Source organism: Podarcis vaucheri (assembly GCF_965113315.1).
Source record: "Podarcis vaucheri genome assembly, chromosome: W".
In the NCBI taxonomy this organism is placed as follows: domain Eukaryota; kingdom Metazoa; phylum Chordata; class Lepidosauria; order Squamata; family Lacertidae; genus Podarcis; species Podarcis vaucheri.
This window is the reverse complement of record NC_138757.1, coordinates 22681467-22825645: the sequence shown is the minus strand read 5'-3', so window position 1 is coordinate 22825645 and position 144179 is coordinate 22681467.

The window sequence follows — 144179 nt, the reverse complement described above, 5'->3', positions numbered from 1 at the left end:
AAAGAAGTCTATACATTTTTGCGATTATTTTGGTTTTACTATTCAGTAGTTCTCTTTCAAATCTTGAAGGCTCCTTTTCAAAACCTATCTGCTTATCCTGTCTGAACACTTCATTCACCTGGAAGTAATCTAGCCAGGGACAGTCAATTCTAGAGGGACAGTCAATTCATAGTGCAGAGGGCACCGGAATTAGCTCAGAGTGTAATATGAGCTGGACAGGAAGTGTTTGTTCTCTCTCGACTGCAGGAGTATGAAGAGAGCAGTCATGTTTTCTGTAATGCTGCAAAGACAGAAATAAAGGCATGTAAATACGTTTCTGTCTATCTCTTTCCCCTGTCCGGGGGGGGGGCAGGAAAGGGGGGGTGTTCTTCTCACGCTGAGAAGGATCACCTATTGCGACCTCTGCCTGGATCTTGCCGGGAAAGCAGACAGGGAGGTCAACAGGAGACCAAGCCGGGTGCCTGGGAGAGTTGCCAGTTTCTCCTGATAAAGGCTTGATTTCCGACATCCGGTAGCATGTAGCCGATGGTTTTGATCCATGAAAGCAACAAGAGAGGTTGATGGATCGTACTTCACCCTCTGCAAGGAGATAAGGAAGATATGGTAGCGTGCAGATGGAAGCTACAAGGACGGCTGAGCACCGGAGGAGGTGTTTTTGCTGAGCAACGGATTCCCTCAAGGTATGGTGATTTTATGGCTGCGAGAGTGAACGCGAATTGAAGCATTCTTCGGTTCACTGAGTGTCTGCTTTTGGATGAAAACAGCACTGAGAGAGAGCCACATTCTTCGCATTCCTGAGTCTTGATAAGCCAGTTGCTAAGCAACGAAACGTCAGTAAAGTGGAAAGTTACTAGCCAACGGAAAAGGGGCTGGGACTGTGAAAGGCTGGAAAAACACTGGCAAAAATTCCAGCGTTTGTTTTGTCTGCTATCTCACTGCTCTTGGAGGGACTTTCAAAACAGCCTGCGTTTAGCTGCAAAGTGCAACGCAGTGAACAGCCAATAGACTCTTGGAATTTTACAGGCTTGAGAGTGAGAGCTGAGGCTTGGATTCAAAATGGATACCAAGAAGGGGGGAGGCTTACCTTACCCACCTCCACTGACTAATGACAATTATGTTGGGATACTGCCAGGGAGATATAGTCCATCATGGCCCCAAGCCGGCTGCCGGACGATCCATCGATCCCTGCAGTCACGCAGCTTCTAGCGACACGAGTTTCCTGGAAATACCTTGCCACATTCCTGGGCTCGTGCACACTCTTTATTAGCAGATAATGCACACAGCAGAAGATGCACAGCAGGAGAGCATATCTACAGACTTTATTTAGCGTTGATCAGAACAAAGAAAAACATGACCGTTCTGAGTCAGTGTCTCCGACCGACTGAGAAATCGAAAGCAACAGCAAACATAAGCATCCTGTGAACAGGACATGCGCAGACTCTGTGACTCACAAAGCCTGCTCCCTTTTAAGGTGGAACGGAAATATCCTAACATCCTCCCCCTTTCTGTGTAACCTGTAGTACATGTGGTTCAACCCAATTGCAACCTTTGTATGTAAACCTTAAGTTGTTCTCTGTTAACAACCTTAGACAACAGATCAGCAGGAATTTCATTTCCTGGCATGTAGGACACCTGAATGAGTCCTTTCTGAATACACACTCTTGCACGATGTAGCTTAATCTGCAAGTACTTGGTCCTTTGCTTGCAACTCTCTGAGTTCAGCAAAGCCAAACACGATCTATTGTCTTGATACACTTGTACAGGACATTTTACAGACACTCTGATGTCCTTAAACAGTTGCACCAACCATTCACAATCCATGAGTGAAAAAGACAGAGCATTGAGTTCTGCTTCACAGGAACTTAGGCTCACTGATGTCTGCTTCTTGCACAACCAGTCAAACAGGCAGTGGTTGTACATGTAGCATACTCCAGAAGTGCTAGTACCATCTGTGGTGTCACTTCCAAAACTTGCATCAGCAAAGATTTCAAGACCCCACCAGTCTTTTGACTGGTGAACCTCAGCCTGTAGTGCATAGTCCCTTTCAAATAGCGGGCTATACGCTTCAGAGCTTTCCAATCCTGAACCGTAGGATTGTTGGCATGTCTGCTAAGCAGGTTACAGCTTACAGCTATGTCAGGTCTTGAGCATCTAGCAATGAAATTCAACTTGCCTAGAATGCATCTGTACAGCGTAGTGTCAGAAAACACTTCAGCAGTACTGTCCACCTGGTAACCTGTCACCATCGGTGTGTCTGTTGGGTTTGCATCAACCAAATTCAACCTGGTTAACACATCAGCAATTTTCTGTGTTTGGTATACCAGAAAATTACCTGCTTGGTCCCCCTCCACCTGCAGAGAAAGATAGTTGGATACCTCACCAAGATCCTTCATGTCAAAGTACTCCTTCAGCTGAGCTAGGGTGCTTTGGTACTGTAATGAGTTTTGGGGTTGCTTGTGCGTAAACTGCAAACTGCTCCAAGCTATTCGTATAGCTAAAACTTTCCCTGGTTTGACAGCCCTTGAAACGCGACTGTCTTAGTCACTGGCAGAATCCGTCAGTGGGCGGGACCTAAATTTCTTCCAACATAAAAGTTGCTTGACTCCAAGTCTCCTCCTAGATTCTCTGCGTGGAAGCCTTCTGCGCAGCGTGGGCGTGCCAAGCGGAGGTCCTGTGCTCTCTCCGCTGATTTGACTGGAAGAGTCTCTGAGCCTCCCCTCCGCCGTACTCTCAACTTCCCCTTTCTCCCTGGTGTCCCCTGGATTTCCTTCCCCCGTGGACTCTCTCTCTCTCTCCTTGCTAGTTCCCTCCCCTGCGTAACTGGAGCGTCTTACTTCTCCTCTTCCCGCTGATGGCAGTTCCCTGACATCCACCTCCCTCCCAGGGCCCTCCCCCTCTCCCGTCCGTTCCTTGGACGGCGATGCGGGAAACCCCGGGAAGGAGCTATCCCCTTCCTCAGAGGATTCAAACACTGCTCTCCATCTGTTGCTATCTCTTTCCGCTGCCCAATCTCCCCAGTCGGATTCCTCTCCTTCGGCTTCCCCTCCTTCCTCCTCTTCTGAGGCTGGCCACCCCTCAAACTCTTCTTAATCCTCCGTGGTGCCAAATTGCTCTCCCCAGAATCTTCCAAGGGGTTTGGGCTTCCTTGGGAACCTGCTATGAAACTCCTCCTGCAGATACTCATCCCTGATCTCTTCCGCAGGAACCCAAGCGTTTTCCGACTCTGGTTCCCCTTCCCAGGCCACCAAATATTCCACCCTTCTCCCTCTCCACCTTGAATCGAGGATTTCCGCTGCCTGACCACTGAATTCCCTTTCCTCCACCCGTGGATGCCTGGGGATTTCTCTTTCTCCTCCCTGCAATTCCCACCCTTCCTGGTACGGTGAGAGCAAGGACCTGTGGAACACCGGGTGTAGCTTCATGTTGGTGGGCAATTTTAGTCTAAAGGTCACCGGATTTACCTGCTGCGTTACTTCAAAGGGTCCCAGTCGTCTCGGCTGTAATTTCTTACACCCCCCTTTGAACGGTAACCCTTTGGTTGACAACCACACCTGATCCCCAACCCTTATAGTCTCCCCTTCTCTTCGGTGCTTGTCTGCCTGCCTCTTGTATACTTCCTTAGCCCTCTCCAGGTTAGCCTTAAGTTGTTGGTGTAAAGCTTCCATTTCTTCCACAAATTGTTCGGCCGCCGACACACTCCACCTCCCCTCCCCCTCCCCTGGGAAGGCCCTGGGGTGACACCCATAATTCGCCATGAAGGGACTCATCCCCGTGGACACATGTTCAGCGTTATTGTATGCAAATTCGGCCAGCGCTAGCTTTTCCACCCAATCGTTCCCCCTTTCGTTGACGTAGCAGCAAAGGTACTTCTGAAGTACGCTATTAGCTCTTTCTGCTTGTCCGTTGGTCTCCGGGTGTCTGGCCGTCGAGAAGCTCACTTCGATCTCCAGCAGGCCCATGAGCTTCTTCCAGAATCTGGAAGTAAATTGTCTGCCTCTGTTGGACAAAATCCTCAAGGGGGCGCCATGCAACCTGAAAACGCGATCTATAAACAGCCTAGCTGTCTCCTCTGCTGTCATTTCATGCGAGCAAGCAATAAAATAGCACATTTTGGTCATCAAGTCCACTACCACCATGACTGCTGTTTTCCCCCTGGACTTGGGTAAATCGGTCATAAAATCTATGGATACCACCTCCCATGGCCTTTCCGGGGTGGGTAAGGGCTCCAGTAACCCCGCGGGTGGTGCCCTCTCCCCTTTAGCCCTCTGGCAGCGCTCGCACCCCCTTACGTATTCTCTGACATCTTCCCTCACTCTTGGCCACCAGAACTGCCTGGTGACTAGCAACATGGTTTTGTGTTGACCAAAATGTCCCGCCGTGGGGTTATCATGTAGTTGTTTGAGTACTTTTCTCCTCAAGTCCCCTTCTGGTATGTGCAATGCTCCCTTATAGTACAGCGCCCCCTCCTTTTCCTCAAAACCCCCCTGATTTTCTTCTGCGTCTCGTATCTCCCTGATTTTAGTTTGTGCGTACTCGTCATTCCTCGTCAACCCGGTTAGTTCTTGTCTCCCTATCAACACTCCCCCAAACACCCATCGGTCCTTGGGTATCACATGTCGTGCTTCTGGCTCTCCCTCTCCTTCCACGTACTCTGGTTTACGGGAGAGGGCGTCTGCCCTGACGTTTTCTTTTCCGGGCACATACTGAATTTCAAAGAAGAACTTGGAAAACTCCTGTGCCCATCGCACCTGTCTTTGCTAGAGAACTCAAGCAGTCCTCCAATATTCCAGGTTTTTGTGGTCCGTGCGCACCTGGATCTTGTGCTTCGCGCCTATCAGGAAATGTCTCCAACGTTGAAAAGCTTCATGAATTGCCAGTAATTCCCGGTCATACACTGTGTAGTTCTGCTCTGACTTGTTCAGCTTCCTAGAAAAAAAAGGCACACGGCTTCCACTCTGATCGATTTCCTGGCTGGAGCAGCACGGCTTCGACCACTCTGTCTGACGCGTCTGTTTCCACCCTCATAGGCTTCTGCAGATCCACGTGTAAGAGTTGCTCCTCCGAAGCGAACACCCTCTTTAGCTTTTCAAAAGACTCCTGAGTTGCTGCTGTCCATTCAAACTTCTTCTTGCTGCTGAGACAATCAGTTATGGGTGCTGTTAGGTGGGCGAAGTTCTTGATGAACTTTCTATAGAAGTTTCCAAACCCCAGGAACCTCTGCACGTCCTTCCGGGTCTTGGGAGCCTTCCATTCTAGTACTGCCTGCACCTTGCCTGGGTCCATTGCCAGGCCTTTGTCTGACAACCTGTAACCCAGGAACTCCACCTCTCGGGCGTGGAATTGGCATTTCTCCAGTTTGACCCACAGCCGGTGCTCCTGCACCCTTTTCAGCACTTCCCTGACATCTTTTACATGCTGCTCCTTGTTCTCTGAGTAGATAAGCACGTCGTCCAGGAAGGCCACACAATTCTTGTACAGCAGGGACCCCAGCACGTGGTGCATGAATGCTTGAAATGTGCTGGAACCCGATTGTAATCCGAAGGGCATCACGAGGTACTCAAAGGCCCCCAGAGGGGTGAACATTGTGGTTTTCCATTCATCCCCCTCCCTCATCCTTATCAAATTGTACGCCCCTTGAAGATCCAACTTGGTAAAAACCTTCCCTTTCCTTACCCTGGCCAAAATGTCATCAATCCTGGGCATTGGGAAGGTCACTGGTTCCGATACCCGGTTGACGGACCGGTAATCTACGACCAAGCGAGGCTCCTTTGAGTCTCTTTTGTCCACAATGAACACTGGACTGCCCCCCACCGCCCTTGATTCTCGTATAAAGCCCCTCTTCAGGTTCTTGTCAATGAACTTCTGCAACTCCTGCATCTCCCTGTCCGACATGGTGTACAGCTTACCCACTGGTAACTGAGCCCCTGGGAGTAGGTTGATCTGGCAGTCAAAGGGCCTGTGAGGGGGTAGTCTATCCGCCTCTTTCTCACTGAAGACTTCTTCCAGGTCTGCATACTGAGGTGGTACTCTCACCTTTTCTCCCACCGCCATCCCTGCCACCCTGGCTACTGCCATCCTCGGGGTTTCCCCTTCGTGGCAGTGCTCTACGCAGTGAATTGACCCTAAGGTGACTGTTCGCTGGTGCCACCCCACTACTGGATCGTGCAGTGCCAGCCAGTTCATTTCCAGTATGATTGGTGGCCCTGCTAATGTGGCAACGTGAAAGGCAATTGTCTCAGTGTGTCTGGAGTCCCTCATTTTCATGGGAGGGGTCTGGTGGGTCACTTCCCCCCTCCCAAGAGTTCTCTCCCATCAATGGTTGTTACTTGCAGGGGGTGTTCGAGAGGCACCACCTGGAGTTGGTGTTCTAGTGCAAAATCCCTGCTAAAGAAGTTGCAAGAGCTGCCAGAATCCAGCAATGCCTTCACCTTAATAGGGTGTCCGTTGGGGAGCTCTAACACCACCTCTATGGCTATGGCTGCCCGGGGGGGGTCTGGTTTGGGCACCTTCACTGGTTGCTCGCCTGGCTGCTGTGCCCGCTCTCCTGCAGCCAAGCCTTGCCGTTTCCCTGCTCCTGCTCTCCCCCAGCGGCCCCCACCATTCCTTGCCATGCCTTTCTCTGAGGGCAGACTCTGGCAAAATGTCCTGGCTGTAGGCAGAGAAAACACTTACTGGTCGTTTTCCCCTCTTTCTTGCGAACTTCGCCGGAGTTTGAAACCCCGTGCGCGCGCACTCCTCCAATTTCCATTGGTTCCGCGGGTGGCGCGGGCGGTGCAGGTGGCTCAGGCACGTCTGGAATGCGATTGTCATGCCAACGCTCCGCTCTCCCTTCCCGCCTTTCCAGAGCGCGCACCTCTTGGCGTACTCCCACAGCAAGCGCCATTTTAGTCAGCTGGTCCATCGATTGCGGGCGGGGCGAGTGGGAAAGTTCATCTTTTACCCAAGAGGATAAGCCTTCCTCAAATAGCATTTGTACTGGTTCGGAACCCAGTTCCCACCCGAGTTTGTGGATTAGCATGGCAAATCATGACCAGTACTCTCTCACTGATTGGTTCCCTTGTTTGCACGCCATCAGCTCCTTGCATGTCACGCTTTGCTCCACATCACTTGAGAACATATGGTCCATGGTGCTAAAAAATTTCCTCAAGTCCTTTAAGATGGCATTCTCCGATGCCATTAAGGGCCTAATCCATTCTCTGGCCCCGCCTTCCAGGTGCCCTATCACAAAAGCGACCCTCCCCCCATCATCTACAAAGTCCTCATACTGCAGGTCCAGCGCATATTGCACTTCTTTCTTAAATGCATTATAGTCTCTGGGGTTGCCTGAAAACTTCTGCACTAGTCCCGGTACCTTCCTTGTGATGGGGGAGGGCTTCCCTTGGGCATCCTGAGTCTGCCTTTCATCCAGCCTTGCCGCTAGTATAGCCAGTTGCTGCTCCAACTCTCTGTTTCTCTCTTCGAGCGTTGGTTCCTTCCTGGCCCCCTCTCCAGCGCCTGCTCCTCCAGCTTGACTCATGACGCTGCCTCTGCTGCTCTCCGCACAAGCAACGAGAAGACTGACGGATTGCTGTAATGGGATTTGGGGTTGCTTGTGCGTAAACTGCAAACTGCTCCAAGCTATTTGTATAGCTAAAACTTTCCCTGGTTTGACAGCCCTTGAAACGCGACTGCCTTAGTCACTGGCAGAATCCGTCAGTGGGCGGGACCTAAATTTCTTCCAACATAAAAGTTGCTTGACTCCAAGTCTCCTCCTAGATTCTCTGCGTGGAAGCCTTCTGCGCAGCGTGGGCGTGCCAAGCGGAGGTCCTGTGCTCTCTCCGCTGATTTGACTGGAAGAGTCTCTGAGCCTCCCCTCCGCCGTACTCTCAACTTCCCCTTTCTCCCTGGTGTCCCCTGGATTTCCTCCCCCCGTGGACTCTCTCTCTCTCTCCTTGCTAGTTCCCTCCCCTGCGTAACTGGAGCGTCTTACTTCTCCTCTTCCCTCTGATGGCAGTTCCCTGACAGGTACAAAGCCTGATTCTTCCAAAACATCAGAAGATCATCAACAAAACATAAGCAATACAGTTTGTTTTGCCCCTCCTCCTTGACAAAGACACATGGATCAGCTTTGCCCTGGTGAAAACCTAGAGAAAGCAATGTCTCAGTGAGTTTTGTGTTCCAACACCTGGCACTCTGCTTGAGACCATATAAGGATTTCCGCAGTTTACAGACCATTCCCTTCTGTATCTGCACCCCATCATGTGGAAGCATGTACAGCTCCTCGTTCAAAACCCCGTACAAAAAAGCTGTATTAATGTCATGATGGGTAACATGCAGTTTCTCCTCCGCAGCGATCTTGAGCATCAGCCGAATGCTCTCATATTTGACTGTGGGTGAGTAGGTCTCGTGGTAATCCTGTCCTGGTACCTGTGAAAAACCTCTGGCAACCAATCTGGCTTTGTGTCTGACTACCTTGCCATTCTGGTCTGTCTTGGCCTTGAAGACCCATTTGCTGCCAACCAGTCTCATCCCTGGGACTACCGGTACCAGTTCCCAAGTTTGGTTCCTGTTCAAGGAATCAACTTCAGCCTTCATGGCATTAAGCCAAAGCTCAGCATCTTTAGAGGTTAACTCCTGAACCTCTTTGAAGCTTGAAGGTTCCCACACCTTCTCTGAGCTACTAAGAACAGCAGTTGCTGTCTTAGCAAACTCATCAGCATATCTCTTTGGAAGTCTGCCCTTCGTGGCCCTCTCAGATCTGTGTACCAGACGCAAGTCTTCTTGACTCATCTCCTCTTTCTTAGGAGAAAAATGACCAATGGTGAACAGTGGTTCTTCCAGTTCATTGTCAGACGCATCAGATGGTCTGACTGAGGCCTTTCCGCTCTTATAGTCTGCTGTGTCATCACTGTCACTGACATCAGCAGCAGCGCCGCCCACTGAGCTGGAATCCGAACTCTGATCATCATCATCATCCTCAGCTTCCTCAGCTGCCTCAACATTATCTGCTTTCTTCACATCACCTTCATCCTCCTCTGGGTAACTCTGGAAAATTCCCACATTTCCCCCCCACTTGGGATTGTACTCAACACTCTTTGTGAACTTAATGGACTTAGAGTCGGTCATCCATACCCTGTATGCACCTTTTTCGTACCCCATGAACAAACCATGTGCCCCACGCTTCCCAAGCTTGTTGCTCTGTGGGGTGTGTACCCACATGTCAGAACCAAATATTCTCATGTGCTTGATGTTGGGTTTCTTACCAAACATCTTCTCATAGGGGGTACAACCAATAGGTGATGACAATGTGCGATTAAAAGTGTAAACAAAATTCGACAGAGCCTCCCCCCAAAGCTTATCAGGGAGATTGGCATCATGCAACAAGGTTTTCAGTCCTTGCAGCAACATTTGATTTGCTCGCTCCGCAAGTCCATTCATCCATGGCGATCTAGGCGTTGACAAGTCATGCTGGATTCCCTTCTCAGTCAGGAAAGCTTCAAACTGCTGAGAAGTGAACTCCCCGCCCCGATCAGTAAAGAGACAGCCAATACGTTTACCGTGAACATTCTCCAACCAAGCACAGAATGCCTTGAACTTAGGAAACGCTTGCGATTTCTGCTCGAGCATAAACACATGAATGTACCTGGAAAAAGAATCAATTAGAACCATGAAGTACCTTGCTCCACCCAAAGAGGGTGCAAGTGGACCAACCAGGTCTGCGTGCACTAGCTGGTAGGGTTTGGAAGCCTGCCTGCTAGACTCCTTGCCTTTTGGAGCAACCTTCACCTTGTTCTCTGCACAAGATACACATTTCATGTGAAACTTACAGGGTTTGATGTTCAAACCCTCAACCATCTCTGGCATCTTGGCCAGTGCCTTCCAAGAGAGGTGACAAAACCTTCTGTGTGCATCGTGAATGCATCCTGCATGAAGAACTTTGTTAGTTTGTGGAACACAACAAGAATCAGCATTAGACACAGAACAAACCATCGATAAACTTTGCATGCAAAATGTCCTCTTTGCCTTTTCTGATGACACAGACGCTCCTCTTGAAGGAAATCTCAAAACCACGCCCAGTAAGCTGTGGGACACTGAGCAAATTGTCTGCAGCACCTGCAACATATAGTACATCTTTGATGGTAGTGTGCAGACTTGCCAGTCTCACAGTCCCTTCTCCTGCGATTCGCAACATCTTTCCATCAGCCAGGTGGAGCTCACCTTCTTGAGGTTTGAAGGAGAAAAAGAGATGGCGGTCTTTTGAGACATGGCGGGTACACCCCGAATCAATAACAAACCTGCCCTGGGCCTTTGGAGCAGTCTTTCTGGCAAGCAAAACCTTGTTTTCCACCGGCGTGGGCTTTTGCAGCTTGCCCCCCTGCTCCTGGCCATCAGACATGCCTTTAGCCTTTGGTGAAGCTGTGCCAGCAAACAAAGCCTTGTTTTCCATTGGCGTGGGCTCTTCACCCTCCCTCTGCTTCTGGCCATCTGCAGGCATCTGCCTCTGTTTACTTCTGGCCTTCCGGTATCTGTGAGAATGACCTTGGCTCCCATGAGAAACAGAGTTCTCAGCTGCCGACTCCTTGGCTCCCCCTGGAGGCTGGAATGCTGCCTGGGATGACATCACAGTCAGCTCCCCCTGCAGCTTGCAACCGGTGCCCTCAGCATCCCTGCATTCACTCGCATTCTGGGAAACAGCCAGGACCTCCGATGCAGTCAAACTCTGGGCTGGGATGACTGGCAGTTGGGCTATCTTCAAAGCATTCCACATCTTACGTGCAGTCACGTTGCCAGCTAACGTTTTAATTTCCTCCAGAGAGACGGACAAGACTATTACGTCAATGGCCCTCGAATTCTGGGCTCTCCATCTATCTGTCAGAGGAACTGGAGGGGCTTCAGACACAGTATGCCACACTCCAGACTGACGCAGCAAACTCTCACACCATTTTGCGCAGGTTTTATAATTGTGCCGATTTAACTTTGGGCACTCAGCAGCCACAGTAGCTTGGAAAAACTCCATTCCAGTTCTGTTCTAAATGTTTTTTAACTTCTTCCGTTGTTTCATTTCCTTCCTTATAGATTTCTCTAAAGAATTCAAGAAATCGTTTATTTCTTTAGGGTTGTTTATTATTTTGCCTTTGCACTTAAGAAGAAGAAGAAGAAGAGTTTGGATTTGATATCCCGCCTTTCACTCCCCTTCAGGAGTCTCAAAGCGGCTAACAATCTCCTTTCCCTTCCTCCCCCACAACAAACACTCTGTGAGGTGAGTGGGGCTGAGAGACTTCACAGAAGTGTGACTGGCCCAAGGTCACCCAGCAGCTGCATGTGGAGGAGCGGAGACGCGAACCCGGTTACCCAGATTACGTGACTACCGCTCTTAACCACTACACCACACTGGCTCTATTTATAAGCCTTTCTGCCTCTCTCTTCTTTAATTGCCATGCTAATAACCAGGCTCAGGTTCTGTTTCAGGCTGTGTCTCTGTTTCAGGCTCTGGCGCTGTATCAAACACTGTTGCAGACTCAGGCTGTGGCACTATGGCTGTAGCTGTGGCTCTGGTTCTGTTTCAGGCTCTGGCACTGTATCAAGCACTGTTTCAGGCTCAGGCTTCTGCTCTTTATTAGGCTTTGTCTCAGTCTTTGGCTCTAGCACTTATTCTAGCTCTATTTCAGGCTCGGCCTGTGTCTCAGCCTTTGTCTCTGTTTCACGCTGTTTCTCTGTTTCAGGCTCTGACGCTGTTTCAAGCACTGTATCTGTCTCTGCCTCTGTTTCAGGCTCTGGCACTCTATTAAGTACTGTTTCTGGCTCTGGCTCTCTTTCAGGCTCTGGTTCTGAATTAGGGTTTTGTTCTGGCTCTGGCTGTGTCTCTGGATCTGGCTGTGTCTCTGCTTCAGGCTCCTATGCTGTATCAAGCACTGTATCAGGCTCTGCCTCTCCCTCTGCCCCTGGCTACATTTAAGCGTCAGGCTCAGTTTCAGACAGTGTCTCTGTTTCAGGATCCAGCACTCTATCAAGCACTATTTCAGACTCAGGCTGTGGATCTCGGCTGTGGCTCTAGGCTCCGTCTGTGGCTCTGTCTGTGGCTCTGGCTCTCTTTCAGGGTCTGGTTCTGAATGAAGATCTGGTTCTGACTCTGATTCAGGGTCTCATGATGGCTCTTCCTCTGCCTCTGACCCAGCTATGTTTCAGGGTCTGGCTCTCTTTCAGGCTCTGGTTCTGAATTAGGGTTTTGTTTTGGCTTTGGCTGTGTCTCTGGCTCTGGCTCTGGCTCCAGCTCCAGCTCCGGCACTGTATCAAGTACTGTTGCAGACTCAGGCTATGGCTCTAGGCTGTGGCTGCAGCTATGTTTTGCGCTCCGGCCCTTTATCAAGCTCTATTTCTGGCTCTGGCTCTGGCTTTCTTTCAGCTCTGGCTCTGAATGAGGCTCTGGCTCTGGCTCTGATTCATGGTTTCACTCTGACTCTGATTCAGGGTCTCGCTCTGGCTCTGGCACTTGATCAAGGACTGTTTCAGACTCAGGCTGTGGCTGTGGCTCTGCCTCTGTTTCAGGCTCAGGATCTGTTTCAGGCTCCGGCACTGTATCAAGTACTGTTGCAGACTCAGGCTGTGGCTCGTGGCTGTGGCTGTTGCTCTGGTTCGTGCTGTGGCTCTTTTTCAGGCTCTGGTTCTGAATGAGGGCTTGGTTATGGCACTGATTCAGGGTCTCGCTCTGTCTCTGGCTGTGTCTCTGTTGCACCTCAAACGGTGGTTTGTTGTTGTTCTTGTTATTTTCTTTCTGGGGTGGGGCGGGGATTATTTTAAGTTTAGCATAATTGTTTCTTGCTTTGTTTTTCTTTTACTATTTTTTTAGGTTATTGTATAGTTTGCATTTTGCTTTTTAAGGGGAAAGGGTCAGGGCTGCCTGGGAGGGGGCCTCAGCCAACAGAATGGCTGGGGCAGGTTCCCTATGGGGGGATGTATTGGAACATCCAATCTCTGTTATCGCGGTCGGGAGGAGCAGTTGCGCTAAGACTAGACCACGTCTTTACCGAAGAGCTGGTTCTGACTCTGATTCTGATTCTCTGATTCTGGCTCTCTATCAAGGGCTGTTTCAGACTCAGGCTGTGGCTGTGGCTGTTGCTCTGGTTCTGGCTCTTTCTCAGGCTGTGGTTCTGAATGAGGGCTTGGTTCTGGCACTGATTCAGGGTCTCGCTCTGGCTCTGGCACTCTATCAAGGACTGTTTCAGACTTAGGCTGTGGCTGTGGCTCTGGCTCTGTTTCCATTCTTACAATGGAATGTACACAAAACTAAGAGAGTTTGTGTACTGGTCCAGTAAACGCTTCCGCTGCGCCATCAGCAACGGCTCGCTTTGCAGAGCATTAAGTAAGTCCAGTGCGGAGATTCTTGTTGCAGTACAAGCTTCAAAGTCTCAGCAGCAAAGAAATAACGACACAGGGAAGCCTGTCTTTCCAAAGACAGGTTTATTGCAGAAAGATTACAGAAACACCTCCGGAGCTTTCGGACATTTTTGCTTCACGCCCCACACCACGCAGAGAAAACTAACACTCTTTATATACTGAGCAACTTAACAACTTAACGAGCTTGACTACTTAAAGTTACATGACATTGCTAACTTGCCAGCGTCTTAGGTTTCACACCCTAACACCCCCTCTCGCTGGCAATACAAAGAACAAAATTACTTCAGACCCATTTCTTCACAAAAGTTTTCATGCCGCTGAAACCTAAGCGGTTTTGTAAAACCATCAGCTTGATTTTCATGACTGGGACAGTAATTTAATTTAACAATTCCTGCTTTTACCGTTTGACAAACATTTTGAAAGCGGATATCCAAATGTTTTGAACGACCTTTAAACTGCCCATTTTGTGCTAACTTAAGACACGGTTGATTATCACCCCATACTGTGATTGGAATGATGGCCTTTTCATACATCTCTTGAGCCAAGCATTTGTAAAATTCTAGATCTCTACATAACTCAGATAAGGCACAGAACTCAGCTTCTGTTGACGACAAAGTAATCAGGTTCTGTTTCTTGGATCTCCACCCAATCAGAGAGTTAACAAATTTTATTACACAGCCATACACTGATTTTCTATCTTTAAATTTGCCCAATCACTATCTGCCCAACAAGTAATCTGTGCTTGTCCTTCCGAAGATAATTCAAGGCAAAAATATTTGGTGTATTGTAAATATCTTAACAGTCTTTGAATTCCTTTCCATGCATTTACACTAGGTTTCGAAGCTTCTCTGCTGAGTAAGTTAACAGCGTAAGCAATATCTGGTCTACTCCATTGCGAAAGATGAAGTAAGCTTCCCAGTGCTGACTGAAAGATTTCAGCACGCTTGAATTCAGCACTATCCATGAACTCATTGTCTTTTACAAAACCCATTTCCATTGGTGTTCTAACACCTGCACACTCCGTCATGTTAAAGTTTTTCAACATTTGCAATATCTTGCCTTTTTGATTCAGTAGAAAACTGCCATTTTTGGTCCTATCTATCTGAACAGCAAGATAGACCTTCACATCACCAAGATTCTTAACTTTGAAGTGTTTATTTAACTCTTTGGCTAGTTTTTTTACTTGTTCTTGTGTCTTTGAAGTATAAATCAGGTCATCTACATAAACAAGCAAAGATTCTTGAGCATCTCCTGAACTTCTGAAATATAAGCAATTGTCAGCCTTGCTCCTGCTAAAACCAATGCCTACCAAAACGTCATTCAAACACTCATTCCAATTATGAGCAGATTGCTTGAGTCCATAAATAGATTTATGTAGTTTCCATACCTGATTTGATTTACCAACTTTCAATCCTGGTGGTAGCTCCATATAGAGCTCTTCAGCCAAGTCTGAATGAAGATAAGCTGTAGAGACATCAAATTGATTCACTTTGAACCCTTTCTGAGCAGCAACTGCTAATAGTGCCCGTAGGGTTTCACTCCTTGAAGTGGGTGCATAGACTTCGGAATAATGTAACCCCTTTCTTTGCGTAAAACCTCGAGCTACAAGCCTTGCTTTGTACTCTGGTTTCCCCATCGCTGTTGTCTTTATCCTGTACACCCACCTACAACTTACTGCCTTGGTACCTTCTGGCAGTTTGGTGATGGAAAACACACCCAGTTCTTTCATAGAATTCAACTCCTTTTGCATGGCCTCACGCCACCTACTGGCCTCCTCCTGGGGTAATTGCTCAACCTCCTCAAAACTTTCAGGTTCGCAATTTGCCAAACCAGCCCAAACACTAATAGCTTGGTACCTTTCAGGAGGTTTACCTTTGTTGATACGCTTAGAACGCCTTAACAGTTCCTGCGATGTTCCTTCAGTTTTCCCCTCTGACCCAGAATCACTAGTCGTCACCTGTTTGTCACTAGTAGTTGAAGAACTTTCTGATTCTGACTTTTTACACGTCTCTCTTGCTGTACAGGTGAACTTTTAGAGCTAGAAGATTCTGACTTTACAGACTTGGGTGAACTAGACGATTTCTCACCCTCGTCCTCAGACTCAAATTCCTCAGTCTGTTCTGGAACTAACACCTGCCCTGGGGCCTGAGTTTCATTGTTACTGTTCACCACATCAAATAGTATGTCAGGATTTCCAGGAATTTTATTCCAACCATCCTGTTCACAAAATTCCGCACTTCTGCTGATTGTGATTTTCGTTTGATTGCCTTCTACATTCACAAATCTCCAACCTTTTGTGTTTGCTTGATAACCACAGGAAAACATTTCTTTAGACCTAGGATCGCCTTTCCTACGTTGTGCCCTAGGCACCAGCACATAAGCACGACATCCAAAAACTCTTAGATGATCAATTTTTGGTTTTCCCCCAAATAGCATGAAGTAAGGAGTGTTGCCTACTGTGCTATTGTACACTCCGTTAAAAGTATAATTCGCATACAGTGCAGCCTCAGCCCAAAAACGCTGTGGAAGTCCAGAATCAAACAGCAAAGCAGCACTGGCTTCCTGTAATGTTCGAAATTTTCTTTCGGCAACTGCATTCTCCTGTGGTGAATAGGGATTGGTAAGTCTATGAACTATACCTTTCCTTTTTAACCACGTCTCCAGCGTGTGGTTCACATATTCCCCACCACGATCTGATTGTATTTTACGTACCCTGGTGTCAAATTTACATTCGACTTCTTCAATCCAATCCATCAGGATGGAAGCTGCTTGTGATTTTTCTTTCAGAAAGAAAACCCAACTAGCCCTTGAAAAGTCATCCACCAAAATTTGCATAAATCTCGCACCTCCAAGCGATTTGACTGGCATAGGGCCACACACGTCTGTGTGCACAAGTTCAAAGGGTTTCTTGCTTACTCTATCAGATCTAGGATAGTTACATGTCTTAACCTTAGCATGTTTACAAGCACAACAATCCAGAAAATTTGGACAGGGTTTAATGTTACACTCCTCAGCTAAAGCTGGCATCTTGCTTACATACTTAAAGCATATATGAGCTAACCTTCTGTGTAGTAGATGTGCACAACCTGTATGAGGAGCCTTATTTACACACTTAGCTTGCGCTTCACCTGTTGAACATCTACCTGCTGCTAACTGCTCTTCAACCAAAACAAAAAGCCCATCATCACAGGGATTTTTTGTCAGTATCTCAGCTCGCAGTCAGAGGTAACTGGCCTCACACTCCAGGCAACCGACTGAGATACTTGTTGACCTTCCCGTCTGCGTCTCCCGGCAGGCAAGGTCATAAATCGGCGATCCTCCTCAGACGTGAGGAGAACACACCCTCCTCCTTCTCCCTCCCTGCATTCCCCCAGGGAGGGGAAGAAAGACAGACAGGAGTCCTATTTACATGTCTTTATTCCTGTCATTTCAGCAGTACAGAGAAACGTGTCTGTACCCTTCAGACTCCAGCAGTAGAGTCACCACTCCGCCCCTGTACTTCCAGTACAGGTCAGATGACACTCTGAGCTAACATCCGGTGCTCAGTACAGAGAATGGACTGCCCCTTTTTCCCACCAGTACAGTTCCAGACAACAACATCCTGTTTTGCTTTCCAGCCACCTGCAACTGGCTTTTGCATTGCTGCTTTTTCCTGACAACCTCCCCCAAAAGCATCAATGGGCAAAACACAATCCAGAGAAGAAAACAAACAGTTGTTATACATATAACAGTCCCCTGTTGTTTCAGTTCCACCCTTGGAACTCCCCACCACTGGTTTCACCAGTGTACCTCTCTGGTTGTCTGGCTTCCAAGGAATGAGTGCTTCTGCATTACCTTGGCTAGCAGCTCTCTGTCGTGTCTTTGTCTCTGACTTAGACACAGCTTCAACCTGTTTTGAGTTGTTAACAATAGCAACACATGCAACAGCTAAGTTAGCAAACTCTTTTGAGTACCTCTTTGGTGGTACACCCTTTGTAACTCTCTCAGACCTGCGTATGAGGTGCTGATCCTCTCTGCTCACTGGTTCAACCTCTGGACTTTGTTGAGAACCAGTACCAATGGCAAACAGTGGTTCATCCTTCACCTGTGAAGGTCTATCCATTGTGTGAGATTTCCTCTCAATGACTGTTACAACTGAGCTCTCTGAGCTATCACTGTCATCATCAGTACCACTGTAATCTGTGAAATCAGTAAAATCACCATCATCATCATCTGAATTGTCCTCTGTGGGAAATGTGTGTACTATTACCCGCTCCTGTTCTGGAGCACTCTCTAGAAACTTTGTGAGAATCACCTGACCAGATTCAGACAAAATTACTCTGTAGAGACCCTTTTCATATCCCACAAAAATGCCTCTGGCATTCTTTACTCCACCTGGAGCATCTGTTCTCACATGAGACCCGAAAACCTTAAAATAGGCAACAGAAGGTTTTCTATGGAACAGCTTCTCAAAAGGAGAACTTCCCAACTCTTTTGAGACTTTTCTCAACCACACGTGAACATAGGACATTAACGACTCCGCCCAATATTCATGCGGCAAATGTGAACTCAGCAATTGCGCATTCATCCCCTTTTGCAATTCTTTGTTCACCCTCACACAGACCCCCCTGTTCCACGCTTCCGCCGAAACAGCAACTTTGTGGTCTATTCCTTTCTCATCCAGGAACTTCTGAAACTTCTGTAACAGAAAAATTGGCTTCTCATCTGTGAAGAGACAGTCAATGTTAGCATCATGCACATTTTTAACCTTGTCACAAAACTCCTGAAACCTTTCTAAGGTTTCTTGTGTTTTCTCCATCATAAAAACCCAAGAATAATTAGTAAAACAATCCACACACACAAGGTAAAATCTTGCACCGCCTCTAGAAGGTTCTAGAGGACCAATCACATCAGCATACACCCGCTGAAATGCCCTGTCGACCTTCTTGGTCACCTTCCTGGTGTCCTTGGTCACACCTGCAAGAGAGATTATGTTAGAATCAGAAGAATTACATTTCATGTAATCACTTTGATCAAAAGTCAACAAATACAGTCCATCTTTCTCTCTGGCAGTAAGATACAGTTCTCCATCTTTGAAGATCTTGCAGCTCTTATCATCATAGGACAGTTTCAGTCCTTTCTTTGCAATCTGCGACACACTCAGCAGATTGAACCTCAATTCTGGAACCAGGTACACATTGTTTACAGTCAAGTTCAGACTTTCAAGATACACAGTCCCAATTCCGGTCGCTTCCAACTCCTGACCGTTGGCCTGTTTCACAGCGAAGCTTTGCTTCTTAAACGTTGAAAACAGTTCTCTGTGTGGGCACATATGAACCGTGCAACCCGTGTCGATTATAAGCGCGTTCCCAACATCTGGCGTGATTCCTTTCGCCATCAAAGCCTTTGCAGGTTTCACCTGGCACTTGGTACGGCTTTTGCCTGACGCCTCAGGCTTCGCAGAGCTGCTCTTAGCTCCTTTTGGCTGGCGTGGCTTCGTACAGTTTCGCTGTAGATGCCCAGCCTGTCCACAATTGTGACATCGGACAGTGCTCAATGCTACAGCATGCTCTCCAGTAGCAATAGCAGTGGGGAGATTTGAACTCTGTTCTTCCCTCCCCCTGTCCTTCACTTCCAGTACAGCAAGTCTGTCGTGTTCATTCAGAACGACGGCACACACCCTCCTCCGCGGTGAGATCCTGTGCCGGTAGGGAACCAAGCTGACTGGCAACAAGCTTGTAAGTTCGACTAAGGCTGTTGATCATCATGAAGCAAAACACTTCCTCCTGTAGACGGAAATTGCGTTCCACCATCTGTTGGCACAGAAATTTCATTTCTGTCAGGTGCGCTTGGACATCACCATCAGGCGCAAGCCTCAGATTGGTCAACTTCTCAAAATACAGCAACGCTGAAGAACCAGCATCTCTCTGATGTGTTCTACGTAGCGTTTCCCAAATCTCTTGCGCATATTCTAAATGCTGAATATGCACCAATTGGTCATCTGAGACACAGAGAATTATAGCAGTCCTGGCCTTTACATTCTGTGATTCCCAACCTCGGGTTGGTGCTGCAGGGATGGGATTCTCAATCACCCCAAAGAGCCTTTGATTCTGCAGCAGGGCCTTCATCTTTACAGACCAAGATGAATAATTGTCATTATTTAGGGGAGGCGGGTAAGGCAGGGCTCCCCCCTTCTTGGCATCCATCTTGAAGCCAAGCCTCTTTCTCACTTTCCAGCCTTGCTAAAATCCAATAGCCTTTGCTGGGTTGTTTTCTGCCTTCTCTGGCAGACAAACTGCAAGCTGTTTCTCAGTCCTTGCACAGCATCGAAGATAGCCAAAACAAACTTCCCAGGCTCTCTCTCAGAGCCATCTGCGCAGTCAGTAATTTTCCACGTCTCTGACGGGCGTCGCTTAGCAACTGTGCATACCAATCTCAGAACAGGAAAGCTTCTCAACCACAAGAATTCCTGGAATGCAGGCTGAGCTTCCAAGCTGCAGGCCTCTTCTATCAGAGCTGTTGTTTTTCCCAAACGCAGCTCCCGTGAACCAGAGAATGAATCAATCTGCGTTCACACTTTTAGCCCGAAATTCAGCATACCTTGAGGTTCCGTTGCTTGGAAAAACACCTCCTCTTTCCACCAGCCGTCTGTTCAGCTTCTGGCTGCACGCAGACGTTTGCCTTTCCCTTGGTGCAGAGGATGAACGATCCATCAACCTCTCATGCAGATTTACGATGAATCATAACCACCGGATCTGCTACCAGTTGTCAGTATCTCAGCTCGCAGCCAGAGGTAACTGGCCTCACACTCCAGGCAACCGACTGAGATACTTGTTGACCTTCCCGTCTGCGTCTCCCGGCAGGCAAGGTCATAAATCGGCGATCCTCCTCAGACGTGAGGAGAACACACCCTCCTCCTTCTCCCTCCCTGCATTCCCCCAGGGAGGGGAAGAAAGACAGACAGGAGTCCTATTTACATGTCTTTATTCCTGTCATTTCAGCAGTACAGAGAAACGTGTCTGTACCCTTCAGACTCCAGCAGTAGAGTCACCACTCCGCCCCTGTACTTCCAGTACAGGTCAGATGACACTCTGAGCTAACATCCGGTGCTCAGTACAGAGAATGGACTGCCCCTTTTCCCCACCAGTACAGTTCCAGACAACAACATCCTGTTTTGCTTTCCAGCCACCTGCAGCTGGCTTTTGCATTGCTGCTTTTTCCTGACAATTTTAACTAGCTCCTTTCCCTGTTTCGAAATGGTGCACACATCATTTTCAAACTCAACCTTAAAACTACTTTTTACCAGGCATGACACACTCAAAAGTCCATTCTTCATTCCTGGAAGAACAAAAACAGGAAGGTTAGTTTGCAAACAGTTAACATAAATTGTGCCTTTAAGGTTCATTTCTCGTTTACTATTGTCTGCTATAGTCACGGTTTTTGCAACTGGCAATGTCTTGCAGTTCATCAAGCGGCCACTAGATGTCGCTGGAACTAAACTGTGACTTGCTCCACTGTCAATTATCCACTTCAAAGTTTGTTGGCTCCTTTTAGGACTCTGTTGTGCTGCCATTGCAGATAGTCCCTTATCAGCACCTGCTCCCCTTCTGGATCGTTGATTCTTGTAGTTCTCACGTCGTCTTCCCCTGTAACTCCGGAAACTGGCCTTGGACTGTTGAAATTCCTGTTGCTTTTCTGGACACTTTGCTATCAAATGAAACCTGCTGCCAGATCGAAAACATGACTTGCTGGCCATAGCAGACACTTGTGAGGCTTCCTTACAGCTCTGCCTGCTAGTTTCCCCACGCTGGGAATTATCTGAACATCCAACCCTTGGGGTATTTGAATTATCAATACTTTTTCGATGATGTTGATATTCTTGTTCACACAATCTACCAGTCACATAATTCATATTCAGCTGGTCCTCTGGCAAAACTTGTAAAGTTAGTACTAAGTTTTCAAACCCTGCATGCAGGCTGCTAAGCAGAGTATAAACTTTAATATTTTCAGGAAAATTCACACCTAAAGATGACAGTCGGTTGAAATACTCAGTCATCTGTGACGTGTGTTCAGCCACACTATCCCCTGGCTTCAATTTCAACTCATACAAAGCACGTATAATGTTCACCTTCTCTCCGGGCGTGGCTCTATGGTGAATTTGCCTAAGAGCTTCCCAAATTTCAAATGCAGACCTTAAATTTTCCACATGAGGTAATTGGGAATCGTCTATCGATACCATCAACATGCATCTAGCTTTAGTGTCCATTTTATCATGTTCCCTGTTCTGAGCATGTGCAGCAGCCTGTTGCTCTGCTGTGGCATCTGCTGCAACAGCCACAAACGGCTTTCGCCTCTGGACATAGTCAGCCCACACTTCTTTGGCTTCCAACCAGACTTGAGCCCTCTTAGACCACTGCACGTAATTAGCAGAGTTAAACTTTGTAAAGGGAACCTGGAAATTTTCCACTGCCATTCTTGGGGTCTGCTGCTACTCCCTCTGTGTGCCCTTTCTTCTCTTTCCCCTTGGGATTTGTTTTACTCACTTTTCAGACGCCTCCAGCCTCCTCTGAAGCCTTTTAAACTTTTTTTTTCTCCGTCTCTTCACTAGCAACCTACCACCGTCCTCTGTTTTTATTAACAAAACACAAACACAACGGGAGGTCAAGCTAGCCTTTTGCAGCTAATGAAGCTGTAAATCTTCACTTACGCAGCTCTCTCAATTTTCTGCAGCCTCTCAGTTCCTTTAAGAGGTGGATTTACGACCAAGCCGGTCTTCTCTCATCCGAAAGCTGCTTTCACTTTCTCTGTACACAATACAGCTGTAGAAACGTAGAAGGAGCCATAACCTAAGAGAGTTTGTGTACTGGTCCAGTAAACGCTTCCGCTGCGCCATCAGCAACGGCTCGCTTTGCAGAGCATTAATTAAGTCCAGTGCAGAGATTCTTGTTGCAGTACAAGCTTCAAAGTCTCAGCAGCAAAGAAATAACGACACAGGGAAGCCTGTCTTTCCAAAGACAGGTTTATTGCAGAAAGATAACAGAAACACCTCCGGAGCTTTCGGACATTTTTGCTTCACGCCCCACACCACGCAGAGAAAACAAACACTCTTTATATACTGAGCAACTTAACAACTTAACGAGCTTGACTACTAAAAGTTACATGACATTGCTAACTTGCCAGCGTCTTAGGTTTCACACCCTAACAAAAACAATAATCCTTTCTATATAAATTTCCCAATACATTCTGAAAGCATAATAAATCCTTAATTGTTGTCCACCTCCTTTTAGTTCCTTTATCACTCGAATGCTAGCACGGAATCAAAACTATTATTGTATTTTTGAACATATCTTGTATAACCATCCCATTTTTCTGCAAATTTTTGCTTTGAGATTCCTCTGAGTTTGCTAGTCAATTGAGCCGTCTCCACCAATTCCTGTAATTTGATTTGCCAATCTGTTATTTTTGGAGCCTCGTGATCTTTCCATCCCTTGGCCACAAGTATACGAGCTGCTGTGGTTGCATACAAGAATACCTCTCTTAGATTTTTTGGGATCTCTTTATCTAAAATACTTCATAGAAATGCCTCCGGTTTTTTCGTAAAAGTTATCCCCATCATCTTTTTAAATTCATCCTATATTCCCCCCCCCCGCAAAAAAAATCTTAATCTTTTCACACGTCCACCACATGTGGCTCATGTCAACGTTATTTCCTCCGCATCTCCAACAAGCATTCGCCAAATTTTTATACAATCTTGATCATCTGGAAGGAGTGAGGTACCACCTATGAGCCATTTTCATCATGTTCTCTCTTATATTATAGCTGGCTGTAAATTTCAAATTTACATTCCATCAGTTTCCCCCATCTTTTAGCATAATTGGATGGCCCACATCTTGGGCCCACTTTAACATTGAAGTCTTAACCTCCTCATCCATTACTTTGTAGTCTAAAAGAAGTCTATACATTTTTGCGATTATTTTGGTTTTACTATTCAGTAGTTCTCTTTCAAATCTTGAAGGCTCCTTTTCAAAACCTACCTGCTTATCCTGTCTGAACACTTCATTCACCTGGAAGTAATCTAGCCAACTAGAAAAGTGATCTTTTATTTTCTCATGAACTGGACAGGAAGTGTTTGTTCTCTCTCAACTACAGGAGTATGAAGAGAGCAGTCATGTTTTCTGTAATGCTGCAAAGACAGAAATAAAGGCATGTAAATACGTTTCTGTCTATCTCTTTCCCCTGTCCGGGGGGAGCACGAAAGAGGGGGGTGTTCTTCTCACGCTGAGAAGGATCACCTATCGCGACCTCTGCCTGGATCTTGCCGGGAAAGCAGACAGGGAGGTCAACAGGATACCAAGCCGGGTGCCTCGGAGAGTTGCCAGTTTCTCCTGATAAAGGCTTGATTTCCGACATCTGGTAGCATGTAGCCGATGGTTTTGATCCATGAAAGCAACAAGAGAGGTTGATGGATCGTACTTCATCCTCTGCAAGGAGATAAGGAAGATATGGTAGCGTGCGGATGGAAGCTACAAGTACGGCTGAGCACCGGAAGAGGTGTTTTTGCTGAGCAACGGATTCCCTCAAGGTATGGTGATTTTATGGCTGTGAGAGTGAACGCGAATTGAAGCATTCTTCGGTTCACTGAGTGTCTGCTTTTGGATGAAAACAGCACTGAGAGAGAGCCACATTCTTCGCATTCCTGAGTCTTGATAAGCCAGTTGCTAAGCAACGAAACGTCAGTAAAGTGGAAAGTTACTAGCCAACGGAAAAGGGGCTGGGACTGTTAAAGGCTGGAAAAACACTGGTAAAAATTCCAGTGTTTGTTTTGTCTGCTATCTCACTGCTCTTGGAAGGACTTTCAAAACAGCCTGCGTTTAGCTGCAAAGTGCAACGCAGTGAACAGCCAATAGACTCTTGGAATTTTACAGGCTTGAGAGTGAGAGCTGAGGCTTGGATTCAAAATGGATACCAAGAAGGGGGGAGGCTTACCTTACCCACCTCCACTGACTAATGACAATTATTCCTCATGGTCTGTAAAGATGAAAGCCCTGCTTCAGAATCAGAGGATTTTTGGGGTGATTGATAACCCCATCCCTGCTGCACCAACGCCAGGTTGGAATTCACAGAATGTGAGAGCCAGGACGGCTGCAATAGATGTCAAAGACAGGGGGAGAGAAGCTCGGAGTTCAAGCACCCCCTCTGCTATTGCAAGTGAAGAACAGGCTGTTGCTTTGAACGTTGTCTGTTGTTTCAATTGTGGACAGACTGGGCACCTTCAGAGGAATTGTAAGAAGCCACGTCAACAGAAAGGAGCTAAGGGGAGCTCTGCAAAGCCTGAGGCGTCAGGCAAAAGTCGTACTAAGTCCCAGGTGAAACCTGCAAAAGCATTGCTGTCAACCAAAGCCGCATTTTCAACAGAGAACACTTTTGTTCTTGACACGGGATGCACGCAACACATGACATCGCACAGAGATCTGTTTTCAACGTTTAAGAAGCAAAGCTTCACTGTGAAACAGGCCAATGGCCAGGAGCTGAAAGCGACCGGGTTTGGAACTGTGTATCTTGAGAGTCTGAACTTGACTATTAACAATGTGTATTTGGTTCCTGATTTAAAGTTCAATCTGCTGAGTGTTTCGCAGATCACAAAGAAAGGACTGACTTTGTCCTATGATAGAGAAAGCTGCAAAATCTTCAAAGATGGAGAGCTGTATCTTTCTGCCAGAGAGAAAGATGGGCTGTATTTGTTGACTTTTGATCAAAGTGATTGCATAAATTGTAATGCATCTGAATCTAACATGATTTCTCTTGCAGGTATGACGAAGGACGTCAAGAAGGCGACCGAGGTTCGGGCACCTAGAGCGACCCCCAAAACGAAGAAGGGACCCCGTAAGGGGCTCCGGAAGCGCGGAGGGGAAGCGGTGCTGTGGGTTCATCGCTCTTTCTGCGGGAGTGAAGCCGCGCGGCTGTTGCTGCTGAGCGCCGACCTTTCTTCCTTAATATTGGATTACAAATCAACTACTCGTGAGTAAGAGTTATTTGAAATTGGATTACAAATTTATGAATTTGGCTGAAAGCGGGAGATGAGAAAAAGGAAGTCCGTCTCCCGGCAAGGCTTACAGATCAAAGGCAAAGAGCTGACAAGCTGGAGGCAGCGGAAGGGACTTTAAAAAAAAAAAGGGAATATCGTGCATTAGAAGAGTTGGTATTTGAAAGAAAAGGCAAGTCTTTTTTCATTTGCTTTTGGGATAACTTAAGCTGGGAACTCTCCTCCCTTTGTGGACTTTGTAACCTTAAGAGTCCAGACCTCGGGCTGACGGAGGGGAAAAGAGCTGTCTTTGCGGATACAGTATATATTCGGATTTGCTACACTGTGACATTTGGGCGATACTGGAAGAGATAATTAAGTAACTGTAACTTGCACTCGTGAGAAGCAAATAAACTGCAACTTGGAAGGCTCTGTAAGTGGAAAAAGCTTGTGGAAAAAGTTTTAAGAACTATTGCAGAGTTATTATTTAGACGCAGGGACTTCAATGGCGGCTAAATTTCCTTCTTTCTTTCCTGAATTGCAACAATACTCCCTCTAGTGGAACTTGGGATTTATTAATTCCTGGGAACTAATTTTGTTTTGACTCTCTGCTGTTTTGTTATCTAATTTGAGGAACTGTCCCTCTTATGGAACAATAGACAAGTTGACCTTGGCGCTTTGACAGGTGTGGAATGAGTGGTCCTCCGAAAACAAGAGCTGCAAAAGCGAAAGCAGGGAAAGGCCAGCTTGTGCAAACAACATTGACTTCTCAGTCGCGCAGATCATCAGTCCCTGCGGTCCTTGAACCTTCAACAACAACAGCTGTGCTGAAGGAAACTGAACAGCCAACAACAGAGGATATGGCTGCAGGGGGATCTGATACCCTCTTAAAGGAAATGCTACAACAATTTGCAATTCTAAACAAGAAGGTGGACGATCAAACAGCAAAAATTGATTTAGCCACATCCTCTATTACTAAACTATCTGAACAAGTGGCACAACATTCTCAAGCAATTGCGGATCTAAAAGACGCCACTTCTGAGAACCGGAAACTGGCTGAGGCTGCTAGTTTGAAGGCGGACCAAGCGAATCAGAAAGTGGACGAATTGAAAGGAGAGGTAAAGCCATTACAGAAGCATATCAGTGACCAGCAGGCCTACCTGTCATTGGCGGAATTGAGAAATCGGGAAAATAATTTAAGATTACGATCTATCCCAGAGCTTGAAAAGGAAGACCTGACAGGCTATCTGACAACAGAATTTGCTAAGTTCTGGGGTATAGAAGAAGACAAGGATTTCAAAATCACAACTGCGTTCAGACTGGGAAGAGTAGCAAAGAGGGACAGACCCAGAGATTGTCTGATTATTTTGAGGACTAAACAGGAGAGAGACAAAATACTTGACCTCCATTTCAAGAAAGCACTCGAGATCCAGGACAGAAGAGCAGAGATCTACAAGGATATACCAAAACAGCTCTTGGATCTCAGAGCTATTTACACTGACCTAGCTAGACTTTTGAGAAGCAACGGGATATCATACAGGTGGGAATTTCCACAAGGTTTATCATTTAACTACAAAGGAAAGAAAGTTAAAATTAAAACAACAGAAGACAACCAGAAGTTCCTGCACGACCACGGAGAAGATCTTCAGAAGGGAGCAGTAGCTTCTTGGCCACCGGCACCGCCTGGAATAGTACCAACACCTACACCCTCGGGTTCGGAAGAAAAGAAGGACACCCCAGAATAGAAACATCAGACTGATCCAGGATGTCTCTGCAGCTATACAGTTGGAACATTAATGGAGCAAATTCCCCGGAGAAAAGGAAAAGAATCTTTTATATTCTAAAAAAAGAACATTTGGACTTAATTTGCTTGCAGGAAACACACGTGACAAGACTCCACAGGAAAGTACTAATCAATAAGAGACTAGGCCAAGAATTTATCTCATCAGACAGAGTCAAAAAGAGAGGCGTGGTGATCTACGCAAAGGAGAACTTGTCACCGAAATTTTTGTTCAAAGATGAACAAGGAAGAATCCTGGCAATTGAAATACAAACGCAAGGAGAAAAAGTTTTGATATTAGGAATTTATGCACCAAACGAGGGGAAATCGGAATTCTATAAAAAGCTGCATGAGACCTTGCTGGACTATATGGACTATTCGAACATCATTATGATGGGAGATATGAATGGGGTGGTTTCTACCCTTATGGATAAGTCACAAAATCAAAATTTAACTAAGGATGGCAGACTACCAAAAACCTTTTTTGAACTAACAGACAATATGGATTTGATTGATATTTGGCGGACAAGGAACCCCCTAGGTAAAGAAGGAACTTTCTTTTCTGAGGCCCACCTGTCATGGACAAGAATCGACCAAATTTGGACAACTAGAGGGCTGGCACCAAAGACTACAAGAGTGGAGATCTGCCCAAAGACTTGCTCCGACCACAATGCCCTGAAAATGGAAGTGAGATTTACTCTAGCCGGCTCCTTTAGATGGAAAATGAATGACAGCCTATTTAGAGATCAAGAGTTGGTAAAGAAGGCCCAAAAAACTTTAAAGGATTATTTTGAAATTAATTTGAACACCTCGGTGGAAAAAAGAACGATCTGGGACGCAAGCAAAGCTGTAATGAGAGGGTTTCTGATACAACAAAACACGATTAAGAAAAAACTCTGGAATGGAAAAAAGGATAAAATACTAGAGAAGATAAGAGATGGAGAGAAAAGATTGAGATCCAACCCAAAATCAAAAGAGATTCTGCGAGAAATTAAATTCCACCAGTCACAATATATGAAATTGATAAATCAAGAAGTGGAATGGAAAATTAAACAAATGAAACAAAGATCCTTTGAGTCAGCGAACAAGTGCGGGAAACTGCTGGCATGGCAGCTGAAAAAAAGACAAAAAATGAACTATGTTACCAATCTAGAGGTGGAAGGGAAAAGTATCCAGAAACCAGTTGAAATTAGCAGGTGTTTCCAGAAGTATTTTAAAAAGTTGTTTGCACAAGGGCCTGAGGAAATGTCTGAGATAGACCAGTTTTTGAAACTTAATGGCTTACCTAAACTATCTCAGGAGAAGAGATCAATCTTGAATTGTAAGATAACACAACAGGAAATTGAGGATGCCATTCAGAATATGCAGTTGGGCAAGTCTCCAGGCCCAGATGGACTTACCTCCAAGTACTATAAGACGTTGAAAGACTATTTGATACAACCACTAATGGAGGTGTGTAACCAGATTATGGGGGGAGGAAGGGCACCGGAAACGTGGAAAGAAGCCTTCATCACATTGATACCCAAAGTGGAAACTGAAAAGACTCAACTAAGAAACTACCGTCCCATCTCACTCCTAAATGTGGATTACAAAATATTTGCAGACATTTTGGCAAGTAGATTTAAAAAGGTTTTAAATGAAGTAATTCATAAGGACCAAGCAGGCTTTCTCCCTGGTAGACATTTGTTTGATAACACTAGGAATATTATAGATATTCTGGAACTTTTGCAAACAAATATCAACACCAAAGCAGTTTTAATTTTTATTGATGCAGAGAAGGCCTTTGACAACATTTCTTGGAAATTTATGAAGAAAAACCTGGAAGGGATGGGAGTGGGACGGGGGTTTGAAAATGGCATAGAAGCAATTTATTCAGAACAAAAAGCTAAGTTGATAGTGAACAATGTGGTGACAGAGGAGATCCACATTGAAAAAGGAACACGTCAGGGGTGCCCTCTATCCCCTCTATTATTTATATCAGTCCTGGAGGTGCTGTTGAATATGATCAGGAGGGACCGGCAAATACAAGGGATACAGGTCGGAGTGAAACAATACAAACTGAAAGCATTTGCAGATGACTTGGTTTTGACATTACAGGAGCCAGAATCTAGTACAAAAAGAGTTTTAGAATTGATTCAAGATTTTGGTCGGGTGGCATGATTTAAATTGAATAAACAAAAAACTAAAGTTTTGGGGAAAAACTTGACACCTTTAGAAACAGAGGGGTTTCAGAAGGAAACAGAGTTAACTGTGGTTAAAAAAGTGAAGTACCTGGGGGTAAACTTGACGTCTAAAAATTTGAATCTGTTTAAAGATAACTTTGAAAAATGTTGGCTAGAAATTAAGAAAGATCTAGAAACTTGGTCACGATTGAAGCTTTCCTTGCTGGGCCGAATTGCGGCTGTAAAAATGAACGTTTTGCCAAAGATGTTGTTTTTGTTTCAAACCTTGCAGATCGTGGACAGAGTGGAATGTTTTAGAAAGTGGCAGAAGGATATTTCAAAGTTTGTTTGGCAGGGCAAAAAGCCCCGAATTAAGTTTAAAATACTAACTGATGCAAAAGAAAGAGGGGGGTTTGCCCTGCCAGACTTAAGGTTATACTACGAAGCTGCAGCCTTCTGCTGGATGAAAGATTGGATTTTATTAGAGAACACAGATGTCCTAGATCTGTGTCAGGGAACTGACATCGGAGGAAAGGGAAGTGGTAAGGCTCCCAGAGACTGGGAGAGAGTCAACAGCCAAAGCAGGGACCAGCAGGGGGAGCGCGGGGTCTCTGGAGGAGGATCTCAGTAATGCTGAGAGAGACGCAGCAGCCCAGGCAGGAAGCAGCAGGGGAGAGAAAGGGGTGAGAGACACTTCGAGCGAAAATAGCGGGGAGGTGTCAGAAGCAACTGCAGGGAGACCCATGCTTCGCCGGAAGCTGCCACGTCGTGAGTCCAGGAGACGCGTTTCCGTTAAGGAACTTCTTTGCTGGAAGCGCTTCCGCAGACAGCCACTGTCAGACTCTACTAGTGACTAGAGCAGACATGTCTGAGGAGCTCAGTCACACACAGAGGTTTGTGGGGTCGCACAAACTCTGAAGGGGCACAATTTTAAGCACAAGCAGCTAACCATCCCCTGACAGCAGTCTGACAGTCTCTGTACGCTGCCTGTGCAGGAGAAAGCATCATGAGCAACCCAGTCGGAACCGGAGACGCAGGGGTTGGAGCTGGTCCAAGCTTGGAAGAAAGGTATCAAGCTCTGGAGGTCCAACTTGCGCTGCAGACGGCGAGGCTCGAGGAGAGAAGGGCTCAGGATGCTGACAAAAAGGGGAGAACCACTCAGTTCCCCAGAAAGGTACCAGGATTGGTGCAGAAGTTTGGGGGGGACCCCAAGGATTACCATGCCTTTAGGACTGAGATGCAATATGCTCTGAATGTGCAGTTTGATGAGTTCCCTGATGAGGAATCACGAGTTGCGTTCGTAATTGGGCATCTTGAGAAGGGGGCGCGGGACTGGGTTCGACCCCTGATGGCAACGCACAACGATATCCTAAAGGACACTATGAAATTCTTTCGTGCAATGGATATCATGTTTTCCAGCGATATTGAGGAAGGGGTGGTGCGCAGACAGCTAATGGCTTGCAAGCAGGGAAGCAGATCTGTCCGTGAGTACTGGACTGAATTTACCATGCTGATTCACAGATTGGGGTGGGATTTATCGGCAGCACCCATTCAGATGCTATTTGAAGAAGGTCTTTCTTCAGCTGTGAAAGACGAGCTGGCCAGGAGCCCCAGGGCGGTGTCTATGGATCAGCTGACCAAATCTGCGCTGACCATTGGAGCGCGCCAGGAGGCAAGAGCCTTGGAGAGGCGGGAAGGGAGAGGGGAACGTTGGAAGGAGTTACGCATTCCAGACATTCCTGAGCCAGCTTTCCCGCCGGCAGAGCCGATGGAAATCGGAACAGCCCGCGCGCGCGCAGTTTCAAAGCCCAGTGAGGGGGCGAAGAAGGAGGGAAAGGGAGCCCGGAAATGCTATCTCTGCCAACAGCCAGGCCACTTTGCCAGAGTCTGCCCCCAGAGGAAGGAATGGCAAGGGATGGTGGGAGCTGTTGAGGGGGAAGAGCAGGGAGAAACGGAGCAGGTAAAAGCCAACGCCTGGTTGCCAGCAGGGCACTGCAGCCAGGCCAAAGAGCAGTGAAAGTGCCCCTTCCCCAAGTGCCAGTGCCAGAAGCTCCTCGACCTGCTCTAGTGATTGAAGTGTCGCTAGAGCTGCAAAATGGACACCCCCTAAAAATAAAGGCGCTGTTGGACTCAGGCAGCTCCTGCAATTTCATGAGCAAGGAGTTTGCTGCTGAGCACCAGATACAGACTATCCCTTTAAGCAACCCCCTGCAGGTGACCACGATCGATGGCAGGGAACTGTTGGGAGGAGGCGTCAGCTTGCAGACCGTCCCAATGATAATGAGGGTGGCAAGGCACACAGAACGGATAGCGTTTAATGTGGCCACCTTGGGAGGCGCTCCCATTATTTTGGGAATGAGCTGGCTAGCCCTACATGATCCGCTGGTGGGCTGGCATCAAAGAGTGGTTTCCTTCGGTTCCGCACACTGCTTAGAACACTGCAGGGCGGAAAAGGGGTCAGCAGGGGCCCAAGCCACCCTAGCAGGGACGGAAGTAATGGAGAAGGGGAAGGTGCCACCACAGTATGCTGATCTCAGCGACGTGTTCAGCGAGAAGGAAGCGGACCAACTACCCCCGCATAGGCCCTTTGATTGCCAGATCAATTTACTCCCTGGAGCACAGCTTCCTGTAGGCAAGTTGTATGCCATGTCAGACAGGGAGAGGCAGGAGTTGCGAGCGTTCATTGACAAGAACCTGAAGAGAGGCTTCATCAGAGAGTCCAAGGCAGCGGGGGGTAGCCCAGTGTTTTTTGTGGATAAAAAAAACACGGACAAGCCGAGGCTGGTATGTGACTTTCGGGCCCTAAATGCAGTGACAGAGCCGGCGGCTTTTCCTATGCCCAGGATTGATGATATTTTGACCAGGGTGCGAAAAGGAAAGATTTTTACAAAGCTGGACCTAAGGGGGGCGTACAACCTGATACGTATAAGGAAAGGGGATGAATGGAAGACCACCATGTTCACCCCTTTGGGGGCATTTGAATACCTCGTTATGCCCTTTGGATTACAAACAGGCTCCGCGTGTTTTCAAGCCTTTATGAACCATGTACTGGGGCCTTTGCTCTACAAGAATTGCGTGGCCTTCTTAGATGACGTGTTGGTGTATTCGGAGAATGAGGAGCAACATGTGAGGGACGTCAGAGAAGTGTTGAGCAGGCTGCAAGCCAACAGACTGTGGGTGAAACTGGAGAAGTGTCAGTTTCATACCAAGGAGGTAGAATTCCTGGGGTACCGCTTGTCAGACAAGGGGTTGGCCATGGACCCCGGCAAGGTTCAAGCGGTGCTGGAATGGAAAACACCCAAAACCAAGAAGGATGTGCAGAGGTTCCTAGGGTTTGGAAACTTTTATCGTAAGTTCATCCGAAACTTCGCCCACCTGACGGCGCCCATCACGGACTGTCTCAGCAGCAAAAAGAAGTTTGTTTGGACGGGGGAGGCGGAGCGAGCGTTTGAGGAACTGAAAAGGGCCTTCGCCTCTGACGAACAACTTCTACATGTGGATTTACAAAAAAAGCTGAGGGTCGAAACAGACGCTTCTGACAGAGCCATAGGGGCGGTGCTTCTTCTGCAGCCGGGGAAGGAGGGGTCAGAGTGGCGACCGTGTGCCTTCTTTTCGCGAAAGCTGAACAAATCTGAGAGAAACTACACGGTGTACGACCGGGAACTTCTTGCGATTTATGAGGCCTTCCGGAGATGGAGGCACCTACTAATTGGTGCACAACAGAAGGTGCAAGTGTGCACGGACCATAAGAATCTAGAGTATTGGAGAACTGCGCGAGTGCTCAACCAAAGGCAGTTGAGATGGGCCCAGGAGTTCTCCAAATTTAACTTTGAGATTTGTTACGTACCAGGCCCGGAGAACGTTAGGGCGGACGCTCTCTCACGCAAACCTGAATATTTGGAGGGAGAGGGTGCACCCGAAGAGACCCATGTCATTCCCGAGGACCGCTGGGTGTGTGGGGCGGCTTTGGTGGGGCAAAGGGAACTGGTAGAGGGAACGGTGCAGGATGAATACGCCCAGGACAAACTCAGGGGTCTCAGGAGGGAGGGAGACAAACCCGGGGGTTTTGAGGAGAGAAACGGGGCGTTGTACTACAAGGGAGCGTTATACATACCTGAAGGGGAATTGAGGGAAAAGGTACTCAAGCAACTGCACGATAGCCCCACAGCAGGGCATTTTGGGCAACACAAAACCATGTGGCTGGTTACCAGGGAATTCTGGTGGCCCAAGGTCAGGGAAGATGTGCGTGAATATGTGAGAGGGTGTGACCGATGTCAACGAGCCAAGGGGGAGAGGCGGGCACCGGCAGGTTTATTAGAACCACTACCCACGCCGGAAAGACCATGGGAGGCAGTGGCAATAGATTTCATGACTGATCTGCCCAGGTCCAAAGGGAAGACAGCCATTATGGTTGTGGTAGACCTGTTAACCAAGATGGCCCACTTTATAGCCTGCTCACATGCGGTCACAGCAGAAGAAACCGCTAAATTGTTTGTGGAAAATGTGTTTAGGTTGCATGGTGCCCCCTTGAGGGTGGTTTCGGACCGAGGGAAACAATTTACTTCCAGGTTCTGGAGGAAGCTCATGAGCTTATTGCATGTAGAGGTGAATTTTTCCACTGCCCGTCATCCAGAAACCAATGGGCAGGCGGAAAGAGCTAATGGTGTCCTCCAGCAATATTTGAGGTGTTATGTGAATGACAGAGAGAATGATTGGGTGGAGAAGCTGGCGTTGGCAGAATTTGCCTATAACAATGCAGAGAACGTGTCCACGGGGATGAGCCCTTTTTTGGCCAATCACGGGTGTCATCCCCGAGCCTTCCCAGGGGGGGAGGGGGAGAACTGGAGCGTTCCTGCCGCAGAACAGTTCGTTGAAGAAATGGAAGCGATCCATCGCCAGCTCCAACTTAATTTAAACAGGGCGAAGGAGGAATATAAGAGGCAGGCAGACAAATCCAGAAGGGAAGGGGAAAGCATTAGGGTGGGGGACCAGGTGTGGCTGTCCACCCAAGGGTTACCATTTAAAGGAGGTTGTAAGAAGTTAAGACCCAAAAGACTGGGCCCATTTGAAGTCACGCAACAGGTCAACCCAGTGGCTTTCAGACTCCGGTTACCGAACCACATGAAGTTGCACCCAGTGTTCCACAGATCATTGCTGTCACCGTATATAGGGGACAGAGAGGGGAGGGTCAATAGGGGACCAGCTATGGAGGAAAAAGAACACAGCTACCATGTAGCGGAGATTCTCGATTCCAGGTGGAGGGGAGAGCAAGTAGAGTATTTGGTAATGTGGGAAGGGGAGCCGGAGTCGGAAAACACCTGGGTCAGGGCAGAGGATGTAGATGACGAGGTTTTGATTGAAACTTTTCATCAGAGATTCCCTAGAAAACCCCAGCCAGTGGCGAGGTTCCGGAGGGAATACTTCGCCACCACCGACGACGAAGAAGAGTTGGAGGGGTTCGCTGATTCCGAGGTGGAGGAGGATTCAGAGAGTCGGAAAGAAGACCGATGGAGGGAATTGTTCGAGACGTCTGAAGATGAAGAGGATTCTTTTAGGGGTTTCAGCTCCTCACCGCCCAGAGGAGAGAGTATGGGCGGGGGAGAGGGGGGCCCTGGAGGGGAGGTGGATGTCAGGGAACTGACATCGGAGGAAAGGGAAGTGGTAAGGCTCCCAGAGACTGGGAGAGAGTCAACAGCCAAAGCAGGGACCAGCAGGGGGAGCGCGGGGTCTCTGGAGGAGGATCTCAGTAATGCTGAGAGAGACGCAGCAGCCCAGGCAGGAAGCAGCAGGGGAGAGAAAGGGGTGAGAGACACTTCGAGCGAAAATAGCGGGGAGGTGTCAGAAGCAACTGCAGGGAGACCCATGCTTCGCCGGAAGCTGCCACGTCGTGAGTCCAGGAGACGCGTTTCCGTTAAGGAACTTCTTTGCTGGAAGCGCTTCCGCAGACAGCCACTGTCAGACTCTACTAGTGACTAGAGCAGACATGTCTGAGGAGCTCTGTCACACACAGAGGTTTGTGGGGTCGCACAAACTCTGAAGGGGCACAATTTTAAGCACAAGCAGCTAACCATCCCCTGACAATCTGGAAGGTTTTAATAACTCGTTAGGTTGGCATGCGTATTTGTGGTATGGCAAGGTAAAAACACATGGAATGTTCAAAAACCATATTGTCAGGAAAGCAATTTTCATGGTCTGGATGAAATACAAAGACTTATTTGAAAGTAAGACCCCGAGGTGGCTGTCACCAATAGAGGCCAAGGCTCGGAAAAAACCCAATATGGAGGCCGGATGGCCAAAATATTGGGAAATAATAGAAAAAGTTGGAGATAATTGGAGGTTGCAGAGCTATGAAAAATTAAAGGATAAGGTGCAAGATTGGTTTCACTATGCCCAAATTAATGAGATGGTTAAGCTGGACAAAAAAATAGGTTTCCAGGTGGAAAAATTGAAACTTGAGACAGAGTTGTTAGAACCAAAGACCAAGGTTTTATCGAGAATGTATAACTTGCTGCTTAAATGGAACACTCAGGATGAGACAGTTAAGTCAGCCATGATAAAGTGGGCTCAAGACATTGGGTACAACATTATGTCTGATGACTGGGAAAAGTTATGTACCACTGGTATTAAATTTACGGCATGTAATGCCTTGAAAGAAAATATTATGAAAATGATATATAGGTGGTACATGACACCAGTCAAGCTTGCAAAGATATACCATCTGTCTGATAATAAATGTTGGAAGTGCAAGGAGGCTGAAGGGACATTCTTTCACCTTTGGTGGACTTGTCCAAGAGTGAAGGCCTTCTGGGAAATGATCCATAATGAGTTAAAAAAGGTGTTTAAGTACACCTTTCCCAAGAAACCGGAGGCCTTCCTCTTGGGCATTGTGGGCCAAAAGGTGTTAAAGAAGGACAGAACGTTTTTTATGTATGCAACCACCGCAGCAAGAATTCTTATCGCTAAACATTGGAAGACTCAAGATTTGCCCACACTGGAAGAGTGGCAAACGCAATTGATGGACTACATGGAATTGGCCGAGATGACTGTCAGGATCCGAGATCTGGGAGAAGAAGCAATGGAGGAGGACTGGAAAAAATTTAAGGACTATTTGCAAAAATTCTATAAGTTATATGAACTATAGGAGTTTGCACGATCCGGAAGGTTAGCCCCAGCAACGAGAGTGGAATATATATGAAACTGGATAATAATAATGAAAGAACCAAGGTTTAAAGGTTTAAAAAAAGGATAACATATGAATTTAGTGAGTAATTTGGATAATAAGTAATTTAAACCTAAAATGTATTTGAAGCTACAAAAGAAACACACGAAATAAGGTTATAATTTGCTGTCAAATTTATTGTTGAGAATGCACTGTGCGGGAGATGTGGGGAAGTCCACTGGTGGATTGAAAAAAGATTTGGAAATGGTCTGTTCTTTTTTTTCTATCTTTTCTTTTCTTGTTGATTTCTTCTGAGCTGTTTATTTCTATCTGAAAAAATGCAATAAAAATATTATTAAAAAAAATAAAATAAAAGCCGAAGCGTAAGAATTTAACTCTTAAAAAAACAACAAAAAAAAGAAGGCGACCGAGGTTGACAGGGCATTTCAGCGAGTGTATGCTGATGTGATTGGTCCTCTAGCACCATCTAGAGGCAATGCAAGATATTATCTTGTGTGTGTGGATTATTTCTCTCATTATGTGTGGGTATATATATTGCAGAAACCACAAGAAGCCTTAGAAATGTTTAAAGAGTTTTGTGACAAGGTTAAAAATCTTCATGATGCTAACATTGATTGTCTTTTCACAGATGAAAAGCCAGTTTTTCTTTTACAGGATTTTCAGGATTTCCTGGATAAGAAAGGGATAAGGCACAAGACAGCTCTTTCAGCAGATGCATGGAGCAAAAGTGTCTGTGTGCAAGTGAACAAAGAATTGCAAAGTGGCATGAAGGCTCAATTCCTGAGTTCACATTTGCCACATGAGTATTGGGCGGAGTGGTTAATGTGTTTTTGTTACAGTTGGATGAGAAAGGTTTCAAAAGATTTAGGAAGTTCTCCTTTTGAAAAGCTATTCCACAGAAAACCTTCTGTTGCCCATTTTAAGGTTTTTGGGTCTCATGTAAAGACTGAAGCTCCAGGTGGAGTAAAGAATGCTAGTGGAATATTTGTGGGTTATGAAAAGGGTCTCTACAGAGTAATTTTGTCTGAATCTGGTCAGGCGATTCTCACAAAATTTCCAGAGAGTGCTCCTGAACAGGAGAGGGTAATTGCTCCCACATTTCCCACAGAGGACAATTCAGATGATGATGGTGATTTTACTGATTACAGTGGTACTGAGAGTAACAGTGATAGCTCGGAGAGCTCAGTTGACACAGTCATTGAGAGGAAGTCTCACACAATGGCTAGACCTTCACAGGTGAAGGATGAACCACTGTTTACTATTGGAACTGGTTCTCCAAAGAGTCCTGAGACTGAACCAGTGAGCAGAGAGGATCAGCACCTCATACGTAGGTCTGAGAGAGCTACAAAGGGTGTACCACCCAAGAGGTATTCAAAAGAGTTTGCTAACTCAGCTGTTGCATGTGTTACTATTGTTAACAACTCAAGACAGGTTGAAGCTGTGTCTAAGTCAGAGACAAAGACACAACAGAGAGTTGCTAAGCGTAACACTACATTCCCTAGCCAAGGAAATGCAGATGCACTCATTCCTTGGAAGCCAGACAACCAGAGAGGTACACTGGGGAAACCAGTGGTGGGTAGTTCCAAGGGTGGAACTGAAACAACAGGGGAGTGTTATATGTATAACAACTGTTTGTTTTCTTCTCTGGATCACGCTTTGCTCGCAGTGCACATTGATTCATATGGGGGAGTATGTTACGATATTGAAGCAATGCAGCCGCGAGCTGCTGGTAGCTTGAAAACAAAACATAATGGGAATGTTGGGACTGTTCTGTGGGAAACAGAGGGACAGTCAATTCACAGTGCAGAGGGCACCGGAATTAGCTCAGAGTGTAATATGAGCCGGACAGGAAGTTTTTGTTCTCTCTCGACTGCAGGAGTATGAAGTGAGCAGTCATGTTTTCTGTAATGCTGCAAAGACAGAAATAAAGGCATGTAAATATGTTTCTGTCTATCTCTTTCCCCTGCCCGGGGGGGGGCAGGAAAGAGGGGGGTGTTCTTCTCACGCTGAGAAGGATCACCTATCACGACCTCTGCCTGGATCTTGCCGGGAAAGCAGACAGGGAGGTCAACAGGAGACCAAGCCGGGTGCCTGGGAGAGTTGCCAGTTTCTCCTGATAAAGGCTTGATTCCTCACACTCTCCCCCCTTAATATTGTGTTATACGTTATCCAGTTCTCTTTGATGTTGTTGCTTTTTTTAGCAGTGATTGCTTCTAGTGGAGAGTTGCATCTTGGGGTTTTCTGTTCCAAATATCTTTTGTATTTTCCCCATACCTTATGTATAGCATTTCTTATTATATGATTTGAAAAACTCCTATGCCTCTTTATTTTCCAATAATTAAGATAGCCATGCCACCCAAAACGGGTGTCATGACCTTCTAGATCTAAAATATCCCAATTTTAAAATAAATACCAATCTTTCAACCAGAGAAGACATGAGGCTTTGTAATATAGCTTCAAATCCGGTAACCCGTAGCCACCTCTTTCTACAGTATCTATTAATATCTTATGCTTTACTCTTGGTCTTTTACCCTTCCACAAAAATTTAGAAATTTCTTTTTGCCACTTGTTGATACTGCTGGTCTTTCTTGTAATTGGAATCGTTTGGAATAGAAAGAGTAGCTTCGGTAAAACTATCATTTTAATTACCGAAATACGGCCCAGCAATGATAAATTTAACCTTGTCCATGTCTCCAACTGTCTTTTGATATATTTCCAACAATTGGGATACTGCCAGGGAGACAAAGTCCATCATGGCCCCAAGCCGTCTGCCGGACGATCCATCGATCTCCCGTAAGCACGCAGTATCAGCAATTAGCGACATGAGTTTCTAGAAAATATCTTGCCACATTCTAGAGCTCATGCACACTCTATCAGCAGATAATGCACAGCAAAAGTCGCACTCAGGAGAGCATTATTTACAAGTTTTATTCAGCGTTGATCAGAACAAAGAAAGACATGACTGCCTGCGTCAGTGTCTCCAGAAACAGAGAGTGAGAAAACGAAAGCAAAAGACACAACAGAAACATCCTGTGAAAAGAGGAAATACGCAAGCTGTGACACAAACATCCTGCTCCCTTTTAAGGTGGAACGGAAATATCCTAACATCCTTCCCCTTTCCGTGTAACTTGTAGTACCTGTGGTTCAACCCAATTGCAACCTTTGTACGTAAACCTTAAGTTGTTCTCTGTTAACAACCTTAGACAACAGATCAGCAGGAATTTCATTTCCTGGCATGTAGGACACCTGAATGAGTCCTTTCTGAATACACTCTCTTGCACGATGTAGCTTAATCTGCACGTACTTGGTTCTTTGCTTGCAACTCTCTGAGTTCAGCAAAGCCAAACACGATCTATTGTCTTGATACACTTGTACAGGACATTTCACAGAAACTCTGATGTCCTTAAACAGTTGCATCAACCATTCACAATCCATGAGTGAAAATGACAGAGCATTGAGTTCTGCTTCACAGGAACTTAGGCTTACTGTCGTCTGCTTCCTGCACAACCAGTCAAACAGGCAGTGGTTGTACATGTAGCATACTCCAGAAGTGCTAGTACCATCCGTGGTGTCACTTCCAAAACTTGCATCTGCAAAGATTTCAAGACCTCCAGTCTTCTGACTGGTGAACCTCAGCCTGTAGTGCAAAGTCCCTTTCAAATAGCGGGCTATGCGCTTCAGAGCTTTCCAATCCTGAACAGTAGGATTGTTAGCATGTCTGCTAAGCAGGTTAGTGCTTACAGCTATGTCGGGTCTTGAACATCTAGCAATGAAATTCAACTTGCCTAGAATGCATCTGTACAGCGTAGTGTCAGAAAACACTTCCGCAGTACTGTCTACCTGGTAACCTGTCACCATCTGTGTGTCTGCTGGGTTTGCATCAACCAAATTCAACCTGGTTAATACATCAGCAATTTTCTGTGTTTGGTGTACCAGAAAATTACCTGCTTGGTCCCTCTCCACCTGCAGAGAAAGATAGTTGGATACCTCACCAAGATCCTTCATGTCAAAGTGCTCCTTCAGCTGAGCTAGTGTGCTTTGATAAAAAGCCTGATTCTTCCAAAACATCAGAAGATCATCAACAAAACATAAACAATACAGTTTGTTTTGCCCCTCCTCCTTGACAAACACACATGGATCAGCTTTGCCCTGGTGAAAACCTAGAGAAAGCAATGTCTCAGTGAGCTTTGTGTTCCAACACCTGGCACTCTGCTTGAGACCATATAAGGATTTCCGCAGTTTACAGACCATTCCCTTCTGTATCTGCATCCCATCAGGTGGAAGCATAAACAGCTCCTCCCCCAAAATCCCATACAAAAAAGCTGTATTAATGTCATGATGGGAAACATGCAGTTTCTCCTCCGCAGCGATCTTGAGCATCAGCCGAATGCTCTCATATTTGACTGTGGGTGAATAGGTCTCGTGGTAATCCTGTGAAAAACCTCTGGCAACCAATCTGGCTTTGTGTCTGACAACCTTGCCATTCTGGTCTGTCTTGGCCTTGAAGACCCATTTGCTGCCAACCAGTCTCATTCCTGGGACTACCGGTACCAGTTCCCAAGTTTGGTTCCTGTTCAAGGAATCAACTTCAGCCTTCATGGCATTAAGCCAAAGCTCAGCATCTTTAGAGGTTAACTCCTGAACCTCTTTGAAGCTTGAAGGTTCCCATACCTTCTCTGAGCTACTAAGAACAGCAGTTGCTGTCTTAGCAAACTCATCAGCAAATCTCTTTGGAGGTCTGCCCTTTGTGGCTCTTTCAGATCTGCGTACTAGACGCAAGTCTTCTGGACTCATCTCCTCTTTCTTAGGAGAAAAGTGACCAATGGTGAACAGTGGTTCTTCCAGTTCATTGTCAGACGCATCAGATGGTCTGCTTGAGGCCTTTGCGCTCTTGTAGTCTGCTGTGTCATCACTGTCACTGACATCAGCAGCAGCGCCGCCCACTGAGCTGGAATCCGAACTCTGATCATCATCATCATCCTCAGCTTCCTCAGCTGCCTCAACATTATCTGCTTTCTTCACATCACCTTCATCCTCCTCTGGGTAACTCTGGAAAATTCCCACATTTCCCCCCCACTTGGGATTGTACTCAACACTCTTTGTGAACTTAATGGACTTAGAGTCGGTCATCCATACCCTGTATGCACCTTTTTCGTACCCCACGAACAAACCATGTGCCCCACGCTTCCCAAGCTTGTTGCTCTGTGGGGTGTGTACCCACATGTCAGAACCAAATATTCTCATTTGCTTGATGTTGAGTTTCTTACCAAACATCTTCTCATAGGGGGTACAACCAATAGGTGATGACAATGTGCGATTAAAAGTGTAAACAAAATTCGACAGAGCCTCCCCCCCAAGCTTATCAGGGAGATTGGCATCATGCAACAAGGTTTTCAGTCCTTGCAGCAACATTTGATTTGCTCGCTCTGCAAGTCCATTCATCCATGGCGATCTAGGCGTTGACAAGTCATGCTGGATTCCCTTCTCAGTCAGGAAAGCTTCAAACTGCTGAGAAGTGAACTCCCCACCCCGATCAGTAAAGAGACAGCCAATACGTTTACCGTGAACATTCTCCAACCAAGCACAGAATGCCTTGAACTTAGGAAACGCTTGCGATTTCTGCTCGAGCATAAACACATGAATGTACCTGGGAAAAGAATCAATTAGAACCATGAAGTACCTTGCTCCCCCCAAAGAGGGCGCAAGTGGACCAACCAGGTCTGCGTGCACTAGCTGGTAGGGTTTGGAAGCCTGCCTGCTAGACTCCTTGCCTTTTGGAGCAACCTTCACCTTGTTCTCTGCACAAGATACACATTTCATGTGAAACTTACAGGGTTTGATGTTCAAACCCTCAACCATCTCTGGCATCTTGGCCAGTGCCTTCCAAGAGAGGTGACAAAACCTTCTGTGTGCATCGTGAATGCATCCTGCATGAAGAACTTTGTTAGTTTGTGCAACACAACAAGAATCAGCATTAGACACAGCAACAGCACCATTGTCATCATAAGTTATACAGAACAAACCATCGATAAACTTTGCATGCAAAATGTCCTCTTTGCCTTTTCTGATGACACAGACGCTCCTCTTGAAGGAAATCTCAAAACCACGCCCAGTAAGCTGTGGGACACTGAGCAAATTGTCTGCAGCACCTGGAACATATAGTACATCTTTGATGGTAGTGTGCAGACTTGCCAGTCTCACAGTCCCTTCTCCTGCGATTCGCAACGTCTTTCCATCAGCCAGGTGGATCTCACCTTCTTGAGGTTTGAAGGAGATAAAGAGATGGCGGTCTTTTGAGACATGGCGGGTACACCCCAAATCAATAACAAACCTGCCCTGGGCCTTTGGAGCAGTCTTTCTGGCAAGCAAAACCTTGTTTTCCACCAGCATGGGCTTTTGCAGCTTGCCCCCCTGCTCCTGGCCATCAGACATGCCTTTAGCCTTTGGTGAAGCTGTGCCAGCAAACAAAGCCTTGTTTTCCACTGGCGTGGGCTCTTCACCCTCCCTCTGCTTCTGGCCATCTGCAGGCATCTGCCTCTGTTTACTTCTGGCCTTCCGGTATCTGTGAGGATGACCTTGGCTCCCATGAGAAACAGAGTTCTCAGCTGCCGACTCCTTGGCTCCCCCTGGAGGTTGGAATGCTGCCTGGGATGACATCACAGTCAGCTCCCCCTGCAGCTTGCAACCGGTGCCCTCAGCATCCCTGCATTCACTCGCATTCTGGGAAACAGCCAGGACCTCCGCTGCAGTCAAACTCTGGGCTGGGATGACTGGCAGTTGGGCTATCTTCAAAGCATTCCACATCTTACGTGCTGTCACGTTGCCAGCTAACGTTTTAATTTCCTCCAGAGAGACGGACAAGACTATTATGTCAATGGCCCTCGAATTCTGGGCTCTCCATCTATCTGTCAGAGGAACTGGAGGGGCTTCAGACACAGTATGCCACACTCTAAACTGACGCAGCAAACTCTCACACCATTTTGCCCAGGTTTTAGAATTGTGCCGATTTAACTTTGGGCACTCAGCAGCCTCAGAAGCTTGGAAAAACTCCATTCCAGCTTTTTACTTGAGCCGTGAATCTTATTCACTTCAGAGGCTTCTTATATCGGCAGCCCATTAATCACGAAGCCTGCTTGGCTCGGCTCCCAGGCCAATTAGGCCTGCTGGACATCAAAAGCTCTTGCCGCGGCAAACGAAAAGCCTCACTTTCGCTTTTCCTCCACATACCTTTCAGCAGTCTGTCGCAGTCTTACTCTCCTGTAAGTGCCGTGAATCTGGGCCCATAACCTGTTGTTGGGATACTGCCAGGGAGACAAAGTCCATCATGGCCCCAAGCCGTCTGCCGGACGATCCATCGATCTCCCGTAGGCACGCAGTATCAGCAATTAGCGACATGAGTTTCTAGAAAATATCTTGCCACATTCTAGAGCTCATGCACACTCTATCAGCAGATAATGCACAGCAAAAGTCGCACTCAGGAGAGCATGATTTAGAAGTTTTATTCAGCGTTGATCAGAACAAAGAAAGACATGACTGCCTGCGTCAGTGTCTCCAGACACAGAGAGTGAGAAAACGAAAGCAAAAGACACAACAGAAACATCCTGTGAAAACAGGAAATACGCAGGCTGTGACACAAACATCCTGCTGCCTTTTAAGGTGGAACGGAAATATCCTAACAATCTTCATATAAGTTAATATTCTTTGGTGTTATCCATAATCCTAAATACTTGATTTTGGGGTAGATTTTAATGTGTATTATTTGTTCTAATTCCGCTTTTTCATCTGGCGACATATTTTTAACTAATAGTTTTGTCTATTATGCTTTACTCTTGGTCTTTTACCCTTCCACAAAAATTTAGAAATTTCTTTTTGCCACTTGTTGATACTGCTGGTCTTTCCTGTAATTGGAATCATTTGGAATAGAAAGAGTAGCTTCGGTAAAACTCTCATTTTAATTACCGAAATACGGCCCAGGAATGATAAATTTAACCTTGTCCATGTCTCCAACTGTCTTTTGATATCTTTTCAACAATTGGTATAATTATCTTCATATAAGTTAATGTTCTTTGGTGTTATCCATAATCCTAAATACTTGATTTTGGGGTAGATTTTAATGTGTATTATTTGTTCTAATTCTGCTTTTCAATCTGGTGACATATTTTTAACTAATAGTTTTGTCTTGTTTAAATTCATTTTGAACCTCGCAAATGTACCATAGCTATATATTATTTCCAACGCCTTTCTTAAACTCTGTTTTGGTTGCTCCAGAGTTATAATTAAATCGTGAGCAAATGCCCTCATTTTGTAACTTCTGTTTCCCAGCATAATCCCTTTTATTTCTTTTTCTTCCCTAATTTGGTTACATAAAACTTCCAATGTTAATATGAAAATTAAGGGGGATAGTGGGCGACCTTGTCTGACCCCTTTACTGATTTCACACTCCTGTGATAAATTTCCATTGATTGTGATTTTAGCCTTTTGTTTTGATTATATTGCTTCAATCCCTTTTATATACTGTATACCAAAATCCATATGGTGTAATAGACCTCTCATAAATTTCCAGGGTACCCTGTCGAAAGCTTTTTCTGCATCTATAGCCATTAAGACTGCCTTCTTTTCTATTCTTAAGTCTAAATACGCTAATAAGTTTATAATGTTTCTCGTGTTGCTATAAATGTGCCTCCCGGGCAAAAAGCCAGCTTGTGTATCATCATCTGGAAGCCTTTTTTTGATCTTTTGGCCAAAATATTTGCATATAATTTATAATCGTTATTTAGAAGTGCGATAGGCCTATAGTTGTTAATAAGTAGATTGTCCGTTCCCTGTTTTGGAATTAATGCAATAAGGCTGTCTTTCCAAGAATCCGGCATGGTTCCGTCTTTGAAGATGTTGTTCATGATACTTCTTAATGGGTCAGACAGTAAATCCTCCATTTTTTTATAATATATTGCCGGTAGGCCGTCTGGCCCTGGTGGCTTTCCTATCTTTGCTTCCTTAATTGCTTTTTGCATTTCGTACGATGTAATAGGGGCATTCAACAGTTCTTTTTGTTCTTTAGTAAGTTTCGGAAGACAGTTCTGTTCTAAATGTTCTTTAACTTCTTCTGTTGTTTCATTTCCTTCCTTATAGATTTCTCTAAAGAATTCGAGAAATTGTTTCTCTATTTCTTTAGGGTTGTTTATTATTTTGCCTTTGCACTTAACTCTATTTATAAGCCTTTCTGCCTCTCTCTTCTTTAATTGCCATGCTAATAACCAGGCTCAGGTTCTGTTTCAGGCTGTGTCTCTGTTTCAGGCTCTGGCGCTGTATCAAACACTGTTGCAGACTCAGGCTGTGGCACTATGGCTGTAGCTGTGGCTCTGGTTCTGTTTCAGGCTCTGGCACTATATCAAGCACTGTTTCAGGCTCAGGCTTCTGCTCTTTATTAGGCTTTGTCTCAGTCTTTGGCTCTAGAACTTATTCTAGCTCTATTTCAGGCTCGGCCTGTGTCTCAGCCTTTGTCTCTGTTTCACGCTGTTTCTTTGTTTCAGGCTCCGACGCTGTTTCAAGCCCTGTATCTGTCTCTGCCTCTGTTTCAGGCTCTGGCACTCTATCAAGCACTGTTTCTGGCTCTGGCTCTCTTTCAGGCTCTGGTTCTGAATTAGGGTTTTGTTCTGGCTCTGGCTGTGTCTCTGGATCTGGCTGTGTCTCTGCTTCAGGCTCCTATGCTGTATCAAGCACTGTATCAGGCTCTGCCTCTCCCTCTGCCCCTGGCTACGTTTAAGCGTCAGGCTCAGTTTCAGACAGTGTATCTGTTTCAGGATCCAGCACTCAGGATCCAGCTGTGACTGTGGATCTCGGCTGTGGCTCTAGGCTCCGTCTGTGGCTCTGTCTGTGGCTCTGGCTCTCTTTCAGGGTCTGGTTCTGAATGAAGATCTGGTTCTGACTCTGATTCAGGGTCTCATGATGGCTCTTCCTCTGCCTCTGACCCAGCTATGTTTCAGGGTCTGGCTCTCTTTCAGGCTCTGGTTCTGAATTAGGGTTTTGTTCTGGCTCTGGCTGTGTCTCTGGCTCTGGCTCTGGCTCCAGCTCCAGCTCCGGCACTGTATCAAGTACTGTTATAGACTCAGGCTGTGGCTCTAGGCTGTGGCTGCAGCTATGTTTTGCGCTCCGACCCTGTATCAAGCCCTATTTCTGGCTCTGGCTCTGGCTCTGGCTTTCTTTCAGCTCTGGCTCTGGCTGTGATTCATGGTCTCACTCTGACTCTGATTCAGGGTCTCGCTCTGGCTCTGGCACTCTATCAAGGACTGTTTCAGACTCAGGCTGTGGCTCTGCCTCTGTTTCAGGCTCAGGCTCTGTTTGAGGCTGTGTCTCTGTTTCAGGCTCCGGCACTGTATCAAGTACTGTTGCAGACTCAGGCTGTGGCTCTAGGCTGTGGCTGTGGCTGTTGCTCTGGTTCGGGCTGTGGCTCTTTTTCAGGCTCTGGTAAATTTGCTTTTTAAGGGGAAAGGGTCAGGGCTGCCTGGGAGGGGGCCTCAGCCAACAGAATGGCTGGGGCAGGTTCCCTACGGGGGGATGTATTGGAACACACAATCTCTGTTATCGCGGGTGGGAGGAGCAGTTGCGCTAAGACCAGACCACGTCTTTACTGAAGATCTGGTTCTGACTCTGATTCTGATTCTCTGATTCTGGCTTGTTGGGTGTAGTGAAGGGTTAACCTTCTGTGCCTCAAGCCTTAGAGGAGGCGCTTAGAAGGGAAGTAAGCCAGGATGTGACGAAAGCAGCTTGGAATGCTGTGAGCTGAGTGGGAACCGAAAGCAGTTCAGCCGCTGCACTGAGAGAGAAGGACGCAGAGAAAATGCAGCTTGAATCTGATGGTCTTTATGAATTGTAAACACACTATATTTGAGCAAATAAAGGGATAGTAGGACAGAAGAAACGTGTGGGACTTGTTTACTGCTCTCTCGACAGTAAACAGTAAAGGAGTACTGTGTACTCCTGCTCTCTCGACACACCCCGCTGTGTACTTCTGCTAATTGCTTTACGATCTACAGAGGCTCCCAGGGGAAGCGTGGCTGGGCGCCGAACAATAAAGCAATAAATCTACCAAACATGGTTATGGGTGAACGTGAAGCGTGTGAGAAAGGGCTTGGAAGACTTTAAAAGGACTGAACGTCAGCTTGATCGACTGCCAAGGCTTCAAAGAGAGCAGAGGGCAGATCGGAGGAGGCTGACGGAGTGGGAGCTGGGAGCCACGTCGTCCGGAGTGCCCGGTTTGGCTGCAGAGTGAGTACTTTTGCAAGAGGCCAACAGAAGGGAAGGGAAGCAATGGCTCAGCCCCGTGCACATGGCTTTGAGTTTAAACTGCCATGTCAGAAACTGACTAGCCAAAATTGGCTGCAGTGGAGCTTTCAAGTGGAGCTTTTGCTGGTGGGGGAGCAGCTTTGGGACGTAGTGCAGCCTCCACAGAATGCAGCTGTTAAAGCAGAGGCTAAGAGGGCTGCAGAGCAAAGTGAAGTTGAGAAGTGTGTGCTTGCTTTTTTGGCAGAAAATGTGGATGCTCAGCTGGTGCCAGTTGTCCTGGGTGCAAAAAGGCCAGAGGCCGCTTGGCTAGCACTCCGAGAAGCTTGTGGAGCTGGGGTGGGAAGCAAGGGCCGAGAAGTGGCTGCATCCGAAAGGGAGAGGCAAGATGGCGCCGGCCACATTCTTGAGAGCCGATACACAGCTGGGAGGAGCTGGGAGCCCCCACAGGGGGGCGAAGGGACTGTTGCTGTTGCTGGCAATGCTGCTGGTGCTTTTGCTGAGCCTGGGAGCTGTTTGGATGCTGCAACGTGTCTGTGTGAGGAGCCAGGAGAGAGGCCAAGTGTTGGGAGCCCTTTACCCACCAGAGGGGGTGCAGGAAAACGTCCTGGAGGCCGCGTGAGCAGTGGGGGGGGGCAGTGAGCAGTGAAAGCTCAGAGACGCCTCTTTCTCCAAAAGCTGCTAAGAGTTGTTTACGTCGTGAGTCGGAGCCTGGGAAGCTGAAAAGAGCTAAAGGCTTCAAGGCCGGCCACCTGCAGCAAGTAGAGATAAGAGCTGTGGAGTTGTGTGGGAACGCCGAGACAAGTCCGGTCACCATGGCAACAGGCTTTTTCTTCTGTCCCTTCCTTAAGCATGAAGTCAAAGCTTTTGCGGTAACTGTTTGTTAAGTGTGCATGACCTACTAGTTGATGGTTTTCATGTCTCTTTTGCAGGTGACAAATGTGAATTTTCCAAAGATGGGAATCACATGTACACAGCGCAGTCTAAAGATAATTTGTTTGCTGTAAATGTGCCCTTTTCCATAGGAGAGGATGACACCGAAGATGTGAAGGGCCAATGTGTGAATGTGGCGCCTCACCATGGTTGTTCACATATTTGGCACCGACGCTTTGCCCATTTGAATTGGAGATATCTTCAGAAAGCACCAGAGCTGACACAAGGGTGCAAATTTAATGTTTGTGACAAATTTTTAGATTGCAATGCATGTAAACAGGCAAAAATTGTGACATGCTCATATCCAAAGTCAGAGAGGCAGACCACACAACCCTTTGAATTAATTCATTCAGATTTGTGTGGACCCATGTCAGTTGAGTCACTGGGAGGATCAAAGTATTCTCTGCTTTTGATTGATGATTTTTCGAGGTCTGCTTGGACCTTCTCTCTGAAAACGAAAGGGGAGGCGGCTAAAATGATCAGGGATTGGATCACCGCAGTTGAGGTAACCTTTTCCACCAAAGTTCGTGGTTTTCAAAGTGACAGAGGTTCTGAATTCACTGGTTCTGCTTTACAGGATTTCATTAGGGAGAAGGGGATTAGCCACCGTTTGACCGCTCCTTACTCTCCGCAACAGAATGGGGTCGCAGAGAGAAGGAACAGAACGGCGGAGGAAGCTGTGTCTGCGATCCTGTGGGACGCAGGGCTACCCCAGAAATATTGGTCTGAGGCCTGGCGCTACGTTGTTCATACGCAGAATAGAGTGTACAACTCTAGTGTAGGAAATACGCCATATTTCTTACTGCATGGAAAGAAGCCCAAGGTACACTACCTCCTGTCAGGATTCCAGCTGGGGTCAGAGGTGAACTGGCCTCACTCCAGGCATTCGGCTGGAATCCTTGTTGACCTTCCGTCTGCGTCTCCCGGCAGGCAAGGTCGTAAATCGGCGATCCTCCTCAAACATGAGGAGAACACACCCTCCTCCTTCTCTCCCTCCCTGCACTCCCCCAGGAGGAGGGGGGGGAAGAAAGACAGACAGGAGTCCTTTTTACATGTTTTATTCCTGTCATTCAGCAGTACAGAGAAAACGTGTCTGTACCCTCCAGACTCCGGCAGTAGAGTCTCCGCTCCACCCCTGCACTTCCAGTACAAGTCAGATGACACTCTGAGCTAACATCCGGTGCTCAGTACGGAGAATGGACTGCCCCCTTTCTCCACTAGTACAGTTGCAGACATCAACATCCTGTTTTGCTTTCCAGCCACCTGCAGCTGGCTTTTGCATTGCTGCTTTTTCCTGACAACCTCCCCCAAAAGCATCAATGGGCAAAACATGATCCAGAGAAAAGAACAAACAGTTGTTATACATATAACAGTCCCCTGTTGTTTCAGTTCCACCCTTGGAACTCCCCACCACTGGTTCCACCAGTGTACCTCTCTGGTTGTCTGGCTTCCAAGGAATGAGTGCTTCTGCATTACCTTGGCTGGCAGCCCTCTGTCGTGTCTTTGTCTCTGACGTAGACACTGCTTCAACCTGTTTTGAGTTGTTAACAATAGCAACACATGCAACAGCTAAGTTAGCAAACTCTTTTGAGTAACTCTTTGGTGGTACACCCTTTGTAACTCTCTCAGACCTGCGTATGAGGTGCTGATCCTCTCTGCTCACTGGTTCAACCTCTGGACTTTGTTGAGAACCAGATCCAATTGCAAACAGTGGTTCCTCCTTCACCTGTGAAGGTCTATCCATTGTGTGAGATGTCCTCTCAATGACTGTTACAACTGAGCTCTCTGAGCTATCACTGTCATCATCAGTACCACTGTAATCTGTGAAATCATCATCATCTGAATTGTCCTCTGTGGGAAATGTGTGTACTACTACCCGCTCCTGTTCAGGAGCACTCTCCAGAAACTTTGTGAGAATCACCTGACCAGATTCAGACAAAATTACTCTGTAGAGACCCTTTTCATATCCCACAAAAATGCCTCTGGCATTCTTTACTCCACCTGGAGCTTCTGTTCTCACATGAGACCCGAAAACCTTAAAATAGGCAACAGAAGGTTTTCCATGGAACAGCTTCTCAAAAGGAGAACTTCCCAACTCTCTTGAGACTCTTCTCACCCACACGTGAACATAGGACAATAGCGACTCCGCCCAATATTCATGTGGCAAATGTGAACTCAGCAATTGCGCATGCATCCCCTTTTGCAATTCTTTGTTCACCCTCACACAGACCCCCCCTGTTCCACGCTTCGGCTGAAACAGCAACTTTGTGGTCTATGCCTTTTCCATCCAGGAACATCTGAAACTTCTGTAACAGAAAAATTGGCTTCTCATCTGTGAAGAGACAGTCAATGTTAGCATCATGCATATTCTTAACCTTGTCACAAAACTCCTGAAACCTTTCTAAGGTTTCTTGTGGTTTTTCCATCATAAAAACCCAAGAATAATTAGTAAAACAATCCACACACACAAGGTAAAATCTTGCACTGCCTCTAGATGGCTCTAGAGGACCAATCACATCAGCATACACCCGCTGAAATGCTCTGTCGACCTTCTTGGTCACCTTCCTGGTGCTCACACCTGCAAGAGAGATTACGTTAGAATCAGAGGAATTACATTTCATGTAATCACTTTGATCAAAAGTCAACAAATACAGTCCATCTTTCTCTCTGGCAGTAAGATACAGTTCTCCATCTTTGTAGATCTTGCAGCTCTTAGCATCATAGGACAGTTTCAGTCCTTTCTTTGCAATCTGCGACACACTCAGCAGATTGAACCGCAGTTCTGGAACCAGGTAAACATTGTCTATAGTCAAGTTCAGACTCTCAAGATACACAGTCCCAATCCCGGTCGCTTCCAGCTCCTGACCGTTGGCCTGTTTCACAGCGAAGCTTTGTTTCTTTAACGTTGAAAACAGTTCTCTGTGCGGGCACATATGAACCGTCGCTCCAGTGTCGATTACAAACGAGTTCCCAACATCTGGCGTGGTTCCTTTCGCCATCAAAGCCTTTGCAGGTTTCACCTGGCACTTGGTACGGCTTTTGCCTGACGCCTCAGGCTTCGTAGAGCTGCTCTTTGCTCCTCTTGGCTGGCGTGGCTTCTTACAGTTCCTCTGTAGATGCCCAGTCTGTCCACAATTGTAACATCGGACAGCGCTCAATGCTACAGCACGCTCTCCAGTAGCATCATCAGTGGGGGAGTCAGAACTCTGTTCCTCCCTCCCCCTGTCAGCAACATCCATTGCTTCTTGAACAGGAACAGCAACAGTTCCTTCAGCAACAGTTCCTTCACTCCCCCTTCTGGGGTCAAAGCTCTCCTCAGCTTTCGATGAGCTCTTAGGAACTTGGCCAGCATCATCTTGGCTCACCCCTTCTGGGGTAGTTATCCATCCAGACCATGATGAATAATTGTCTCTAGTCAGGGGAGATGGACAAGGCAAGTCTCCCCCCTTCTTGGCATCCATTTTTAATCCAAGCCTTCAGCTCACACTCTCAAGTAAGCTCTAAAATCCAACAGTTGTTTCCTGCCTTCTCTGGCAGGCAAACTGCAAGCTGTTTACGCTCTTGGCCCCTGGCAGCTAAACGCTGGCTGCTATGGAAAGTCCCCTCCAAGAGCTCGTAAGTTTGTAGCCAAAACACTCCGTGGTTTTGTTTTGCTTTTCCCAGCCTCACAGTCCAGCCCCTTTGCCAGTCCAGCCCCTTTTCCACGAAAGCTTATCAACCACAAAAAAATTCTGGAATGCAGGCTGAGCTACCAAGCTGCAGGCCTCTTCTCTCAGAGCTGTTGTTTTTCCCAAACGCAGCTCCCGTGAACCAGAGAATAAATCAATCTGCGTTCACACTTTTAGCCCGAAACGCAGCATACCTTTGGCTCCGTTGCTTGGAAAAACACCTCCTCTTTCCACCAGCCGTCTGTTGAGCTTCTGGCTGCACGCAGACGCTTGACTTTTTTCAGCAGAGGATGGCAAACGATCCATCCACCTCTCGTGCAGATTTCCATGGATCAGAACCACCGGAATTGCTACCAGTTGTCAGGATTCCAGCTGGGGTCAGAGGTGAACTGGCCTCACTCCAGGCATTCGGCTGGAATCCTTGTTGACCTTCCGTCTGCGTCTCCCGGCAGGCAAGGTCGTAAATCGGCGATCCTCCTCAAACGTGAGGAGAACACACCCTCCTCCTTCTCTCCCTCCCTGCACTCCCCCGGGGGGGGGGGGGAGAAAGACAGACAGGAGTCCTTTTTACATGTTTTATTCCTGTCATTCAGCAGTACAGAGAAAACGTGTCTGTACCCTCCAGACTCCGGCAGTAGAGCCTCCGCTCCACCCCTGCACTTCCAGTACAGGTCAGATGACACTCTGAGCTAACATCCGGTGCTCAGTACGGAGAATGGACTGCCCCCTTTCTCCACTAGTACAGTTGCAGACATCAACATCCTGTTTTGCTTTCCAGCCACCTGCAGCTGGCTTTTGCATTGCTGCTTTTTCCTGACACCTCCGTGTGTTTGGTTGTGAGGCTTGGGTTCTTATTCCAAAGGCTCTACGCAAGAAAGGTGAGCCAAGATCTAAAAGAATGATCTTTGTAGGGTATGAGCCTGGCTCAAAGGCCTGGAGGTTTGCGTACCCAAGTGGAAACCAGTCTAGGTTGGTTATCAGCAATAGCGCTGAATTCTGTGAGCAAGCTGGTTGGAAACGTCTGCACGCTAATCCAGACATGAAACACCAAGGATCCAGGAGAGCAAATGGCAGAGGAGGTGGAAGGGCTCCGGGATTCTTCCTTGGAAGTCAGTGAGGAGAGCACTGGTCCTCCACTACCCACGCCCTCCCTGCGCAGAAGACTTCCGCACAATGAGAGGCGGAGACGATTGGGTGTCAAACAGCTTTTATGCTGGCAAAGGTTTAAGAAACGCCCACAGACAGATTCTGCTAGCGACTGAGGCAGCCACGCTGAGATGGGCTGTGCAATCAAAACGGTTTAAACTATGCAACCAAGCTTCAAAGTGGGAAAGTTTACGCACGAGTAACTCCCAACCACTACAGCAATCTGTCTGTCACCAAAAGTTGCTCGTGTTGGTTTCTGCTCTCTTCACTGTGCAGCGAAGTGCTTGTCACAAGACAATGTTTACATTCCACAGTCAGAGTACTGTTGGGTTTTCCCACGGGAATGGGAGGCTGGATGTGACGTACACTGGTTTCCTGTTTTTCACTGTTCTCTCGGTGTTCTTCATTCCGAGGAGAAGGACGGTTGCTTCTCTGCTCCCGCAGAGGCAAGATGCATGTGCCACTGTATTCTGCTCTGGTCAGACCACACCTGGAGTACTGTGTCCAGTTCTGGGCACCACAATTCAAGAAGGACACTGACAAACTGGAACGTGTCCAGAAGAGGGCAACCAAAATGGTCAAAGGCCTGGAAACGATGCCTTATGAGGAACGGCTAAGGGAGCTGGGCATGTTTAGCCTGGAGAAGAGGAGGTTAAGGGGTGATATGATAGCCATGTTCAAATATATAAAAGGATGTCACATAGAGGAGGGAGAAAGGTTGTTTTCTACTGCTCCAGAGAAGCGGACACGGAGCAATGGATCCAAACTACAAGAAAGAAGATTCCACCTAAACATTAGGAAGAGCTTCCTGACAGTAAGAGCTGTTCGACAGTGGAATTTGCTGCCAAGGAGTGTGGTGGAGTCTCCTACTTTGGAGGTCTTTAAGCAGAGGCTTGACAACCATATGTCAGGAGTGCTCTGATGGTGTTTCCTGCTTGGCAGGGGGTTGGACTCGATGGCCCTTGTGGTCTCTTCCAACTCTATGATTCTATGATTCTATGTTTGTGATTTCTCAATACCGAACTGAAAATAAAGCAACTTTAAGCATGTGGCACGTACTGTTCATCATTCCGTTGTGCAAAGGACTCTGCAATAACAACATTTTGGTTATGGACCCAGAAAGACGTAAATCAAACTGAAGAATGCCGGCAGAGGTACAGAGAAACGGATCGCGTTATCTGCTCTGCGCGTCAAGTTTGATTGATGAAGGTATGTGCTCATGCTCCGGGCAGCCTGCCAGTTTCTAATTTATGGCTTTATGGCTGGACTTTGTACTTTTAAAGCCGTCTTGCCGTGATACAGGCTAAGGCACAAGTTCACAGGCTTGGGTGGCTGAGAAAGCGAAAGTACTTTTACAAGTGCTTTTGGATGCAGCTGCAGTACTGTGACGCAGCTTGATTAAAGCAGCAATGATGGCTGAAGCAAAGCTGGTTGAAGCTTTTGGGATTCCTAAGCTCAATAAGAAAAATTACACGGAGTGGGTACTGTATGCAGAGGCTGTTCTGCGGAAAGAAGGTCTGTTCAATGTTATTACAGACAATCCCCCAGCTCCAATTACAGCTGAATGGACTGCTAAGGATTCCAAAGCAAGGGGAACGCTTACGTTGATAGTATCCCCAGAAGAGCTCTGTCTGTTGCGTGGAAAGACCACAGCCAGAGAAATTTGGAACACTTTAAGAGAAGCTCACTTGAGGACAGAAGCTGGTTCCTCAATGTATTATTATGCCAAGCTGCATGATATGGCTCTTGCTGAAGGTGGAGATGTGCGTACACATCTGATGGAGATGCAGAATCTGAGACATGAGTTGCAACAGAGAGGACTCAACTTTCCAGAGGCTGTGTATTCCTTCATGATACTACATTCTTTGGGACCAAGTTGGGAGTCCGTTGCCACTCAGATTGCTGTTCAACCAACTGCTCAGCTCACAGTAGCCTATGTTACTGCCGTGATCCAGAATGAAGCAGATCGCCGGGGTGCTAGCTGCATGGATAAGGGGGAGTCTTCACAGACGTCATCCCAGAGTGCAGTGGAACCACCAGAGGGCGCCAAAGCTTTAAAGGCAGTGAAATGCTACTCGTGTGGACGTCTAGGCCATATGAAGAGGGAATGCAAACATCCCAGGGCCAAGACAGAGCAGCGCAGCGGAAGTTCATCGCGTGGAAAAGGCCAAAGCAAAGGCAAAGGTCCAGTGTCCAGGACAACGCAGCACAAGGCAATGGTCTCACGCTTCACTCCAAAGGTTGCAAAGGTCCAGAAGACGTCTAGATCTTTCTTCGTTGTTGATTCAGCAGCTACCCACCATATGTGCAACGATAAGAGACTGTTCGTGTCTTTTACACCGCAGGAAGGTGCGATTCACCAGGCGGATGACCACACGATCCCCAGTCAAGGCTATGGAACTGTTGTTCTTCACAGTTTGGACTTATCGATACAGGATGTACTGTACGTTCCGGATGCCACACACAATCTTCTAAGTGTGATGCAACTGAATGAACGGAACATTGACGTTTCCTTCAAGAACAAGAAATGCACCATCACAAAGAAAGACGATTATGTATTGCATGCTGAATGTGTTGATCGTTTGTTTGTTTTGTATTATGATGATGTTGTGCAGAATGAGACTTGTTGCATTGCAGGTTCTAACAAAAGTTTGCATGCAGGATGTATTCATGATTTTCACAGGAAATTTGGTCATTTGCATTTTGAGGCAGTATCTAAAATGCCTGCCTTGGTTGAAGGTATGACTATTAAACCCTGCAGGTACCACATGAAGTGCAAAGCATGCGCAGCAAACAAGGTGAAAATGGCTGCGAAAGGTAAGGTGTCTAGTAGGCAAGCTACAGAACCATACCAAATTGTTCATGCTGATTTAGTTGGTCCACTATCGTCCTCTTTGGGTGGCAATAGGTTCTTTATGGTTCTCATAGATGCATTTTCCAGGTATATTTACGTGTACAATCTCAAGCAGAAATCAGAGGCTTTTCCAAGGTTCAAGGAATTCTGTGCTTGGTTGGAAAATGTGCATGGTAAGAAGATAAAAACTCTTTTCACAGATCGCGGGGGAGAATTCACTTCTCAGCAGTTTGAAGCTTTTCTGACTGAGAAAGGAATTCAACACGATTTGTCCAGTCCTCGCTCGCCATGGCAGAATGGACTTTGCGAAAGGGCAAATCAGACATTGCTTCAAGGGTTAAAAACCTTGCTGCATGATGCCAATCTTCCAGAGAGTTATTGGGCCGAATCTCTCTCGTGTTTTGTTTACAGTTACAATCGCAGGTTATCTTCAGCGATTGGTTGTACCCCGTATGAGAAGATGTTTGGCAAGAAACCATACATCAAACACATGAAAATTTTTGGTTCTGACATGTGGATTCACTCACCACAAAGCTCCAAGTTAGGCAAACGTGGTTTGCATGGTATCTTTCTAGGTTATCAGAAAGGTTCTTACAGAATAATGATGACTGACTCTAAGACAATTAAGCTCACAAGAAGTGTTGAGTACAATGCCAAGTGGGGGGAGAATGTGGGAATTTTCCAATGTTATCCTGATGACAGTGATGAGACTGAGGATAAGCAACAACAACCCACACCCACTGATGAAGGTTCTGATTCTGAGTCTGAAACTGAATCGGATAATTCAGAGGATTTCAAGAGCGCGAAAGCCTCTATGCGACCCTCTGAAAGCTCTGATCAGGAATTGGAAGAACCATTGTTCACAATAGGTCACTTTTCTCCTAAGAAGGAAGAGGAGAGTGTTGAAGACCAAAGGCTGATTCGCAGGTCACAAAGAGCCACAAAAGGCAGACCTCCAAAGAGATTTACTGATGAATTTGCTAAGACAGCAGTAGCAGCTGTTAAAAGCTCCAAGAAGGTATTTGAACCTTCAAGTTTCCAAGAAATCCAGGATTTGGATTCTAAGGAAGCTGAGCCATGGTTAAATGCTATGAAGGCTGAGCTTGATTCCTTAGAAAGGAACAAAACTTGGGAGCTAGTTCCAGTAGTTCCAGGAATGAAACTGCTTGGAAGCAAATGGGTCTTCAAAGCGAAGACTGATCAAAATGGCAAGATAGTCAGACACAAAGCCAGATTGGTAGCCAGAGGTTTTGCACAGGTACCAGGTGAAGACTATCACGAGACCTACTCACCCACTGTGAGATATGAAAGCATTAGGCTTATGCTCAAGCTAGCTGCAGAGAAGGATCTACACATTAGTCACCACGACGTGAATACAGCATTTTTGTACGGATCTCTAGGTGAATCACTTTATATGCTTCCACCTGATGGCGTACAGGTAAAACAGGGATTTGTTTGTGCTCTGAAAAAGTCCCTTTATGGTCTCAAACAAAGTGCACGGTGTTGGCACACAAAACTCACTGAAGCATTGTTTTCTCTAGGTTTTCAGCAAGGGAAAGCTGATCCATGTGTATTTGTCAAAGAGGAAGGGCAAAAGAAGCTGTATTGTTTGTTTTATGTTGATGATATTTTATTCTTTTGGAAAGATGTCACAATGTACAATAACGCCCTAGCTCAACTGAAAGAGCACTTTGACATGAAAGATCTTGGTGAAGTAAACAACTACCTATCTCTGGAAATAGAGAAAGATCAAAGTGGTAACATTCTAGTACACCAGTCACGGAAAATTGCTGATGTGTTAAGCAAACTGAACCTGATGGATGCTAACCCTGTAGACACACCGATGACAACAAGTTATCAGGTAGAAGACACTGAAGAAGCATTTTCTGACACTACACTGTACAGAAGTGTGCTAGGTAAGCTAAACTTCATTGCCAGATGTTCAAGACCTGACATTGCTGTTAGCTGTAATTTGCTAAGCAGACAAGTTAACAATCCTACTGTTAAGGATTGGAAAGCTCTGAAACGCATAGCACGCTATTTGAAAGGCACTATGCATTACAGACTGAGATTTAACAATCAGAAGTCTGGTGGTCTTGAGATTTTTGCAGATGCAAGTTTTGGAAGTGACACTGCAGACAGGAAAAGTACGTCTGGAGTTTGCTACATGTACAATCAGGGTCTATTTGATTGGTCATGCAAGAAGCAAACAACAATTAGCTTAAGTACTTGTGAAGCTGAACTAAATGCACTGTCTTATTCACTTAAGGATTGTGAATGGTTGTTACAATTGTGCAAAGACATGAAAATTCCTGTCAAATGTCCAATCCAAGTTTACCAGGACAACAAAGCATGTTTGGCTTTGCTGAATTCGGAAGGTTGTAAGCAAAGCACGAAGCACTTGCAGTTGAAGTTGCAACATGCTAGGGAACATATTCAGAAGGGACTCGTAACGGTGTCCTATATGCCAGGTAATGAAATTCCTGCTGATGTATTGTCCAAGATTGTATCAAGGGATCAACACTGTACCTATGTACAGAAGTTGGGTTTGTACTGATATTGTACGAACACGCTGCCCAGTGATGTTCACAGAAAGGGGGAGGATGTTGGTTTCTGCTCTCTTCACTGTGCAGCGAAGTGCTTGTCACGAGACAATGTTTACATTCCACAGTCAGAGTACTGTTGGGTTTTCCCACGGGAATGGGAAGCTGGATGTGACGTACACTGGTTTCCTGTTTTTCACTGTTCTCTTGGTGTTCTTCATTCCGAGGAGAAGGACGGTTGCTTCTCTGCTCCCGCAGAGGCAAGATGCATGTTTGTGATTTCTCAATACTGAACTGAAAATAAAGCAACTTTAAGCATGTGGCACGTACTGTTCATCATTCCGTTGTGCAAAGGACTCTGCAATAACAACAGCTCGTACGCAACAAGCAGGCGGCATCATGAGTGAGACAGGAGAAGTCAGGAGGACAATCGCTGGCGGAGAGAAACCGCGAATTGGAACAGCACATAGCCCTCTTGACAGCGAGGCTGGACGAACGACGGTCTCAAGATGCCCAGAGCAAGCCAACCCCCATAGCAAGGAAGGTACCGGGACTGGTGCATAAGTTTGGGGGAGACCTCAAGATTATGGGGCGTTTAGAACAGAAATAGAATACGCCTTGAAATTGCAGCATAGCGATTTTGCAGACGATGAAGCGCGAGTGGCTTATATCGTGGGTCACCTGGAGGATGGGGCTAGGGCATGGATCAGGCCCCTGATGGCGACGCAGAATGCAGCCATGCGGGACGTACGGAAATTCTATCAGGCGATGGATGCGATGTTTGCCAGCGATATTGAGGAAAGTGTGACAAAACGGGAACTGATGAGCTGTAAACAGGGAGACCAGTCAGTTAGAGACTATTGGTCACGTTTTGCAATGATAGTTCACCGTCTCGGGTGGCAGCTGGACTCTGAACCCATACAAATGTTGTTTGAGGAGGGGTTGTCACCAACGGTCAAGGATGAGCTATTGCGCGCACCCTGCCCACAGTCCATGGACCAGCTGACCAAAGCTGCACTTGCGATTGGTGTGAGGCAGGAAGCGCGGGCTCAGGAAAGGCAGGAAGGCAGAGAGCAGCGTTGTCATGACTACCGCATTCCTAAGATACCAAGGGAGCCTTCCCCGCCGGCGGAGCCAATGGAAATAGGGAGTGCGCGCGCCCGGGAGGCTTCAAGCTCCAGCGAAAGTCGCAAGAGAGAGGGAAAGGATGTAAAAACGACCAAGAAATGTTTCCTCTGCCAGCGACCAGGACATTTTGCCAGAGTCTGCCCACAAAGAAAGGCCTGGCAAGGAATGGTGGGAGCCGTGGGGGGTGAGGAGGAGGTGCAACAGACACAGGAGCAGGGAAACGGGAACGCTTGGCTGCCAATTAACGGGTACAGCAGCCAGGCCAGCAACCAGTAAAGGTGCCCAAACCAGATTCCCCAAAGGCAGCTATAGCCATTGAGGTGGTGCTAGAACTCTCGAATGGGCACCCAGTCAAGGTTCAGGGGATGCTGGATTCAGGAAGCTCCTGCAATTTCTTCAGCAAGGACTTTGCATTAGAGCACCAGCTTCACTTGCTACCTTTGGATTTCCCCTTGCAAGTAACCACCATTGATGGGAGGGAGCTTCTAGGAGGGGAAGTGACACACCAGACCCCACCAATGAGAATGAGGGTATCTAGGCACTCAGAGACGATCGCCTTTCACGTTGCCTCACTAGCGGGGCCCCCAATAATATTAGGGATGAGCTGGCTAGCACAACATGATCCCGTGGTGGCGTGGCATCAGAGGACAGTCAGCTTTGGGTCAGCCTACTGCCTGGAGCACTGCCTAGGAGGGGAAACACCAAGGATGAGTGTAGCCCGAGTGGCAGGAATGGCAGTGGAACGGAAAGGGGAGGTGCCGCCACAATATGCTGATCTGAGGGAGGTCTTCAGTGAGAAGGAGGCAGATAGGCTACCACCCCACAGGCCCTTTGACTGCCAAATCAACTTGCTCCCAGGGGCGCAGCTGCCGGTTGGTAAGCTGTATGCCATGTCGGACAGGGAGATGAAGGAGTTACGGGAGTTTATTGACAAGAACCTAAAGAGAGGATTCATAAGAGAATTGAAAGCAGTGGGAGGTAATCCGGTGTTTTTGTGGACAAAAAAGACACGGATAAACCCAGGCTTGTAGTGGACTTCAGGGCCGTAAATTTGGTGTCGGAACCCGTGACTTTCCCAATGCCCAGAATTGACGACATTTTGACGAGAGTGAGGAAGGGAAAGATTTTTACCAAACTAGACCTCAGGGGGGCTTACAACTTGATCAGGATGAGGGAGGGGGATGAATGGAAGACCACCATGTTCACCCCACTAGGGGCCTTTGAATATTTAGTTATGCCTTTTGGATTACAGTCAGGCTCCGCCTGTTTTCAAGCTTTCATGCACCACGTGTTGGGGTCACTGCTTTACAAGAACTGTGTGGCCTTCCTGGACGATGTATTGATTTATTCGGAAAGCGAGGAGCAACATGTACGAGACATTAGGGAAGTGCTACAACGATTGCAGAAACACCAGTTGTGGGTCAAGCTAGAGAAATGTCAGTTTCATGCCAGAGAAGTGGAGTTTCTGGGGTACAAGTTGTCTGACAAGGGCTTAGCGATGGACCCAAGCAAGGTGCAAGCAGTGTTGGAATGGAAACCCCCCAAAACACGGAAGGACGTACAAAGGTTCCTAGGTTTCAGCAACTTCTACAGGAAGTTCATCAAGAACTTCGCCCATTTGACCGCACCCATCACGGACTGTCTCAGTAGCAAAAAGAAGTTCGTGTGGACGGAGGAAGCTCAGCAATCCTTTGAAAGATTGAAAAAGGCGTTCGCATCGGAAGAGCAACTATTACACATAGACTTGGAGAAACCCCTGAGGTTGGAGACCGACGCGTCAGACAGAGCCATAGGGGCGGTCCTTTTGCAGCCAGGGCGGAGCAAACAGGAATGGAAACCGTGTGCCTTTTTCTCGAGGAAGCTGAGCAAGTCGGAGCAAAACTATACCGTGTATGACCGAGAACTGCTCGCGAGCTACGCTGCCTTTCGTCGTTGGCGCCATCTACTGATAGGGGCGCAACACAGAATCCAGGTGTGCACCGATCACAAGAACCTGCACGCGTACTCAACCAGAGACAGATTCGCTGGGCGCAGGAGTTCTCCAAGTTTTCCTTCGAAATCCAGTATGTGCCCGGGGAGGAAAACGTGAGAGCGGATGCTCTCTCGCGGAAGCCAGAGTACTTCGAAGGAGAGGGGCCGCCGGAGACACGACACATCATACCTGAGGACCGATGGGTGTGTGGGGAAAACCTAGTGGGGAAAAGAGAACTGGCAGGGCTTACTAGGAATGATGAATTCGCACGAACTAAAATCAGGGAGCTACGAGATGGGAGAGAGGCACCAGAAGGGTTTGAGGAGAAAGAAGGGGTGTTGTACTATAGAGGGGCTATGTATGTACCGGGGGAAGCCCTAAGGGAAAGAGTACTCAAACAATTCCACGACAACCCCACAGCGGGGCACTTTGGACAGCACAAAACGATGATGCTGGTCACCAGACAGTTCTGGTGGCCACGGGTGAGGGAGGATGTACGGGAATATGTACGAGGGTGCGACCATTGCCAAAGGGCAAAAGGGGAGCGGGCGGTACCAGCAGGCTTACTGGAACCCTTACCCACACCGAGCAAACCCTGGGAGGTGGTGTCCATTCATTTTATGACTGATTTGCCCAAATCACGGGGGGAAACAGCGGTCATGGTAGTAGTCGACTTACTGAGCAAAATGTGCCATTTCATAGCCTGTTCACATGCGGTGACGGCGGAAGAGACGTCACGTTTGTTCGTAGAGCACATTTTCAGGTTGCATGGCGCCCCCTTGAGGGTTATCTCCGACCGCGGAAAACAATTTACCTCCCGGTTCTGGAGGAAGCTTATGAGCTTGCTGCAAGTCGAGGTGGGGTTCTCGACAGCAAGGCACCCAGAGACCAATGGGCAAGCGGAAAGGGCAAATGGTATACTCCAGCAATACTTACGCTGCTACGTCAGCGAGAGGCAGAACGACTGGGTAGAGAAACTAGCGCTGGCTGAATTTGCGTACAATAACGCAGAACACGTGTCTACGGGAATGAGTCCGTTTATGGCCAATTATGGATGCCATCCCAGAGCCTTTCCGGGGGGTGAGGAGCAAAACTGGAGTGTACCCGCGGCGGAGCAGTTCGTGGAAGAAATGGAAGCCCTACACCAGCAACTTAAGATGAACTTAGAGAGGACCAAGGCTGTTTACAAGAAGCAGGCAGACAAGCACCGCAGGGAAGGGGAAACCATATGGGTGGGGGACAGGGTGTGGTTGTCCACCCAAGGGTTACCCTTTAAAGGGGGGTGCAAGAAGTTGCAGCCCCGACGGCTGGGGCCATTCGAGGTAATACAACAGGTAAACCCCGTAGCATTCAAGCTCAAGTTGCCCGACAGTATGAAAATACACCCTGTGTTCCACAGGTCCTTGCTCTCACCACACAGGGAGGGGCGGGAATTCCCGGGGCGAGAGGTAGGAGTCCCCCCACAACCGCAAGTAGAAGAAAGGGAACACCAGCGCTCAGCCACGGAAATAATAGATTCGAGGTGGCGAGGTCGTCAGGTGGAGTACTTGGTGGCTTGGGAAGGGGAGCCCGGGTCAGAAAACACGTGGGTTCCAGCGGAAGCCGTCGATGACAGGTATATGGTGGAAGTATTCCACCGCCGGTTCCCGGAGAAGCCCAAACCCTTGGAGAGGTTCTGGGAGGAACAATTTGGAACCACAGATGACGAAGAGGGTTTCGAGGGGTATTCAGAATCCGAGGCAGAATCGGACTGGGAGGTTCATCCCGTGGGTGGGAACCAAAGCAGGTGGGAAGAGGGTTTCGAATCCACTGAGGGTGGTGACAGTTCCTTCCGGGGTTTCCCCGTCTCGTCGGCCGAAGAAGAGAGAGAAATCGATTCTACCGGGCGAACAGGGGGTGGGGGGTCCTGGAGGGGAGGTGGATGTCAGGGAACTGACATCAGAGCAACGGGAGAAGGAGAGGCTCTCCGATTCTGCAGGGGAAGGTACCAGCTCAAGGGGGAGACCTAGCTTGATAGAGGGGGAAGGAAATCACCGTAACACCAAGGATCCAGGAGAGCAAATGGCAGAGGAGGTGGAAGGGCTCCAGGATTCTTCCTTGGAAGTCAGTGAGGAGAGCACTGGTCCTCCACTACCCACGCCCTCCCTGCGCAGAAGACTTCCGCGCAATGAGACGCGGAGACAATTGGGTGTCAAACAGCTATTATGCTGGCAAAGGTTTAAGAAACGCCCACAGACAGAGTCTGCTAGCGACTGAGGCAACCACGCTGCGATGGGCTGTGCAGTCAAAACGGTTTAAAATATGCAACCAAGCTTCAAAGTGGGAACGTTTACGCACGAGTAACTCCCAACCAATATATTCATGATACTTCTTAATGGGTCAGACAGTAAGTCCTCCATTTTTTTATAATATATTGCCGGTAGGCCGTCTGGCCCTGGTGGCTTTCCTATCTTTGCTTCCTTAATTGCTCTTTGCATTTCGTACGATGTAATAGGGGCATTCAACAGTTCTTTTTGTTCTTTAGTAAGTTTCGGAAGACAGTTCTGTTCTAAATGTTCTTTAACTTCTTCTGTTGTTTCATTTCCTTCCTTATAGATTTCTCTAAAGAATTCGAGAAATCGTTTCTCTATTTCTTTAGGGTTGTTTATTATTTTGCCTTTGCACTTAACTCTATTTATAAGTCTTTCTGCCTCTCTCTTCTTTAATGGCCATGCTAATAACCAGGCTCAGGTTCTGTTTCAGGCTGTGTCTCTGTTTCAGGCTCTGGTGCTATATCAAACACTGTTGCAGACTCAGGCTGTGGCACTATGGCTGTAGCTGTGGCTCTGGTTCTGTTTCAGGCTCTGGCACTGTATCAAGCACTGTTTCAGGCTCAGGCTCAGGCTCAGGCTCAGGCTCAGGCTCAGGCTCAGGCTTCTGCTCATTATTAGGCTTTGTCTCAGTCTTTGACTCTAGCACTTATTCTAGCTCTATTTCAGGCTCGGCCTGTGTCTCAGCCTTTGTCTCTGTTTCACGCTGTTTCTGTTTCAGGCTCCGACGCTGTTTCAAGCCCTGTATCTGCCTCTGTTTCAGGCTCTGGCACTCTATCAAGCACTGTTTCTGGCTCTGGCTCTCTTTCAGGCTCTGGTTCTGAATTAGGGTTTTGTTCTGGCTCTGGCTGTGTCTCTGGATCTGGCTGTGTCTCTGCTTCAGGCTCCTATGCTGTATCAAGCACTGTATCAGGCTCTGCCTCTCCCTCTGCCCCTGGCTACGTTTAAGCGTCAGGCTCAGTTTCAGACAGTGTCTCTGTTTCAGGATCCAGCACTCTATCAAGCACTATTTCAGACTCAGGCTGTGGATCTCGGCTGTGGCTGTGGATCTCGGCTGTGGCTCTAGGCTCCGTCTGTGGCTCTGTCATTGGCTCTGGCTCTCTTTCAAGGTATGGTTCTGAATGAAGATCTGGTTCTGACTCTGATTCAGGGTCTCATGATGGCTCTTCCTCTGCCTCTGACCCAGCTATGTTTCAGGATCTGGCTCTCTTTCAGGCTCTGGTTCTGAATTAGGGTTTTGTTCTGGCTCTGGCTGTGTCTCTGGCTCTGGCTGTGTCTCTGGCTCTGGCAGCAGCTCCAGCTCCGGCACTGTATCAAGTACTGTTGCAGACTCAGGTTGTGCCTCTAGGCTGTGGCTGCAGCTATGTTTTGCGCTCCGGCCCTGTATCAAGCCCTATTTCTGGCTCTGGCTCTGGCTCTGGCTCCGGCTCCGGCTCCGGCTCCGGCTCCGGCTCCGGCTCCGGCTCTGGCTCTGATTCATGTTCTCCCTCTGACTCTGATTCAGGGTCTCGCTCTGGTTCTGGCTCTGGCACTCTATCAAGGACTGTTTCAGACTCAGGCTGTGGCTGTGGCTGTTGCTCTGGTTCAGGCTGTGGCTCTTTTTCAGGCTCTGGTTCTGAATGAGGGCTTGATTATGGCACTGATTCAGGGTCTCGCTCTGTCTCTGGCTGTGTCTCTGTTGCACCTCAAACGGTGGTTTGTTCTTGTTGTTGTTATTGTTGTTGTTGTTATTTTCTTTCTGGGGTGGGAAAAATGTTTAGTTGGGGCGGGGATTATTTTAAGTTTAGCATAACTGTTTCTTGCTTTGTTTTTCTTTTACTATTTTTTTAGGTTACTGTATAGTTTGTATTTTGCTTTTTAAGGGGAAAGGGTCAGGGCTGCCTGGGAGGGGGCCTCAGTCAACAGAATGGCTGGGGCAGGTTCCCTACGGGGGGATGTATTGGAACACCCAGTCTCTGTTATCGCGGGTGGGAGGAGCAGTTGCACTAAGACCAGACCACGTCTTTACTTGAGATCTGGTTCTGACTCTGATTCTGATTTTCTGTTTCTGGCTTGTTGGGTGTAGTGAAGGGTTAACCTTCTGTGCCTCAAGCATGAGGAGGCGCTTACAAGGGAAGTAAGCCAGGACGTGACGAAAGCAGCTTGGAATGCTGTGAGCTGAGTGGGAACCGAAAGCAGTTCAGCCGCTGCACTGAGAGAGAAGGACGCAGAGAAAATGCAGCTTGAATCTGATGGTCTTTATTAATTGTAAACACACTATATTTGAGCAAATAAAGGGATAGTAGGACAGAAGAAACGTGTGGGACTTGTTTACTGCTCTCTCGAACACCTCTTCAGGCAAGTGTCAAATTTGAGCCAAAGAGTGAGCCTTCCTCACCTGCTGGACCAGCTGTAAGGCCCAAGAGGCGCAGCAGGTCAGAGGGGGAAGACACTGAAGATGATTTAGCTGGACCCAGTGAAGCAGCAGGGTCGCCAGGATTCACACTGTGGAGATCAGCGAGGACAAGGAGGCCTCCTGATAGGTACGACGCTTCAGGCGTCTGGGTAGGTTCAGCCAGATGTGAACCTGAATCCTTCGAGGATATTCAGAGTTTACCTGAGGAAGAAGCAGGCAAGTGGCACAGGGCAATGGACAAAGAGATGAAGTCCATGAAATATCTATGTGTGTTCTCACTCACAGAGTTGCCACCAGACAAGCAGGCTGTGAGTTGCAGGTGGGTTTACCGCTTGAAACCCACTGACGCTGGAGAACCACAGTATAAAGCCACGTTAGTTGCTCGAGGATTTACTCAGAGGAAGGGAATACACTTCACGAAGGTGTATTCGCCAACGTCACGAGCGGAGACTCTGAGAACGCTTTTAGCTTGTGCAGCACAGAGAGGCTGGAAGGTAAACCACTTTGATGTGGATGTTGCCTACCTTAACTCAGATCTCCAGGAGGAGCTGTACATGATTCCTCCTCCGGGGTTTGAGAACTTAAGGCAGGATGTTGTGTGGAGATTGCACAAATCCATCTATGGATTACGTCAATCTGCCAGAAACTGGAACATGTGCCTGAATGAAGCCTTAGAAGAGCTAGGTTTCAGGAGAAGTGTTGCTGATAGTTGCTTTTATTTCAGAGGATCAGGGGCAACACAAGAGTATTTGCAGATCTGGGTTGATGACTTGTTGTTTTTCTCAGAGACAGATGAACAGGCAGAGAAGTTTGCCAAAGAGCTAGGTAAACAGTTCAATCTTAAACAGCTTGGTGCTGTCAAAACCTACCTAGGTGTCAGTGTTGAGCGTGCACAGGATGGAAGCTTCTTGCTCAGCCAGAGAGGCAAAATTGAGCAATTGCTTCAGAAAATGAGGATGAGTGATTGTGCAGGAGTGAGAAGTCCTATGGAGACTAGTTTTGTAAAGGACAGCCAGCAAGTAGAACGCGCTGCGTTCGAAAATACTGAAGTGTTTCAGTCAGCCCTAGGGAGTTTGTTGTACTTGTCCCAGTGGAGCAGACCTGATATAGCGTTTGCTGTCAATCTGCTCAGCAGGGAAGCTTCAAACCCTAGTGTGCAAGCCTGGAATGGCATCAAGAGAGTTCTGAGGTATTTGCAGGAAACCAAAGACTTTTGTCTTAGGTTGCTGGCACCTGGAGAAGTCAAACTGACTTGTCTTGTGGACTCGGATTGGGCTAATCTTGAGGATCGCAAGTCTGTGTCTGGCCTAGTGGTGAAGTTTGGGAACTCAGTAGTTGGATGGAGGTCTAAGAAGCAAAGTCTTATAGCGCTCTCATCCACTGAGGCTGAGTTTAGTGCTCTTTCAGAGGTGTGCAGAGAAGTTCTATGCTTGCTTAGTGCAGGAACTCTGCAAAGTGGATTGTCTGCCGATACGTGTTTTCGAGGACAATCAACCATGCCTGCGTTTGGCAGAGTCAGGTCAGTTTAAGGCTAGAACTAAACACCTAGACATTCGCTTTCGGAATGTGTGCTAGAGCGTTCAGGGGGGATTAGTTGCGCTGAAGTATTGTCCCTCTACCAAGAACCTTAGCTAATGGGTTCACGAAGCCACTCACCTTCCATAGACATGGGGAGTTTTGCGAAGGTCTGGGTTTGGGACGACCAAGGGTTGATTCTCCCCTCAGGCGCGAGGCAAGAGGGGGTGTTGGGTGTAGCGAAGGGTTAACCTTCTGTGCCTCAAGCCTGAGAGGAGGCGCTTACAAGGGAAGTAAGCCAGGACGTGATGAAAGCAGCTTGGAATGCTGTGAGCTGAGTGGGAACCGAAAGCAGTTCAGCCGCTGCACTGAGAGAGAAGGACGCAGAGAAAATGCAGCTTGAATCTGATGGTCTTTATGAATTGTAAACACACTATATTAGAGCAAATAAAGGGATAGTAGGACAGAAGAAACGTGTGGGACTTGTTTACTGCTCTCTCGACAGTAAACAGTAAAGGAGTACTGTGTACTCCTGCTAATTGCTTAACGATCTACAGAAGGGTTAACCTTCTGTGCCCCAAGGCTCCATTTTTTTATAATATATTGCCGGTAGGCCGTCTGGCCCTGGTGGCTTTCCTATCTTTGCTTCCTTATTTGCTCTTTGCATTTCGTACGATGTAATAGGGGCATTCAACAGTTCTTTTTGTTCTTTAGTAAGTTTCGGAAGACAGTTCTGTTCTAAATGTTCTTTAACTACTTCTGTTGTTTCATTTCCTTCCTTATAGATTTCTCTAAAGAATTCGAGAAATTGTTTCTCTATTTCTTTAGGGTTGTTTATTATTTTGCCTTTGCACTTAACTCTATTTATAAGCCTTTCTGCCTCTCTCTTCTTTAATTGCCGTGCTAATAACCAGGCTCAGGTTCTGTTTCAGGTTGTGTCTCTGTTTCAGGCTCCAGCGCTGTATCAAACACTGTTGCAGACTCAGGCTGTGACACTATGGCTGTAGCTGTGGCTCTGGTTCTGTTTCAGGCTCTGGCACTGTATCAAGCACTGTTTCAGGCTGAGGCTGAGGCTGAGGCTGAGGCTCAGGTTGTGGCTGAGGCTGAGGCTGAGGCTGAGGCTGAGGCTGAGGCTGAGGCTGAGGCTCAGGTTGAGGCTGAGGCTCAGGCTCAGGCTCAGGCTCAGGCTCAGGCTCAGGCTCAGGCTCAGGCTTCTGCTCTTTATTAGGCTTTGTCTCAGTCTTTGGCTCTAGCACTTATTCTAGCTCTATTTCAGGCTCGACCTGTGTTATGTACTGAGAACAATAGGATCCAAATTGCAGCAGTCTGATTAGTCCTAGAACAATAGGATTCAGAATACAGCAGTCTGATTGGTCCTAGAACAATGCAGCAGTATGATTGGTTGGCAGGGACCACCCAATCCTGCTCCAGATTGAAGTGAATCCACAACCTGATTGGCTTACAGTAGAATTCCGGAATTAGCCAATCATGTGCAGCCCATTGTGTAAATAATGTATATAAAGCAGATACTGTGAGGGGACTTTCATTCATTCCTCCTCACCACTATGAGCTGAATAAAGAGCATGAAATCACTTTGCGACTCTGAGTATATTTCACTGGCGACGAAGGTGGGATCCCGCTGAGCTGACTGCCACACACAGCACCGCAGCACCGCCACCTGCTGCACCGCTGCCTCGCACCGTGTATCCAGGCTTCAGCTCCGGGACACAAGGAACTCAGCATGGCAACCGACAGCAGCTTCTCGCCATTCAACCCAGCATCTGGAGACTGGGAAGCATACGCCTCCTGTTTCACCTTCCTCCTAGAAGCCAAAGGGGTCACCGACGAAGAAGACGCCAAGAAGAGGGCGATATTCTTCAGTGTCTGCGGAGAGGAGACGTTTGAAATCGCCCGGGCTCTCCTTGCGCCTGAAGACGTCGTTACTGTTCCATACAAAACAATAATAGAACAGCTGAAGGGGCACTTTTCGCCGCAGCCCTCAGTGGTGGCTCGTCGAAATGCCTTCTACGCAAAGCGACAAGCCCCTGGGGAAACCATAACTGGGTTTGTGACCTCTCTCCGCCAAGCCGCCCGGTTCTGCAACTTCTCAGAGCTGGAGAACATGCTTCGTGACCGCCTCGTCGGTGGCCTGAAGGATGAGAAGCTGCAACGACGCCTCTACGCTAAGAAGGACCTAACGTTCCAGGTCGCTCTGGAGGAGGCCCTGGCAACGGGAGCTGCCGAGAGGTCGACGCAAGAGGCACGGCCGAGCCTGCCATCCCAACCGAGGGTCCACCACGAAGACCTCACCGACGACTCAGGATCCGACAGGGAGGAGGTGCACCGAGTACAGCAGCGCACTCAAGCAGCGCACAGACCACAGCTGCCTCGACGAGAAGGAGGAAACTGCGCAAGCTGCGGGGAGAGTCACGAGAGGAGGACCTGCCGTTTCCGCAACGCAGAGTGCAGGCAGTGCAGAAAATTGGGACACATCGCCCGGGTGTGTCGGGATCGGCCCACCCGACACCAGGCATCAGATGACCAACCCAAGAGCCCCAGGTCCCGGGGCCCAACGCACCAAGGCAACTCGACGGAGCTCACGGACTGCCAGGTATACCAGTTGCCCCACCCCAATGTAGAGAAAATTTATGTAGAGGTACAGATAGAGGGGGCCCCATGCCGCATGGAGCTTGACACGGGTTCAACTCTATCCATAATCTCGGCAAAGACCTTAAGGAAACTGTGTCCTACTGGGGGTCCCAAACTCAGGCCGGCCCCATTCACCCTACGGGACTTCCAGAAATGTAAGGTCCCCACAATGGGGGTGGGGACCTTCAGGGTGCAATACCGAGGGCGGACGCGGCAACTGGACTTGCTTGTGGTCAAGGGCCCCTACATTAGCTTACTGGGATTGGCATGGTTTGGACCACTGGGGCTAGCTGTCACCGGGGTGAACCACACTAGCTTACAAGTGGACGTGGACGCCATATGCAAGGAATTTCCAGGGGTTTTCGACGGGAAATTGGGACAGTATACGGGCCCCCCCATTGCGCTACAGCTTGACCCCGCAGTACGACCGGTCAGGCTCAAGGCCCGCCGGGTCCCGTTCGCCTTGAAACCCCGTATAGACGAGGAATTGGACCGACTCGTGGAGCAAGGAGTGCTGGAGCCGGTGCCTAATGCCCCCTGGGAAACTCCAATCGTCACACCCGTCAAGCCCAATGGTTCGGTCCGCATCTGCGCAGACTACAAATGTACCATAAACAAGGCCCTCACGGCCCACGCATACCCAGTGCCAGTGGTCAGCCATGTCCTTGCCACCCTGGCTGGGTCGAAAATTTTTGGCAAGCTGGACTTGGCCCAAGCATATCAACAGCTGCCAGTAGATGAGGCCACAGCAGAGGCACAGACGATTGTGACGCACAGAGGAGCGTTCAGGGTAAAGCGGCTGCAATTCGGGGTCAGCGTGGCACCAGGCATATTCCAGAATCTAATGGACTCTCTCCTTAAAGGGATTCCTGGTGTCACCCCCTTCTTCGATGATGTGTTGATTGCCGGGCCCACACCAGAGGAGTTTGAGGACCGCCTCCGCACCGTTCTGCACCGTTTCCAGACAGCGGGTCTCAAGGTGAAGCGGGAAAAATGTCTACTAGGAGTGCCTCAGGTGGACTTTCTGGGATTTATGGTGGACGCAGAAGGGGTCCACCCGACTGGGGACAAGGTACGGGCTATCTGTGATGCCCCAGCGCCCAAGAGCAAGACTGAACTTCAGGCCTTCTTGGGACTATTGAACTTTTACCATTCCTTCCTTCCCCACAAGGCGGCGGTAGCGGAGCCCCTACACAGACTCCTGGACAAGCGGGCCCCTTGGGTGTGGGGCCAGCGCCAGGAGGCCGCATTCCAGGCAGTCAAGGACTTGCTTGTCTCAAACTCTGTCTTGGCACACTTCGACGAGAGGCTGCCGGTGGTGCTAGCATGCGACGCCTCACCCTATGGCATTGGCGCTGTCCTGGGGCACCAACTCCCGGATGGAAGAGAGGTACCGGTGGCGTACTTTTCCCAGACACTCAACGCAACCGAGCGGAACTACTCGCAAATTGACAAGGAGGGTCTGGCAATCGTGAAGGGAGTAAAAAAATTCCATGATTTCTTGTACGGGTGGCCCTTCACCGTGGTGACTGACCACAAGCCGTTGCTTGGCTTGTTTGCCCCCGAAAAGCAGACCCCCCAAGTGCTGTCTCCTCGCGTCCTCAGGTGGTCAATTTTCCTTGCCAGCTACCAGTATGCACTGATTCACCGACCGGGGAAGGCGATGGGCCATGCGGACGCCCTCAGCAGGCTACCACTACCAGAAACAGGCCCTGACCCAGCACCTGCACAAGAGGTTATGAGCCTGGAGCTGCTTCCCGACCGCCCCATTCAGGCACAAGAGGTTGCACACCATTCCAAGAAAGATAGGGTCATCTCCCGGGTCCTGGACTGGGTGTGGAGGGGATGGCCCAGCAGCAGCCCCGGGCCAGAATTCGCCGGCTACACAACCCGCAAACATGAACTGTCGGCCCACAAGGGGTGCCTGTTATGGGGAAGCAGAGTCGTTGTTCCCCAGCCCCTCCGCAAAAGGGTCCTCACAGCCCTACACGAGACACATCCAGGGGTAGTAAGAATGAAGGCCCTTGCCAGGAGTTATTTGTGGTGGCCAGGGATCGACGGAGAGATAGAGGCCTGGGTCAAACACTGCCAGGCCTGCCAAGAATCCCGCCCAGCGGTGGGAGTGCCGGAAAGTTAAAGAATTTTGGGAAAGAATATATGTTGAGTTAAAGAAAATCTTGAAATATACGTTTAAAAAGAGGCCTGAAATCTTTCTGTTAGGGTTATTAGGGAAGGATATTGAAAAGAAAGATTGTAAATTTGTATACTATGCGGTTACGGCAGCAAGGATAATTCTTGCCCAGAAGTGGAAAAAACAGGAGATGCCAACGATAGAGGAGTGGAGATCAAAGTTACTAGACTACGCAGAGTTAGACAGACTGACAGGAAAGATCAGATACCAAAGAGACCAAAAGTTTATCAAGGACTGGGGAAAGTATGTGGAGTACCTGGAATGTATCAGTGAGGGAAAAACGACGTTAAAGGGATTTAGAGAAGCACTGTGAAAAGATTAAGAGTTATTGTTTTAAGCAAACAGAAGTTAATAAAGAAGACCAATGACAATACAAACTAAGAAATGTGGGACTAGGGGTACTGCTACGAAAGATTTACGGACAAGCTGAAGGAAGTCTACAAAGAAATGACAATGTAAAGTTTTAAGTGAAAAATATCTTTAATGTATGTATATTGTGCGCGGGGTGTTTGGATTTTTTCTTTGATATGCTTTTTTCTTTTCTATTTTTCTTTTCGTTTCTTTTTTGGAAAATCAATAAAAATTAAAAATTAAAAAAAAAAAAAGAATCCCGCCCAGATCCCCCAAGGGCCCCAGTCCAGTCCTGGGAGTCCGCCCGAGCACCATGGTCACGCCTGCATGTGGATTTCGCTGGCCCCTTTCAGGGGAAAACATTCTTCATAGTGGTGGACTCCTACACCAAATGGCTGAAAGTCGCACTGGTACCGTCCACTTCCACGTCTGCAGCCATCCGTGTACTACGCAGGCTGTTTGCAACCCACGGGCTCCCTGACACTCTCGTCTCAGACAACGGGACTGCATTTACGTCAGGAGAATTCCAAACCTTCACAGCACAGAACGCCATCCGCCACATCCGTTCGGCGCCGTTCCACCCTGCCACCAATGGCCAAGCAGAACGCATGGTGCGGACCACCAAGGACACCCTTCGCCGCATGACGCAAGGGGACTGGGAGTACCGCCTTGCCACATTCCTTCTAGCACAGCACAGCACCCCCAGCTCAACGACTGGCCGGAGCCCCGCTGAACTACTAATGGGTCGGCGCCTTGCAATCAGATTGGACCGCCTTCACCCCGATAGAGTTCAGGATGAGGTAGTGGTGGGGGAAGACCGGAACCCCCGGACCTTCGAGGCCCAGGACCCAGTGTACGCAAAGAATTTTGGGGCAGGCCCAGCATGGGTACCCGCCACAGTCACCAGGGTCACTGGCCCAGTGTCGTACGAGGTGCTAACGGATGGGGGGCAATGCTGGCGCCGCCACTGCAACCAGATACGGCGACGATTCCCGGGAGAAACCCAGGAGGAGGACAGGTCAGAGGAGTCCCAAGAGAACAGCGGGGCAGTGAGGCCCATAGAGCAGGAGGGGCCAGCAGGAGAGGCAGAATCAGAAAATACAGAGAGGACCCGTGAAGCCGAAAGGACACCAGAACCAGAACCACGACTGAGCGAGCCGGTTGCACCAGACCAAACAACCCCATCACAGCCAGCATCCGTGGAACACGAGCCAGAACCTGGAGCCCGGACCAGGGAACACCCCAGGCCGCAACGCACACGTAGGCTGCCGGCGTACCTTGAGGACTATGAATGTGACCTCCCGGGCAGGACTGGAACTTAGACGGGAGGGGTGTTATGTACTGAGAACAATAGGATCCAAATTGCAGCAGTCTGATTGGTCCTAGAACAATGCAGCAGTATGATTGGTTGGCAGGAACCACCCAATCCTGCTCCAGATTGAAGTGAATCCACAACCTGATTGGCTTACAGTAGAATTCCGGAATTAGCCAATCATGTGCAGCCCATTGTGTAAATAATGTATATAAAGCAGATACTGTGAGGGGACTTTCATTCATTCCTCCTCACCACTATGAGCTGAATAAAGAGCATGAAATCACTTTGCGACTCTGAGTATATTTCAACCTGTGTCTCAGCTTTTGTCTCTGTTTCACGCTGTTTCTCTGTTTCAGGCTCCGACGCTGTTTCAAGCCCTGTATCTGCCTCTGCCTCTGTTTCAGGCTCTGGCACTCTATCAAGCACTGTTTCTGGCTCTGGCTCTCTTTCAGGCTCTGGTTCTGAATTAGGGTTTTGTTCTGGCTCTGGCTGTGTCTCTGGATCTGGCTGTGTCTCTGCTTCAGGCTCCTATGCTGTATCAAGCACTGTATCACGCTCTGCCTCTCCCTCTGCCCCTGGCTACGTTTAAGCATCGGGCTCAGTTTCAGACAGTGTCTCTGTTTCAGGATCCAGCACTCTATCAAGCACTATTTCAGACTCAGGCTGTGGATCTCGGCTGTGGCTGTGGATCTCAGCTTTGGCTCTAGGCTCCGTCTGTGGCTCTGTCTGTGGCTCTGGCTCTCTTTCAGGGTCTGGTTCTGAATGAAGATCTGGTTCTGACTCTGATTCAGGGTCTCATGATGGCTCTTCCTCTGCCTCTGACCCAGCTATGTTTCAGGGTCTGGCTCTCTTTAAGGCTCTGGTTCTGAATTAGGGTTTTGTTCTGGCTCTGGCTGTGTCTCTGGCTCTGGCTCCAGCTCCGGCACTGTATCAAGTACTGTTGCAGACTCAGGCTGTGGCTCTAGGCTGTGGCTGCAGCTATGTTTTGCGCTCCGGCACTGTATCAAGCTCTATTTCTGGCTCTGGCTCTGGCTTTCTTTCAGCCCTGGCTCTGAATGAGGCTCTGGCTCTGGCTCTGATTCATGGTCTCACTCTGACTCTGATTCAGGGTCTCGCTCTGGCTCTGGCACTCGATCAAGGACTGTTTCAGACTCAGGCTGTGGCTGTGGCTCTGCCTCTGTTTCTGTTTCAGGCTCAGGCTCTGTTTGAGGCTGTGTCTCTGTTTCAGGCTCCGGCACTGTATCAAGTACTGTTGCAGACTCAGGCTGTGGCTTGTGGCTGTGGCTTCTGCTCTTGTTCGGCCTGTGGCTCTTTTTCAGGCTCTGGTTCTGAATAAGGGCTTGGTTATGGCACTGATTCAGGGTCTCGTTCTGGCTCTGGCTGTTTCTCTGTTGCACCTCAAATGGTGGTTTGTTGTTGTTGTTATTATTTTCTTTCTGGGGTGGGACAAATGTTTAGTTGGGGCGGGGATTATTTTAAGTTTAGCATAATTGTTTCTTGCTTTGTTTTTCTTTTACTATTTTTTAGGTTATTGTATAGTTTGTATTTTGCTTTTTAAGGGGAAAGGGTCAGGGCTGCCTGGGAGGGGGCCTCAGCCAACAGAATGGCTGGGGCAGGTTCCCTACGGGGGGATGTATTGGAACACACAATCTCTGTTATCGCGGGTGGGAGGAGCAGTTGCGCTAAGACCAGACCACGTCTTTACCGAAGATCTGGTTCTGACTCTGATTCTGATTCTCTGATTCTGTCTCTCTATCAAGGGCTATTTCAGACTCAGGCTGTGGCTGTGGCTGTTGCTCTGGTTCTGGCTCTGGCTCTTTCTCAGGCTCTGGTTCTGAATGAGGGCTTGGTTCTGGCACTGATTCAGGGTCTCGCTTTGGCTTTGGCTTTGGTACTCTATCAAGGACTGTTTCAGACTTAGGCTGTGGCTGTGGCTCTGGCTCTTTTTCCATTCTTACAATGGAATGTACACAAAACAATAATCCTTTCTATATAAATTTTCCAATACATTCTGAAAACATAATAAATCCTTAATTGTTGTCCACCTCCTTTTAGTTCCTTTATCACTCGAATGCTAGCACGGAGTCAAAACTATTATTGTATTTTTGAACATATCTTGTATAACCATCCCAGTTTTTTGCAAATTTTTGCTTTGAGATTCCTCTGAGTTTGCTAGTCAATTGAGCCGTCTCCACCAATTCCTGTAATTTGATTTACCAATCTGCTATTTTTGGAGCCTCGTGATCTTTCCATCCCTTGGCCACAAGTATTCGAGCTGCTGCGGTTGTATACAAGAATACCTCTCTTAGATTTTTTGGGATCTCTTTATCTAAAATACTTCATAGAAATGCCTCCGGTTTTTTCGTAAAAGTTACCCCATCATCTTTTTTAATTCATCGTATATCCCCCCCAAAAAAAAAATCTTAATCTTTTCACACGTCCACCACATGTGGCTCATGTCACTGTTATTTCCTCCACATCTCCAACAAGCATTCGCCAAATTTTTATACATTCTTGATCATCTGGAAGGAGTGAGGTACCACCTATGAGCCATTTTCATCATGTTCTCTCTTATATTATAGCTGGCTGTAAATTTCAAATTTACATTCCATCAGTTTCCCCCATCTTTTAGCATAATTGGACGGCCCACATCTTGGGCCCACTTTATCATTGAAGCCTTAACCTCCTCATCCATTACTTTGTAGTCTAAAAGAAATCTATACATTTTTGCGATTATTTTGGTGTTACTATTCAGTAGTTCTCTTTCAAATCTTGAAGGCTCCTTTTCAAAAACTATCTGCTTATCCTGTCTGAACACTTCATTCACCTGGAAGTAATCTAGCCAACTAGAAAAGTGATCTTTTATTTTCTCATAACTTATCAATATTAGTTGACCCTCCTCCTCCCCCCTTAATATTGTGTTATACGTTATCCAGTTCTCTTTGATGTTGTTGCTTTTTTTAACAGCGATTGCTTCTAGTGGAGAGTTCCTGTTAAGGGTTTCAGAACTCACAGGGTTAAAGAGTTCTGAGTGACGTCTCACATTCCTGAGGCGTGGTCACACACGGGAGTGGTTTGCTCTGAGTGTTCCAGTCTGTCTGTGTCTCGTACGCTATGCGAGAGGAAGAATGTGCGAGGTTTCGCCGGGTCTGATTTATGCTGTTATGCTACATGATTAAAGGCTAAGAAGATAAGGAACGCCTTGTGTTTGTTCTGAATTATTACCCACACACTGCAATTGCTTCTAACCGCTGTGATCGCTCTGCTACCGGCCAAAGAGGAGGAAGGACGTTTGGATCGGCACAGACAGTTAGCAACCTGCGCAACGGAAGAGTGCCGGACTCCATGTTTGGCCCTCTTGGCCGCCATAGGTTATGGGCAGTTTGCCAACGCTTTGAAGCTGTTGCAGGAACGTCCCACGTGTGGGGGAAGCCAGCAAGCCAGCTGTGAAGTTGCTGGGGCCAGCTAGAGCTGTTTCTGATGCTGAAAGGAGCTCGCTGGGAGGAGGAGCCGATCTGCCGGAGGCCGGAGGAGGCTGCTGCCAGTTGTGAGTACGCTTACCCCGGGGAGGAGATGGCTCAGTCCCAGGAACATGGCTTTGAGCTTGAGCTGCCATGTGCGAAGTTGACCAGCCAAACGTGGCTGGAGTGGAGCTATTTAGCAGAGTTGTCCTTAGTCGGAGCCAGGCTCTGGGAAATGGTCCAGCCGATGTCTAAGGCAGCTGGGGCGGTTGCAGGCCAACGTGAAGCTGAGAAGCGTGTGCTTGCGTTTTTGGCTGAGAACGTGGCTGCTGATCTGAAGCCTATTGTTCTGGGTGCCAGGAAGCCAGAGGCCGCTTGGCTAGCACTCCAGGAAGCTTGTGAAGCTGGAGGCGGAAGCAAGGGCCGGGAGATGGCTGCATCAGAACAGGAAAGGCAAGATGGCGCTGACCACCTTCGTGGAAGCCGGTGCACAGCTGGGAAAAGCTGTGGAGCCCCTGAGGGGGGCAAAGGGTCTAAAAGCTGCGTGGGTGCTGAAACATGTCTGCGTGAGGAGCTTGGAGAGAGGCAAGCTGCTGGGAGCCCTTTACCCATCAGAGGGGGTGCAGGAAAGCGTCCTGGGAGCCCTGTGGGAAGTGGGGGGGCGGTGAGCAGTAAAAGCTCAGAAAAGCCTCTTTTTCCAAAGGCTGTCAAGAGTTGTTTGCATCGTAGGTCGAAGCCTGGGAAGCTGGACAGAGCTAGAGGCTTCAAGGCCAGCCATCTGCTGCAGAGGGAGATAAGTGCTGCAGAGCTGTCTGGGAACGCTGAGATAAGTCCAGTCTTCAGGGCAACGGAAGGAGTTGCGGTTACAGAGGCTGCCAAGGACAGGGGCAGCGGGACGTTTGTTGCCATGGCAACGCTACAGAACAACTCCAGCAAGGACAGAGTGTTGCAGTGGGTGGTGGATTCCGGTGCCAGTCATCACCTGATCTCTTTGTTCTGGAAACACCTCTGGAGGGTGGGGGGAATGCTGGAAAAGCACAGGCGCAGTGTGCTAGTGTTCCCAGCCATGATTCATGTGTTCATGTATGGCACAAGAGAATGTCTCATGCTTGTTTGGAAGATGTTCAGAGGTTGCCCGGCTGCACCAAGGGTTGCAAAATCACACCATGTGAGGAATCCCTAGAGTGCAGGGCATGCAGAAAGGTACAAAGGTGCAGTTATCCCGGGGTAAAGAGGGTAACCACAAAACCTTTTGAACTTGTTCACACAGACCTTGCAGGACCCATGAAGTGTGAGAGTCTGGGTGGGGCCAGGTTTGTGCTGACGATGACAGATGATTTTTCTCAGAACGGATGGTCTTTCTCTCTCAAAACGCAGGGGGAGGCGGCGCAACTTATCCAGGATTGGGTTGCGGAGGTGGAACTAAGGTTCTCCACCAAAGTGCAAGGGTTCAGGAGCGACCGTGGGTCACAGTTAACTGGGTCTCCTCTGACGGAGTTTTTCAAGCAAAAGGGAATTCGTCACCAGGTGACAGATGCAAAGTCTCCTCAAGAGAGAGGCGTGGCAGAGCACAGGAGTGAAACACTGGCTGAAGCTGTCAGGGTTTTACTGTGTGACTCTAGGCTGCCTCAGAGCTTTTGGAGTGAAGCTTGGAAATTTGCCAGCTTTGTTTTTAACAGTTCCTACAATCACGCTGTAGGTGACACACCGTTTTTTCTGTTGCACAAGCAAAAGCCACAGGTGCATTTCTTCCGTGCGTTTGGTTCCAGGGCTTCAGTGCCAATACCAACAGCTCAACGGAAGGAGGGTGGTCCAAGGTACCAGGAAATGATCTTCTGTGGGTATGATCCTGCAACAAATGGGTGGAAGTTTGCATACCCAGAGGGTGATCAGACCAAGCTGCTGGTCAGCAAGCATGCTGAGTTCTGTGAGCAGGGTGGTTGGTCACGGCCTAGGGATGGTCCTGATGTTCTCTCAGAATGTCTGTCTGATTCTGAGGGGGAGGAAAGGGAGGAAGGAGAAACAGAGGCGGAGCCTGTTGCTGAAGACCAGGTTGCTGATGAAGGTCAAGCACAGGGGTGGGTTTCTCCACAGGCTGTTAAGAGAGAACCCAAGAGTGAGCCTTCATCTCCTGTTAGCCAAGTGCAGAAGGCCCGAAGACGCAGCAAATCAGAGGGGGAGTCTTCTGTGCTAGGAGACACACTTGCTGATCCCAGTGGGTCAGGAGGAGCACCCGAGGTTGTGCTCAGGCGGTCAACTCGCACCACAAAGAGGATTCCACCTGAGAGGTTTCAGGTCACCAGTGCGTGGGTTGGTTTCGCACAGTGTGATTCTGGGAGTGTGGAAGGGATTCAACAATTGCCTGGGATAGATGCCAGTGGGAGGCAAAAGGCAATGGGAGGTGAGTTGAACTCAAAGAGGTCTGTACATAGGGGTCCTCAGTTTCCCTCAGGATGCAAGACGAGAGGGGGTGTTAAGGGTTTCAGAACTCACAGGGTTAAAGAGTTCTGAGTGACGTCTCACATTCCTGAGGCGTGGTCACACACACTTACGGGAGTGGTTTGCTCTGAGTGTTCCAGTCTGTCTGTGTCTCGTACGCTATGCGAGAGGAAGAATGTGCGAGGTTTCGCCGGGTCTGATTTATGCTGTTATGCTACATGATTAAAGGCTAAGAAGATAAGGAACGCCTTGTGTTTGTTCTGAATTATTACCCACAAACTGCAAGTGCTTCTAACCGCTGTGATCGCTCTGCTACCGGCCAAAGAGGAGGAAGGACGTTTGGATCGGCAGGGACAGTTAGCAACCTGCGCAACGGAAGAGTGCCGGACTCCATGTTTGGCCCTCTTGGCCACCATAGTTCCATCTTGGGGTTTTCTGTTCCAAATATCTTTTACATTTTCCCGATACCTTATATATAGCATTTCTTATTATATGATTTGAAAAACTCCTATGCCTCTTTATTTTCCCATAATTAAGATAGCCATGCCACCCAAAATGGGTGTCATGACCTTCTAGATCTAAAATATCCCAATTTTTTAATAAATACCAATCTTTCAACCAGAGAAGACATGAGGCTTCGTAATATAGCTTCAAATCCGGTAACCCGTAGCCACCTCTTTCTACAGTATCTATTAATATCTTATGCTTTACTCTTGGTCTTTTACCCTTCCACAAAAATTTAGAAATTTCTTTTTGCCACTTGTTGATACTGCTGGTCTTTCCTGTAATTGGAATCGTTTGGAATAGAAAGAGTAGCTTCGGTAAAACTATCATTTTAATTACCGAAATACGGCCCAGGACTGATAAATTTAACCTTGTCCATGTCTCCAACTGTCTTTTGATATCTTTTCAACAATTGGTATAATTATCTTCATATAGGTTAATGTTCTTTGGTGTTATCCATAATCCTAAATACTTGATTTTGGGGTAGATTTTAATGTGTATTATTTGTTCTAATTCTGCTTTTTCATCTGGAGACATATTTTTAACTAATAGTTTTGTCTTGTTTAAATTCATTTTGAACCCCGCAACTTTACCGTAGCCATATATTATTTCCAACGCCTTTCTTAAACTCTGTTTTGGTTGCTCCGTAGTTATAATTAAACCGTCAGCAAATGCCCTCATTTTGTAACTTCTGTTTCCCAGCATAATCCCTTTTATTTCTTTTTCTTCCCTAATTTGTTTACATAAAACTTCCAATGTTAATATGAAAATTAAGGGGGATAGTGGGCGACCTTGTCTGACCCCTTTACTGATTTCACACTCCTGTGATAAATTTCCATTGATTATGATTTTAGCTTTTGTTTTGATTATATTGCTTCAATCCCTTTTATATACTGTATACCAAAATCCATATGGTGTAACAGACCTTTCATAGATTTCCAGGATACCCTGTCGAAAGCTTTTTCTGCATCTATAGCCATTAAGACTGCCTTCTTTTCTATTCTTAAGTCTAAATACGCTAATAAGTTTATAATGTTTCTAGTGTTGTTATAAATGTGCCTCCAGGGCAAAAAGCTAGCTTGGTCCTTGTGTATCATCATCTGGAAGCCTTTTTTTGATCTTTCGGCTAAAATATTTGCATATAATTTATAATCGTTATTTAGAAGTGCGATAGGCCTATAGTTGTTAATAAGTAGATTGTCCGTTCCCTGTTTTGGAATTAATGCAATAAGGCTGTCTTAACAATAATCCGGCATGCTTCCGTCTTTTAAGATGTTGTTCATGATACTTCTTAATGGGTCAGACAGTAAGTCCTCCATTTTTTTATAATATATTGCCGGTAGGCCGTCTGGCCCTGGTGGCTTTCCTATCTTTGCTTCCTTAATTGCTCTTTGCATTTCGTACGATGTAATAGGGGCATTCAACAGTTCTTTTTGTTCTTTAGTAAGTTTCGGAAGACAGTTCTGTTCTAAATGTTCTTTAACTTCTTCTGTTGTTTCATTTCCTTCCTTATAGATTTCTCTAAAGAATTCGAGAAATCATTTCTCTATTTCTTTAGGGTTGTTTATTATTTTGCCTTTGCACTTAACTCTATTTATAAGCCTTTCTGCCTCTCTCTTCTTTAATTGCCATGCTAATAACCAGGCTCAGGTTCTGTTTCAGGCTGTGTCTCTGTTTCAGGCTACGGCGCTGTATCAAACACTGTTGCAGACTCAGGCTGTGGCACTATGGCTGTAGCTGTGGCTCTGGTTCTGTTTCAGGCTCTGGCACTCTATCAAGCACTGTTTCAGGCTGAGGCTGAGGCTGAGGCTGAGGCTCTAGGCTCCGTCTGTGGCTCTGGCTGTGGCTCTGGCTCTCTTTCAGGGTCTGGTTCTGAATGATGATCTGGTTCTGACTCTGATTCAGGGTCTCATGATGGCTCTTCCTCTGCCTCTGACCCAGCTATGTTTCAGGGTCTGGCTCTCTTTCAGGCTCTGGTTCTGAATTAGGGTTTTGTTTTGGCTCTGGCTCCAGCTCCGGCACTGTATCAAGTACTGTTGCAGACTCAGGCTGTGGCTCTAGGCTGTGGCTGCAGCTATGTTTTGCGCTCCGGCCCTGTATCAAGCCCTATTTCTGGCTCTGGCTCTGGCTCTGGCTCTGGCTCTGGCTCTGGCTCTGGCTCTGGCTCTGGCTCTGGCTCTGGCTTTCTTTCAGCTCTGGCTCTGAATGAGGCTCTGGCTCTGGTTCTGATTCAGGGTCTCACTCTGGCTCTGGCACTCGATCAAGGACTGTTTCAGACTCAGGCTGTTGCTGTGGCTCTGCCTCTGTTTCAGGCTCAGGCTCTGTTTGAGGCTGTGTCTCTGTTTCAGGCTCCGGCACTGTATCAAGTACTGTTGCAGACTCAGGCTGTGGCTGTGGCTGTGGCTGTGGCTGCTGCTCTTGTTTGGCCTGTGGCTCTTTTTCAGGCTCTGGTTCTGAATAAGGGCTTGGTTATGGCACTGATTCAGGGTCTTGCTCTGTCTCTGGCTGTGTCTCTGTTGCACCTCAAACGGTGGTTTGTTGTTGTTGTTATTTTCTTTCTGGGGTGGGAGAAATGTTTAGTTGGGGCGGGGATTATTTTAAGTTTAGCATAATTGTTTCTTGCTTTGTTTTTCTTTTACTATTTTTTTAGGTTATTGTATAGTTTGTATTTTGCTTTTTAAGTGGAAAGGGTCAGGGCTGCCTGGGAGGGGGCCTCAGCCAACAGAATGGCTGGGGCAGGTTCCCTATGGGTGGATGTATTGGAACACCCAATCTCTGTTATCGCGGGTGGGAGGAGCAGTTGCGCTAAGACCAGACCACGTCTTTACCGAAGATCTGGTTCTGACTCGGATTCTGATTCTCTGATTCTGGCTCTCTATCAAGGGCTGTTTCAGCCTCAGGCTGTGACTGTTGCTCTGGTTCTGGCTCTTTCTCAGGCTCTGGTTCTGAATGAGGGCTTGGTTCTGGCACTGATTCAGGGCTCTGGCACTCTATCAAGGACTGGCTCTGGCACTCTATCAAGGACTGTTTCAGACTTAGGCTGTGACTGTGGCTCTGGCTCTGTTTCCATTCTTACAATGAAATGTACACAAAACAATAATCTTTTCTATATAAATTTTCCAATACATTCTGAAAACATAATAAATCCTTAATTGTTGTCCACCTCCTTTTAGTTCCTTTATCACTCAAATGCTAGCATGGAGTCAAAACTATTATTGTATTTTTGAACGTATCTTGTATAACCATCCCATTTTTCTGCAAATTTTTGCTTTGAGATTCCTCTGAGTTTGCTAGTCAATTGAGCCGTCTCCACCAATTCCTGTAATTTGATTTGCCAATCTGTTTTTTTTGGAGCCTCGTGATCTTTCCATCCCTTGGCCACAAGTATACGAGCTGCTGCGGTTACATACAAGAATACCTCTCTTAGATTTTTTGGGATCTCTTTATCTAAAATACTTCATAGAAATGCCTCTGTTTTTTCCGTAAAAGTTATCCCCATCATCTTTTTAAATTCATGGTATATTCCCCCCCCCCAAAAAAAAAATCTTAATCTTTTCACACGTCCACCACATGTGGCTCATGTCACCGTTATTTCCTCCACATCTCCAACAAGCATTCGCCAAATTTGTATACATTCTTGATCATCAAGATACATTCTTGATCAGCTTTACCTGCAGCAATTGCATGTTGATTGCCCTTTTAAAAGACAAAGTCCAGCAACTGGAGGAACGTGTAGCTACGCTCCAAAGAATTAGAGAGCTGGAGCTCTTCTTGGAAGCAACAGAGCACACCGTCTCCACCAGGGAGGAGACAGGGGACTCCCCTGAGAAGGAGGCTAGTTCACCAACACAGGAGCCAGATATATGGAGAAACGTGACTCAAAGAAGTAGGAGGCCCAGGGTTCACTCTGATTGTTTAGAAATACACAATCGCTTTGAGGTCCTCTCCCCTAGCATGGAAGACGAAGAGCAGACTCCATTTGAGGATCTCTCCCTCATTACAGTCGATCAGGTATATGAAGACGAGCAGCAAAGTCAGTCCTCAGGGAATGTGCAGGCGACCTTGGAATGGACAGCTCACGGAAGAACCCCGACCAAACCCAAGAGGAGGCGTGTAGTGGTGATAGGGGATTCCCTACTGAGGGGAACAGAAGCAGTGATCTGTGGGCCTGACAAGATGTCTCGGGAAGTGTGCTGTCTCCCCGGGGCCAAGATCCAAGATGTAACTGAACGACTGCAAGGAATCATAAAACCCACTGACGAATACCCCTTCCTCTTGGTTCATGTGGGAACCAATGACACTGCAAGCAATAGCCTCCAGAAGATCAAAAGAGACTACGAGGCTCTCGGCAGGAAATTGAAGCAACTAAATGCACAAATTGTCATCTCGTCTGTCCTCCCAGTTGAACGACGTGGCCCAGGGAGAGAGGGGAAAATAGTGGAAGTGAACAGCTGGCTTCGCAAATGGTGTAAACAGGAACGGTTTGGATTCTTAGATCACGGACTGCAGTTTCTTGAAGATGGACTTCTGGCAAGTGATGGGCTGCACCTCACAACGGTTGGGAGAAATGTTTTTGCCAAAAATCTCAGAAACCTCATCAGGAGGGCTTTAAACTGACTAATGTGGGGGAGGGAGACAGTGCTCCTGAAGGTAGGAGTCTATCAATTAATGAAGATGATCATCCAAATGTCATAGACCAAATGGAGCAAACAGCACGCGGACCTAGTGGAGGGAGGAAAAAATCCTTAAATAAGAGACACGGGGGAATGATTAATGGACTTCAATGTCTGTACACTAATGCGCAAAGCATGGGAAATAAACAAGATGAGCTTGAGCTCTTGGTACAGCAAACTAAATATGACATAATAGGCATCACTGAAACCTGGTGGGATAAGTCCCACGATTGGAATGTAATAATGGAGGGATACAATCTATTTCAGAGAAACAGACCAGACAAGAAAGGAGGAGGAGTGGCGTTATATGTCAGGGGTGTGTATACCTGTGAAGAGATCCAAGATTTAGAACCTCAAAGCCAAAGTGAGAGCATTTGGGTCAAAATTAAGGGAGAGAAGAATAACAGAGACCTCATTGTGGGAGTTTACTATAGATCCCCAAGCCAAACGGAGGACATAGATGATGCCTTCCTGGAACAGATGGCCAAGCATGCAAAAGGAAGGGAGATAGTAGTAATGGGGGACTTCAATTACCCGGATATTTGTTGGACGTCAAACTCAGCCAAGAGCATAAGGTCAAACAGATTCCTCACTGGCCTTGCAGACAACTTCATTGTCCAGAAAGTGGGAGAAGCAACAAGAGGAACAGCCATTTTAGACCTGGTCCTAACCAATGTTGATGACCTGGTTAGTGGGGTAGATGTGGAAGGATCATTAGGCGCGAGTGATCATGCTCTTCTGAAGTTTACTATACAGCGGACAGTAGCAGCCAAGCATACTAGGACTCAATTTCTTGACTTTAAGAAAGCCGACTTCATAAAACTTAGGGAAGTGCTGGGTGAGATCCCATGGACAGCAATACTAAAAGGAAAGGGAGTTCATGATGGCTGGGAGTTTGTTAAGACGGAGATAGTAAAAGCACAACGTCAGGCAATACCAATGAGACGAAAACATGGAAGGTGCCTAAAGAAACCAGGGTGGCTATCTAAAGAACTTTTAACTGAATTAAGATTAAAAAAGGATGTGTACAAAAAATGGAAAAGGGGGGAAACCACCAAAGAGGAATTCAAACAAATAGCCAGCACGTGTAGACACAAAGTCAGAAAAGCTAAAGCACAGAATGAACTCAGGCTTGCTAGAGAGGTTAAAAGCAGCAAAAAAGGCTTTTATGGGTATGTTCGTAGCAAAAGGAAGAACAAAGAAACAGTGGGGTCACTCAGAGGAGAAGATGGTGAAATGCAAACAGGGGACACAGAAAGGGCTGAACTCCTCAATGCCTTCTTTGCCTCAGTCTTCTCCGATAAAGAAGACAATGCCCGACCTGAAGAATTTGAAGCAAATGATTCAGCAAAGGAAACACAGCCCAGAATAACTAAGGAGATAGTACAAGAATATTTGGCTAGATTAGATGTATTCAAGTCTCCAGGGCCAGATGAACTGCATCCAAGAGTATTAAAAGAACTGGCAGATGTGATCTCAGAACCACTGGCAGTCATCTTTGAGAATTCCTGGAGAACAGGCGAAGTCCCAGCAGACTGGAGGAGGGCAAATGTTGTTCCTATTTTCAAAAAGGGGAAAAGAGAGGACCCAAATAATTACCGCCCAGTCAGTCTGACATCAATAGCAGGGAAGATTCTGGAGCAGATCATTAAGCAAACAGTCTGTGAGCACCTAGAAAGGAATGCTGTGATCACCAATAGTCAGCATGGATTTCTGAAAAATAAGTCATGTCAGACTAACCTGATCTCGTTTTTTGACAGAATTACAAGCCTGGTAGATGAAGGGAACGCAGTGGATGTAGCCTACCTTGATTTCAGCAAAGCATTTGACAAGGTGCCCCATGATATTCTTGTAAAGAAGCTGGTAAAATGCGGTCTTGACTATGCTACCACTCAGTGGATTTGTAACTGGCTGACTGACCGAACCCAAAGGGTGCTCATCAATGGTTCCTCTTCATCCTGGAGAAGAGTGACTAGTGGGGTGCCACAGGGTTCTGTCTTGGGCCCGGTCTTATTCAACATCTTTATCAACGACTTGGATGATGGACTCAAGGGCATCCTGATCAAATTTGCAGATGACACCAAACTGGGAGGGGTGGCTAACACCCCAGAGGACAGGATCACACTTCAAAACGACCTTGACAGATTAGAGAACTGGGCAAAAACAAACAAGATGAATTTTAACAGGGAGAAATGTAAAGTATTGCACTTGGGCAAAAAAAATGAGAGGCACAAATACAAGATGGGTGACACCTGGCTTGAGAGCAGTACATGTGAAAAGGATCTAGGAGTCTTGGTTGACCACAAACTTGACATGAGCCAACAGTGTGACGCGGCAGCTAAAAAAGCCAATGCAATTCTGGGCTGCATCAATAGGAGTATAGCATCTAGATCAAGGGAAGTAATAGTGCCACTGTATTCTGCTCTGGTCAGACCACACCTGGAGTACTGTGTCCAGTTCTGGGCACCACAATTCAAGAAGGACACTGACAAACTGGAACGTGTCCAGAAGAGGGCACCCAAAATGGTCAAAGGCCTGGAAACGATGCCTTATGAGGAACGGCTAAGGGAGCTGGGCATGTTTAGCCTGGAGAAGAGGAGGTTAAGGGGTGATATGATAGCCATGTTCAAATATATAAAAGGATGTCACATAGAGGAGGGAGAAAGGTTGTTTTCTACTGCTCCAGAGAAGCGGACACGGAGCAATGGATCCAAACTACAAGAAAGAAGATTCCACCTAAACATTAGGAAGAACTTCCTGACAGTAAGAGCTGTTCGACAGTGGAATTTGCTGCCAAGGAGTGTGGTGGAGTCTCCTACTTTGGAGGTCTTTAAGCAGAGGCTTGACAACCATATGTCAGGAGTGCTCTGATGGTGTTTCCTGCTTGGCAGGGGGTTGGACTCGATGGCCCTTGTGGTCTCTTCCAACTCTATGATTCTATGATTCTATGTGTCAGGGGTTCAGGAGCAGAGACGCAGAGAAGGGAGGAAGCAGAGAGCGAGGGGGAGGAATCCGAAGGGAAAATGAGTGATGATGACGACCCGAGATCTCCAAGCCTAAGCAGTGAGTCAGAGGACTCCCAAAAGGGAGCCCCAGTGAGCAGAGCAAGGGGGGGATCCGGGGGGACACCCCAGGAGGAAGGGAACAGAGGAGATTCAGAGAGTAGCAGCTGGAAGTCGGGACCCACGCTCATAACTGAGGGCGGCAGCAGCTGGAAGTCGGGACCCACGCTCAAGACTGAGAGCAGCAGGGAGGAAGGTAGCCAGGCATCGGGTTCCGGAGGCTGTCAGCAGGAGGGAGGGCACGAGTCAGGGGTGGTCACGCCCTCCTCAGAGAGCGAGGCAACGGTTAAGAGGAAAGTAGAGAGTTGGGCGCGCGCGCCAAGTTCAAATGCAGCGGAAGCTGGAGCAGTAAGCAGCCCGGAGAGTGAGCCAGGTCCCAAAGCCCGCCGCAAGGAGGCAGAAGGATCAGGGGGGTCAGCGTCAGAGGAGAGTAGAAGGGAGGAGGCCCAGGGGGGCAGAAGGACCCAGAGACGTAGGGAGAGGCGAAGGAGGTGGAGCAAGGCTAGGGTATTAAGCTGGTGTGCAAGAGGCGGGGACTCAGACGGGTCTTCGCCGACCTAGGGCAGAAGGTGTAGAGCTGCACGCTGCAGTTCGGAAATGAAACCTGTAACTTAATAAAGACTCTTATAAAGTGAACGCTGGCGGACTTGGTCCTATGTGAGCTGGGACTGGGTGGCAGCTCTGACAGTATGATTCTATGATTCTATCTGGAAGGAGTGAGGTACCACCTATGAGCCATTTTCATCATGTTCTCTCTTATATTATAGCTGGCTGTAAATTTCTAATTTACATTCCATCAGTTTTCCCCATCGTTTAGCATAATTGGACGGCCCACATCTTGGGCCCACTTTATCATTGAAGCCTTAACCTCCTCATCCATTACTTTGTAGTCTAAAAGAAGTCTATACATTTTTGCGATTATTTTGGTTTTACTATTCAGTAGTTCTCTTTCAAATCTTGAAGGCTCCTTTTCAAAGCCTATCTGCTTATCCTTTCAGAACACTTCATTCACCTGGAAGTAATCTAGCCAACTAGAAAAGTGATCTTTTATTTTCTCATAACTTATCAATATTAGTTGACCCTCACCCTCCCCCCTTAATATTGTGTTATACTTTATCCAGTTCTCTTTGTTTTTTTATATATATTTATATTTGGTTTTTTAATGATATTTATTAAGGTTTTAAAAATTACAGAAAAAAGAAAAAAACAACAAAAAATTTAACAGGGCATACATTACAATACATAAAAAGAAAGACATAGAAAAGCAATACAACAATACAGCAAAAAGAAACAATAACACTGAAACACACATCCAATATTCCATATCTTTACCTTTCATTTACTTGTTTCATTGACCTCCTCGCACCTCCCTTTTTTGTATTCTAGTTCAATTAATTGTTTCAGCAAATTCTTTCCATCTATCTCAATTTTTGTTCTATAATTTATCTTAACGGTCTAACCTTAAATTTTTCATTTTGGCCCATTATCAATCAGCTTTTACTTAATTCTTTATTACATTTCTGCTAAGACCATATAACTTCATTCCAGCATCCTTCTAACATTCATTAATTTTGCAATGTTTTTGTAAATATACTTTAAATTTTTTCCAATCCAAGATTGAAACTATCCTTGTTAGGCCGAATTGCAGCTATAAAAATGAACGTTTTGCCAAAAATGTTGTTTTTGTTCCAGGCCTTGCAGATTGTGGACAGAGTGGATTGTTTTGGAAAGTGGCAGAAGGACATCTCTAAATTTGTCTGGCAGGGCAAAAAGCCCCGAATAAAGTTTAAAATACTAACTGATGCAAAGGAGAGAGGGGGGTTTGCCCTGCCGGACTTAAGGTTATATTATGAAGCTGCGGCCTTCTGCTGGATGAAAGATTGGATTTTGTTAGAAAACACTGATGTCCTAGATCTGGAAGGCTTTAACAATTCGTTAGGTTGGCATGCGTACTTGTGGTATGACAAGGCAAAAACATTTGGAATGTTTAAAAACCATATTGTCAGAAAAGCAATATTTATGGTCTGGAAAAAATATAAGGACCTATTGGAGAGTAAAACTCCGAGGTGGATATCACCAATAGAGGCCAAGGCTCGGAAAAAACCCAATATGGAGGCCTACTGGCCGAAGTATTGGGAAATAATAGAAAACATTGGAGGTAATTGGAGGTTGCAGAGCTTTGAAAAGTTAAAAGGTAAGGTGCAAGATTGGCTACATTATGCCCAAATCAATGAGGTTTTTAAGTTAGACAAAAAAACAGGATTCCAGGTGGAAAAATCGAAACTCGAGACAGAGTTGTTAGAACCAAAGACTAAGTTATTATCGAGAATGTATAACTTGCTGCTTAAATGGAACACTCAGGATGAGACAGTTAAATCAGCCATGATAAAATGGGCTCAGGACATTGGTTATAACATTATGTCTGAGGACTGGGAAAGGTTATGGACCACCGGTATGAAGTTTACGGCATGTAATGCCTTGAAAGAAAATATTATGAAAATGGTATACAGGTGGTACATGACCCCAGTCAAGCTTGCTAAGATTTACCATTTGTCCGACAATAAATGTTGGAAATGTAAGGAGGCTGAAGGGACATTTTTTCATCTTTGGTGGACCTGCCCAAGAGTGAAGGCTTTCTGGGAAATGATCTATAATGAGTTAAAAAAGGTGTTTAAATACACCTTTCCCAAGAAACCGGAGGCCTTTCTTCTGGGCATTGTCGGCCAGAAGGTGTTAAAAAAGGATAGAACCTTTTTTATGTATGCTACAACAGCAGCAAGAATCCTTATCGCCAAGCACTGGAAGACCCAAGATTTACCCACACTGGAGGACTGGCAGACGCAACTGATGAACTACATGGAATTAGCCGAGATGACTGCAAGGATCCGAGATTTGGGAGAAGAGGCAATGGAGGAGGACTGGAAAAAATTCAAAGACTATTTGCAAAAATATTATAAGTTATATGAATCTTAAGATGCCGTATGACTTGGAAGGCTAGCCCCAGCAACGAAAGTTGATTATATATGAAATTGGATAATATTTATGAAAGAATCAAAGTTTAAATGGGTAAAAATGACAATATGTTATATTTTTAGAGTAAATGGAAAATAAGAATTTAAACTTAAACTGCAATTGAAAATACAAAGAAACACACGAAATAAGGTTATAATTTGCTGATAACTTTATTGTTAAGAATGCACTGTGTGGGAGATGCGGGGAAGTCCGATAGAAATCTGAAACAAGTCGTTGAAATGGTTGTGATTTTCTGTTTTCTTTCTTTCTTTCTATTCTTTATGTTCTTTCTTTTTTCTGTTTTATCTGTAATTTGGAAAAAATGTAATAAAAACTATTATAAATAAATAAATAAATAAATTTTTTCCAATCTTCTTCCACCGACTCTTCTCCCATTTTTAAACTTTCTTCTAATCTTCATCCATCGTCTCTTCTTCCTGGTCTCGGGTTTTGTCAGTCCTTTCTATCCCTTCCATCTAGTCCATCAACCTGGTGACCTTCTATCCGAGGCTCTTAAGTCTTTTCCATGTCCCTTCTGCAGGTCTTCTTAATATTTATACCTGCACTCTACTTTGTCTTCTGCTGATCTTATTCTTAATTTCCTTCCTTTCTCACAGAGGGGTAGATTTTGGGGAAACTCCAACTTGACAGTATCTTTATCCCTTCTCGACAGGTCAGCCCATTCTCCATAGTCAGCACTGAAATCCAAAAGATATTTGAAGGCATATTTCAAAGTCCCTCCAAGGTTAAGGGCCCCCACAACTCCAAACTCCCCCTGGCCCAAAACCAGATCCCAAAAGTCAAAACATCCCTGCATAGGTGGATCTATCCAGCTTCCCATCTCCAAACCAAACAGTACTCCATCTCTCCAAATCTGACTTTCTCCAGGTTCAGTCGTCAGAGACAACAACTTATGTTCCTGCAAGGCTGCGACTCTCTCCATTTCTGTTACTTGAGGTTCAGCCACAACTTCCTCCTTTGTCTTCTGCACAACTTGCTCCATTTCTATTACTTGAGGTTCAGCAACAACCTCCTCCTTTGTCTCCTGCACAACTTGCCCTGTCAAAGCAAATTCCTGGATTGGTTCCTGCTTGGTTTCTATATAGGTATTCACTGTTTGTCCAAAATTGCTAACTGCAACAGTCATCAAATCCATCTTCTCATGTAGCTGTTCCAGTAAAGCACTTGTCTTGCAAAAAGCAAGCACTAAAACTTCTTCTGGGTACATTCTTATTCAAGGTCAAATGTCTGGTTCTCACAATCTTTAATCTCCGCAGCTGTAGAATTCCCCAGATTGATTCCAGCAACAGTTTCACAAGCTCCCTCTAGAGGAAACAATTTCTGTTTGCATCCGTCTTTTTAAAAGCAGATCCAGCAACAAAATTCCTTTCATTTTTCAGATATTTTGTTCCTTTTAAGTGCAAAAGGAAACATTGGAATCAATATGTTTCTCTTTTTTAACTATCTGTCAAAAAACGTTTTCTTCACAGTCAATGAACTTCCCCAAAGCGTCTGTCTCTGACACCCCGTTCCCTGGTTCAAGACGGTGGAAATTTATCTTCCTTTACTCTCTCTCCTGCAGGTTTAAACAGTCTAAGATTTCCCCCCTCTTCTCCTGCTTCCAAGGGGGGTTTGGTAGTTTTAACAGATGGAAATTTAGTCCTTTACAAACGATTTTCCAGACTTTAGCTTGCAATTTCTTTGCTTCAATCTATTTACAAAAGCGGAAGGCGGACTTCCTGTTTAGACCTTCCCGCTTCGGTGCCAAATTAAGATGTTTCATAATCCAATTTTCCGTTCTACTCACGGGTAGTTGTTTATTATTATTTTTTATTTTTTAAAATATTTTTATTGCTTTTTTCCAGATACAGATGTAAAGTCAGATATACAACGAGATAACAAAGGAAGAAAAAAGAAAAGAAGAATAAAAAAACCAACTTTCCAATACATTTTTTCATAACCAACTGGACTTCCCCACGTCTCCCTCACCCTGCTTTCTTTACAATAAAAATGTCAGCAAATTAATACCTTGTTTCATGTGTTATTAATACTTTCAAATAATTCTCTTTTAGGTTCAAAATACTTATTATCAATTTACTTTTGCCCTGAAATAAATGCAATGTTATTTTAAACATTGATCCTTTCATGGTTATGACTTAATTTCCAATATACCAAATCTTATTGCTGGAGCTAGATTTTCTAAATCATGCAAATTCTTAACATTCATATAACTTTTAATGTTTTTGTAAGTAATCCTTGAATTTTTTCCAGTCCTCCTCCATCGTCTCTTCTCCCCAATCTCGGATTCTGCCAGTCATTTCGGCCAGTTCCATCAATTGCATATGCCATTCTTCCAGTGTGGGTAAATCTTGTGTCTTCCAGTACTTTGCGATGAGTATTCTTGCTGCTGTTGTTGCATGCATAAAAAACGTTCTATCCTTCTTTAACACTTTCTGGCCGACAATGCCCAAAAGGAAGGCCTCTGGTTTCTTGGGAAAGGTATACTTAAATACCTTTTTCAATTCGTTGTAGATCATTTCCCAGAAGGCCCTCACTTTTGGACAGGTCCACCAGAGGTGAAAGAATGTCCCTTCAGCCTCCTTACATTTCCAACATTTATTATCAGACAAATGGTATATTTTAGCAAGCTTGACTGGGGTCATGTACCACCTGTATAATATACCATAATATTTTCTTTCAAGGCACTACATGCCGTGAATTTCATACCAGTGGTCCATAACCTTTCCCAGTCTTCAAACATAATGTTGTACCCAATGTCTTGGGCCCATTTTATCATGGCTGATTTGACAGTCTCATCCTGAGTGTTCCATTTAAGCAGCAAGTTATACATTCTCGAAAGTACCTTAGTCTTTGGTTCTAACAGTTCTGTCTCTAGTTTCAATTTTTCCACCTGGAATCCTGTTTTTTTATCCAACTTAAAAACCTCATGAATTTGAGCATAATGAAACCAGTCTTGCAACTTATACTTTAATTTTTCATAGCTCTGTAACCTCCAATTGTCTCCACTTTTTTCTATTATTTCCCAATATTTCGGCCAGCCGGCCTCCATATTGGGTTTTTTTTGGGCTTTGGCCTCCACTGGTGATAACCACCTCGGGGTCTTAGCTTCTAATAAGTCTTTGTATTTTGTCCAGACCATAAATATTGCTTTTCTGACAATATGGTTTTTGAACATTTTATGAGTCTTTACCTTGTCGTACCACAAATATGCATGCCATCCTAAAGAGTTATTAAACCCTTCCAGATCCAGGACATCGGTGTTCTCTAAAAGTAACCAATCTTTCATCCAGCAGAAGGCTGCAGCTTCGTAATATAACCTTAAGTCTGGCAGGGCAAACCCCCCTCTTTCTTTTGCATCAGTTAGTATTTTAAATTTTATTCGGGGCTTTTTGCCCTGCCAAACAAACTTCGAAATATCCTTCTGCCATTTGCCAAAACATTCCACTCTGTCCACAATCTGTAGGGTTTGAAACAGAAACAACATCTTTGGCAATACATTCATTTTTACCGTTGCAATTCTACCCAACAAGGAAAGTTTCAATCTTGACCAAATTTCTAAATCCTTTTTAATTTCTAACCAACATTTTTCATAGTTGTCCTTAAATAAGTTCAAATTTTTGGAGGACAAGTTGACGCCCAGGTATTTCACTTTTTTAGCCACAGTTAATTCTGTTTCCCTCTGAAACTCATCTGTTTCTAAAGGTGTCAAATTTTTACCCAAAACCTTGGTTTTTTTGCTTGTTCAACTTGAATCCCGCCACCCGACCAAACTCATGAATCAGTTCTAAAACTCTTTTTGTACTAGATTCTGGCTCCTGTAATGTTAAAACCAAATCATCTGCAAAAGCTTTCAATTTATATTGTTTCACTCCGACCTGTATCCCTTGTACCAACCGGTCCTCCCTAATCATGTTCAAAAGCACCTCCAGGACTGAGATAAATAAAAGAGGGGATAAAGGACACCCCTGTCGTGTTCCTTTTTCAATTTTAAACTCTTCTGTCACCACATTGTTCACTATCAATTTAGCTTTTTGTTCTGAATAGATTGCTTCTATGCCATTTTCGAACCCCCGTCCCACTCCCATCCCTTCCAGATTTTTCTTCATAAACTTCCAAGAAATGTTGTCAAAGGCCTTCTCCGCATCAATGAAAATTAACACTGCTTTAGTGTTAATGTTGGTTTGCAAAAGTTCCAAAATGTCAATAATGTTCCTAGTGTTGTCAAACAAATGTCTGCCTGGGAGAAAGCCTGCCTGGTCCTTATGAATTACTTCATTTAACACTTTTTTAAGCCTACTTGCCATAATGTCTGCAAATATTTTGTAATCCACATTAAGGAGTGAGATGGGACGGTAGTTCTTTAATTGAGTCTTTTCAGTCTCCAGTTTAGGAATCAATGTGATGAAAGCTTCTTTCCACGTTTCCGGTGCCTTCCTCCCTTCCATGATCTGGTTACAAACCTCCATTAATGGTTGTATCAAATAGTCTTTTAAAGTCTTATAGTACTTGGAGGTAAGTCCATCTGGGCCTGGAGATTTGCCGAGTTGCATATTCTGAATGGCACTCTCGATTTCCTGTTGTGTTATTCTGTAATTCAAGATTGTTTTCTTTTCTTGGGATAATTTTGGCAGTCCATTAACTTTTAAAAATTGGTCTATCTCAGTCACTTCCTGAGGCCCTTGCGTGTAAAGTTTTTTGAAATATTTCTGGAAACACTTTCTTATTTCTTCCGGTTTCTGTATATTTTCCCCTTCAACCTCCAGATTGGTAATAAAGTTCAATTTTTGTCTCTTTTTCAACTGCCATGCTAGCAGTTTCCCACATTTATTCGCCGATTCAAATGATCTTTGTTTCATTTGTTTAATTTTCCATTCCACTTCTTGATTTATTAATTTCGCATATTGTGCTTGATAAAACTTGATTTCTCTCAGAATCTCTTTGGATTTTGGTTTTAGTCTCAATTTTTTCTCTCCATCTCTTATCTTCTCTAATATCTTATCCTTTTTTCCATTCCAGAGTTTTTTCTTGATCGTGTTCTGTTGTATCAGAAACCCTCTCATTACTGCTTTGCTTGCGTCCCAGATTGTTCTCTTTTCCACCGAAGTGTTCAAATTTATTTCAAAATAATCTTTTAAGGTTTTTTGGGCCTTTTTCACAATCTCCTGATCTCTTAATAGAGTGTCATTCATTCTCCATCTAAAGGAACCGGCTGGAGTAAGTCTCAATTCCACTTTCAGTGCGTTATGGTTGGAGCAGGTTTTTGGGCAGATTTCCACTTTTATAGTCTTAGGTGCCAGCCCTCTAGATATCCATATTTGGTCGATTCTTGTCCATGACAAGTGAGCCTCAGAAAAGAATGTTCCTTCTTTACCTAAGGGGTTCTTTGTCCTCCAGATGTCAATCAAATCCATACTGTCAGTCAGTTCAAAAAAAGTTTTAGGTAGTCTGCCATCTTTGGTTAAATTTTGGTTTTGTGACTTATCCATGTAAGTAGAGACCACCCCATTCATATCTCCCATCATAATGATGTTGGAATAGTCCAGATAGTCCAGCAATATCTCATGCAACTTCTTGTAGAATTCCGACTTCCCTTCATTTGGTGCATAGATTCCTACTATCAGAAACTTTTCTCCTTGTGTTTGTATCTCAACTGCCAAAATTCTTCCTTGCTCATCTTTAAACAAAAATTTCGGTGACAGGTTCTCCTTTGCGTAAATCACTACGCCTCTTTTCTTAACTTTGTCTGATGAAATAAATTCTTGGCCTAGTCTTTTATTGATTAACACTTTCCTATGGAGCCTGGTCACATGGGTTTCCTGCAAGCAGATAATGTCCAATTTTTCTTTTTTCAATATGTGAAAGATCCTTCTTCTTTTTTCCGGGGAATTCCCACCATGTATATTCCAACTAAAAAGCCGCAGAGACATCCTGGATCAATCTAAGAGTCCTGTAGGGATGTGTCTTCCTTTTCGTCCAGACCCGGAGGTGGGACAGGTGTTGATTCAGGCAAAGGTGGTGGCCAGGCTCCTGCTACTCCTTTCCGAAGGTCCTCTCCGTGGTCGTTCAAGAATTTTAGTTGGTCTTCTGCTGTTTTGATTTTAACTTTTTTTCCTTTGAAATTGAAAGATAATCCTTGGGGAAACTCCCACCTGTAGGGAATTGTGTTGTTTCTCAGTAGTCCTGCTAAGTCCTTATATATAGTTCTTAAGTCTAAAAGTTGTTTCGGGATATCTCTGTAGATTTCTGCTTTTTTACCCTGAATCACCAATGCTTTTTTAAAATGTAGGCCTAATATTTTGTCACTTTCTTGCCTAGATCTCAAAATGATCAGGCAATCTCTAGCTCTATCCTTCCTCACCACTCTTCCCAATCTAAAAGCGGTGACAATTTTAAAGTCCTTATCTTCTTCTATGGCCCAGAACTTTGATAATTCTGATGTCAAAAAACCAATCAAATCGTCTTGTTCAAGTTCTGGTATTGCTCGTTGTCAGAGCTGCTTCCAGATCCTAGCTCACAGAGGATCACGCTAGCCAGCAATCACTTTGTAAAAGTCTTTATTGAGTTACAGTTTCCATTCTCCAGCTGCTGCGTGCAACTCTACGTCTTATGGGTCAGACCGGCGAAGCTCCGTCTGAGTCTCCGCCCCTTGTGCACCAACTTAATATCCTAGCCTTACTCCACCTTTTCCGCCTGACTGTTCTTCTCTGGGTCCCTCTGCCCCCCTGGGTCTCTTCCTTCCTGGATTCTTCTGACGCCGACCCCCCGGACCCTCCTGCCTCCTTGCGCCGGGCTTTAGGACCTGGCTCCCTTTCCGGGCTGCTTACTGCGCCACCTTCCTGTGCATTTGAACTTGGCGCGCGCGCCCAACCTTCCACTTTCCGTCTGACCGTTTCTTCGCTCCCCGATGGAGGTGTGACCACTCCTGACTCGTGCCCTCCCTCCTGTTGTGAGCTGCCAGCGCTTGATACCTGACGCCCTTCCTCTCCCCTGCTCCCTGTTGGTGACGCTGGTCCCGATTTCCAACTGCTCCCCTCTGAGCTCCCTCTGGCCCTTTCCTCCTGGGGTGTTCCCCTAGGCTCCCCCCTTGCCCTGGCCACTGGTGCTCCTTTCTGTGAATCTTCTGATTCACTGGAAAGACTCGGAGATCTCGGGTCGTCGTCATCACTCATCCTTTCTTCTGCCTCCTCCCCCTCGCTCTCTGTTTCCTCCCTTGCCCTTGCCTCTGCTCCTGAACCCCTGACATCCATCCCCCCCTCGAAGCCCCCTCTTCCCCCCTTCCCTCCTTCCGGTGCGGGAGCTGGGTGCTGCTGTGTCACGGGGACGAATGTCGGATACAGTTCGCTTCCCGTGGCGGGCTTCCATCTGAAGTCTTCCGGTTCTTCCTCCCTGCTCTCGTCGACTACGGTCACCTCCGCTTCCATCTCTGTGCCGCCGTGCTCGAAACCCGGGTCGTCCCCGAATACGTCCATGTCCGTCTCTCCCTCACTTCCTTCTGGGGGCGTTGCTCGTCCTGGACCCTCCAGCCACTTTCTGCGCCACTGCTCCTCTGGTTTATCGTTCCACCAATACGAGGGTTCTGAGGCAGATCCCGAGGGTGACCCCTCCGGGGAACGTGCGTCGCGTGTCGGTTCCTCGTCCAAGTCGAACCCCCGGAACGTGCTGGCTGAAAGCGTGGGCGTGAAAAGCCAGTCGTCGAAAAAATCAGCTGGCATGGGCCTGTGTGGGAAGAGGGCATGAAACTCTTCTTTGAGCAGAGGTTTGTCTAAAGCGTAGCCCGGCACCCAGCTGTTGGCACTGGCCGGGGTGCCCTCCTTGGTGAGAAGGTATTCTACCCCCTCTTCCCCCCATCTAGAGTCCAAAATCTCTGTGACTTCGTTGATGCGCTCCTCCTGTGCCACTCCCCCTTGCTCGGTTCTCTCTCGGAGCGGACTTGGTGCCGTTCCTGGTTCCTGAAATCTGTGAGGTGCCTTGTAGGGAGTGAGCACCGATCTGTGGAACACCGTATGCATCCTGGAACCCTCCGGAAGCGCCAGCCTGAAAGCCACCGGGTTGACCTGCTCTTCGACTTGGTAGGGCCCCAGTTGTTTATGCCCTAGTTTCTTCTTCGCCAACGACCTGGCCGGCACTGCGTGGGCTGCTAACCAGACCCAGTCTCCCACCTGGATCTCTTCGCCAACCCTCCTGTGTTTGTCCGCTTGTACCTTGTATGCGTGCTTCGCCAGCTCCAGGTGCCGCCGAAGCTGATCGTGGACCTCCTGCAACTCCGACGCGAACGCATCTGCTGTCTGCGGCTCCCCCTCTCCCATTCTTTCCAGTCCCGGGAAGGTTCTGGGGTGCCTCCCGTTGTTGGCGAAGAACGGCGTGACCCCCGTGGACACGTGCTTCGTGTTGTTGTAAGCGAACTCGGCGAGAGGTAGGTAATCCACCCACATCGCAGGCTGTTGATTCGCATAACATCTCAGGTACTGCTGCATGATGGCATTGACCCGCTCCGCTTGCCCGTTGGTCTGCGAGTGTCTAGCCGAAGCCAGGTTGATCTTGACGTTCAGGAAGCTCATCAGCTTCTGCCAGAAGTTCGAGATGAACTGCCGCCCCTGGTCGGACAGTATAGACCGCGGCAGACCGTGAACCCTGAACACGTGATCTATGAACAGTTTGGCGGTTTGTTCCGCTGTGGCCACCTTCGCACACGGGATGAAATGTGCCATCTTGGAGAACAAGTCCACCACCACTAGCACTGCCGTCTTGCCCCTCGAGCTGGGCAGATCCGTGACAAAGTCCAGGGCCACTCTCTCCCACGGTTCGCACGGGGTTTGCAGCGGTTCCAGCAGTCCCGCCGGCGGTCTGTGTACTGGTTTGGCCCTCTGGCAGGTGTCGCACCTCGCCACATAGTCCGCGACCTCCCCTCTCATTCTGGGCCACCAGAAGTCCCTGGCGACTAATTCTATTGTCTTCTCCTTGCCAAAGTGCCCGGCAGTGGGTGCGTCGTGCAGCTGCTGCAGTACCTTGGCGCGAAGATCGTCCCCCGGCACGTAGATGGCCCCTTTACGGAGGAGTAATCCATCGCGAACTTGGAACTCGCCGGTCGCCGCCTCGCCCCTTTGCGCCTCTGCCATCTTGGCTCGCGCGAAGGTGTCGTCCTGCAGCGCTCTCCTCACCGCATCCAGGTTAACTGTCGCCGAAGCGCACGCCCACACGGTCGGTGCGAAGATGTGCATGGCGGCCGCTGGCGCCGCCTCCTCTAGATACTGTGGTTTACGGGATAGGGCATCCGCCATGACGTTGGTGTCTCCTGGGACATACTCTATTCGGAAGTCGAAGTTAGCAAAGAACTCAGCCCAACGTATCTGCCTCTGGTTCAGGAACTGCGCCGTGCGCCAGTGCTCCAGATTCTTGTGGTCCGTGCAGACCTGTACCGTGTGCTTGGCGCTGATCAGGAAGTGCCTCCACGCCTTGAATGCTGCATGAATGGCCAGCAACTCCCTGTCCCAGATGGTGTAGTTCTGTTCAGACTTGCTGAGTTTCCTGGAGTAGAACGCTGCCGGCCTCCAAGCCCCCTGCGGGTCTTTCTGCAGCAGGACAGCTCCCACGGCCCTGTCAGACGCGTCCGTCTCCACCCTCATCGGCCTGCTGGGGTCGACATGCAGCAGCTGCTCTTCCGACGCGAAGAGACGCTTGAGTGCCTGAAAGGACCGCTCCGCCTGTTCCGTCCAGATGAATTTCTTCTTCTTGGAACTGAGCGTGTCCGTGATGGCCGCTGTTTGCATAGCAAACCCCCTGATAAACTTGCGGTAGAAGTTCGCAAAGCCGACAAACCGCTGGACCTCCTTCCGGTTGCGCGGGCTCTTCCAATCCAACACCGCGCGAACCTTGGCGCTGTCCATGGCGAGCCCCTTGTCTGACAACTTGTAGCCCAGGAAATCCACCTCCGTCACGTCGAACTGGCACTTTTCCAGCTTGGCGTACAGCCTATGCTGCTTTAGCCTGCTCAGCAATTCCTTGACGTCGCTGTCGTGATCCTGCTGGGACTCGGAAAATATCAGGATGTCATCTAAGAAGCAGACACACGTCTTGTAGAGGAGCCCCGCTAACACGTGATGCATGAAAGCTTGAAAACAGTGGGCGCCATTTTGTAGTCCAAAAGGCATAACTCTGTATTCGTAGGTGCCCAGAGGCGTGAACATGGCTGTCTTCCACTCATCTCCTTCCCGCATGCGAATGAGGTTGTACGCCCCTCGCAGGTCTAACTTGGTGAACACGCGGCCTTTGCGTACCGTCGCGAGGAGGTCGTCGATCCTGGGCATGGGGAAGTCCGATGGCTTGGTCACGCTGTTTAAGGTCCGATAGTCCACAACGAGCCTTTTCTGGGGCGTGTCCCGCTTCTTAACAAAGAATACAGGACTGTCCCCCGCTGCCTTCGACTCCCGGATGAAACCGCGCTCCAAATTATGTTCTATGAATTCTTTGAGTTCCTGTAGTTCGTCCTCAGACATGGAATACAGCTTCCCTTTGGGCAGCGCCGCCCCTGGCAGTAGGTCAATCTTGCAGTCATATGATCTGTGGGGGGGTAGCCTATCCGCCTCCTTCTCGCAGAAGACCTCCAAAAATCCAGCGTATTTGTGGGGGATTGCATGCAGCGTCCCCAGCTGCAGCTGCGCTTCCTCCTCCTCTCCCTCCTGCCGGGGCAGGATGCAGTGTTCAGCGCAGTATGAGGAGCCAAAGACTAGCTGCCGCTGGTACCAAGCCAACGTCGGACTGTGTCTGTCCAGCCAACTCATGCCCAAGACAATAGGTGTGTCCGACAGTCTGGTGACATTGAAACTGATGATTTCTCTGTGATTTCCAAGTCGCATCACCATTGGTGGCGTTTGCTTCACCACCTGCCCCCCTAGCAGCTCCCTGCCATCCACCGTGACGACCTGCAGGGGCAGCGTGGCAGGCAGCAGCTGTATAGCGTGTTTATCGACAAAGTCCTGCCCTATAAAGTCTGCATTGCTTCCTGAGTCAATGGTGATTGGCACGTCCATGGTGAGTCCATTGGGTAGCTGGAGCGATGCGGTGAGCCTCACCACTGGTTTGGGTGGGAGGGGGTCTGTGGGCTGCAAAATCTCTGGGGACTGCTTCACTGACACGTCTGGCTGGGCCCCAGTGCCTCTCTCTCCAGCCAGACTGCGTCGTTTCCCTGCTGTGGTTCCCCTTGCTGAGTTGCTGCAGTTACCATTGCTGAGGCTGCAGTGTGCTTGTGGAGCCTCTGGGGACACTCTTTCGCCAGGTGCTGCGGACTTTCGCATATGTAACACTTCCTGTTCCCTCTAGGAGGCTTCGCCTTGACTGCTCCCGGTGCTGTGGCTCTGGTTGCTGACTGAGCCCTGGCACCGCCAACCTCCATCGGTTCCGCTCCCCCTCCTGGCGGAGGCGTGGATTGCGCACGCGCAGCTTCCCTGGGAACGAAGGAGAAACCTCTCGCTGGTTCGCGCCCTCCACGTCCTTCGTCCCTGCTCCATGGACGTTCCTCCAGCCGCACTCCCACCACCAGCGCCCTCTGAACGACCTCCTGCGTGGTCCGGGGTCTCTCCCCCCTTGCAATTTCGTCTTTAACCGCACTGTTCAAGCCTTCCCAAAATAGATCTCTGACTGGAGCTGAATCTCTGTCCCATTCCAAGGCACTGACTAATGCAAAAAAGCGGGCATGGTACTGTCTTACGCTGGCCCTCCCTTGCTTCAGCCCATGCATCTCCCTCCGTGCCAGATCCACGTCTATGCTAGACAAAAAGCAGCCATCCATCGCTTTAATAAAGGCATTCGCTGTTTGGAGCGCTGGATCCTTATCCCTCCACAAATTGCGCAGCCATGCTTTAGCATCTCCATGCAAATGGGACATGATAAATCCCACCTTTTCTTGCTCATCTCTAAAGTCTTTGTCCAGCAGTTGCAGTGCACACTGTACATCTGCTCTAAAGTTGGGGTACATTTGTAAATTCCCATCGAAGTGAGAGACCAGACCGCCTGTTCTTCTTCCCAATCCAATCCCCTCCCGTTTGGGTGTCAGTTCCCCTTGCTTCGTAAGCACTTCCAACCTGACCTGGAGATCCCTGTAGGCGGCAGCTGCGTCCTCCTCTCTCTTCCTGGATGCAAGTATTTCGGCATTCAGACGTGTCACTGCTTCTCTGAGTTCTCCTATCTGCTGTTCAGCCGTCATATTGTCTGCCGTTCGTGAGCTGAGTCGCAGGCACCCTCCTTCTCCTCTGTCCGCGAGGCTGTAGATGCCCACAACGAGAGACGGAGCTTACTGTCAGAGCTGCTTCCAGATCCTAGCTCACAGAGGATCACGCTAGCCAGCAATCACTTTGTAAAAGTCTTTATTGAGTTACAGTTTCCATTCTCCAGCTGCTGCATGCAACTCTACGTCTTATGGGTCAGACCGGCGAAGCTCCGTCTGAGTCTCCGCCCCTTGTGCACCAACTTAATATCCTAGCCTTACTCCACCTTTTCCGCCTGACTGTTCTTCTCTGGGTCCCTCTGCCCCCCTGGGTCTCTTCCTTCCTGGATTCTTCTGACGCCGACCCCCCGGACCCTCCTGCCTCCTTGCGCCGGGCTTTAGGACCTGGCTCCCTTTCCGGGCTGCTTACTGCGCCACCTTCCTGTGCATTTGAACTTGGCGCGCGCGCCCAACCTTCCACTTTCCGTCTGACCGTTTCTTCGCTCCCCGATGGAGGTGTGGCCACTCCTGACTCGTGCCCTCCCTCCTGTTGTGAGCTGCCAGCGCTTGATACCTGACGCCCTTCCTCTCCCCTGCTCTCTGTTGGTGACGCTGGTCCCGATTTCCAACTGCTCCCCTCTGAGCTCCCTCTGGCCCTTTCCTCCTGGGGTGTTCCCCTAGGCTCCCCCCTTGCCCTGGCCACTGGTGCTCCTTTCTGTGAATCTTCTGATTCACTGGAAAGACTCGGAGATCTCGGGTCGTCGTCATCACTCATCCTTTCTTCTGCCTCCTCCCCCTCGCTCTCTGTTTCCTCCCTTGCCCTTGCCTCTGCTCCTGAACCCCTGACACTCGTAATCTAAGATTATTTTCCCGATTTTTCAGTTCCACCATAGACAGATAGGCCTGCTGTTCACTAATTTGCCTGCACAATGGCCTTACTTCCCTTCTCACTTCCTCGGCCTTCTTGTTGGCTTCTTCTGCTTTTTGATTTGCTTCTACAGCCAATTTCCGATTTTCTATAGTTGTTGTTTGAAGGTTCCCAATTACTTGTGTATTTTGAGAGACTTGTTCAGTCAGCTTGTTGATAGTAGTTGTGACTTGATCAAACTTTGTATTTAAAGCTGCCAGCTGGTCCAAAATTTGTTTAGAAACTGGGTCAACCCCCCCCTGAAGCCATATCTTTTAAGGCTGGCTCTTGGGCTGGCTGAACAACTTCTCCTTCTTTCAGTGTTAAAATAGTAGGAACAGAAGATCTACGTGGCTGTACAGTCAATGTTTTTTGTAGCAGTTGTTGAGCAGATTGCTCTGCTTTCGTTTTGGCTGCCCTTGTTTTCCTTGTACCACTCATTCCACAGCTGTCTATGCGTCAAGGTCAAATTGTAAGTCCCATGGGAAAAATAATCCAGAATGTAAACAACCACCCAGAAGATAGTCCAAATAAAGTGCAGTTCCCAGAGATTTGTTAGTCCTAAATCCACTAGAGGGAGCTCCCCTGTAATTCAGTGGGAAAAGAAACTTTTTCCACCATTAAACAGCAGCCCAAAAAAGAAAAAAGATTAAAGAGGTACCTTCAATGTCCCTTTAAACTTACAGAGCTTTCCCAAAGTACAACAAAGTTTCAGTATTGGTGCAAGTAACAGTCTCTTATTTGTATCCAATAACGCTCAACAGTAGCACATCCAGAATTAGTTACAGTTTCTGCAGTTTGACAGCTCTTATCGTCCTGGCAGCCCAACGATTTGGTTATTTAGCTTTTGTAATCCACTTAATAAAGGAGAGGAAAAGTTTCAGTTCAAATCAGTTCACTCACCAACAACTTAGTCCTTTTCCCTTTCAAATAAACAAGTTCCAATTTGCGCGATTATGACAGCTTCCTTTTATAATCCTTTTCAAAGCGCTCCCCGCTTGCAAAGGTTTTTGCTTTGATCTTAGCAGAATCGGAAGGCGGACTTCCTGTTTTCACCTCCCGTTTTCAGCCGAATTTTTTGAAAAATTTTGTCTCATATAAGTTCTTGTAAATCCTTACTCACGAGTGTAGAGTTCTGAAGCCTGATGTTCCAGGAAGAAAGGACAGCGCTCATCAGCAGCAGCCGCGCGGCTTCGCTTCCGCAGAAAGAGCGATGAACTCACAGCACCGCTCCCCCTTCCACGTTCCGGAGCCCCTTACGAGGCTCCTTCACTGTTTCTGGGGTCGCTCCCGGTGCCCGCCGAGTCCCACGGCCACGAGCTCACTCTGCCCGTGGTTTTTCTTAATGGGTCGTTGCTGTGCCGCAGCGCACGACCCTTTTCCGCGGAGCCCCTCTTCAGAGACCGAAGAGGACCGCCATTGCTGTTTCGCACCGCCTCTGGAAGTCCTACTCACGGGTAGTTGTTTAAAGTCCAATTGTCCACAGGAAAAAGTCAGCGCACTCCGGCAACAGCAATGCTGCTTCACTCCGTGAAAAGAGCAGTCGATTCGAAGCACCGCGCCGCTCACCCCACGTCGCTCCGGATCCCCGAAACCGGGTTTCCCCGCGAGTAGGGGAGGCGCTAAAGGTGCCAGCCAAATCCCACGTCCACAGGCTTCTCCCGCCTGTGGTTTTTAGTGGGTCTCCGCCTCTTCGTGGCGGTCCAGACCCTAGTTTCACGAAGAGGATTCCTCCCGGTCAGAGGAAATCAGCCATTGCCGGAGGCGCTAACCCGGAGGTTCCCCAGTTCTCTTTGATGTTGTTGCTTTTGTTAACAGCGATTGCTTCTAGTGGAGAGTTCCATCTTGGGGTTTTCTGTTCCAAATATCTTTTGTATTTTCCCCATACCTTATATATAGCATTTCTTATTATATGATTTGAAAAACTCCTATGCCTCTTTATTTTCCCATAATTAAGATAGCCATGCCACCCAAAACAGGTGTCATGACTTTCTAGATCTAAAATATCCCAATTTTTTAATAAATACCAATCTTTCAACCAGAGAAGACATGAGGCTTCGTAATATAGCTTCAAATCCGGTAACCCGTAGCCACTTCTTTCTACAGTATCTATTAATATCTTATGCTTTACTCTTGGTCTTTTACCCTTCCACAAAAATTTAGAAATTTCTTTTTGCCACTTGTTGATACTGCTGGTCTTTCCTGTAATTGGAATCGTTTGGAATAGAAAGAGTAGCTTCGGTAAAACTATCATTTTAATTACCGAAATACGGCCCAGGACTGATAAATTTAACCTTGTCCATGTCTCCAACTGTCTTTTGATATCTTTTCAACAATTGGTATAATTATCTTCATATAAGTTAATGTTCTTTGGTGTTATCCATAATCCTAAATACTTGATTTTGGGGTAGATTTTAATGTGTATTATTTGTTCTAATTCTGTTTTTTCATCTGGAGACATATTTTTAACTAATAGTTTTGTCTTGTTTAAATTCATTTTGAACCCCGCAAATTTACCATAGCCATATATTATTTCCAACGCCTTTCTTAAACTCTGTTTTGGTTGCTCCGTAGTTATAATTAAATCGTCAGCAAATGCCCTCATTTTGTAACTTCTGTTTCCCAGCATAATCCCTTTTATTTCTTTTTCTTCCCTAATTTGGTTACATAAAACTTCCAATGTTAATATGACAATTAAGGGGGATAGTGGGCGACCTTGTCTGACCCCTTTACTGATTTCACACTCCTGTGATAAATTTCCATTGATTATGATTTTAGCTTTTTCTTTTGATTATATTGCTTCAATCCCTTTTATATACTGTATACCAAAATCCATATGGTGTAACAGACCTTTCATAGATTTCCAGGATACCCTGTCGAAAGCTTTTTCTGCATCTATAGCCATTAAGACTGCCTTCTTTTCTATTCTTAAGTCTAAATACGCTAATAAGTTTATAATGTTTCTAGTGTTGTTATAAATGTGCCTCCAGGGCAAAAAGCCAGCTTGGTCCTTGTGTATCATCATCTGGAAGCCTTTTTTTGATCTTTCGGCTAAAATATTTGCATATAATTTATAATCGTTATTTAGAAGTGCGATAGGCCTATAGTTGTTAATAAGTAGATTGTCCGTTCCCTGTTTTGGAATTAATGCAATAAGGCTGTCTTAACAATAATCCGGCATGCTTCCGTCTTTTAAGATGTTGTTCATGATACTTCTTAATGGGTCAGACAGTAAGTCCTCCATTTTTTTATAATATATTGCCGGTAGGCCGTCTGGCCCTGGTGGCTTTCCTATCTTTGTATTTCGTACGATGTAATAGGGGCATTCAACAGTTCTTTTGGTTCTTTAGTAAGTTTCGGAAGACAGTTCTGTTCTAAATGTTCTTTAACTTCTTCTGTTGTTTCATTTCTTTCCTTATAGATTTCTCTAAAGAATTCGAGAAATCGTTTCTCTATTTCTTTAGGGTTGTTTATTATTTTGCCTTTGCACTTAACTCTATTTATAAGCCTTTCTGCCTCTCTCTTCTTTAATGGCCATGCTAATAACCAGGCTCAGGTTCTGTTTCAGGCTGTGTCTCTGTTTCAGGCTACGGCGCTGTATCAAACACTGTTGCAGACTCAGGCTGTGGCACTATGGCTGTAGCTGTGGCTCTGGTTCTGTTTCAGGCTCTGGCACTGTATCAAGCACTGTTTCAGGCTGAGGCTGAGGCTCTAGGCTCCGTCTGTGGCTCTGTCTGTGGCTCTGGCTGTCTTTCAGGGTCTGGTTCTGAATGAAGATCTGGTTCTGACTCTGATTCAGGGTCTCATGATGGCTCTTCCTCTGCCTCTGACCCAGCTATGTTTCAGGGTCTGGCTCTCTTTCAGGCTCTGGTTCTGAATTAGGGTTTTGTTCTGGCTCTGGCTGTGTCTCTGGCTCTGGCTCCAGCTCCGGCACTGTATCAAGTACTGTTGCAGACTCAGGCTGTGGCTGTAGGCTGTGGCTGCAGCTATGTTTTGCTCTCCGGCCCTGTATCAAGCCCTATTTCTGGCTCTGGCTCTGGCTCTGGCTCTGGCTCTGGCTCTCTTTCAGCTCTGGCTCTGGCTTTCTTTCAGCTCTGGCTCTGAATGAGGCTCTGGCTCTGGCTCTGATTCAGGGTCTCACTCTGGCTCTGGCACTCGATCAAGGACTGTTTCAGACTCAGGCTGTTGCTGTGGCTCTGCCTCTGTTTCAGGCTCAGGCTCTGTTTGAGGCTGTGTCTCTGTTTCAGGCTCCGGCACTGTATCAAGTACTGTTGCAGACTCAGGCTGTGTCTCGTGGCTGTGGCTGCTGCTCTTGTTTGGCCTGTGGCTCTTTTTCAGGCTCTGGTTCTGAATAAGGGTTTGGTTATGGCACTGATTCAGGGTCTCGCTCTGTCTCTGGCTGTGTCTCTGTTGCACCTCAAACGGTGGTTTGTTGTTGTTGTTGTTATTTTCTTTCTGGGGTGGGACAAATGTTTAGTTGGGGCGGGGATTATTTTAAGTTTAGCATAATTGTTTCTTGCTTTGTTTTTCTTTTACTATTTTTTTAGGTTATTGTATAGTTTGTATTTTGCTTTTTAAGTGGAAAGGGTCAGTGCTGCCTGGGAGGGGCCCTCAGCCAACAGAATGGCTGGGGCAGGTTCCCTACGGGTGGATGTATTGGAACACCCAATCTCTGTTATCGCGGGTGGGAGGAGCAGTTGCGCTAAGACCAGACCACGTCTTTACCGAAGATCTGGTTCTGACTCTGATTCTGATTCTCTGATTCTGGCTCTCTATCAAGGGCTGTTTCAGCCTCAGGCTGTTGCTGTTGCTCTGGTTCTGGCTCTTTCTCAGGCTCTGGTTCTGAATGAGGGCTTGGTTCTGGCACTGATTCAGGGCTCTGGCACTCTATCAAGGACTGGCTCTGGCACTCTATCAAGGACTGTTTCAGACTTAGGCTGTGGCTGTGGCTCTGGCTCTGTTTCCATTCTTACAATGAAATGTACACAAAACAATAATCTTTTCTATATAAATTTTCCAATACATTCTGAAAACATAATAAATCCTTAATTGTTGTCCACCTCCTTTTAGTTCCTTTATCACTCAAATGCTAGCATGGAGTCAAAACTATTATTGTATTTTTGATCGTATCTTGTATAACCATCCCATTTTTCTGCAAATTTTTGCTTTGAGATTCCTCTGAGTTTGCTACTGTCTCCACCAATTCCTGTAATTTGATTTGCCAATCTGTTATTTTTGGAGCCTCGTGATCTTTCCATCCCTTGGCCACAAGTATACGAGCTGTTGCGGTTGCATACAAGAATACCTCTCTTAGATTTTTTGGGATCTCTTTATCTAAAATACTTCATAGAAATGCCTCTGTTTTTTTCGTAAAAGTTATACACATCATCTTTTTTAATTCATCGTATATCCCCCCCCCCCAAAAAAAAATCTTAATCTTTTCACACGTCCACCACATGTGGCTCATGTCACTGTTATTTCCTCCACATCTCCAACAAGCATTCGCCAAATTTTTATACATTCTTGATCATCTTGAAGGAGTGAGGTACCACCTATGAGCCATTTTCATCATGTTCTCTCTTATATTATAGCTGGCTGTAAATTTCTAATTTACATTCCATCAGTTTTCCCCATCGTTTAGCATAATTGGATGGCCCACATCTTGGGCTCACTTTATCATTGAAGCTTTAACCTCCTCATCCATTGCTTCGTAGTCTAAAAGAAGTCTATACATTTTTGCGATTATTTTGGTTTTACTATTCAGTAGTTCTCTTTCAAATCTTGAAGGCTCCTTTTCAAAGCCTATCTGCTTATCCTGTCTGAACACTTCGTTCACCTGGAAGTAATCTAGCCAACTAGAAAAGTGATCTTTTATTTTCTCATAACTTATCAATATTAGTTGACCCTCCCCCTCCCCCCTTAATATTGTGTTATACTTTATCCAGTTCTCTTTGTTTTTTTATATATATTTATATTTGGTTCTTTAATGATATTTATTAAGGTTTTAAAAATTACAGAAAAAAGAAAAAACAACAAAAAATTTAACAGGGCATACATTACAATACATAAAAAGAAAGACATAGAAAAGCAATACAACAATACAGCAAAAAGAAACAATAACACTGAAACACACATCCAATATTCCGTATCTTTACCTTTCATTTACTTGTTTCATTGACCTCCTCGCACCTCCCTTTTTTGTATTCTAGTTCAATTAATTGTTTCAGCAAATTCTTTCCATCTATCTCAATTTTTGTTCTATAATTTATCTTAACGGTCTAACCTTAAATTTTTCATTTTGGCCCATTATCAATCAGCTTTTACTTAATTCTTTATTACATTTCTGCTAAGACCATATAACTTCATTCCAGCATCCTTCTAACATTCATTAATTTTGCAATGTTTTTGTAAATATACTTTAATTTTTTTCCAATCTTCTTCCACCGACTCTTCTCCCATTTTTAAACTTTCTTCTAATCTTCATCCATCGTCTCTTCTTCCTGGTCTCGGGTTTTGTCAGTCCTTTCTATCCCTTCCATCTAGTCCATCAACCTGGTGACCTTCTATCCGAGGCTCTTAAGTCTTTTCCATGTCCCTTCTGCAGGTCTTCTTAATATTTATACCTGCACTCTACTTTGTCTTCTGCTGATCTTATTCTTAATTTCCTTCCTTTCTCACAGAGGGGTAGATTTCGGGGAAACTCCAACTTGACAGTATCTTTATCCCTTCTCGACAGGTCAGCCCATTCTCCATAGTCAGCACTGAAATCCAAAAGATATTTGAAGGCATATTTCAAAGTCCCTCCAAGGTTAAGGGCCCCCACAACTCCAAACTCCCCCTGGCCCAAAACCAGATCCCAAAAGTCAAAACATCCCTGCATAGGTGGATCTATCCAGCTTCCCATTTCCAAACCAAACAGTACTCCATCTCTCCAAATCTGACTTTCTCCAGGTTCAGTCGTCAGAGACAACAACTTATGTTCCTGCAAGGCTGCGACTCTCTCCATTTCTGTTACTTGAGGTTCAGCCACAACCTCCTCCTTTGTCTTCTGCACAACTTGCTCCATTTCTATTACTTGAGGTTCAGCAACAACCTCCTCCTTATTTTGGTTTTACTATTCAGTAGTTCTCTTTCAAATCTTGAAGGCTCCTTTTCAAAGCCTATCTGCTTATCCTGTCTGAACACTTCATTCACCTGGAAGTAATCTAGCCAACTAGAAAAGTGATCTTTTATTTTCTCATAACTTATCAATATTAGTTCACCCTCCTCCCTGTTACGCTATTGAAGCAATGCAGCCGCGAGCTGCTGGTAGCTTGAAAACAAAACATAATGGGAATGTTGGGACTGTTCCGTGGGAAACAGAGGGACAGTCAATTCATAGTGCAGAGGGCACCGGAATTAGCTCAGAGTGTAATATGAGCTGGAGAGGAAGTGTTTGTTCTCTCTCGACTGCAGGAGTATGAAGAGAGCAGTCATGTTTTCTGTAATGCTGCAAAGACAGAAATAAAGGCATGTAAATACGTTTCTGTCTATCTCTTTCCCCTGTCCGGGGGGGGGCAGGAAAGGGGGGTGTTCTTCTCACGCTAAGAAGGATCACCTATTGCGACCTCTGCCTGGATCTTGCCGGGAAAGCAGACAGGGAGGTCAACAGGAGACCAAGCCGGGTGCCTGGGAGAGTTGCCAGTTTCTCCTGATAAAGGCTTGATTTCCGACATCTGGTAGCATGTAGCCGATGGTTTTGATCCATGAAAGCAACAAGAGAGGTTGATGGATCGTACTTCATCCTCTGCAAGCAGATAAGGAAGATATGGTAGCGTGCGGATGGAAGCTACAAGGACGGCTGAGCACCGGAGGAGGTGTTTTTGCTGAGCAACGGATTCCCTCAAGGTATGGTGATTTTATGGCTGTGAGAGTGAACGTGAATTGAAGCATTCTTCGGTTCACTGAGTTTCTGCTTTTGGATGAAAACAGCACTGAGAGAGAGCCACATTCTTCGCATTCCTGAGTCTTGATAAGCCAGTTGCTAAGCAACGAAACGTCAGTAAAGTGGAAAGTTACTAGCCAACGGAAAAGGGGCTGGGACTGTGAAAGGCTGGAAAAACACTGGCAAAAATTCCAGCGTTTGTTTTGTCTGCTATCTCACTGCTCTTGGAGGGACTTTCAAAACAGCCTGCGTTTAGCTGCAAAGTGCAACGCAGTGAACAGCCAATAGACTCTTGGAATTTTACAGGCTTGAGAGTGAGAGCTGAGGCTTGGATTCAAAATGAATACCAAGAAGGGGGGAGGCTTACCTTACCCACCTCCACTGACTAATGACAATTATGTTGGGATACTGCCAGGGAGATATAGTCCATCATGGCCCCAAGCCGGCTGCCGGACGATCCATCGATCCCTGCAGTCACGCAGCTTCTAGCGACACGAGTTTCCTGGAAATACCTTGCCACATTCCTGGGCTCGTGCACACTCTTTATTAGCAGATAATGCACACAGCAGAAGATGCACAGCAGGAGAGCATATCTACAGACTTTATTTAGCGTTGATCAGAACAAAGAAAAACATGACCGTTCTGAGTCAGTGTCTCCGACCGACTGAGAAATCGAAAGCAACAGCACACATAAGCATCCTGTGAACAGGACATGCGCAGACTCTGTGACTCACAAAGCCTGCTCCCTTTTAAGGTGGAACGGAAATATCCTAACATCCTCCCCCTTTCCGTGTAACCTGTAGTACATGTGGTTCAACCCAATTGCAACCTTTGTATGTAAACCTTAAGGTGTTCTCTGTTAACAACCTTAGACAACAGATCAGCAGGAATTTCATTTCCTGGCATGTAGGACACCTGAATGAGTCCTTTCTGAATACACTCTCTTGCACGATGTAGCTTAATCTGCACGTACTTGGTTCTTTGCTTGCAACTCTCTGAGTTCAGCAAAGCCAAACACGATCTATTGTCTTGATACACTTGTACAGGACATTTTACAGACACTCTGATGTCCTTAAACAGTTGCACCAACCATTCACAATCCATGAGTGAAAAAGACAGAGCATTGAGTTCTGCTTCACAGGAACTTAGGCTCACTGATGTCTGCTTCTTGCACAACCAGTCAAACAGGCAGTGGTTGTACATGTAGCATACTCCAGAAGTGCTAGTACCATCTGTGGTGTCACTTCCAAAACTTGCATCAGCAAAGATTTCAAGACCCCACCAGTCTTTTGACTGGTGAACCTCAGCCTGTAGTGCATAGTCCCTTTCAAATAGCGGGCTATACGCTTCAGAGCTTTCCAATCCTGAACCGTAGGATTGTTGGCATGTCTGCTAAGCAGGTTACAGCTTACAGCTATGTCAGGTCTTGAGCATCTAGCAATGAAATTCAACTTGCCTAGAATGCATCTGTACAGCGTAGTGTCAGAAAACACTTCAGCAGTACTGTCCACCTGGTAACCTGTCACCATCGGTGTGTCTGTTGGGTTTGCATCAACCAAATTCAACCTGGTTAACACATCAGCAATTTTCTGTGTTTGGTATACCAGAAAATTACCTGCTTGGTCCCTCTCCACCTGCAGAGAAAGATAGTTGGATACCTCACTGATTTCACTGGAAGAGTCTCTGAGCCTCCCCTCCGCCGTACTCTCAACTTCCCCTTTCTCCCTGGTGTCCCCTGGATTTCCTTCCCCCATGGACTCTCTCTCTCTCTCCTTGCTAGTTCCCTCCCCTGCGTAACTGGAGCGTCTTACTTCTCCTCTTCCCTCTGATGGCAGTTCCCTGACAGGTACAAAGCCTGATTCTTCCAAAACATCAGAAGATCATCAACAAAACATAAGCAATACAGTTTGTTTTGCCCCTCCTCCTTGACAAAGACACATGGATCAGCTTTGCCCTGGTGAAAGCCTAGAGAAAGCAATGTCTCAGTGAGTTTTGTGTTCCAACACCTGGCACTCTGCTTGAGACCATATAAGGATTTCCGCAGTTTACAGACCATTCCCTTCTGTATCTGCACCCCATCATGTGGAAGCATGTACAGCTCCTCGTTCAAAACCCCGTACAAAAAAGCTGTATTAATGTCATGATGGGTAACATGCAGTTTCTCCTCCGCAGTGATCTTGAGCATCAGCCGAATGCTCTCATATTTGACTGTGGGTGAGTAGGTCTCGTGGTAATCCTGTCCTGGTACCTGTGAAAAACCTCTGGCAACCAATCTGGCTTTGTGTCTGACTACCTTGCCATTCTGGTCTGTCTTGGCCTTGAAGACCCATTTGCTGCCAACCAGTCTCATCCCTGGGACTACCGGTACCAGTTCCCAAGTTTGGTTCCTGTTCAAGGAATCAACTTCAGCCTTCATGGCATTAAGCCAAAGCTCAGCATCTTTAGAGGTTAACTCCTGAACCTCTTTGAGGCTTGAAGGTTCCCACACCTTCTCTGAGCTACTAAGAACAGCAGTTGCTGTCTTAGCAAACTCATCAGCATATCTATTTGGAAGTCTGCCCTTCGTGGCCCTCTCAGATCTGTGTACCAGACGCAAGTCTTCTTGACTCATCTCCTCTTTCTTAGGAGAAAAATGACCAATGGTGAACAGTGGTTCTTCCAGTTCATTGTCAGATGCATCAGATGGTCTGACTGAGGCCTTTGCGCTCTTATAGTCTGCTGTGTCATCACTGTCACTGACATCAGCAGCAGCGCCGCCCACTGAGCTGGAATCCGAACTCTGATCATCATCCTCAGCTTCCTCAGCTGCCTCAACATTATCTGCTTTCTTCACATCACCTTCATCCTCCTCTGGATAACTCTGGAAAATTCCCACATTTCCCCCCCACTTGGGATTGTACTCAACACTCTTTGTGAACTTAATGGACTTAGAGTCGGTCATCCATACCCTGTATGCATCTTTTTCGTACCCCATGAAAAAACCATGTGCCCCACGCTTCCCAAGCTTGTTGCTCTGTGGGGTGTGTACCCACATGTCAGAACCAAATATTCTCATGTGCTTTATGTTGGGTTTCTTACCAAACATCTTCTCATAGGGGGTACAACCAATAGGTGATGACAATGTGCGATTAAAAGTGTAAACAAAATTCGACAGAGCCTCCCCCCAAAGCTTATCAGGGAGATTGGCATAATGCAACAAGGTTTTCAGTCCTTGCAGCAACATTTGATTTGCTCGCTCTGCAAGTCCATTCATCCATGGCGATCTAGGCGTTGACAGGTCATGCTGGATTCCCTTCTCAGTCAGGAAAGCTTCAAACTGCTGAGAAGTGAACTCCCCGCCCCGATCAGTAAAGAGACAGCCAATACGTTTACCGTGAACATTCTCCAACCAAGCACAGAATGCCTTGAACTTAGGAAACGCTTGCGATTTCTGCTCGAGCATAAACACATGAATGTACCTGGAAAAAGAATCAATTAGAACCATGAAGTACCTTGCTCCCCCCAAAGAGGGCGCAAGTGGACCAACCAGGTCTGCGTGCACTAGCTGGTAGGGTTTGGAAGCCGGCCTGCTAGACTCCTTGCCTTTTGGAGCAACCTTCACCTTGTTCTCTGCACAAGATACACATTTCATGTGAAACTTACAGGGTTTGATGGTCAAACCCTCAACCATCTCTGGCATCTTGGCCAGTGCCTTCCAAGAGAGGTGACAAAACCTTTTGTGTGCATCGTGAATGCATCCTGCATGAAGAACTTTGTTAGTTTGTGCAACACAACAAGAATCAGCATTAGACACAGAACAAACCATCGATAAACTTTGCATGCAAAATGTCCTCTTTGCCTTTTCTGATGACACAGACGCTCCTCTTGAAGGAAATCTCAAAACCACGCCCAGTAAGCTGTGGGACACTGAGCAAATTGTCTGCAGCACCTGGAACATATAGTACATCTTTGATGGTAGTGTGCAGACTTGCCAGTCTCACAGTCCCTTCTCCTGCGATTCGCAACATCTTTCCATCAGCCAGGTGGAGCTCACCTTCTTGAGGTTTGAAGGAGATAAAGAGATGGCGGTCTTTTGAAACATGGCGGGTACACCCCGAATCAATAACAAACCTGCCCTGGGCCTTTGGAGCAGTCTTTCTGGCAAGCAAAACCTTGTTTTCCACCGGCGTGGGCTTTTGCAGCTTGCCCCCCTGCTCCTGGCCATCAGACATGCCTTTAGCCTTTGGTGAAGCTGTGCCAGCAAACAAAGCCTTGTTTTCCATTGGCGTGGGCTCTTCACCCTCCCTCTGCTTCTGGCCATCTGCAGGCATCTGCCTCTGTTTACTTCTGGCCTTCCGGTATCTGTGAGAATGACCTTGGCTCCCATGAGAAACAGAGTTCTCAGCTGCCGACTCCTTGGCTCCCCCTGGAGGCTGGAATGCTGCCTGGGATGACATCACAGTCAGCTCCCCCTGCAGCTTGCAACCGGTGCCCTCAGCATCCCTGCATTCACTCGCATTCTGGAAAACAGCCAGGACCTCCGCTGCAGTCAAACTCTGGGCTGGGATGACTGGCAGTTGGGCTATCTTCAAAGCATTCCACATCTTACGTGCAGTCACGTTGCCAGCTAACGTTTTAATTTCCTCCAGAGAGACGGACAAGACTATTACGTCAATGGCCCTCGAATTCTGGGCTCTCCATCTATCTGTCAGAGGAACTGGAGGGGCTTCAGACACAGTATGCCACACTCCAAACTGACGCAGCAAACTCTCACACCATTTTGCCCAGGTTTTATAATTGTGCCGATTTAACTTTGGGCACTCAGCAGCCTCAGAAGCTTGGAAAAACTCCATTCCAGTTCTGTTCTAAATGTTTTTTAACTTCTTCCGTTGTTTCATTTCCTTCCTTATAGATTTCTCTAAAGAATTCAAGAAATCGTTTATTTCTTTAGGGTTGTTTATTATTTTGCCTTTGCACTTAACTCTATTTATAAGCCTTTCTGCCTCTCTCTTCTTTAATTGCCATGCTAATAACCAGGCTCAGGTTCTGTTTCAGGCTGTGTCTCTGTTTCAGGCTCTGGCGCTGTATCAAACACTGTTGCAGACTCAGGCTGTGGCACTATGGCTGTAGCTGTGGCTCTGGTTCTGTTTCAGGCTCTGGCACTGTATCAAGCACTGTTTCAGGCTCAGGCTTCTGCTCTTTATTAGGCTTTGTCTCAGTCTTTGGCTCTAGCACTTATTCTAGCTCTATTTCAGGCTCGGCCTGTGTCTCAGCCTTTGTCTCTGTTTCACGCTGTTTATCTGTTTCAGGCTCCAACGCTGTTTCAAGCCCTGTATCTGTCTCTGCCTCTGTTTCAGGCTCTGGCACTCTATTAAGTGCTGTTTCTGGCTCTGGCTCTCTTTCAGGCTCTGGTTCTGAATTAGAGTTTTGTTCTGGCTCTGGCTGTGTCTCTGGATCTGGCTGTGTCTCTGCTTCAGGCTCCTATGCTGTATCAAGCACTGTATCAGGCTCTGCCTCTCCCTCTGCCCCTGGCTACATTTAAGCGTCAGGCTCAGTTTCAGACAGTGTCTCTGTTTCAGGATCCAGCACTCTATCAAGCACTATTTCAGACTCAGGCTGTGGATCTCGGCTGTGGTTCTAGGCTCCGTCTGTGGCTCTGTCTGTGGCTCTGGCTCTCTTTCAGGGTCTGGTTCTGAATGAAGATCTGGTTCTGACTCTGATTCAGGGTCTCATGATGGCTCTTCGTCTGCCTCTGACCCAGCTATGTTTCAGGGTCTGGCTCTCTTTCAGGCTCTGGTTCTGAATTAGGGTTTTGTTCTGGCTTTGGCTGTGTCTCTGGCTCTGGCTCTGGCTCCAGCTCCAGCTCCGGCACTGTATCAAGTACTGTTGCAGACTCAGGCTGTGGCTCTAGGCTGTGGCTGCAGCTATGTTTTGCGCTCCGGCCCTGTATCAAGCCCTATTTCTGGCTCTGGCTCTGGCTTTCTTTCAGCTCTGGCTCTGAATGAGGCTCTGGCTCTGGCTCTGATTCATGGTTTCACTCTGGCTCTGATTCAGGGTCTCGCTCTGGCTCTGGCACTCGATCAAGGACTGTTTCAGACTCAGGCTGTGGCTGTGGCTGTGGCTCTGCCTCTGTTTCAGGCTCAGGCTCTGTTTGAGGCTGTGTCTCTGTTTCAGGCTCCGGCACTGTATCAAGTACTGTTGCAGACTCAGGCTGTGGCTCGTGGCTGTGGCTGTTGCTCTGGTTCGGGCTGTGGCTCTTTTTCAGGCTCTGGTTCTGAATGAGGGCTTGGTTATGGCACTGATTCAGGGTCTCACTCCGTCTCTGGCTGTGTCTCTGTTGCACCTCAAACGGTGGTTTGTTGTTGTTGTTGTTATTTTCTTTCTGGGGTGGGGCGGGGATTATTTTAAGTTTAGCATAATTGTTTCTTGCTTTGTTTTTCTTTTACTATTTTTTTAGGTTATTGTATAGTTTGTATTTTGCTTTTTAAGGGGAAAGGGTCAGGGCTGCCTGGGAGGGGGCCTCAGCCAACAGAATGGCTGGGGCAGGTTCCCTACGGGTGGATGTATTGGAACACCCAATCTCTGTTATCGCGGGTGGGAGGAGCAGTTGCGCTAAGACCAGACCACGTCTTTACCGAAGAGCTGGTTCTGACTCTGATTCTGATTCTCTGATTCTGGCTCTCTATCAAGGGCTGTTTCAGACTCAGGCTGTGGCTGTGGCTGTTGCTCTGGTTCTGGCTCTTTCTCAGGCTGTGGTTCTGAATGAGGGCTTGGTTCTGGCACTGATTCAGGGTCTCGCTCTGGCTCTGGCACTCTATCAAGGACTGTTTCAGACTTAGGCTGTCGCTCTGGCTCTGGCTCTGTTTCCATTCTTACAATGGAATGTACACAAAACTAAGAGAGTTTGTGTACTGGTCCAGTAAACGCTTCCGCTGCGCCATCAGCAACGGCTCGCTTTGCAGAGCATTAATTAAGTCCAGTGCAGAGATTCTTGTTTCAGTACAAGCTTCAAAGTCTCAGCAGCAAAGAAATAACGACACAGGGAAGCCTGTCTTTCCAAAGACAGGTTTATTGCAGAAAGATAACAGAAACACCTCCGGAGCTTTTGGACATTTTTGCTTCACGCCCCACACCACGCAGAGAAAACTAACACTCTTTATATACTGAGCAACTTAACAACTTAACGAGCTTGACTACTTAAAGTTACATGACATTGCTAACTTGCCAGTGTCTTAGGTTTCACACCCTAACACCCCCTCTCGCTGGCAATACAAAGAACAAAATTACTTCAGACCCATTTCTTCTCAAAAGTTTTCATGCCGCTGAAACCTAAGCGGTTTTGTAAAACCATCAGCTTGATTTTCATGACTGGGACAGTAATTTAATTTAACAATTCCTGCTTTTACCGTTTGACAAACATTTTGAAAGCGGATATCCAAATGTTTTGTGCGACCTTTAAACTGCCCATTTTGTGCAATGTGGACTCATTGTCTTTTACAAAACCCATTTCCATTGGTGTTCTAACACCTGCACACTCCGTCATGTTAAACTTTTTCAACATTTGCAATATCTTGCCTTTTTGATTCAGTAGAAAACTGCCATTTTTGGTCCTATCTATCTGAACACCAAGATAGACCTTCACATCACCAAGATTCTTAACTTTGAAGTGTTTATTTAACTCTTTGGCTAGTTTTTTTACTTGTTCTTGTGTCTTTGAAGTATAAATCAGGTCATCTACATAAACAAGCAAAGATTCTTGAGCATCTCCTGAACTTCTGAAATATAAGCAATTGTCAGCCTTGCTCCTGCTAAAACCAATGCCTACCAAAACGTCATTCAAACACTCATTCCAATTATGAGCAGATTGCTTGAGTCCATAAATAGATTTATGTAGTTTCCATACCTGATTTGATTTACCAACTTTCAATCCTGGTGGTAGCTCCATATAGAGCTCTTCAGCCAAGTCTGAATGAAGATAAGCTGTAGAGACATCAAATTGATTCACTTTGAACCCTTTCTGAGCAGCAACTGCTAATAGTGCCCATAGGGTTTCACTCCTTGAAGTGGGTGCATAGACTTCGGAATAATGTAACCCCTTTCTTTGGGTAAAACCTCGAGCTACAAGCCTTGCTTTGTACTCTGGTTTCCCCATCGCTGTTGTCTTTATCCTGTACACCCACCTACAACTTACTGCCTTGGTACCTTCTGGCAGTTTGGTGATGGAAAACACACCCAGTTCTTTCATAGAATTCAACTCCTTTTGCATGGCCTCACGCCACCTACTGGCCTCCTCCTGGGGTAATTGCTCAACCTCCTCAAAACTTTCAGGTTCGCAATTTGCCAAACCAGCCCAAACACTAATAGCTTGGTACCTTTCAGGAGGTTTACCTTTGTTGATACGCTTAGAACGCCTTAACAGTTCCTGCGATGTTCCTTCAGTTTCCCCCTCTGACCCAGAATCACTAGTCGTCACCTGTTTGTCACTAGTAGTTAAATAACTTTCTGATTCTGACTTTACACGTCTCTCTTGCTGTACAGGTGAACTTTTAGAGCTAGAAGATTCTGACTTTACAGACTTGGGTGAACTAGACGATTTCTCACCCTCGTCCTCAGACTCAAATTCCTCAGTCTGTTCTGGAACTAACACCTGCCCTGGGGCCTGAGTTTCATTGTTACTGTTCACCACATCAAATAGCATGTCAGGATTTCCATGAATTTTATTCCAACCATCCTGTTCACAAAATTCCGCACTTCTGCTGATTGTGATTTTCGTTTGATTGCCTTCTACATTCACAAATCTCCAACCTTTTGTGTTTGCTTGATAACCACAGAAAAACATTTCTTTAGACCTAGGATTGCCTTTCCTACGTTGTGCCCTAGGCACCAGCACATAAGCACGACATCCAAAAACTCTTAGATGATCAATTTTTGGTTTTTCCCCAAATAGCATGAAGTAAGGAGTGTTGCCTACTGTGCTATTGTACACTCTGTTAAAAGTATAATTCGCATACAGTGCAGCCTCAGCCCAAAAACGCTGTGGAAGTCCAGAATCAAACAGCAAAGCAGCACTGGCTTCCTGTAATGTTCGAAATTTTCTTTCGGCAACTGCATTCTCCTGTGGTGAATAGGGATTGGTAAGTCTATGAACTATACCTTTCCTTTTTAACCACGTCTCCAGCGTGTGGTTCACATATTCCCCACCACGATCTGATTGTATTTTACGTACCCTGGTGTCAAATTTACATTCGACTTCTTCAATCCAATCCATCAGGATGGAAGCTGCTTGTGATTTTTCTTTCAGAAAGAAAACCCAACTAGCCCTTGAAAAGTCATCCACCAAAATTTGCATAAATCTCGCACCTCCAAGCGATTTGACTGGCATAGGGCCACACACGTCTGTGTGCACAAGTTCAAAGGGTTTCTTGCTTACTCTATCAGATCTAGGATAGTTACATGTCTTAACCTTAGCATGTTTACAAGCACAACAATCCAGAAAATTTGGACAGGGTTTAATGTTACACTCCTCAGCTAAATCTGGCATCTTGCTTACATACTTAAAGCATATATGAGCTAACCTTCTGTGTAGTAGATGTGCACAACCTGTATGAGGAGCCTTATTTACACACTTAGCTTGCGCTTCACCTGTTGAACATCTACCTGCTGCTAACTGCTCTTCAACCAAAACAAAAAGCCCATCATCACAGGGATTTTTTGTCAGTATCTCAGCTCGCAGTCAGAGGTAACTGGCCTCACACTCCAGGCAACCGACTGAGATACTTGTTGACCTTCCCGTCTGCGTCTCCCGGCAGGCAAGGTCATAAATCGGCGATCCTCCTCAGACGTGAGGAGAACACACCCTCCTCCTTCTCCCTCCCTGCATTCCCCCAGGGAGGGGAAGAAAGACAGACAGGAGTCCTATTTACATGTCTTTATTCCTGTCATTTCAGCAGTACAGAGAAACGTGTCTGTACCCTTCAGACTCCAGCAGTAGAGTCACCACTCCGCCCCTGTACTTCCAGTACAGGTCAGATGACACTCTGAGCTAACATCCGGTGCTCAGTACAGAGAATGGACTGCCCCTTTTTCCCACCAGTACAATTCCAGACAACAACATCCTGTTTTGCTTTCCAGCCACCTGCAACTGGCTTTTGCATTGCTGCTTTTTCCTGACAACCTCCCCCAAAAGCATCAATGGGCAAAACACAATCCAGAGAAGAAAACAAACAGTTGTTATACATATAACAGTCCCCTGTTGTTTCAGTTCCACCCTTGGAACTCCCCACCACTGGTTTCACCAGTGTACCTCTCTGGTTGTCTGACTTCCAAGGAATGAGTGCTTCTGCATTACCTTGGCTAGCAGCTCTCTGTCGTGTCTTTGTCTCTGACTTAGACACAGCTTCCACCTGTTTTGAGTTGTTAACAATAGCAACACATGCAACAGCTAAGTTAGCAAACTCTTTTGAGTACCTCTTTGGTGGTACACCCTTTGTAACTCTCTCAGACCTGCGTAAGAGGTGCTGATCATCTTTGCTCACTGGTTCAACCTCTGGACTTTGTTGAGAACCAGTACCAATGGCAAACAGTGGTTCATCCTTCACCTGTGAAGGTCTATCCATTGTGTGAGATTTCCTCTCAATGACTGTTACAACTGAGCTCTCTGAGCTATCACTGTCATCATCAGTACCACTGTAATCTGTGAAATCAGTAAAATCACCATCATCATCATCTGAATTGTCCTCTGTGGGAAATATGTTTACTATTACCCGCTCCTGTTCTGGAGCACTCTCTAGAAACTTTGTGAGAATCACCTGACCAGATTCAGACAAAATTACTCTGTAGAGACCCTTTTCATATCCCACAAAAATGCCTCTGGCATTCTTTACTCCACCTGGAGCATCTGTTCTCACATGAGACCCGAAAACCTTAAAATAGGCAACAGAAGGTTTTCTATGGAACAGCTTCTCAAAAGGAGAACCTCCCAACTCTTTTGAGACTTTTCTCAACCACACGTGAACAGGACATTAACGACTCCGCCCAATATTCATGTGGCAAATGTGAACTCAGCAATTGCGCATTCATCCCCTTTTGCAATTCTTTGTTCACCCTCACACAGACCCCCCTGTTCCACGCTTCCACCGAAACAGCAACTTTGTGGTCTATTCCTTTCTCATCCAGGAACTTCTGAAACTTCTGTAACAGAAAAATTGGCTTCTCATATGTGAAGAGACAGTCAATGTTAGCAGCATGCACATTTTTAACCTTGTCACAAAACTCCTGAAACCTTTCTAAGGTTTCTTGTGTTTTCTCCATCATAAAAACCCAAGAATAATTAGTAAAACAATCCACACACACAAGGTAAAATCTTGCACCGCCTCTAGAAGGTTCTAGAGGACCAATCACATCAGCATACACCCGCTGAAATGCCCTGTCGACCTTCTTGGTCACCTTCCTGGTGTCCTTGGTCACACCTGCAAGAGAGATTATGTTAGAATCAGAAGAATTACATTTCATGTAATCACTTTGATCAAAAGTCAACAAATACAGTCCATCTTTCTCTCTGGCAGTAAGATACAGTTCTCCATCTTTGAAGATCTTGCAGCTCTTATCATCATAGGACAGTTTCAGTCCTTTCTTTGCAATCAGCGACACACTCAGCAGATTGAACCTCAATTCTGGAACCAGGTACACATTGTTTATAGTTAAGTTCAGACTTTCAAGATACACAGTCCCAATTCCGGTCGCTTCCAACTCCTGACCGTTGGCCTGTTTCACAGCGAAGCTTTGCTTCTTAAACGTTGAAAACAGTTCTCTGTGTGGGCACATATGAACCGTGCAACCCGTGTCAATTATAAACGCGTTCCCAACATCTGGCGTGGTTCCTTTCGACATCAAAGCCTTTGCAGGTTTCACCTGGCACTTGGTACGGCTTTTGCCTGACGCCTCAGGCTTCGCAGAGCTGCTCTTAGCTCCTTTTGGCTGGCGTGGCTTCGTACAGTTTCGCTGTAGATGCCCAGCCTGTCCACAATTGTGACATCGGACAGTGCTCAATGCTACAGCATGCTCTCCAGTAGCAATAGCAGTGGGGAGATTTGAACTCTGTTCTTCCCTCCCCCTGTCCTTCACTTCCAGTACAGCAAGTCTGTCGTGTTCATTCAGAACGACGGCACACACCCTCTACGCGGTGAGGGATAACAGAAACACCTCCGGAGCTTTCAGACATTTTTGCTTCACGCCTCACACCACGCAGAGAAAACTAACACTCTTTATATACTGAGCAACTTAACAACTTAACGAGCTTGACTACTTAAAGTTACATGACATTGCTAACTTGCCAGCGTCTTAGGTTTCACACCCTAACAAAAACAATAATCCTTTCTATATAAATTTCCCAATACATTCTGAAAGCATAATAAATCCTTAATTGTTGTCCACCTCCTTTTACTTCCTTTATCACTCGAATGCTAGCACGGAATCAAAACTATTATTGTATTTTTGAACATATCTTGTATAACCATCCCATTTTTCTGCAAATTTTTGCTTTGAGATTCCTCTGAGTTTGCTAGTCAATTGAGCCGTCTCCACCAATTCCTGTAATTTGATTTGCCAATCTGTTATTTTTGGAGCCTCGTGATCTTTCCATCCCTTGGCCACAAGTATACGAGCTGCTGTGGTTGCATACAAGAATACCTCTCTTAGATTTTTTGGGATCTCTTTATCTAAAATACTTCATAGAAATGCCTCCGTTTTTTTCGTAAAAGTTATCCCCATCATCTTTTTTAATTCATCGTATATCCCCCCCCCCGCAAAAAAAAAATCTTAATCTTTTCACACGTCCACCACATGTGGCTCATGTCACCGTTATTTCCTCCGCATCTCCAACAAGCATTCGCCAATTTTTTATACAATCTTGATCATCTGGAAGGAGTGAGGTACCACCTATGAGCCATTTTCATCATGTTCTCTCTTATATTATAGCTGGCTGTAAATTTCAAATTTACATTCCATCAGTTTCCCCCATCTTTTAGCATAATTGGACGGCCCACATCTTGGGCCCACTTTATCATTGAAGCCTTAACCTCCTCATCCATTACTTTGTAGTCTAAAAGAAGTCTATACATTTTTGCGATTATTTTGGTTTTACTATTCAGTAGTTCTCTTTCAAATCTTGAAGGCTCCTTTTCAAAACCTATCTGCTTATCCTGTCTGAACACTTCATTCACCTGGAAGTAATCTAGCCAACTAGAAAAGTGATCTTTTATTTTCTCATAACTTATCAATATTAGTTCACCCTCCTCCCTGTTACGATATTGAAGCAATGCAGCCGCGAGCTGCTGGTAGCTTGAAAACAAAACATAATGGGAATGTTGGGACTGTTCCGTGGGAAACAGAGGGACAGTCAATTCATAGTGCAGAGGGCACCGGAATTGGCTCAGAGTGTAATATGAGCTGGACAGGAAGTGTTTGTTCTCTCTCGACTGCAGGAGTATGAAGAGAGCAGTCATGTTTTCTGTAATGCTGCAAAGACAGAAATAAAGGCATGTAAATACGTTTCTGTCTATCTCTTTCCCCTGTCCGGGGGGGGGCAGGAAAGAGGGGGGTGTTCTTCTCACGCTGAGAAGGATCACCTATCGCGACCTCTGCCTGGATCTTGCCGGGAAAGCAGACAGGGAGGTCAACAGGAGACCAAGCCGGGTGCCTGGGAGAGTTGCCAGTTTCTCCTGATAAAGGCTTGATTTCCGACATCTGGTAGCATGTAGCCGATGGTTTTGATCCATGAAAGCAACAAGAGAGGTTGATGGATCGTACTTCATCCTCTGCAAGGAGATAAGGAAGATATGGTAGCGTGCGGATGGAAGCTACAAGTACGGCTGAGCACCGGAGGAGGTGTTTTTGCTGAGCAACGGATTCCCTCAAGGTATGGTGATTTTATGGCTGTGAGAGTGAACGTGAATTGAAGCATTCTTCGGTTCACTGAGTGCCTGCTTTTGGATGAAAACAGCACTGAGAGAGTGCCACATTCTTCGCATTCCTGAGTCTTGATAAGCCAGTTGCTAAGCAATGAAACGTCAGTAAAGTGGAAAGTTACTAGCCAACGGAAAAGGGGCTGGGACTGTGAAAGGCTGGAAAAACACTGGCAAAAATTCCAGCGTTTGTTTTGTCTGCTATCTCACTGCTCTTGGAGGGACTTTCAAAACAGCCTGCGTTTAGCTGCAAAGTGCAACGCAGTGAACAGCCAATAGACTCTTGGAATTTTACAGGCTTGAGAGTGAGAGCTGAGGCTTGGATTCAAAATGGATACCAAGAAGGGGGGAGGCTTACCTTACCCACCTCCACTGACTAATGACAATTATTCCTCATGGTCTGTAAAGATGAAAGCCCTGCTTCAGAATCAGAGGATTTTTGGGGTGATTGATAACCCCATCCCTGCTGCACCAACGCCAGGTTGGAATTCACAGAATGTGAGAGCCAGGACGGCTGCAATAGATGTCAAAGACAGGGGGAGAGAAGCTCGGAGTTCAAGCACCCCCTCTGCTATTGCAAGTGAAGAACAGGCTGTTGCTTTGAACGTTGTCTGTTGTTTCAATTGTGGACAGACTGGGCACCTTCAGAGGAATTGTAAGAAGCCACGTCAACAGAAAGGAGCTAAGGGGAGCTCTGCAAAGCCTGAGGCGTCAGGCAAAAGTCGTACCAAGTCCCAGGTGAAACCTGCAAAAGCATTGCTGTCAACAAAAGCCGCATTTTCAACAGAGAACACTTTTGTTCTTGACACGGGATGCACGCAACACATGACGTCGCACAGAGATCTGTTTTCAACGTTTAAGAAGCAAAGCTTCACTGTGAAACAGGCCAATGGCCAGGAGCTGAAAGCGACCGGGTTTGGAACTGTGTATCTTGAGAGTCTGAACTTGACTATTAACAATGTGTATTTGGTTCCTGATTTAAAGTTCAATCTGCTGAGTGTTTCGCAGATCACAAAGAAAGGACTGACTTTGTCCTATGATAGAGAAAGCTGCAAAATCTTCAAAGATGGAGAGCTGTATCTTTCTGCCAGAGAGAAAGATGGACTGTATTTGTTGACTTTTGATCAAAGTGATTGCATAAATTGTAATGCATCTGAATCTAACATGATTTCTCTTGCAGGTATGACGAAGGACGTCAAGAAGGCGACCGAGGTTGACAGGGCATTTCAGCGAGTGTATGCTGATGTGATTGGTCCTCTAGCACCATCTAGAGGCAATGCAAGATATTATCTTGTGTGTGTGGATTATTTCTCTCATTATGTGTGGGTATATATATTGCAGAAACCACAAGAAGCCTTAGAAATGTTTAAAGAGTTTTGTGACAAGGTTAAAAATGTTCATGATGCTAACATTGATTGTCTTTTCACAGATGAAAAGCCAGTTTTTCTTTTACAGGATTTTCAGGATTTCCTGGATAAGAAAGGGATAAGGCACAAGACAGCTCTTTCAGCAGATGCATGGAGCAAAAGTGTCTGTGTGCAAGTGAACAAAGAATTGCAAAGTGGCATGAAGGCTCAATTCCTGAGTTCACATTTGCCACATGAGTATTGGGCGGAGTCGTTAATGTGTTTTTGTTACAGTTGGATGAGAAAGGTTTCAAAAGATTTAGGAAGTTCTCCTTTTGAAAAGCTATTCCACAGAAAACCTTCTGTTGCCCATTTTAAGGTTTTTGGGTCTCATGTAAAGACTGAAGCTCCAGGTGGAGTAAAGAATGCTAGAGGCATTTTTGTGGGTTATGAAAAGGGTCTCTACAGAGTAATTTTGTCTGAATCTGGTCAGGTGATTCTCACGAAATTTCTAGAGAGTGCTCCTGAACGGAGAGAGTAATTGCTCCCACATTTCCCACAGAGAACAATTCAGATGATGATGGTGATTTTACTGATTACAGTGGTACTGAGAGTAACAGTGATAGCTCGGAGAGCTCAGTTGACACAATCATTGAGAGGAAGTCTCACACAATGGCTAGACCTTCACAGGTGAAGGATGAACCACTGTTTACTATTGGAACTGGTTCTCCAAAGAGTCCTGAGACTGAACCAGTGAGCAGAGAGGATCAGCACCTCATACGTAGGTCTGAGAGAGTTACAAAGGGTGTACCACCCAAGAGGTATTCAAAAGAGTTTGCTAACTCAGCTGTTGCATGTGTTACTAATGTTAACAACTCAAGACAGGTTGAAGCTGTGTCTAAGTCAGAGACAAAGACACAACAGAGAGTTGCTAAGCGTAACACGACATTCCCTAGCCAAGGAAATGCAGATGCACTCATTCCTTGGAAGTCAGACAACCAGAGAGGTACACTGGGGAAACCAGTGGTGGGTAGTTCCAAGGGTGGAACTGAAACAACAGGGGAGTTTTATATGTATAACAACTGTTTGTTTTCTTCTCTGGATCACGCTTTGCTCACAGCGCACATTGATTCATATGGGGGAGTATGTTACGATATTGAAGCAATGCAGCCGCGAGCTGCTGGTAGCTTGAAAACAAAACATAATGGGAATGTTGGGACTGTTCCGTGGGAAACAGAGGGACAGTCAATTCACAATGCAGAGGGCACCGGAATTAGCTCAGAGTGTAATATGAGCTGGACAGGAAGTGTTTGTTCTCTCTCGACTGCAGGAGTATGAAGAGAGCAGTCATATTTTCTGTAATGCTGCAAAGACAGAAATAAAGGCATGTAAATACGTTTCTGTCTATCTCTTTCCCCTGCCGGGGGGGGGCAGGAAAGAGGGGGGGTGTTCTTCTCACGCTGAGAAGGATCACCTATCACAACCTCTGCCTGGATCTTGCCGGGAAAGCAGACAGGGAGGTCAACAGGAGACCAAGCCGGGTGCCTGGGAGAGTTGCCAGTTTCTCCTGATAAAGGCTTGATTCCTCACACTCCCCCCCCCTTAATATTGTGTTATACGATATCCAGTTCTCTTTGATGTTGTTGCTTTTTTTAGCAGCGATTGCTTCTAGTGGAGAGTTGCATCTTGGGGTTTTCTGTTCCAAATATCTTATGTATTTTCCCCATACCTTATTTATAGCATTTCTTATTATATGATTTGAAAAACTCCTATGTGTCTTTATTTCCCCATAATTAAGATAGCCATGCCACCCAAAACAGGTGTCATGACCTTCTAGATCTAAAATATCCCAATTTTAAAATAAATACCAATCTTTCAACCAGAGAAGACATGAGGCTTCGTAATATAGCTTCAAATCCGGTAACCCGTAGCCACCTCTTTCTACAGTATCTATTAATATCTTATGCTTTACTCTTGGTCTTTTACCCTTCCACAAAAATTTAGAAATTTCTTTTTGCCACTTGTTGATACTGCTGGTCTTTCTTGTAATTGGAATCGTTTGGAATAGAAAGAGTAGCTTCGGTAAAACTATCATTTTAATTACCGAAATACGGCCCAGGAATGATAAATTTAACCTTGTCCATGTCTCCAACTGTCTTTTGATATCTTTCCAACAATTGGGATACTGCCAGGGAGACAAAGTCCATCATGGCCCCAAGCCATCTGCCGGACGATCCATCGATCTCCCGTAAGCACGCAGTATCAGCAATTAGCGACATGAGTTTCTAGAAAATATCTTGCCACATTCTAGAGCTCATGCACACTCTATCAGCAGATAATGCACAGCAAAAGTCGCACTCAGGAGAGCATTATTTACAAGTTTTATTCAGCGTTGATCAGAACAAAGAAAGACATGACTGCCTGCGTCAGTGTCTCCAGAAACAGAGAGCGAGAAAACGAAAGCAAAAGACACAACATAAACATCCTGTTAAAAGAGGAAATACGCAGGCTGTGACACAAACATCCTGCTTCCTTTTAAGGTGGAACGGAAATATCCTAACATCCTCCCCCTTTCCGTGTAACCTGTAGTACCTGTGGTTCAACCCAATTGCAACCTTTGTACGTAAACCTTAAGTTGTTCTCTGTTAACAACCTTAGACAACAGATCAGCAGGAATTTCATTTCCTGGCATGTAGGACACCTGAATGAGTCCTTTCTGAATACACTCTCTTGCACGATGTAGCTTAATCTGCACGTACTTGGTTCTTTGCTTGCAACTCTCTGAGTTCAGCAAAGCCAAACACGATCTATTGTCTTGATACACTTGTACAGGACATTTCACAGAAACTCTGATGTCCTTAAACAGTTGCATCAACCATTCACAATCCATGAGTGAAAATGACAGAGCATTGAGTTCTGCTTCACAGGAACTTAGGCTTACTGTCGTCTGCTTCCTGCACAACCAGTCAAACAGGCAGTGGTTGTACATGTAGCATACTCCAGAAGTGCTAGTACCATCCGTGGTGTCACTTCCAAAACTTGCATCTGCAAAGATTTCAAGACCTCCAGTCTTCTGACTGGTGAACCTCAGCCTGTAGTGCAAAGTCCCTTTCAAATAGCGGGCTATGCGCTTCAGAGCTTTCCAATCCTGAACAGTAGGATTGTTAGCATGTCTGCTAAGCAGGTTAGTGCTTACAGCTATGTCGGGTCTTGAACATCTAGCAATGAAATTCAACTTGCCTAGAATGCATCTGTACAGCGTAGTGTCAGAAAACACTTCAGCAGTACTGTCTACCTGGTAACCTGTCACCATCGGTGTGTCTGCTGGGTTTGCATCAACCAAATTCAACCTGGTTAATACATCAGCAATTTTCTGTGTTTGGTGTACCAGAAAATTACCTGCTTGGTCCCTCTCCACCTGCAGAGAAAGATAGTTGGATACCTCACCAAGATCCTTCATGTCAAAGTGCTCCTTCAGCTGAGCTAGTGTGCTTTGATAAAAAGCCTGATTCTTCCAAAACATCAGAAGATCATCAACAAAACATAAACAATACAGTTTGTTTTGCCCCTCCTCCTTGACAAACACACATGGATCAGCTTTGCCCTGGTGAAAACCTAGAGAAAGCAATGTCTCAGTGAGCTTTGTGTTCCAACACCTGGCACTCTGCTTGAGACCATATAAGGATTTCCGCAGTTTACAGACCATTCCCTTCTGTATCTGCATCCCATCAGGTGGAAGCATAAACAGCTCCTCCCCCAAAATCCCATACAAAAAAGCTGTATTAATGTCATGATGGGAAACATGCAGTTTCTCCTCCGCAGCGATCTTGAGCATCAGCCGAATGCTCTCATATTTGACTGTGGGTGAATAGGTCTCGTGGTAATCCTGTCCTGGTACCTGTGAAAAACCTCTGGCAACCAATCTGGCTTTGTGTCTGACAACCTTGCCATTCTGGTCTGTCTTGGCCTTGAAGACCCATTTGCTGCCAACCAGTCTCATTCCTGGGACTACCGGTACCAGTTCCCAAGTTTGGTTCCTATTCAAGGAATCAACTTCAGCCTTCATGGCATTAAGCCAAGGCTCAGCATCTTTAGAGGTTAACTCCTGAACCTCTTTGAAGCTTGAAGGTTCCCATACCTTCTCTGAGCTACTAAGAACAGCAGTTGCTGTCTTAGCAAACTCATCAGCAAATCTCTTTGGAGGTCTGCCCTTTGTGGCTCTTTCAGATCTGCGTACTAGACGCAAGTCTTCTGGACTCATCTCCTCTTTCTTAGGAGAAAAGTGACCAATGGTGAACAGTGGTTCTTCCAGTTCATTGTCAGATGCATCAGATGGTCTGCTTGAGGCCTTTGCGCTCTTGTAGTCTGCTGTGTCATCACTGTCACTGACATCAGGAGCAGCGCCGCCCACTGAGCTGGAATCCGAACTCTGATCATCATCATCATCCTCAGCTTCCTCAGCTGCCTCAACATTATCTGCTTTCTTCACATCACCTTCATCCTCCTCTGGGTAACTCTGGAAAATTCCCACATTTCCCCCCCCCACCCCACTTGGGATTGTATTCAACACTCTTTGTGAACTTAATGGACTTAGAGTCGGTCATCCATACCCTGTATGCAACCTTTTTCGTACCCCATGAACAAACCATGTGCCCCACGCTTATCAAGCTTGTTGCTCTGTGGGGTGTGTACCCACATGTCAGAACCAAATATTCTCATGTGCTTGATGTTGGGTTTCTTACCAAACATCTTCTCATAGGGGGTACAACCAATAGGTGATGACAATGTGCGATTAAAAGTGTAAACAAAATTCGACAGAGCCTCCCCCCAAAGCTTATCAGGGAGATTGGCATCATGCAACAAGGTTTTCAGTCCTTGCAGCAACATTTGATTTGCTTGCTCTGCAAGTCCATTCATCCATGGCGATCTAGGCGTTGACAAGACATGCTGGATTCCCTTCTCAGTCAGGAAAGCTTCAAACTGCTGAGAAGTGAACTCCCCGCCCCGATCAGTAAAGAGACAGCCAATACGTTTACCGTGAACATTCTCCAACCAAGCACAGAATGCCTTGAACTTAGGAAACGCTTGCGATTTCTGCTCGAGCATAAACACATGAATGTACCTGGAAAAAGAATCAATTAGAACCATGAAGTACCTTGCTCCCCCCAAAGAGGGCGCAAGTGGACCAACCAGGTCTGCGTGCACTAGCTGGTAGGGTTTGGAAGCCTGCCTGCTAGACTCCTTGCCTTTTGGAGCAACCTTCACCTTGTTCTCTGCACAAGATACACATTTCATGTGAAACTTACAGGGTTTGATGTTCAAACCCTCAACCATCTCTGGCATCTTGGCCAGTGCCTTCCAAGAGAGGTGACAAAACCTTCTGTGTGCATCGTGAATGCATCCTGCATGAAGAACTTTGTTAGTTTGTGCAACACAACAAGAATCAGCATTAGACACAGCAACAGCACCATTGTCATCATAAGTTATACAGAACAAACCATTGATAAACTTTGCATGCAAAATGTCCTCTTTGCCTTTTCTGATGACACAGACGCTCCTCTTGAAGGAAATCTCAAAACCACGCCCAGTAAGCTGTGGGACACTGAGCAAATTGTCTGCAGCACCTGGAACATATAGTACATCTTTGATGGTAGTGTGCAGACTTGCCAGTCTCACAGTCCCTTCTCCTGCGATTCGCAACGTCTTTCCATCAGCCAGGTGGATCTCACCTTCTTGAGGTTTGAAGGAGATAAAGAGATGGCGGTCTTTTGAGACATGGCGGGTACACCCCGAATCAATAACAAACCTGCCCTGGGCCTTTGGAGCAGTCTTTCTGGCAAGCAAAACCTTGTTTTCCACCGGCGTGGGCTTTTGCAGCTTGCCCCCCTGCCATCAGACATGCCTTTAGCCTTTGGTGAAGCTGTGCCAGCAAACAAAGCCTTGTTTTCCACTGGCGTGGGCTCTTCACCCTCCCTCTGCTTCTGGCCATCTGCAGGCATCTGCCTCTGTTTACTTCTGGCCTTCCGGTATCTGTGAGGATGACCTTGGCTCCCATGAGAAACAGAGTTCTCAGCTGCCAACTCCTTGGCTCCCCCTGGAGGCTGGAATGCTGCCTGGGATGACATCACAGTCAGCTCCCCCTGCAGCTTGCAACCGGTGCCCTCAGCATCCCTGCATTCACTCGCATTCTGGGAAACAGCCAGGACCTCCGCTGCAGTCAAACTCTGGGCTGGGATGACTGGCAGTTGGGCTATCTTCAAAGCATTCCACATCTTACGTGCAGTCACGTTGCCAGCTAACGTTTTAATTTCCTCCAGAGAGACGGACAAGACTATTATGTCAATGGCCCTCGAATTCTGGGCTCTCCATCTATCTGTCAGAGGAACTGGAGGGGCTTCAGACACAGTATGCCACACTCCAAACTGACGCAGCAAACTCTCACACCATTTTGCCCAGGTTTTATAATTGTGCCGATTTAACTTTGGGCACTCAGCAGCCTCAGAAGCTTGGAAAAACTCCATTCCAGCTTTTTACTTGAGCCGTGAATCTTATTCACTTCAGAGGCTTCTTATATCGGCAGCCCATTAATCACGAAGCCAGCTTGGCTCGGCTTCCAGGCCAATTAGGCCTGCTGGACATCAAAAGCTCTTGCCGCGGCAAACGAAAAGCCTCACTTTCGCTTTTCCTCCACATACCTTTCAGCAGTCTGTCGCAGTCTTACTCTCCTGTAAGTGCCGTGAATCTGGGCCCATAACCTGTTGTTGGGATACTGCCAGGGAGACAACGTCCATCATGGCCCCAAGCCGTCTGCCGGACGATCCATCGATCTCCCGTAGGCACGCAGTATCAGCAATTAGCGACATGAGTTTCTAGAAAATATCTTGCCACATTCTAGAGCTCATGCACACTCTATCAGCAGATAATGCACAGCAAAAGTCGCACTCAGGAAAGCATTATTTACAAGTTTTATTCAGCGTTGATCAGAACAAAGAAAGACATGACTGCCTGCGTCAGTGTCTCCAGACACAGAGAGTGAGAAAACGAAAGCAAAAGACACAACAGAAACATCCTGTGAAAACAGGAAATGCGCAGGCTGTGACACAAACATCCTGCTGCCTTTTAAGGTGGAACGGAAATATCCTAACAATCTTCATATAAGTTAATATTCTTTGGTGTTATCCATAATTCTAAATACTTGATTTTGGGGTAGATTTTAATGTGTATTATTTGTTCTAATTCCGCTTTTTCATCTGGCGACATATTTTTAACTAATAGTTTTGTCTTGTTTAAATTCAATTTGGACCCCGCAACTTTACTGTAGCCATATATTATTTCCAACGCCTTTCTTAAACTCTGTTTTGGTTGCTCCGCAGTTATAATTAAATTGTCAGCAAATGCCCTCATTTTGTAACTTCTATTTCCCAGCATAATCCCTTTTATTTCTTTTTCTTCCCTAATTTGTTTACATAAAACTTCCAATGTTAATATGAAAATTAAGGGGGATAGTGGGCGACCTTGTCTGACCCCTTTACTGATTTCACACTCCTGTGATAAATTTCCATTGATTATGATTTTAGCCTTTTGTTTTGATTATATTGCTTCAATCCCTTTTATATACTGTATACCAAAATCCATATGGTGTAACCTTTCATAAATTTCCAGGATACCCTGTCGAAAGCTTTTTCTGCATCTATAGCCATTAAGACTGCCTTCTTTTCTATTCTTAAGTCTAAATACGCTAATAAGTTTATAATGTTTCTAGTGTTGCTATAAATGTGCCTCCCGGGCAAAAAGCCAGCTTGGTCATTGTGTATCATCATCTGGATGCCTTTTTTTGATCTTTCGGCTAAAATATTTGCACATAATTTATAATCGTTATTTAGAAGTGAGATAGGCCTATAGTTGTTAATAAGTAGATTGTCCGTTCCCTGTTTTGGAATTAATGCAATAAGGCTGTCTTAACAATAATCCGGCATGGTTCCGTCTTTTAAGATGTTGTTCATGATACTTCTTAATGGGTCAGACAGTAAGTCCTCCATTTTTTTAATAATATATTGCTGGTAGGCCGTCTGGCCCTGGTGGCTTTCCTATCTTTGCTTCCTTAATTGCTCTTTGCATTTCGTACGATGTAATAGGGGCATTCAACGGTTCTTTTTGTTCTTTAGTAAGTTTCGGAAGACAGTTCTGTTCTAAATGTTCTTTAACTTCTTCTGTTGTTTCATTTCCTTCCTTATAGAACTACCGACCCATGTCACTCCTAAACGTGGATTATAAAATTTTTGCTGATATTTTGGCAAATAGATTTTAAAAAGTTCTAAATGAAGTAATTCATAAAGACCAGGCAGGCTTTCTCCCAGGTAGACATTTGTCTGATAACACTAGGTACATTATTGACGTTTTGGAACTATTGCAGACAAATATGAACACGAAAGCAGCGTTAATTTTTATAGATGCAGAGAAGGCCTTTGACAACATTTCTTGGAAATTTATGAAGAAGAATTTGGAAGGGATGGGAGTGGGACGGGCGTTCCAAAATAGCATAGAAGCAATCTATTCAGAGCAGAAGGCTAAATTGATAGTGAACAATGTGGTGACAGAAGAGTTCAAAATTGAAAAAGGGACACGACAGGGGTGCCCCTTATCCCCTCTGTTATTTATTTCAGTCCTGGAGGTTTTGCTGAACTTGATTAGGAAGGACCAGCGGGTAGAAGGAATACAGGTCGGAGAGAAACAATATAAATTAAAAGCATTTGCAGATGATTTGGTTTTAACATTACAGGAGCCAGAATCTAGTACAAAAAGAGCTTTGGAACTAATTTATGAGTTTGGTCGGGTGGCGGGATTTAAGTTGAATAAGCAAAAAACCAAGGTTTTGGTGAAAAATTTGACATCTTCAGAAATAGATGGGTTTCAGAAGGAAACGGAGTTAAATGTGGTTAACAAAGTGAAATACCTGGGGGTAAATTTGTCCGCCAGAAATTTGAACTTATTTAAAGACAATTATGAAAAATGTTGGTCAGAAATCAAAAAGGATTTAGAAATTTGGTCAAGACTAAAACTTTCCTTGTTGGGTAGAATTGCAGCCGTAAAGATGAATGTATTGCCAAAGATGTTATTTCTGTTTCAAACCCTACAGATTGTGGACAGAGTGGAATGTTTTGGAAAGTGGCAGAAGGATATTTCGAAATTTGTCTGGCAGGGCAAAAAGCCCAGGATGAAAGATTGGTTTTTACTAAAAAAACACTGATGTCCTAGATCTGGAAGGGTTTAATAATGCTTTTGGATGGCATGCATATCTGTGGTACGACAAGGTAAAGGTCCACAAACTGTTTAAAAATCATATTGTCAGGAAAGCTTTATTCATTGTCTGGACTAAATATAAGGACTTGTTAGAAAATAAGACTCCGAGGTGGCTCTCACCAATAGAGGCAAAGGCCCGAAAAAGACTTAATATGGAGGTTGGCTGGGCAAAATACTGTGAGATAATAGAAAAAATTGGAGACAATTGGAGGTTGCAGAGTTTTGACAAATTAAAAGACAAGGTGCAAGATTGGTTTCATTATGCCCAAATTCAAGAGGACAAAAAATAGGTTTCCAGGTGGAAAAATCAAAATTAGAGACAGAATTACTTGAACCAAAGACTAAAGTGCTTTCAAGAATGTATAACTTGCTGCTTAAATGGAACACTCAGGATGAGATAGTCAAATCAGCCATGATAAAATGGGCTCAAGACATTGGGCACAACATAATGTTTGAAGACTGGGAAAGGTTATGGACCACCGGTTTGAAATTCACGGCATGTAGGACTTCCGGTCGGCGCCAGCGCTAATGGCGGTCCTCTTTCCGAGCTCCGGAAAAGGACTGCCCTGCGAGTTCGGGTCTGTCCCGCTACGGCAAGCGGGGGACCCCTAAAATTACAGGCGCGGAAGCCTGTGAACAAGGAGATTCGGTGGGCACCAGAAGCGCCCCCCTTTACCGCAGAAAGAGCCTTTTTAAAGGCTCTGGAACGACATTGGGGGAGCGCGGTGCTGAGAATCGCTACCCAGCCCGCAGGGTGAAGCCGCGTCGCTATTAGTGGAGAGCGCCGATTCCTTCCTGTAAATTTTGGACAGAAAAAACCCGTGAGTAGAAAGAAACCTTTATTTGGAATTACAATCTGAAATTTGGCTGAAAACGGGGAGGTGAAAATTAAGGAAGTCTGCCTTCCCCCGACTGCATGAAAGTGAAAGCAACGGAACTGAAAAGCTGCATCCATTAAAGACTTTGCTTTTGTTCAATTAAACCTGACATTTGGACCTTAGATCTCCCCTCTAGCTAGCAGGGCAGAGGGGAGGCAAAACAGACATTAGTAACTGCATGATTTATTTAAAAGAAAAATCCTATGCTGTCTCAAGAAACTGAAATGGTCTGCCTAATAAGATAATAGAACACTGAACTGACTTTTTCCTGTGGAAGTTACATTGTGCAACAAAGTTTTGGCATAGCTTGGCTACAGTATACCAGAGTAGGCTGAGACAGTATCTATTGGGAAACTGTGGCAACCTCCAGCTACAAGCCTCCTGCTATACTTTTTTTAACTTTTCTCTTTCTTCTTATCCTACGTATTTGGATTTTCTCTTTGCCTTTGTATTCGGACATTTTGATTTGCTCCCCCTAGAGGGTAAAGTAGAGGCCGACACAGCTTAAGACAGTGGAACTTTCCATCGGGAAGCTCCTGTGAGAAACGACCTTGACATGAGCGGTTCACAAGAAGAGATAGTCACAAGAGCCAAGACCAAACAACAACAACAGCACCAGCAGCAGCAACAGCAACTAAAGAAAAGAGGCTCGATTACAGGCGCAACACCTGCAGGACCGACAGGAACAACAGGACAAGAAAAAGTGACAGCTGTCTCCATGGATGCTGTGACACAAGCCTTACTTAAGATAAACCAATCCCTGGAGTCTCTAACAAAACAGACTTCAGAAAATACACAAAAATTAACAGAAATATCAGCAAGATTAGACCAGAATACAGAATCTATAAATAAATTAGTTGAGGAAAATTCTGCTACACGTAAAATTGCTGAAGAGGCTAGAGCTATTGCTGGGGAGACTCAAGACAACTTACAACCGATTGCCAAAAAGGTGCATGAGCACGAAGCAACTTTGGCTCTGTGGGAATTACAGAGAAAAGAGAGAAACCTTAAACTGAGATTGGTTCCAGAGGACGAAGCTGACAATCTCGTGGAGTTTTTAACACAAGTGTTTGCTGACTGTTGGGAAGATCTGGAGGAAGACGAATTTAAAATTACAACAGCGTTCAGACTGGGGAAAAAACAGAACAGAAAGACCCCAAGAGATTGTTTGATTACACTTGGATCCAAGGAAGAAAGAGACAAAATATTAAGACTACATTTTGAAAAGGCCTTGCAAATTGGAAATTCAGCTGTACAGATCTTTAAAGACATTCCTAAACACATCCTGGATTTGAGAGCCTTTTATAAGGATCTGGTTTACCTGCTAAGGAAGAACACTATACTTTTCAGGTGGGAATTTCCACAGGGATTGTCCTTTGATTACAAGGGGAAGAAGGTGAAAATAAAGACTATAGAAGATAAAGAGAAATTTTTTGAAAGAAATCGAGAGGACCTACAGAAGGGAACTGTGGACCCACTTGCAGAACAGAGGAGAGCACTAGACATTCTGAATCTTTCGTTTGGACACAAACCACCACCATCAGAGGAAGAGCAACAACTTGGAGCTGTCGGAGGAGTGCCAGAAAAATAACAAGATGGCCCTGCAATTCCTTAGTTGGAATTGTAATGGGCTCAATGTGCCATTGAGGAGACGACAAGTTTTTCATATATTGAACAGAGAACAACTGGATTTGATATGTCTACAAGAGACCCATATAACCAGAGCTCACAGGAGACTACTTATAAATAAAAGATTAGGACAAGAATTCATATCATCAGACAAAGTTAAAAAAAGAGGAGTTGTCATATATGTTAAAGAGAAGTGGGCTCCAAAAATGATTTTTAAAGATGAACAAGGGAGATATTTGGCAGTTGAGATTCAAGTACAAGGAGAAAAATTTTTGATAGTTGGAATCTACGCACCAAACGATGGTAAAGCTGAATTCTTTAAGAAACTCCATGAGACTCTGACAGACTATCTGGATTACAATATGATAATTATGGGAGACATGAATGGTGTGGTCTCCACTAACATGAATAAGGCACAAAGACTGACAGTTACCAAGGAAGGAAGACTTCCTAAGACTTTTTTTTGAGATGACGGAAAATATGGACTTAATAGACATATGGAGAACAAGAAACCCTCTTGAGAGAGAGGGAACCTTTTTCTCCCAAGCAATGATGACCTGGACCAGAATTGACCAAATTTGGATTACTAGTGGGATGGCTCCAAAGATTAAAAAGGTAGAAATCTGCCCGAAAACCTGCTCCGACCATAACGCTGTGAAGATGGAAATGAAACTTACAACAACTGGTCAATTTAGATGGAGAATGAACGACAGCCTCTTTCGAGATAACGAGATCCTTATGAAGGCCCAAAAAACTTTAAAGGACTACTTTGAAATAAACTTAAGGGCCGATGTCGAGAAAAGAGTGATCTGGGACGCAAGCAAAGCGGTGATGCGAGGTTTTCTGATTCAACAAAATTCAATAAAGAGGAAGAAACAGAATGAGAAGAAGGAAAAGATCTTGGAAAAGATAAAGGAAGGAGAGAAAAAATTAAGAGTAAAACCAAAGTCCCAGGAGATATTAAGAGAGATTAAGTTATATCAAGTACAATATATGGAATTGATGAACCAACAGATTGAATGGAAGATAAAGCAAATGAAACAAAAGACATTTGAATCGGCAGACAAATGTGGTAAACTTTTGGCATGGCAACTGAAGAAAAGGCAGAAATTAAATACAGTCACAAGTTTAGAAGTGGATGGAAAGAATATATCTAAACCTAATGAAATTAGAAACTGCTTTTTAAGCTATTTCAAAAAACTCTATACTCAAGGACCGCAAAATGAAGAAGATATAGACAAATTCCTTGACAAATATGGATTACAAAAAATCTCTCATCAGAGTAAGTTGGATCTGAATCAGAGAATATCAGAACAAGAGATAGAGGCTGCCATTCAGAAAATGCAATTGGGCAAATCTCCAGGACCAGATGGACTGACTTCTAGATATTACAAAGCTTTGAAGGAGTGGTTGATTCAACCGTTAAAAGAGGTCTGTAATGAGATCTTAGAGGGAAAAAGGCACCTGAATCGTGGAAAGAAGCGTATATTTCACTCATACCAAAGACAGAGACTGAAAAGACTCAACTTAAGAACTACCGCCCAATATCACTACTTAATGTGGATTACAAAATTTTTGCAGACATTTTGGCAAAAAGATTTAAAAGAGTGTTGATGGAGAAGATTCATAAGGACCAAGCAGGCTTTCTCCCAAAAAGACATCTATCAGACAATGTAAGGAATATAATAGATATTTTGGAAAAATTAGAAGTGAACATAAATACTAAAGCAGTACTGATTTTTGTGGACGCGGAGAAAGCCTTTGACAATATTTCTTGGAGCTTTATGATAAAGAATCTTCAGGGGATGGGGGTAGGCCAGGGTTTTGAGAATGGCTTGGGTGCAATATACTCTGAACAAAAAGCTAAGTTGATTGTAAACAATGTAATAACTGAGGAACTCAAGATAGAAAAAGGAACACGACAGGGGTGCCCAATTTCCCCATTGCTTTTTATTTCCGTTCTGGAGGTGTTGCTGAATATGATTAGAAATGACCAGCAGGTTAAAGGTGTACAGGTCGGAGCTAAACATTATAAGCTAAGAGCATTTGCAGATGATTTAGTATTGACTCTGCAAGAGCCAAACACTAGTACGAAAAAGGTGTTAGAAATAATCCAACAGTTTGGCCAGGTAGCTGGATTTAAGTTGAATAAACAAAAAACTAAAGTTCTAGGAAAAAACTTAACAGATATGGAGAAGGAGAAATTTCAAGAGGAGACAGGGTTGACGGTGGTCAAGAAGGTGAAATATCTAGGGGTTTATTTGACAACTAAAAATTTGAATTTGTATAAGGATAATTACGAAAAATGTTGGTTAGAAATCAAAAAAGATCTGGAAATATGGTCAAATTTGAAATTGTCAATGTTAGGCCGAATTGCAGTGATTAAGATGAACGTATTGCCTAGAATGTTATTTTTGTTTCAGACCTTGCAGATTCTTGACAAGATGGAATGTTTTAAGAGGTGGCAGAAAGATATCTCGAAGTTTGTCTGGCAGGGCAAAAAACCCAGAATCAAATTTAAAATATTGACAGACGCTAAAGAAAGAGGGGGCTTTGCCCTGCCGGACTTAAAACTGTATTATGAGGCAGCAGCGTTTTGCTGGCTAAAAGAGTGGATGCTCCTCGAAAACACAGACATTTTGGATCTGGAAGGCTTCAATAATGCATTTGGTTGGCATGCATATTTATGGTATGACAAAATTAAGCTGCATAGTGCCTTTAAAAATCATATTGTTAGAAAAGCATTGTATAATGTTTGGATAAGGTATAAAGATCTGTTGGAAAACAAAACCCCTAGATGGGTGTCTCCAGTGGAAGCTAAAGCAGTGAAGAAACTCAATATGGAGGTCGGATGGCCAAAGTATTGGGAAATCTTGGAACAGGAGGGAGACAAATTGAGATTGCAAAGTTATGAGAAAATGAAACATAAAGTACAAAATTGGCTTCAATATCATCAAATAATGGAGTTTTTCAAACAGGATAGGAAAATTGGCTTTCAGGTGGAAAAATCAAAATTAGAGACTGAATTGTTAGAACCCAATACTAAGAATATGGGACGCAGGTGGCGCTGTGGGTAAAAGCCTCAGCGCCTAGGGCTTGCCGATCGAAAGGTCGGTGGTTCGAATCCCTGCGGCGGGGTGCGCTCCCGTCGTTCGGTCCCAGCGCCTGCCAACCTAGCAGTTTGAAAGCACCTCCGGGTGCAAGTAGATAAATAGGGACCGCTTACCAGCGGGAAGGTAAACGGCGTTTCCGTGTGCGGCTCTGGCTCGCCAGAGCAGCGATGTCACGCTGGCCACGTGACCCGGAAGTGTCTTCGGACAGCGCTGGCCCACGGCCTCTTGAGTGAGATGGGCGCACAACCCTAGAGTCTGGCAAGACTGGCCCGTACGGGCAGGGGTACCTTTAAGAATACTAAGAATTTATCAAGAATGTATAACTTGCTGCTGAAATGGAATACACAAGATGAAACAGTTAAATCGGCTATGATTAAATGGGCACAAGACATTGGTCATAACATTATGTCTGCTGACTGGGAATGGTTATGGAACACTGGTATTAAATTTACGGCATGTAATGCCTTAAAGGAAAACATTATGAAAATGGTTTACAGGTGGTACATGACCCCAGTCAAGCTGGCAAAAATTTATCATTTGCCCGATAATAAGTGTTGGAAATGTAAAGAGACTGAAGGTACCTTTTATCACCTTTGGTGGACATGCCCGAAGATTAAGGCCTTCTGGGAAATGATTTATAATGAAATGAAAAAGGTACTTAAATGTACTTTCTTGAAAAAACCAGAGGCTTTTCTCTTGGGCATTGCCGGCCATTTGGTGTCAAAAAGGGATAGAACTTTTTTTATGTATGCTACAACTGCAGCAAGAATACTCATCGCAAAGTATTGGAAGACACAAGATCTACCCACTCTGGAAGAATGGCAGACGAAGGTGATGGACTACATGACATTGGCTGAGATGACAGGCAGAATCCGTGACCAGGGAAAAGAGACGGCGGAAGAAGAATGGAGAAAATTTAAAAGCTATCTTAAGGACTATTATAAACTTGATGAATGTTAGAATGTTGTGGTTTTCAGGAATAAAGGGATACAGTGATATAAGGTCAGTATAAAGAAAAGACTAAG